The sequence below is a fragment of the Pygocentrus nattereri genome, chromosome 8, assembly GCF_015220715.1.
Source record: "Pygocentrus nattereri isolate fPygNat1 chromosome 8, fPygNat1.pri, whole genome shotgun sequence".
NCBI classification, from domain to species: Eukaryota; Metazoa; Chordata; class Actinopteri; order Characiformes; family Serrasalmidae; genus Pygocentrus; species Pygocentrus nattereri.
The window spans coordinates 14,306,506-14,450,684 of record NC_051218.1 but is presented as its reverse complement, the minus strand read 5'-3'; the positions used below and the strand labels follow the sequence as shown (position 1 = coordinate 14,450,684).

The following is a 144,179-nucleotide window of genomic DNA, read 5'->3' as shown; positions in this document are numbered from 1 at the left end:
GTTCAAAACAAATGTTCATGCAGTTATTTTAAATTTAACTAACTTAAAAAAAACATAAATCACAGTGACACACTACTACTTTCCACAAGTCATCTTCTGTCATGTGGGTGTTTTGCTTTGCATTTCTGGTCAGAAGATTAGCATTTCTACCAGAAAGACTCGAGAGACAAGCCTGAAGGAAGAAAATACTTTAACACTTGATATTTTATAATTTTAAAAATAACTATTCTTAACAACTAACAGTCCTGTTATTGGTCCTGGTCTTGCACTGGGACCCTTGCAGATCCTGCCATATAGGAACAGCAGGGATGGAGTCTACTCCCTGGGCAACTGAGTGGGAGCCTAACTGGTGGCAGCAGGGAGGAAGGAGGGTCATTGAGCTCTTTCGATCCTACACTCGTAGCAAAAATGGTTCTCTATAGTAGACAGTGCTATATAGAACCATTTTTTAAAAGATTCTTTAAAGAACCCTATACATCTGGGTTACCATTATTGAGAAGAACCATTTAACCAAGCAGAGAAACATATATGCATTCAAATATTTCATTCAGTTTATGTGGTTCTTCACAGAACCATTGCCTTGACTAAAGAACCCTAGAAGAACCATTTTTAATAGCATAGACGTGCAGATAAACATATTTTCATAGACAGATAGAGGCCAGTGATTGGTCAGAGTAATGAGTGATATAGCATTGGAGTCACCCTGGTAGAACCTGCACTAAAGCTTTCATTTCTGAGCGTTTTCTTGATCTTCTAGATCCTACTTTGACTTCCACAGTTACCCTTAGATAAATGGAAATTTATACACACTCTTACAAATAAAGGTTCCTAAATGGCTCTTGGCTTTGTAGTGTGAAAAGACCTTTACCCTTTACCAAGCTGGAAGGGTGAAGGCTAGCATATACTTCCTCCAAGACATAAGATGCCACCCATCACAATTTTAATTGCCTCTAATCCAACATCTTTGGACAGCTCAACACACTTGTAGGAGGACGCTGCCAATTATGTTATGTCGGGGAACAGACACTCACCTTGGCCAGCATGACTCACACATGCTCTCTTGGTCGTATATGGCTAAATAATTATTAATGAACCTTTACATTATTTGTAGTTCTTTACAAGAATGTTTCTTCACCCTCACACATCTCTCTTCAAAGAATCATCAGTTAAAATGTTCCTTTAAGAAGCCAAATGTTCAGCATCACTCCAAAGAACCTTTGTTTTTAAGAGTGTAGATCATTAATTTGAAAAAAAAAAAAATGTAGGTCATCAATGAAATAAAATAGGTTGAATGTTTGCACAGCATGTCTTTTACAAGGAGGTAAGTCAACTGAACACCAATGACATGAAGAAACAGCTTCCAAGGAGTTTCAGCTTAATATGAAGTAGATTTGGCACCTGTGTCGCCTTGAACCTGAGCATATGTGTTATCGACCAGATGAGGAAGAGGATGTCTCTGTTATTTTAAAGCAGGATTTAAGTAAACTCTGAAACAGTGCTTATTGCTCAGTTATCCACTTTTGCTGTAATGAAAAGCATGTCCTGAATCTGTCATGGGAGATTAGATGAATGTGATTACTGTTGTCCTTTTGCCAAAGGAGATTTCTATCCAGCAGGATTTCAGTCAAACCGTCTGGATTTGTATTATCTTTTCCTCTGCCAGGGAACATTAAAAAGGTTGGATGGGTGATAAAGAGTTGAAGTAAACAGGTGTCATCAAATTACACTTGAGAAATGAAAAAAAAAAACTCCACTGCATGAAGTCAATGATGTTTATCACAGACACTGAGCTGTTCAGGGCCATTTGTAGTGATTTAATCACAGGGTTCATTTACTTGATGTGCTTCTATAGTAATGTAGTTCTTTTACTTCTTGTACATAGCCAAACAGAACTGTAGTGACCATTACCTGTGTTCTAATGAGACAACTCTTCAGCTGAACTGAGCACTTTCAGTCCTACACTCGTAGCAAAAATGGTTCTGTATGCTGCAGACAGTGTTATATAGAACCATTTTTTAAAAGATTCTTCAAAGAACTCTATACAACTGGGTTTCCATCATTGAGAAAAAACATTTGACCATCGTGAGAACCATTTATGCATTCAAATGGTTCTTTCAGTGTGTATGGTTCTTCATAGAACCATTATCTTTACTAGAGAAGCCTTGAAGAACCATTTTTAATAGCATAGAAATGCAGGTAAACATATTTTCTGGTACAGATTACTGATCTGTTAAAAATCTGTAACCTAATCCAAAGGATAACTATTAAAGTAATGCAATCTGATTATTTTCAATTCTTTTTAGATTACTTGTCTTTTTGAAGTCATAATTAAATGTAGATAAGAAAGAAAAAAATAACATGATGACTTTAAAGTAACACAAGGCAAACAGGAAAATTACATTGTCTGATAAATCTAAATTATATATTATCGGTGACTGAATTGGCTGTACTTTATACCAAAGTCAAAAGGTCAGTCTAGCAGACATCTTTTGAGACGCCTCACCAACAATATTTATAAATCGAACCCGCTATTAAAACTCTGACTGACCCTAAATTGTGTTATGTCTGCTAAAAGGCCTGTAGTGGCATACTAGGCTTTATACTGGTGTACCAAGCCCACAAAATCAACATGTCCTATGAAGTTTAAAAGCCATTCAGTTCATATGAAAACTAAGCAGGAGCTGATTTTTTTTTTTTGTTACCAGTAACGATCAATTAGACCTTTAAACATGTTTTCACTCACTGTTCAAAAAGAGAACTGTTCTGAGACCACCAGCAGTATTTGTGTTTGGTTTGCAAATGGTCTTTCTTTTTTGTCTGTTTCCTTTTCTGAGGGACAGCTTCTTGACATCCTTTCAGATCCATAGCACTAAGTTGTCTTCTCACAGCAGAAGGACGGACAGGAACACCTGTGGAATTTTTCAGAACTAAAGAGTGGAGATTTTCTCTTCTCTCTCAAAGAGGAAAACTTTTAGTGCTGTTTATCTGACAGGGACAGTTTTGCTGGTCTACCAGGTTTTACACAGGCCCATTTTTTCTGTATCTTTTAATCATTTTTCAGTTTAGGAAATTTCTGGATTTTTAAATTTATTTTCCTTGACTTTCCCCTTCATTATAAAAGGGAATTATCCCATATCTAATCTCCTCAGAAAGATCTCCAGATTTCATACTTAATGACTGTTGAAACAGGAAATTAAATAAAAGAATGGTGGTCTCTTTTTTTCTTTTTGTTATGCACAGTTCTAGGAAATCCCTTCAATTTGTATGGTTCCGAGCTCATTAAAAGGTTTTTGTAACACTCACATATCTCATGTACAAAATAACGTTCTCTGAAGAAGTGCTCATTGTGAGCTTCTTTAGGGAACCAAAACTGGCAATGGTCTCCAACACTGGTCCTGGAGAGCTACCTTCTTGCAGAATTTAGCTCCTACCTGTGTCCAACAACCCGCTCCTCCTCTTACTTAACTCTAATACATCTGATCCAGCAAATTTGTAACTTGGGATGATTAGCTGGCGCGTGTGGGAAATACTGGAACTAGGCTCTGCAGGAAGGTAGCTTTCCAGTTAGGGAACACTGTTCTGTGGCATCACTCCAAAGCAGCTTTTTTGACATCTTTTTTTTAAGGGTTTTCAAAATCTGTATTGGTAGTTCCACAAGTGACCATGTCACATTCAATCCAATAAGAAAGAATATTTTACTGGTGTGGGACTAGAAGCTAAATATTTAACAGCTTAAAATATTAAAATAATATCTGAATAGGATTATATGGCAGTCTTACTATCAGACAAGAATGAAGTGTCACAGCTGTCTGATACCATCTATTTAAGATCATCTGAGAGAACAGGGTCTCTCAGGCATTACAGGAATAGGGTAATTACTCTAATGGTGCAGTTGTGGGCTTCAATGATTTTATCATGAGGTTTTGGTTCTTGTTTTACATTCTTCTGACCTTCTAACAAGACCAGCTCACATCTGGCTATTTTAGAAATTTCTCCTTTTGTTTTTTTTGGGATTTGATGATGCAAATATGCTTATATGCTTAAACAGTATTTGTGATATCTGTGACAGGTGGAAGGGAGCCTGAAGCACCCAATGATTTGATGCTGAATGACACAATTATTTTAATTGACTTAAAATCAAGATTTTCCTGATTACCAAAATACATTGTGTTCTCTTTATATGTTTTCTTTGCAACGATAAATGCCAAAGACTTTCGACAGGATCATTTCCTCTCATCTCTCATCAATACCATGTAAGCAACAGTACAAAAATTTGGCTATTCTCTGAAGGTGCCCAGTGAGATGAATGACTCAGTTTAAAAACTGAAGCCAATTCGATGTGTTTGATGAATAGCCTGATGAAATATTAATGCAACATCCTCATTAGAGCCATATCTGGTGCATAAAGAGGCTGAGGTAATGTCAAAACGTTCATTTCAAGGCACTGGTGGTTTTAAAACTCATTGTGGGAGTGGCCTCACCATCAGTCATGTTTGGTGATTGAAAGGGGGTGAGAGAGCCGGCTTAATTAGCTTCATTTGAGGAATTATTAAGCGCTAATATAATGGCGTGATTCATCTCTCCCACCATCTGGTCCAGGAGAAGTGCTTCTCTGGTGCTGATTGCTTTCCCTGGTGCAGTGTGGAGGTAATAGGCTGTTCAAAGGCTGTTCTGCCATGGACAGCTGAACAGAGGTGGGGCTAGAGCAGCTGGGGCTCAGGCTCACACCAGCTGCCTGTCATTCTAGCACCCTCACTAGCAAGCCCATCTTGGATTATGTGCTTATGTTGAGGGGGATCTAATCATTGAGTCTTTAAAGATCTGTCAAATGGAAGACATGAATGAAGGCTGACAGGATGTTTTTTTCTTAATGTAAACAATTGTTTAACCTCTTTACACACCAATAGCATTGTAGAACACTCTTGGGGCTTCCTGACACTTTCCAGAGTTAGAGGATTATTGAGCTCTTGCAAACTGATTTTATTTTAAAGGTGAGTGCCATTCTTTTAATATAAAAGCAAAACCAATAGACAAAAATCAACACAGAGCTGTAAGTCCACAAAAGAAGGGGAAATACACACTAGACGTGTAACAGACATTATGTTATTATTGAAAATACATAATAAAAATAAGAAATCATATAAATAAAGAACAGGGATATGAAACTGACTGGCTAAAGCAATCAATATTCAGCATCAATTTGATCAGCATTTCCTAGCAATTAACAAGACAGCCTGCTAAACGATAAAAATCACCATGTCATACCCAAGGTAGCTTTCTTGATCCTGGAGAGCAACTATCCTGCAGAGTACATCAGTTCCAACCACAGTTTGCCACACCTGCTCCACCTTATCAAACTCTTCCCAAGGCCCTGATTGGCTGGATCAGACGTATTAGAGTAAGGTAAGGAGCAGAGAGGCTCATTACATACAAGATGCAACTAAACTCTGCAGGAAGGTAGCTCTCTAAGACCACAGTTGGAGACCACTCAGCTGAAAGTTTCACAAATAATATCTTGTCTAATATCTCTCCCCATCTACAACAGGCTGACAGCCTGCTTATTTCTTTGGAAGACTGAAGTAGGATATATTAAAAATCCAAATATGCATTCATTTCTTAGGCTGTAGTTTTAACTGCTGAACAACACTGAGCAAGACGAAGCTGAAATGTCCCTTGTTTGGTCGGTTAAGGAACTGAGACAAAAAATTGACAAAAGAGGAATAACCAGGTGCCTGTCCACTTTAGCTGATGCATATATACTATGAACTGCCTCAATAGATCAATATATACCAAACACTGAAATAATGCACCAAGTCATTGATACTGAATGGGATTTATTTTTGACCACTTAAGTTATTTTACTCGCAATGGAATATGAAGTTGTTTGTGTGGTTTACATCTTATTTCCAAACTTACTTCCATCATCATTTCTATATAGATAAGTATTTTTTACATTTTACATGTCTGATAAACAACGTCTGTGCATTTTTTTGAGTCAAAATCAGTCAGACTGCTGAACACTTATAATCTGTAGATTTGCTGTTTATCATTCACTGAGCTGATTAATTAAGAATCAACATTTTAATTGATTACTTTATAATTGAGTATTTCCTTTTAATTGAAATTTATTTAAATGATTATGAAATGTAAGCGGCATAGCGCTGCCTTGTGGAGAATATTCTAACTGCTGAACATGGCTTCATAAAGACCTGCATACATAATGTTCAGCATTCAGATTGCAAACTGATCACAAAGCTGATTCATTCAACAATGAACATTTAAATCATTTTTATCCGATATTGTGACAGCCCTAAACTCAATTTTGCACATTTTAGTTTATACCTTTTATACTATAATATAGTATATGTAATGCACCAGCTGCCCTTTGCAATGTGTGAACAATTCACAATAATAATAGAAATGTTCCTAAATTCCTTGGAATAAAATCTTGTTATATCAGCTCCTATTAAAGTTATTTTTCAGAGATTTTGTAGGAGCAATACTCTCTGAGCACGTAATAACATTACCCATTTGTTTAATACTGGGAAGGTTACTTTAAAATTGGATTCTGTTTTTGTTTACTGTTTCCCTGTTATGGCTTATGTAATTCATAATCCCATTATGTATTCCCTCATTGCTCACCATTGAAAAAGTGTATGCCTATGGCACAGAGAATTACAATTCACAGATAGACTGTGAGAAACTTGCTTGAAACAGATCATCATTGTGTCCACTTTTGACAGGACTGTCCGAAAAAAAATGCTCGACACAGCAGTAACAAGCATTATTCATTAAGTCGCAGCCCGTACCCTCACCCTCCGAGCCCTCAGTGTGTGACACAAGAATCTGGGGGTCTAATTTAGAGCAGTGAGTAATTACAGACAGTGGATGTCATTGTGCAGATGATGCGTGGCTGAGGCCAGTTCTCCGCTTTGATATTAGCCAGCCCCCCTCACAATTAAATGGCTGGTGGCACAGGAGGGAGGCCTCTTTTCACACAAACAAATTATCTAGAACTATTCTTGTTTCTTAAACTCGTGATGCATGAAGCACATTACCTGTGATTTCAATCCAAAGGCCCAATTAAAACTGCACAGAGCTTGCACTTCATTACCTGAGCTCCAGGCGATTTTTGGGCCATTAAGCTCCTACTTGTATCACTGGAAATGTTTTAGAGGTGAACATCTGGAGGTTATGAGACAGAGCATGAAATGAAATGTCTCTGCCTTCTCTCACTGCCTCGTGTCCTGAGAGGCCAAGGATAATGAAATGTAATGCCATAAACAGAGCACCATGAGATAAAGACCCTGGCAGCATCTCCTCAAATCTAATGTCTACCTTGTATACAAAGCATCTCTGTGCTATGAGAAAGGGTAGAAAGTTTGAAAAGGCACTGGTTTCTGGATTCTTCATAGACTAATTTAACATGTCCATACAGAGAGCGATGGCTGAAAATCATCATGGTCAGGCACTTTGTTAAATGTCACGCATAGTGTGTTAACGCATTCAAGTTCTTTTTAGACCTTGGGGAATAAAGATTCCATGCTGCCTTTTTCAACTTAATCAACCTCTCGCTGATATATCTATTCTGTTCGCACTTAAATAGACACTGCAACCTTAGTACATTTAAAAACGCCAACCACACAGCACAACTCTGTGGGCTGATGAGGCACCACACAATTCCTCAAGACCTCTGGGGCAGGAACATTTTTCATTGCTTCATTCATTGTCTTCTTTATCTGTGGACTTCCTGCAGAATCAATGGCAGTACGTCTGACGCATCATACAGGCAGCGAGAAACCTGAATAACCTCTCTGACTCATTCTCTCAAAGCCCCAAAACCTGTGCACTGGTAAGATGGATCTTCACTGCAAAAACAGTAGGAAGAACCCTTTGCTGATAGCCTCTATTCTATCAAAATAACTTCCTTCTGCAAAGTCTTTGTCTCTGCTCTAGTCTACTGATCATTACTACAAGGACTGTACAAATATATTTCTTTAATTTATATTTGCTTAAATAATTTAGCTGTTCATCCATGTTAAATGTCCCTTTCCTCTTAGTAGATCCACACCCAGTTAAAGGTAGCCTTGGGCTGATTTCACAAAGTCTTGGTTAATCAATATTTTTCAAAGCAGAGATCCAAACTAAATCTTTTATCACCTATTAACTCAGCGCTTTCCAAATGTTCCACGAGTAAACTTTGAGAAAGGTTGCACAATTAATATATATCATCTTTTAGATGATGGAATGTATGCCAACAAGTTTCATGATCTTTGAAAAGCTCTTGCATTGTAGCCTCATAATAACCATGTAGTATTTCACCCTGTCAATATGAACTCTATACATCTGAACTCAACACATCAAAAATGTGTTAAAGATTGGATTAGAATTAGAAAAAAATGAGCCCTATTTTTTCCTTCATAAGCACTGTGACCAAATGTATCCAAACATCACTGGCAATTATGAAATTCAGACTGCACCCATTACTAAAACAGGTGTTCAGTTGCGCACAGATCTTGTATAATTTCCATAGAAAAGCTGTGCCAATAGAATGAAACACTCTACAGCAGGCACATATGAGCCAAAGGTCACCATGGCCAATGCCAAGCATTGGATTAGAGGGGTATAAAGCCCCCCCAGCACTGGGCTGCAGGGCAGTACAACTGTGATATCTGGAGTGTTAGAGGACCATGCAATATGTCTGGGATGAGTTGGAGTGGCGTTTGTGGCCCAGAACTAATCATCCAACATCAGTTCCTGACTTCACAGCAATGTTACAACATCTAGCGTAGCCTTCTCAGAAAGGTAGGGGCTGTTACTGTGGCAAATGTGGGACAAACTACCTATTATTACCCTTGATTTCAGAAAAATGCTAGGGGTCTGCACACTTTTTAATATATGCTGGCTCACTAGCTTATGCCATTGTAGAAAGAATGTGTCATGCTTAAAGTATAAGCAAGCTAGATTGTGAGCACTGGTGCTAGGAAGCCAATGACCCTTTATTTTAAGTAATACATAGTTGGGGGGGGTCCTTTGGGCTTTATTGGGGGTCATTTTTGATCAATGAAGCCCAAATTAGACACCTTTAATTGGCCTGTTCGCTGCACATTAAGTTTTATTTATTTTGACCTGTATTGCTTGCATTTCATGCTCTTCAAAAAGTTCATTGGTGGGCTGTTATGTGAAAAAAATTATTATTACTTGTAATATTGAACATAAAACACTTAAGACACTGTGATTCATGATATTTTGCTTGCAATTGCCAAAAATTGATGCATATTAACTGAGAACTTGTTTAATACCTTTCAGCCTCTCAGTAGTGATGACCAAATCTCTTTAAATTGTGGAACACCTCTTGAAGTATTAGAGACTTAATAACTCTCCTTAGTGCTAAAGTAAAAAAAACTTCACTTGACTACCCAGAAACTAAATGAATCAAATACTGCCAGTTATATGCTAATGTAAACAAATGTTTGCATAATAATTTCTAATTGTGTTTATTGGGCATTATTACAACATTTGAATTTTTTTGTTATTTTCACGTAACAGACCTCCAATTACGTATAGATATAGGTTATAATAAATGCAGTTTATTTTAGAATAACATAGTTAGGCAGACACGATGTGGGCTTTACTGAACAGGGAACAAGACCTTAGTAATGCTCCAATATGTTTTCCTAAATAAAAGTGATACCTAGCTATCTTATTGTAATTGTAAAACTTTGCTGCTTGGTTGACACAGTAATTCAGCATTCTTCCTCATAGCCCTCTGGTCTGAAGTGCCACTTGCACACCTGTAATGCATAACATCTTTTATTATAGACACCTTTTTCACACCTACTTCTCAAGTCTCACACACTGACTACAAAACTCATACATTGTGCTAAATCTCACAGTCACACACCGAAGCATTAAAATCTCAAGTATAACAGAACATTTCGACCAAATCTTAAAAGCATATAAATTTGTGTCATATGTGAGATGGCATTAACCACCGCATGCTGAGCAAAATAAGGGACATCTTATTTGTTTCATTTTAATTGAACTGAATGGAATGTAGCTGATTGAATTTCACATAACCATATAATTATGCAACATAATAAACAACAAAAATAATAAACAGAAATAACAATCAAGAAAAAAATCAAGAAAATATGCAATATGTCTCTAAAATATGTCTCTGTGTAGGTTACACAGGTCATGCATTTTTCCAGAACAATCATTGACTTTGACATTCATTTACGTGTTTTCAAGGCTTCATCATCACAACAATGCTTGTTATATTTTAAACTATAGGTTCAGTTTCATTTCCATATGTTGTGATGAAGTTTTACAGGTCAAAAAATAGAATAAATGATTCCCAACTGCCTCTTGCTTTACCACTGTACCGCCATGGCACGCTGGGGAGCTGTGATCCATTCTTTGAAAACCACTGGTCTAAGCAAAAGAACATGAGAGGAAGTGTGTTATCACAATCATGGCTGTAATCTGGTAGCAGGTCATCACAGCCATGATGTTGCTTACGATAACACACTCCCTCTCAGGTTTAATTGCCTTTCTATAACCATTCTTCAACACAAAGAAAAAAGCAAAGCCTGGAAGATTATTTCAAATATGCTTTATCATGGGCACTACACCAAAAAAGTAGTTTCTAGCAGACACTACTTTTCAAAGCCATAAAACTGTCTCAATATCAGGCTTTCTCAACTTCTTCAGTATTTGCCAAGTTAACCTGAATGTCATGTTTTTCATAAAGGGCAAAATGTTTCTCTATCATTCAGACTGTGTTGTTAAAGAAGCTGTCGGACATTAATGATAATGTTCATTCTCTACACATTTTCTCACTTTCTCACACTGATCACGGAGCTTTTCCTTACCAACCTAGTGGTTTTCCTCACTGGGTGAGGAGCTGTCTTCCACTGATCGAGGAGATTTTTAAAAAATTGAGAGGTATGTTCAAGTCATTTTTGGAGCAAAAACTAAAAACAACACCTTGACATTTCCATTTTTTTTTATCCTAGCAGACCGACTTACAGTGGCATGGGGTTTTTGAGTCTTGCCCCAGGGCTGTTCTTGGTATAGCGGCGGTGCTCATCCCTGGAGTAATTTTCTAAGGGTTTGAATTATCCACTGTGCCATCCAACTGCTTTATCTTTTGCCTCTCCATTTTTCCACACCTGGGAACACTGCATGCTGCAAATATTTTTCCACTAAATTTGATCTTTGATAAAGAACAAAATTATCTTCTTCCAAAACCAGCTGATATAGGCACTATGGGAAAGTAAAGATGTATTAATTAACCATATGAAAATATTAATTACTGATTAAAAATCACTTCAAGCATACAAGCATACATGAGAGCATACAAGCACAGTAGCTACAAATACAGTCATCATTATCATCATCATCATCGTTGACTGCTAGTCCAGCTAGGGTCGCAGTAGCAGTTGGGAGAGCAGAGAATCCCAGATGACCCTGTCCCCCGCAACATCCTCCAGCTCATTCCCAGGGACCCCAAGCCGCTCCCAGGTCAACTTGGAGATATAATCCCTCCAGCGGGTCCTAGGACGACCCCAAGGCCTTGTCCCGGGGTCGCACTGGGAGGCGTCCAGAGGGCATCCGAATCAGATGTCCGAACCACCTCAGATGGCTCCTCTCAATGCGGAGGAGTAGTAGCTCTACTCCGAGCTCCTCCTGGATGGCCGAGCTCCTCACCCTATCAAATAGTGTGTAGCTTGCCACCCTGCAAAGAAAGCTCATTTCTGCCGCTTGTATTCGTGATCTTACTCTTTCGGTCCTTACTCACAGCTCATGACCATAGGTGAGGGTTTGGATGTAGACCGACCGGTAAACAGAGAGCTTCACGTTTTGGCTCAACTCCCTCTTCACCACTACAGTCCGGTACAGTGACCGCATTACTGCTGCTGCCTGTCCCAGCCTGCGGCCGATCTCACGATCCCTCTTCCCGTCAAATACAATGCAATATCAGATTACATGCTGAGCCATTTCAACCTGTGAAGATGAAAATACAACTGAATTATAATGCTGCCTTTATGTTCATTACATAAAACAAAAGTGTAGTGCAGAGCTGCTCGCTAATGGTCTCCAACACCTCTGACAAAAAAAGAGTGCTTGTGTTATGCTGATGCATTCTGATTCATCTCTGTGATCAACGAGGTTAAATGCATGACTGCATTAAGAAAGTCATAACTTGTGGGTATGTAGTGAGCACCTCTACCCGCCTGTGCTGCCGGGCACTGCTTCACAGGTGTTTGATGGTGATGTTATCTGAGCCTTAGCAGTTGTAGTCTGTTTTGGAGAAAAGCTCACAAAAAAATTATTTCTCTTTTTAACTGTCAGCTACTCATTTGGAACATTGCTACAGTGTCCAGTTTAACTGAATACAGGTGTGATACAGCGCACTATAACAAATAATGTATTACTTATGCCAGTTTTATGCCAGCATGACCCTTATGGCCAAGGTATATTGCAACAAACATACAGTAAATGGGATATTTAAATGTTGTAAGTACATGCTTACTTTGACTTGTATTGAACTCGACAGTAATTGTATTCATGAATTTATTTTTTCATATTGTTTTTATATTCTAGTTTTGTGTGAAAATTTCAGGATGAATGTACCAATTGAAATGGTCCAAAAACTGCTCAGAATAAAATCTGTTGACATTAACTCCTTTAAAAATGCCAGGCTTATTATGTACTAAGGCTTGTTATTCAGTAACTACAGGTGCAAACGGGTTGAGCTATTCCTATGTTATATGTTGCACATGTGCACAAGTCTATCACAAGAGTATGCTACTGGACCAGTCCTAGGTCAAGCAATCCAGTTATCTTTCCTTATGTGGGGTCTTAGGCTGATTTAGTTAAGGTTAAGGCTTCCACTTTCTTTTCCTATTAATTTACAGTAGTTTAGCTAGTTTAGGTTAGGCTTGGATTAGTATTGCTTATATTTAGCTAATTAAGTGTTTTAATTACTAATTGTATGTTTTCCTTTAATTAGTTCAGGAACTATGGGTCACACCTGTTTAGAATAACTGCGGATTAACTTTGTTTCAGGGATTAACATTTTTCATTGGGTTGAGTATTGTGGGAGTTAACCTCTCTGTTTTTGTCTAGGTTTACAAGTTGCACATGCGCAATGGAGTTCAAGAGGAAGAACTGAACATAAATCACCCTTAACATGAATCAACTCTATATAAATGGTTGCAAATACAGATAAGCTCTTTCAAGTCAAATAAAAATACATTTTTAAAAAGTCTCAGCTCAGCTTTTAATACTGTCTGTCGAGTGAGTTTACAGTCCAACTGAATATTTCAATCAAGCTCTCAGAAAAGTACTGTTCAAAAATGTCTCGAGGTTGGAAGGGAAAACAACTAAAAAATCTTCTTTATTCCTTGGAGCTTGGCTTGTAAAGTTCAATAAAAAAAACAGCTTTGTCCAAAAACAGTGCAAACTTCAGTGTAATCCGTTTCCTACCGCACTGAAGGAAAGAATTCAGACGTTTTTTTAGCTGTTAACAAGCACAGTATCCGTGGGTTGGCTCGCCATCTGGTGTCTGCGGTGCACACTTGCTTCAGTTTGCAATTTCACAGCAGTGGATGAATTCAAAAGAGAACAAAGAGAAAACACACTAAAGAGGAAGGAAAAAACCTGACCTGCATTACAGGTCAAGAGAACACAAAATAACTCTGCTAAAGTCCATTTCACATAATGCAAGCCGAAATAAACAGCAAGGCTATGAGCTCTGAGCTACGTGCTCTGCAGCATTAACAAAATGGCGGTGGAGCAGCAGCTACTAATCACAGGCTAGCTCCCACCCAACGTAGTGTAAATTCCCGCTGCTAGCTTGAATATCATATGCTCAGTCTGATTTAAACAATACCACAACATGATAATAACCTTATCACACGAATATAATCATAAATTACACATTTGGTTAAGCTACTCCATTCATATATAATATATTATTAATGAGGCTTTAACTCACCAAAAACGACTCGTTTCACGAACCAGCAAAGACAATTTCCCATCTTCGTCTCATTGACGGTCTGGTAACTGCTTTCAAGCTAGTTTCATAAGGGTTTTAGTTCTTTTATTGTCAGGAAATAGGCTGTATTTCACTGCTTATTGGGTTTCTCTCCTCTTTTCTCTGTTCTAAAGGCGCTGCAGATTTTTTCCAAATTACATGAGTTTCTTGAAGGAACAGAACACCTTACTACACTGCATATATAATTACAATTGCTAAGAGGTTTTAATTCAATTTAATTTAAGCGACCCTTATGAGTCCCACAACGGGGAAATTTCACCTCCACATTTAACCCACCCGTGAAGTGAAGCACCACAAACACACTAGGGGGCAGTGAGAACACTTGCCCGAAGCAGTGGGCAGCCCTATGCACAGCGCCCAGGAGTTGTTGGGGGGGGCTAGGTACCTTGCTCAAGGATGCCTCAGTCATGGGCTCTGAGGATCGAACCAGTGACCTTCCCATCACAGGGCTGGTTCCCTGACCCCCAGTTTTATGTTTATGACATATGATTACATTTATGACAGTATTATGTCTTAATGACATCTGTTTCATCCTTTGTAGGTTTCTAACATGGATTACTATTTCAGTACATTTAATTGTGCTAACAATAGCACAATAACAATGCATTTAGGTGTGTGAGCAGTCATATTTTAATATGGGCTACATCTAGAATTGTATAATACAACTTTGGGCCTGGCAGTGGGCCCATGGCCTTTTAATCACACAAAACAACACACCAAAGGAGAAATACAAGACCTGAGGGAGTGATAGCCCTAGCATCCTTCCATTCACTGCACTTTCTGGTGTGTTGACCTGGATCACACTCAAGAACTCAGTGACTCCAGCAGCCCTGTCCTCTGCCTTTCACTTCTCCCATTCTCCAAGACAGTCTGGCAGTGGTTGTGGCACAAGTGTTTTTCTCATCTTTTAGTCTCCTCCTTTGAGTACCACTGTATCTTTCCCCACTGGGGCAGTCGTGGGCTGGAGGTTAGGGAACTGGCCCTGTGACTGGAAGGTTGCTGGTTCAATTCCCAGAGCTGACAGTCCACGACTGAGGTGTCCTTGAGCAAGGCACCTAATCCCCAATTGCTGCCCGGGCACCGTAGATAGGGCTGCCCACCGCTCTGGGCAAGTGTGCTCACTGCCCCCTAGTGTGTGTGTATTCACTAGTGTGTATGTGGTGTTTCACTTCATGGATGGGTTAAATGCGGAGGTGGAATTTTACCATTTGTGGGATTAAAAAAGGATCACTTAAAGTTTACATCATTTTGCTTTATCGTCCTCCCTCTCCTCTATGCAATTTCGTTGATGAGTTAGATATTCTTCCCCATCAGTGGAACCCCAATCATACTTTTGTGTGACTTCAACCTGCCATCAGACAGTCATTCTTCCTGTTACCATTGCTATCGTCCTTTGACTTCACCCTCAACCACACACCTCCGACACACAGAGCAGGCAGCGCTCTGGACCTGATATTCAGCAGACCCACCTCTCTGCGCTGGATGTGACACTTACTCCCCTTCACCACTCTGAACACCTGATCTCTCTTTCACAATCTCCCTGCCTTCTACTCCTGTTCATTCCACCCCTTCATGCCCTGCACTTCCTTCCTCCCTCGTCCTTCGCTTCAGCTATTCTGACCACCCTTCCCCTTCCTGATTCATTTTCTTCTCTCTCACTGAACACAGCTACAGATATTTTCCTTTCTTCACTCACATCTGTAAGTACCTTTTTGTGTCCACTCTCCTCCAGGTCAGCAAAACCCTCCCCACCTGCCCCCTGGCTGACAGGTGTCCTGTGCAACAACTGGCAAGAGCTAAGAAAGGCAGAGAAAAGGTGGGGGATCTTCACTCCTACCAATCTCTGTTTTCTGAGTTCCCACTTGAAGTTACTGCTGCTAAGTCATCTTTCTACAGAGTGAAACTGTAAGCATCAGCATCTGATCAATGCAAGCTCTTCAGCAATGTATCCTCGATCCTTAACTCTCCTCTTCCCACTCCACTGTCTTCTCTCACACCCAAGATTTTTGTCACCTTATTTGGGGAGAAAGTTGATAGAATCCACCAGTCTTTTTCCTCTGTCTCCACTCCACTCAGTCATGCAGACTTCTAATGTACAACATCTGGAGGATCTGACCTTTTCTCACTCGAGAGGCCACCCAGGTGCTAGTTCAGTCTCTTACCATCTCAAAGCTTAACTACTGCAACTCGCTCTTGGCTGGTCTTCCTATGAAGGCCATCAAGCCTCTGAATCTCATCCAGAATGCAGCAGCACAGCTCGTCACCAATCTTCCTAAATTTAGTCATGTCACTCCACTGCTGTGCTCCCTTCAATGGCTTCCTGTAGCTGCACGCATCAGATTTAAAACTATGATGCTTGCCTACAAAGCCAAAAATAGACCAACCCCTCCCTATTTGATGGCAGTGGTCAAAACTTGAGCTTCAAGTACAGCTCAGCTTGATCCGCCATCCTTCAAGACACGTGAAAGACAAGCATCAAGACTCTTCCATGTACTGCCACCCAGGTGGTGGAACGACCTCCCACTACCTGCCCAAACAGCAGAGTCTCTCACGGCCTTCAAACGCAGACTGAAGACACATCTCTTTATACAGCACTTAAATGAGCACTGAGTTAAGTAACTAATTGTAATGTATTGTACTGCACTTATTGAAATGTATTGTATTACACTGTGTTTAACTCTGTTCCTTTTTCTCTTTGTATCAACAGTGACTTTTTGTTTCTAGCAGTATCTGAGTTCAGGACTGGCTTTCTTGCTAACCTATTTGTAACTAGCAAATGTAACGTGTAGCGAGAAGGTGGACGCATATGCTGAGATAAGCAAGATTTATTAAGGGCAAATCCAGGGTCATAGTCGAGATAGTCCAGGTTCCAATAATCTACACCAAGTTCAGGATGGACAGACATAACTGAGAATTAAGAAAGAAACCACAATGACAGTACAAACAGAGTAAAGACAGACCAATAGAGATAGATCGGGGGCAGACATGACAAATCCGAATCAAACAAAAAGTACAAACAGAACATCCAGCATAGCATACAACACAAACAAAGATTCAAACAAAGACCAGCATACACAAGGGGCAAACACAGGGCTTAAATACACAGGGAAAGTGAGGGACAGGTGGAAAACAGGTGGAGACAATCAGGGGCGGAGTCACGGAACTAGGTGGCTAAACCAAAACAAAACGCACAAGGGCTAAACCAAAACACGAACACATGGACAGGACTGGGAGGGGCCAATCGTGACAGCAAAGATACTTTCTCTAGATAGACAAAGCACTTTTTGTAAGTCACTCTGGAGCGTCTGCTAAATTTTATAGATGTAAATGTAAAATGATAGAAGAGGAGGCAATATTGATAATGGTAAGATGAAGGGAAAACAAGATGGCACATTTGGCAGGTCATGGTTAAAATGACACCAGTACATAAAGCTTTGTGAACTTGGCTATTCAGTGCATTAAGATTTGTTAACTTGGCTACTTAAAACATAATCATAATCTCACGCCATTGATCTTTGCTAAATGCTGTGTAATTATGAGTTCTTTAACACACTTTTCTAAATTTTTTTAAGCAGACGTCATTACCTCCACTTTTCTGTCCAAATATCCGGATTCTTGCAGTGTCTTCAAAGACTTCTGTGATGTTAATTACACTTAGCCAACATGTCAATATCTTACAACAAAAGCAGTGGAAAGACGTTTCACACCTAATTTATGTGATTGGGAGTGCCTGTGATTTATGGCTTTTTTCTTCAGTTTGCTGAAGTGACATGTCCAGTGTGTAAACCTTAAAGTTTTTCTACAGACGGAACTTTTGGAACTTTGCTTTTTGAGGTGTTAAATCATCATTCAACAGTCTTCTCTCTCAGAAGGAGCAAATCCATCAAGAAGAAGGAGATTCTTTTGGCTACCTGAAGTTAGGCCAAAACCATTTTTGTGAAGACTTCAAAGGTTCCTTTTTGTGCACTGCTGATTGCTTAATCAGTAAAAGTTCCAGTTTTAGTTACCTGTGTGGAAGTTTTATGTTCAGTTTGTGATTTTCATATATTGTTATGGGGCTTCAATCATGTAAGCAAATAGTTTTGTGAACATTTTAGTGTCTCTGTGTTAACAGTTGACCTCTATGATCAATTGCTAACCAGCACCTCATAAGATTTGGTAAGACTTTGTTATAGGGGGCATTATAATATTCTTGTAAAGACCTTATTAAGCCTTATCAAATACTAATCAACTGGCTTCTCATCACTAGTTTATTAAGCAATATGAAGGGTGAATTATGCATCTAAGAATTCGATTTTTACTTGTGTCTTATAGATCATAATATTTTGCTCCACATCCTAGGTGTTCATTATTATGTCCTTATTAAGCCATATCAGGCCAGTAGCAGGAAACTAACATTAAGCCACATATAAGCATAAATAACATACGCATAAATGTTAATCCCAATACTTATCCAGTACTATTTTATTAAGCAGTTAACTAGAGTGAACAAAGCCTTTTTCAGAACACTTTATTTGTGTATTATACATCATATTTGTGTGTACAAACCATGCACATTAATATGATGTACCAGATCTATAATATGCTATTGCTCTTGTGTCCTAAAAATATTTGAATTGCCTTTTTTTCTAAAGTGAAGATTTGTAATAAAAAAACTTTAAATAAGCACTAATGTTAGATTTGAGTGCCTAGATCTCATTTGATCACTGGGTCTGTGCTTATTAGCAGCTTTTAGTTAGAATGAGTTTCAGCAAATTGTCCTACTAAAGCACTAGATTAGATGTTTTCATGTCAATAAATGATGAAGTGCAAAAGATTATGATGTTTAGTGTTGTTGTTTTTTTTTTTGCTTAATAAAGCAGTAATGAGCAGCCAGGTAATTACTAGCTACTGGCTTGATATGACTTACTAAGGGTATCACATGCACATTACAATGTCCCTTTATACTAGATTGTACATCTAGACATTGTTTTGGAACTACATTTTCTACTACATTTCCCAAAGCATTGAGATGTAAGTAAAACAGATAGGTGTTAATCATTTTAGATCAAATTGACACTTGAATAGTTTAAAAAGGGGAATTCGCTTTTGGGATTATTCCACTTCTACACATTATATGTAAGGTCTGAACTTCGATGAACTGCGTCTAGAATTTTTATGTCCATCATTTCCTTGTAAAAACTGTGCAATCGCTATGTCTCTAGTATAAAGGAATTTGAATGTAAAGGTACCAGTATCCTGAAGGAGCCAAGGCAGAATCACAGTGAATGAAAAATGTAGACCTAATGGGCAACACTCTGCTATGCATGGACAAGTATAGAGATCACCATCCCAGATATTATCAATTTGACTTTTTTGCCTCTCTCATGTCAGTAACAGATGAAATAATATTAATATCAACCCTATAAAATGTTGTGGAACCTTCTCTGGTGCAGGTGACAGGAAAGTACAAAGGTAAAGATATTGAGACACAACTGGGCAGCACTTAACCTCGACTGTGAAATATGCATTTGAGTAAGAACAAGAGGAGATGGTCAGTGAGTGGATGTAGAAAATGCAGTTAACCTTCTAAAGGTGCAGTGTATAAGAATAAAGTATCAGAACAAAGTTTTCCTTAGTATGTAATCTCCAGTAACTATGAATCATTGTGTTTTCATTAGCTTAGAATGAGCCCTTCATATCTATACAGGGAGGAGGGCCTTTTCCAACAGAGGCCTCCATGTTACGCCACAATGTTTCTAAAGTGGCCCAGAATGGAAAAACCAAACACTGGCTCTAGAGAGTGCCTTTCTTGTTTTTACAATGAAGCAACGGCTTGAATTTAGTGGAGCCATAGCACATAGAAAGAAGACATTGTTTGAGAACACTGATTTTGATAAATGGAGAATCAAACTTATTATTAGAGTGAAGCTTTATCATTAAAAAAGCAAAAAAAAAAAAAAAAACTGATGTTGACTGTAGTTTCTATTACATGCTAAGAAAGAGAAGGGTGAGGGAAGGGAATTCAGTTGGTTGTGGCCTGCATCCTACCCACAAGATGTAACTCAAGCTTATACACTGCACCTTTAATGTCTTCCTGTGCTATAATGACTGCTGAAGTATTACTATTGCTTCTTCATGGACTTTGAAACTTTATATAATTTGCTTCTCATACAACACTTTATTATAACGAGAATGCTTTGTTGTCTGTCTTATGATTTGGTTTCTGAAGATTATGGTGCTGTCGGCCTAAATTACAGCTGCCTGGTGAAGAACAATGCCAACTGCTTACTCTTTCTTCCCTCATATTGCCTGTACTGGGAAGAAAATGATTGTCACAGGTACAGGACCAGAATATGAATCAATGTTGCCATCTTGTGGAATGCTAATACCTGGTGACATGGTCAGTACTCCAAATGGCAATGTTTTCTGTGGTTATCTTCAATATGTTATAAATACATTTCTAAAAACATTTGCAATGTGCAATCTCATGTAAAGATGATGCAAAATTGGTACATCCGTAAAGGTAGACTCTTCAAAGTAAAGGTGGCAGAACACTCTTGTTTCCTCAAAAACCTTTCCAGAAGCATTCACTGAAAGGTGCACCTGTTCTTCTGCTGTATTGCTTACAAGAACTCTTCATTTTTAAGAGAGTGTACTAACAACATTAAAATTAGACTTGTTCTTTCTAAACTAGAGTGTTTTAAAGTATAAGCTTAGTGCCAGAACAACATTTTGGACAACTTCTAATCATTTTACCAGCCCCATTCCCATCGCTCCAATTATAGTCTAAATCCCTCAAATTTGCTTTGAATTCAGTGTGTTGTAAAATCTTAAGCATATAACACTGATTGGAGGAAGTCAAGCATCATTATTATTTTTAGCAGTGGAAATGTTCCTCTTTGGTTATAACTTTGAAAACTGCTCTTATCATGAGAGAAGTGGCCAGCATAGCTCATGGGAATCCCAGACATTTTTTGTGTTAAAGTAATACTGTAAAAACTAAAAATTACATTGTAGTAATAGTTCTGTCCATGGTGTATCCAGTCTAAAGAACCTTCAGTGCATCAGATGCATGTGGTGCTTTTATGCAAGCCTGTTCTGAAGTCTTATGATCACTTTCAGAGCTGTTGTGAGTTGGCTGTAGAGAGAGTCTGTAAACCGTCTGTTATCGTAGTCAAACAGTATTTAGAATCTCGCTGGGGATTTGGGCGATGTGCGTTGTATTCAGGATGATACACAGTAATCAGCTCCTTTGAGTCCCTCATTCTAAGCTGCTGCACAACTTGCTGTGTCTTTATGTTACATCATTTTCCACATGGCACATTATTAAGCTTTTGGGAGTGAGCTGGAAGAAAGCCTTGTCTTCAGATTTGTCTTTGCACTGAGCTAATATTGTTACAAGAGCAGATGAATCACTTGCTGACCAGCCCAACATATGCTGGGGGAAACTAATTTATGCCCAGTTTTGGAGCACAGAGCACATTCTCAGCATTGACAAAGCTTGCATCGCTGTGATGTTTTCCCTGTGCGTGTGATGTTAATGACACCAGTTTGTTTGGTCAGAGGCACAGGCTTCCAAATAGAACAAAAGCAGCAGGGTTCTCGTGCCAGTTCTCTACCATTGCTGCTCCAACTGAAATTCCAAACAGGTGGAATGTCATGGTGATGCTTAGTTATGCGCTGGTATTTAGTGCCGCCGTGGCAGATTATTGTGGCTTAACATGCCACGCTGGACTCTCAGATGCTTTTCTTGGTCCACCATTGTGCTAGCTGAGCTTGGTCAGGATGCCACTCCCATACATGGTGTGAAGGACATATTTAGGGAGGCTTCAGGTGTGAAACACAATGAAAGTGGCTTTTGTGTCATAGTGGCTGCTAGTTGCTACTGCTCCACTCCCTGTGACAGGACTGTGACTTCAAAGCTCTGGCAGAATGCATTGGTGGACGAAAAAAAAAAAGCCTCCCACTGGCAGTCACAGCATGGCTTTGTCCCGCTCTGCAGCATCACATCCCATAGATCTGATTGAGACTAATTGCATCTTCTAATACCAGCTTGTTTAAAGCATTCAGCTTTTGGAAAGATTCTACTCAATAAGACATTATATAGAGTACTGCACATAAGTCAGGGACCGCCCTTTTGTTTATGTCATACCCATTCAAAATGGATTTTAAGTACATTTTTCAGAAAGAAAGCAGAAAACATTTATTTAACAGATTTTTAACATCCAACGCTAAGTGTAACATCAAATCTATCCGTATTTAATTTGTCTGCTCTTTACATTTGTGCACCAACTGCCGCTTTAACTCTTCCATCCCTCCCATCTAAAAACCAGCCAGTGACAGCTGGGTCCTCCAAACTAAACGTGTTTCCAAAGGAGTCAGTGATATTGTTACCCTCCAAAGAGACACACAAGCAAGTAAACATACTTGAGCTGCCTCACAAATTTCACCTTTCAAATAAGTGAAGCAAACAGAAGTTTCCAGGAAATGGGACTCCTGTCAACCATACAGGACCTGGTAGGCCACTAAAACTGTCACCATCAGATAAACAGTATTTTTGAGAGTGAGGAGAAATGCAAGCTCCACTCTTGCTTCAGATCTGAAAACATCCACAGGTGTTTCTGTCCATCCTTCCACTGTAAGTAGACAACAAAACTCTATGAGTCTGAAAGGATAGCTGTCAAGAGGCCGCTACTGAGAAACTCTGCTTTAGAACTTAGAAACTGGACATCTGAGATGCAGAGTAAATTGTACCTGAGATTATGAGGAGCAGAAAATGCAACCAACTTCTTCCCCCAAATTCTCAAAGTGTGGAAAATGTCTTTGAAAATATCTTATGAAAAGAATAATAACTATAATAAAAGTTATTAAAAGTTGAACACCCTGAGTAAAATGATGCTTTGTTGATTTTCTAAGTGAAAATATATTAACATATCATCTAGACTCTCAGAAATAAAGGTACAGAACTGTCACTGGGGCAGTACCCCTGCTGTCACTGGGGTGGCACATCTAAATACCATCAGGGAATATAATTGTATCATAATCCACTGAAATTATTTATAAATTGTATTGTCTACACACACCCTGTCCCATCTCCAGGTTTTTATTTTGTTGCTCTGTTTTAAAACATTAAGAAAAACTTATTTAAGGTACACAGTTGGACCTTAAAACCACTGTTGTACCTTTTAAGGGTACATTTACATGGTTTGTACCTTGATGAACTGTACCTAGTATATACATTGTATATTTATTTCTAACAGTGTGCAAGGAACTTAAGTGTGTCACTTTGCCACTAGTTTTAGCACACAGTTTTTATTTATTTGTCATACATCAAATATGTCAATAAGTAAACAGTATTTGTGCCTTAAAATGTGCTGAACTGTGATTTCTGTAGGGGATTTAATATTTGTTAAGTGATATTTTTACTTAGAAAATCAACAGAACATGTTGTTTGACCAGGGTGCCCAAATTTTGCATATCACTGTATATCACTGCTGTCAGAACAAAACCTTGTATCTCCAAAATGGTAACTTTAAAGGAGAAGGAAAGAACATACTTCACCTTTAATGTAACTAAATGGAACCAGAAATGTAGTTGAGTAATTTTGGGCCGTTTCTTTTGGTCCATTCATTATAAAAATGATGCACAATGTAAAGGACAATAGATATTTTTAAAGTATGCCACAAACTGAAAAACGACAAAAATGGAGATACAAGGTTTTGTTCTGACAGCATCAATATGTCCCCTTCTTTTTTTTCTGGCACAAAAATGAATAACTTGTATTTAATGACCATTTTGACTTGAAATTATAAAATCAAAGGGTGGTTGCTGAATTTTGTACAGCTCTGTTTTATGTGTGTGGGTAGGGGGGTTTAGGGGCTTGAAAAGATATGTTTAAAGTCTCTAGACAGTGATCTCAAATATCAAATTACTTCATACTTTACTTACAAAACTGCAGTTTTCTTCTGCAGAGTCCTTTGACACCTCTTTAAGTATGCTTTTGTAAGCGCAAGCCTTATTAATACTCCACAAACTGTGGCTTAATTATTATTTTAAAGGTTCACGTTTGTTGCCCTTGAACAATTCATTGCATACTTTGTCATGTTCAGAATGCCTGTTTCGATTTATAGGCCCTGAGAAAACTCTAAGTTGTAGTGGGCAAAAGATTAATGTGTACACATGTTTGTTCTTCGCCAAGGGCGATGTGCAGGTTAAGGTCACAGAGACTCAAGCAGTGAGATGTCTTATGAAGGTTATGCAGTTACCATGGCGGAGGGGGCGCTTTACATTCAAGGACGTGTATGTTTTCTGTTAAAGGAATCAGACTAGACAGCATACAGGCTGCAACGTATGTGTCAGAGCAAATAAAGCATGAGTGTCATGTTGCTGAAGCAGGTTATTTTCTGTCTTTTTGCCCTGAAATTTCAATGGCTTGAAATGGCCATTATTTCCTTAATAATGCCTTTTCACTGTTACTTGCTGGAAATTGTCATTCTTGATTTAAGGTCAGACTCATGAGGCTCAGCATGGTGTTTTATTGAGTCAAAACATAGTTTTCGAATGTGACTATTTCCCAAGAGGTTTTTAGTAATGTATGATGCATGCAAACTGAACGTGAATAAATGATACAAATGCCCTAAATAAGGAATTTCAGCAGCCTTGTTGAACATGTAGAAAATATGAATTGTCTCAGCTCAGAAAATGTAATGCACTAAGTCTACTCTGTGCTCTAAAACCTCAGAAACTTCACTTCTTCCTAAATGGCACGAAGCTTGTTAAAGACTAAAGAATGGTTTTGGAGGGAAGCTCAGAGCTTGAATTTTTAAAAGAGAAACCTGTCTTATAAAGCTGAAGGCTACCACATGAAAAGTATATACCAAGAACTGTGGCTCAGCTGTTAAATGCATGGTAAGATCAAATTAATCTTCTGACATTGTTAACAGGGATAGGCGCAAATCCATACTCAGAAGAGCGCTATCAGGATCAGGGAGGTGCAGGAAGGTGCAGGGTGTGCGATGCTAGGGGCAGGCCTCCTGGCAGTGTGCTGGGGTTATAGGCTTCTACTGTTTAAAACTGTTCCGCATGGTGAAGCCACCTACAGAGAGGTGATTAAATTAACGCAGGACGCTGCCGTACCTATGCCCCCTCGCTGGCAGTTATAGTACATGACCTTGGGTTTAAGCACTGTCACCTCTGCTACGGTTGCAGTGTTTATTCTCTGAATAGTCTAGAAAATAGTCTAGTGAAAATAACTCAGAGCTCGAGGCTTGCTTATATTAAAAAAAGTTCCGTGAGTTGGCTCCCTGGTGATGCTACAGCTATCTGTAATCGGGAGTCCAAGAGAGCACAATTGGCCTCACTCTCTCTGGGTGGGTAGGATGGCCCCCCCTTCTCCTCCCACCACTCAACACAATACTAGTCAGTGCAGACGTCTGTTAGCTGATGTAACAGATCTGGCGTTTGGCGTTTTCCTCCAAGCGTGTTCGGCTGTCCCGTGATGTTGCATGAGTGGCAGTTCGAAAAGAAGCGGTGGTTGGTTTCACGGGTCTCGGAGGAAGCCTGTGCTAGCCTTCACCCTCCTAGCGTTGGTAGTGTTGTGTGATCAGTTGACTCCTAACTAGCAGGTAGAATTGGAAACGACTAAATTGGGGGGAAAATAAAAAAAGTTCATATTTAAAAGTTAATGATTATTTGTTTGTGTTTGAAATCATTATCTGCTCTATATATTGTCTGAAAAATTAATTAATGAATGGTTGAATGGAAATAGATGAATAGGTGAATATAAAAAAGACAAAAATTACTTGAATGTAAGATATCTTAAGATTTTTTCTTCATGCTATAAAGTCATCATGATGAAGGTACAAGCTTTCACGATAACATTCATGTCATATACGTAACCCATACTGATGTTGGATGACTATTTTATACATGCACTCATACACATATGAGTATATATATATATATATATATATGTATGTATATGTGTGTACATATATATATATATATATATATATATATATATATGTGTGTGTGTGTGTGTGTGTGTGTGTGTGTGTGTGTGTGTGTGTGTGTGTGTGTACGAAAGCATATTTCACAAAATGAATGGAAGCTGTAATAAAGGCAAAGGGTTTATAGACTAAATACTGAACAAAAATGATTTATTTATTTATATTGTCGAGTCTTATATTTTATGCCTTAATGCTGAAAAATGCTTTTAAATGTTCCAGATGGATTTTGAGCTGTACATGTGTATTCACCATTGCTAGATCACTTTTGTTTAATAATGCTGCATCTCTGTTTGCTGCGTGTTTGTTGCTCCACAGTCCTTGCTTTTTTAAGGCTTGTTGTTGGAAGCACTCACATTTGAAAAGAGCCCCAATTTCACGAGGAATTGGACAAACCCAGCCTGAGCTCTTTTTAAGGCAGTTAGGCATTAAGGGTAACCTCTATTCAGGCAGAGTAATGGTCTGGAACTTTAATTGTCATGGGTAGTTCATCTTCACTAACAAAAGCAGCTAACAATAAGGTCTCGGAAGAAAGCCCACCTTTTCGACAACACCAGTGATTAAGCTTTCTTGACTTTTTTCAGCAGAATGTTGTACACAGCAGAGCAATTCCCAAGAGAAGTGTACATGTTAGTCCATCAAGTGGTACAATTGTCCCAGTCTACATTTAATCTGTCTGTAATCTTGGCTCCATTTAACTTGGACTAACTTTGATCGCTAACTAATTTTGCTGGTTTATTAAACAACAGCGTATTTAACGGCTCTTTCACTCTTAAAACCAAAGTGCTTAGAAGTGAAGTGAAAGTAGAACTTTATGAAAGGTTGCACGAGGTCTGTTTTCTTTTGCATTTCTTAGTGCTTTTGTACATAAAAATTGTTTGTCTCTGTTTCAAGCCTTTCTATTTTTATCGTCTATCTTAAAACTTGAGAGGCATTATCTTTTGCGGTGCATGTCAGTGTTCCTTAGACCAGACATCAGAACCAGTTAAAGAAAGAAGGTTATTCAATTAATCAAAGCTCTTTTTCGCTGCACTGTCTGCAACCTGCGGGGAAATTTTGATGTAATTGTATTATTTACCTGCATGAAACACAAAGCTGTCAGGTCTGTGAAGCTGAGGTGTAAGATTTGGAATCGGATGGGCTTGTGATATCTTTAGAGAATCAGATGATGAAATTATCAAGTGTGAGTGTTTCTATGCTGGGTTCAGTTTTATGTACTTTTGCATATTCTTTCTTTTCTGCCACTTCTTGTGAGAGAACTGATATTTCATTTGACAGACAAATATTTCTGGTGTAATAAAAAATATACCTAGCTTTGGTCTCTTAAACACATGCTCTCTCAGCCCTTTGTTTTCAAAGTATAGGTTTGATTTTGTTAAGATGAGGCTGATGTTTGTTTTTTACTTGAACTAAAATGCCTTTCAAGTGAATAGACTTCTGATTAGCACATACTGTTCTGCCAGATTGAAGTCAAACTGGGACTGTGATTGTCATTTGTTATATTATTCTGTCTATATAATTGCAGGACATATTTTTAGTACGACAGCACGAATAAGGTGTTATGAGTGGTTATTTTTTTGTGATACTGCACCAAATGAATGAACCATTTGTGAATAAATTATTTTAAAATTGTGTATGACAGAAATAAATTTCATAATATTCATGTTGGTCCTATAGGACATCATGAGTTTGATCCCTGGTGAGGTGCTTGGGAACAACAGAGCACAATTAGCCTCGCTGTCCTTGGGTGGCCAGGCGACTAGGGTCCTTTCTGTGTTTAGTTTGCATGTTCTCCCCATGTCTGTGTGAGTTTCCTCTAGGTACTCCAGTTTCCTCCCACTGTCCAAAGACATGCAGTCAGACCAATTGGACAAGGTAAATTGCCCCTAGGTGTGAGTGTATGAGTGAATATGTATGCCTGTCTGTCTGTCTGACCTGCAATGGACTGGCGACCTGTCCAGGGTGTATCTGGCCTTCTGCCAGATGACAGCTGGGATAGGCTCCAGTACCCCCCCATGACCCAGAAGGAGAAGCGGCTTAGAAGATATATGTGTGTGTGTGTGTGTGTGTGTCTTGGTTTGAAGGATGACCCTCCCCCTTCTCCTCACCCATCACTCACTCAGTGCTCAGTGTCTGTTAGTTGATGTGACAGAACTGGCCGTTAGCATTCCCCTCGAAGTGTGTTCAGTCCAATGGCACTGCATTAGTGGCAGTTTGAAAAGAGGCATTGGCTGGCCTCACATGACCTGTAGGAAGCATGTGCTGGTAGTTTCATGTGATTGTGGAATACCTGGCTACATGGAATGAAAAAACACACAAAAAAACCCAAAACACATTGTTCAACAGACAACAAGCCTAGAGGCAATGTAGATAACATAAGTTAGCATGGCTGTAAGGTTCCCCAATAAGCTCCGATTAAGAATTCTATCATGAGTTATTTAGCACCTGCAGATTTTGCTGCAATCCACCACTAAAAGAAGATTAGAACTTAGACAAGTTATGAGATCAGGTCAGAAATCATGATACTCCACAGAAAGCACCATTGGATTGGAACAGAAGAGTATTTTGGTCTAACAATGGGCTATAAATATTCTAAAAACATTCATAATTCAAAAATAAAGTGTTAATCCTTCTGCCTCAAATGTTTAACCTAAAATATCACAAACTTCAAATGTATCGATTTTCCGCCAACCCTATTAGATACACTTATCAATGAAATGTCTTCGTGTCAACAACTTGGTGATTAGCTTAGCTTGGCCACTGGCACAGTGGACCCATGTATTCTTTTGTGTTTGAAGCAGTGACTCAGTGCATGCAGTCTCCAAATTATAAAGCATCTCCCATGAAAATTGAAGCCCATTAAAATGATAGATTGCATTGTGTCATAGTTTATGCCGAGGGACAGTTTACACCCACAAAGCAGTCTAATTGCATTCATTCTGGTGAAGAGTCCACAAACGACTCTGCAAACGGGTGACTTGGCAGCAGCCTGTGTGACAGGAGAGGACTGCCTTTGAGGAAGAGGAACACAAATGTAAATCCTGACAAACAAAAACAAGCAGTGTCCAAATCGTCTGTCGCCTGGTGACAGGCCTACTATGCATAATTTCAAAGGCAGAACAAGCAATCAATGGCCGGGCTCGTTTTCATCTTAGAAGCTTGTTGATCTCTGCGTCCCGCTCATCGTATCTTGTTAAAATGTGTGGTAATCAGTGGATCATTTCAGTCTCAGAGATTCAGTTGTTGGCCTTGTCATGAGCTTAGAACATCTAAAGATGCTTGTATTCCTCTTTGTTGCATGGGTATTACAGAAAACGTCTATGATTTTTGTGCTTGTTTGAGCTGCAGTTAAGAAACAGTGTTGATAGGTCACCAGGAACTATATTTCTCTGATATTTCTTCTTTCTTTCGACCTTTTATGTTTTCAGTAATTGTCAAAATCATTATTTTTGCTGTAAATGTGATATTGGTCAGTGATGTTGTTTGTTGTTTTGAACTTCTTGTATTGCAATGCTTATTATAGAGAACAGAGACCAGGGATGCTGGAAGATGTTTTGATTTGGTGGTTGTGTTTTTAAGCAGTATCAGAAAATTTGTAGTTAGAAGAACTGCCACTCATGTCTTCCAGGTTAGTCAGATGGCACAGGGTGCTCCTGAGCATGTTCAAAATGAATGGGTCTCTAATGAGCTTAATCGTAATTTATTAGCACCTATTTTTAGAATTTCCTTAAAATAGAAAGTGTCAAAATGTTCTATAATATGACAGGAGACAACAATATACTCATATAAATGACACATCAAACTTCTGACATACACTCTGTTCTCTCACCATCTGGACAAACTTTATCCAAGTAAGCTGAGCAGCATCCAACGAGGTCAGTGATATGTGTTGCAGCAATTGACTGTGTCATGCTCATGATCAAGCTACACATGATAGATTCAATTCTCTAACACACATTGACTGTGAGATAAAAAAAATGATATGTTACAAATGTAAGACATTTAATTTACAACATTTTTAAAATATATTAGGCCACTTTATAGCACAGAACTAGTCAACAACTCTGTATCCGCTGTTACTGTCTTGTGTTTTAGTGACACAGATCATCCCAAAGGAGCCAGCAATTGGCGAGCAAAGCAATTAGGCTTGTTGTAATGAAAATGCAATGTTAACTTAAACATATACATAAAACACAAAATAAAAATACAAACTCTATCCTAAAACAAATGGTTGTTCATTGTGCTCATAGCATCATCTTTAAAATTAGTATTAGACATTTTCAGCACCCCCATTTCCCACACCCCTGAAGAAGATTACTGTAAAAAAGTAATTCTGATAGCTTTGATCAGGCACTAGGATCTAGGTTTCACTTATGTTATGTACGTTATTGATCCTACTAGGAAAATTCGTCATGGGACAATTAAAGCATCACAAGATCACAGTCTGGGGCAGTGAGAAGTTAAGTGCCTTGACCAAGGGCACAACCAGGTATATCCAGTCAGGCCTGGGAATCAAAACCATGCTCTTCCAGTTGTTCACTCATATTTTTGGTGTAGATACTGGATCCTGGTTTGAGTGTGTTATTGTACTTTTTATATGGGAAAGCATATAACACAGAAGATTTACAAAAGAATCATTTAAAGAAAGTGATAGGGACCATCTCAGGTTTAAAAAAACAGTTTGTGTAAAATGCACAGTACAGATTAACATATGTTGTAAATAGTCCTCCTTAATGTTTCACTCATACTGTATTCGACCAAGCTCTGCATTTGTGTTTTTTTAATCTAACTTTTCTTCCAAGCTCATGCATTAAGGTTTACAGTAGGTCTTTTATCAAAAGCTGAGATCCATCAGCTAGATTGTGCATAATATGTGAGTCCAGGACCAGTGCTGATAAATTGTTTGCGTGATCCAATATGTTTTTTGTGATTCAGGCGCGCATATAATAAGAAGGAATCTAATTCTGCATCAGGTCAGAATACTCAGAAACACCTAGAATAACAGCACAGGTGCTATATGTATAAGTCCTCTATGCCCTGTACATGAACACTCTCTCTCTCTATCTATCTCTCTCTCTCTCTCTCTCCCTCCCTCCTCTTAAGCTTGAAGAGAACTGAGAAGAAAGCAGGAGAAACCCATTTTCTCTTTTGAGACATGGCACTCCAGTGACTTTGTGGGTACAGTGGGCGCGTCTAATCTTTGACACTGAGTGTTTTGTGACTGGCGCTCTGGTGAAGTACTCTTAGATTTTGATCCTCCCACTCTGCCATATATTGTAAGATCAATTCCTTTGCTCTTCGATTTCTCAGACAGTCACTCAGTTCAGCCCTTCAGCAGACACAGGTGAACCTAATCCTTGTATAGTTCTATCACTGCAATGCTCAAACGCATTAAAAGAAGTACCCCTAGTGGCACATAGGGCGAAAGAATGGATTAGCTGTTCAGTTGTGAGATCTTCTTCTGGGATTCAGTTTCAAATCCCATCTGTGCAATGTGCAGCCCATGGTCAAGAGTCCTTGGAAAGTAAGCCTTGGTCTTGTCTCCGTTATTCTCATTTTCATTTGTATTATTGCTCTCATTTGAGAGGACAGAAGAGCTTGAAGATGTTGCTGCATGACCATGAGCACATAACCTGATGCATTTTGTGTTGTGCTGACCAGTGCAGTGCCTGTAAGGGCTGGGTGTGCGAATTCTGCTTGTACTTTTATGGTATCAACCAAATTCCTTCAATACTCTAAAGTATCAAAAAAATCTGTCATTCAATACCAAATTTTAGAACCTAAGTAGTTGGTCTGACCACCATCAGTGAGCCATAAGCTCTATATTAACATTCGTTAGTTGAACTACTGTTGAACAAAAATTAGACAAATACAAACAGCAATGTCTCTGAACACCCCTACTACACAGTCACCAAAATACAACACTGCTAGGTATAACACTGTGACTGGCAATTTTGGAATATGTTTTGGAAGAGAATGAGCTATTTAAATAACAAAAATCTTAGAAACTAATGAGAATTCATTCATATATATATATATATATATATATATATATATATATATAAATTATAAAATATTGATTAATAATGAATGATGCTGGGCAGCCAGGGTCCTCTCTGTGTGGAGTTTGCATGTTCTTCTCATGTTGTCTACATGGGTTTCCTCCGGGTTCTCCGGTTTCCTTCCACAGTCCAAAGACAGGCCAATTGAACATACTACATTGCCCCTAGGTGTGAGCGTGTGTGTGATTGTGTATCTCTGTCTGTCTGCCCTGTGATGGGCTTACGACCTGTCCACGGTGTCTCCCGCCCAATGACCACTGGGATAGGCTCCAGCCTATATATATATATATATATATATATATATATGTATATATATATATATGTATATAAAATAAATAGTGATTTTATGGATGTCAGTGTGTTTGTTATTTTCAAATCTCTCCTCGAGGAAGCCCCGTATTATATGTAAGTAAAAAGCAACTCCTGGTTTGACCAATCAGTGCTTCATTAAATTCTGCTCATGTTGTAATTGATCATTTTAACAAGTCTCTGTGGTGGCTGTGAAGGTGTCAAGGAAAAATATGGACCTAAGAAATTCTTGTTACTTTTTATTGTTTTTATGTTTATTTGAATTATGAATATAACTTTATTTTAATGTATATTGTGATAAACTCACTGCTGAGGTAAATTGTTCAAAAATTTGCTTAGATGCCTAAAACATTCACACAGTACTTAATATACACTCTATATTTCCAAAAGTATTCACCCACCCACCCAAATCAAAATCTGAATTCAGATGTTCCAATCACTTCTATGGCCACAGGAGTATAAAACCAAGCACCTAGGCCTGCAGACTGCTTCTACAAATATTAGTGAAAGAATGGGTCACTCTCAGGAGCTCAGTGAATTCCAGTGTGGTACCGTGATAGGATGCCACATGTACAACAAGTCCAGTCGTGATTTCCTCACTACTGAATATTCCACAGTCAACTGTCAGTGGTATTATAACAAAGTGGAACTGATTGGGAATGACAGCAACTCAGCCATGAAGTGGTCGGCCAAGTAAAATGACAGCACAGAGGATGCTGAAGCGTATAGTGCGCAGAGGTCGCCAACTTTCTGCAGAGTCAATCACTATAGACCTCCAAACTTCATGTGGTCTTCAGATTAGCTCAAGAACAGCATAGAGAGCTTCATGGAATGGGTTTCTATGGCTGAGCTGCTGAATCCAAGCCTTACATCACAAAGCGACAAATGCAGTGATGTAAAGTTTGGTAGAGGGGGGGATTATTGTGTGGGGCTGTTTTTCAGGAGTTGGGCTCAGCCCCTTAGTTCGAATGAAAGGAATTCTTAATGCTTCAGCAGACCAAGAGATTTTGGACAATTTCATGCTCCCAACATTGTGGGAACAGTTTGGGGACGCCTCCTTCCTGTTCCAACATGACTGCACATCAGTGCACAAAGCGAGGTCCATAAAGACATGAGCAAGTTTGGTGTGGAAGAACATGACTGGCCTGCACAGAGTCCTGACCTCAACCCAACAGAACACCTTTAGAGCTGAGACTGCGAGCCAGGGCTTCTCGTCCAACATCAGTGTCTGACCTCACAAATGCGCTTCTGGAAGTATAATGTGGAAAACTGTTTTGTTCCATTGACATTTTTACAAATTTCATTTTTACAGCTCCCATATTTGTCAGGAAGGTTTTTCAAAGAAATCTGCAGGGATATTTCTCCACACCTACAAAGTTCAGTCTTAGACGTTTGTTGCATTCTCTGCTTTTTCTCTTGATCCAGGAAATCCCAAACACATTCAGTGATGTCAAGATCTGGAATCAATGGTCAGTGCATTGTTCTGAGAACACCATCAGCTGCTTTGTTTGGTTTGCAAATTATCTTCTTGATAGCTTGATAGCACTAAGTCGTCTCCTTACATTGTATTTTTCCAGAGCTGAAGTTAAAAATGTACTGTTCATCCAGTATTGAGAGTTTTGGCGGCCTACCAGGTCTTGCACAGTTATTAGGGGTCCCATTTTCTCTATACAATTTAATATTTTTGTGAAATTCACTTTTGCAAACTCCTATTTTTTCATGTTTTCTTTTTTATTTTTCCCCTTCTTGACATTCCTTCTCCTTATGCATGTGGATCATCTTTTGCACAGCACTTTTGCACAGCACTGTAGTTAGATTGTATTACTTTACTGATTCCCAGTGGGAGAGTTGGGGATATCTAAGTCACTGTATTGGTATTGTTATCAAAAAACTTTGAACCATACTCAGTGTAGAGACAGAATCTTTCCTCTGAAACCCTCACCCACTTTTGACCTCACTTTTCCCTGCCAGCACAAAATAGCTGTTTATATGAACAGGGAACCTGTGTTTGCATGGTGCCCTGTGATGGGCTGGTGACCTCTCCATGGTGTTTTCTGCCCTCTGCTCAGTGACTGCTAGGACACGCCTTAGCATCCCCGCAGTCCAGAAGGATAAGTGGCTTAGATAATATGTTTGTGTATGTGGTTGTTGACAGGGGAGTGAACACAGACAAAATAGTGCCTGTGCCTGAAAGAAAAAGAACCCAAAAAAATGACATTCTATCACAAAAGGTAGCATGAGGAATACAACAAGCACCCAATTATCCAGCTATCACTGGCTGTTTCCCTCCAAATCACTTAGGTTTCAATACTATTTATATACAACTAAAATAAAACTCGGCTTGTGCTACATGGACAGTCTGAAATAGGGTGTGTCAAAAAAAATTCCTTTGAAAAAAAGGATTTAAGCTTATTTGAGCGCCTTCATGCCAGCAGTGAGGTGTTTTATTAGGATGATATTGAATACTTTGGATCCAAGACCCTCAGAGTGGCAGATTTGTCTAGTTAATAGTATAAAGTATTGCATTACATTACAGCTGTTCAAATTTTGTCCTTACATGGCCAGCGTAAGCCGTGGTCTGATCAAACGTTTTGATCAGACATACTGTAGTTTGATACGTACCTTCGTTTCAATGTCAGCAGGGGAAACACTTGGCATATAATTTCTTCAGCCTGGCCTGAAAATTATGCAGGATTATTAGCTCAATTATTTGTCCTTGACCCAGTTGATGTTGGTTGGCATTTATTGTTTGCAGCAAGAAGAGCTGCCCTTTGATTTTTCTTGTGTTTGTGCAGAGTGCCCAAAAGACTGCTGCAGTACAACAGCGCCATCTGCTGTCAGGCCAGAGAAAAAAATCATTTCAGATGGCAGGGTCAGATGTTTTGAAAAACTCAAGGCTTATTAACAGTGTTTAATTTTGGCTCACATGGAAGCAGCAAGTGTTTAACTAACTTCTGTACTTTGTTTCTAATCAGTAGCAAAACGTTTAAGGAGGGCTATGTTAGGAAGCATATACACGTAGTAGATGCCATTTTTATTTAAGTCGGTTTTATATTAAGGTGGTTTTATATGGATTTGAGACATAAATGGGTGACTGACAGACATACACATTAGTCTACTGTTTGAGTTGATGAAGTAAGAAGAGAGTATTTAATTTAAGTCAGTTTATGTTACGGTTATGTGTTTTCGTACAATTAAACACCCCACATCCAAGGATGAATTACTGATTACTCGGCCACCGCCCAGAGGCTTCTCACAGCCAGGGGCCCTGGGGGTTATCAGAGCACAAGGGTTGACATAGCTCAAAAACTCAGGACAGTCCACTGCAGGTACAAAAATGAACCTTTTCATAAATGAAATCAAGACTTTGCCACCAGCCATCATCTTTAAAGTAATTAAAATATTTTTGAAAATGAAATGAAATTAGTATATTTTGTTTCCACTGCATTTTCATTCCAGAGCTGCTCAATGTGCATGTTGCTGTTTATTAAAGATTGACGAAACGCTCTTTATAACTTTAAAGTGATTGAGTTGGTGCTGTAGGCAGATATCCCCAGTTTTTAGTGTTGGTTCTTGGGAGTTAACTGGGACCTTGAGTACACTATTTCGTTCCACCTCATGTACCACGTGTGATGCGGATGACAATAAAGCCTCCTTATCCTTACCCTTATATAGGTAAATGATATGGTTCTTGTGACATTACAAGAACTATTTTTTCAAACGTGAATGGTATGTCTTGAACCTTTAAAAGTGTTTACATTTTACATTTAATCAAACTTTCTGTTATTAAAAAAATGAGGAAAAGTTTTTAACATAAGGGTCGCTTCAATTTGTTTTGATTATACAACTCTTGTAGTTATTGATCAGATGTCTGTGATGAGTTGTGCTTGTTTTGAACAGAGATGCTTTTAGTGCAGTCATCTTTTCATCAAAATAGCAGAGTAAGATGCTCTTGCAGGCCAAGTGTAATGTGGACTGTCTGTCCTTGAGCATTTCAGGTGGCTGTAGTCCTCAGATAGACTCATGGTTCTACCTGCACTTAAAAGCAAAGCGCATTTGAAAAAAGTAATACTCTTTGACAAAATTATTTGACAGTAGCAAAGGTTGCAAAGTAGCTTTGCTTACTGGGAATGTTTATTTGTATTAATCTGGTCTCAAACTATTTTTTAACCTTACCCCAAATACAGTCCATAGTTTTTTGAGAGGCAAAAGTTCATACAACCAATTGTCATTACACAATCTGGATTGCAGGGGAAACTGGAGCCTATCCCAGCAGTCATCGGGTGGAAGGCAGGATTCACCCTGGACAGGTCACCAGTCCATTGCAGGGCAGACAGACATATACATTCACACACACCTAGGGGCAACTTAGCGTGTCCAATTAGCCTGACTGCATGTCTTTGGACCGTGGGAGGAAACCCACACAGACACGGGGAGAACATACAAACTCCACACAGAAAGGACCTTGCCCACCCAGTCAGGCAATCGAACCCAAGCCCTTCTTGCTTGTGAGGCGATTACTCACTGCGCCACCATGATGCTCTTATCTTATGTTTATATTGTTTTTGACACTTTATATACTACTATTACCTATAAAAATGGAAAAGGTACATCACATGGCTAGAAACAGTAGTAGTGGCCATAGTGACACATATAATATGTATATGTGTTATATATAATATACTATAATATCATTTTATACAGTATCTCAAACAAAGCCAGTGAACACTGAAGCAAGGCTTCATATTTGAGACAAGAATGTAACAGTTTTGCCCTGCAGATTGCACAATGCTGATTGGTGGCTACACATATAAGGACCAATATATGCTTATTATCTAGGTTTAAACAAATAACTTCATCTATTTACATAATTTTGAAGAAAAAAGTTCACATTTGTTTTATATTGTCTTCCCAAAAAAGTCTAAATGTTTGTCTGTGCTTATTTCATATTTCCCATGACACCAGAAGATCTCATACTAAGAATGACTCACCATGTGATTGATGTGGTTCTTTTCACCCAAAAACGTATAAGCCTCAGCTAGACAGCTCCTCAAAAAACTTAATTTTGTGGGCTGCATCTACTGTCTCGTCCCAAAGTTGAGAATTGCAGTTTTATGCATTTGTGTTTTCAGATAAATGTCCAAGAGGAAACATTAATTGCACACTAAATGCACCCTTTCCCAAATGCAGTATCAAAGACATTCGACAAAGTGTATATGCAACATATACTGCAAGGCTGTAGGATGTCACATTACTTTTGTAGCAAAAGACTAAAATAAAGACAAAAGACAGATCTGCACATTCAGTCTTACCAAGCTTCTTGCATATTTTTCTTATTTTCAGAATACATTGTGTAATTGTATACTTAAGTAAAACCACATACTGCAGACCACATAAGTATACTATGTAAGTGTGGCCTTTGGGAGAGGACACCCTTGTGACCTGTTGCATACACTGCCCGCTATAGTTTGCCACAAAAATAAAACAGGCCTACAAAGAGGATAAACAGGTGTTCATATTTTGAACCTAGTGGAACATGCTAGTGTCATCAAAATGCCACATTGTATGTTATTAGATTTTTAAATGCTATATCCATGAATAGCATTGAGTTATGAGGTCATTCAAATACGCCAAAACACAGAACACATGCATCTCAAAATAACTTCAAGCCCTCCCTCTCTATGTACCAGTCAATTCACAAGCATGAAGGCAAGCATCTGCTTCTACCAGTGCTCTGGCTACCAATCAGTGCATGGTTTCAATGTCATAGCTGCAGGCATGTGGAGGAAAATGCTGACTGCCTAATTTTTAGTCTTGCTGTGCCAGGTATGATCTTGTAATGAGAACATCTAGGGACAAGTCATGTGAAACTTTGGTTAAATGTGGATAGAAATGTAGAATTACATGAGAACAAGCTCAAACAATCCAACACTCTGTATCTAATTGCCTTGTTGCAGATGGAGGAAAAATGATTGGGTGTCAGAAAGATTTTCATGTATTGTGATTATTGATCAAATGTAGTAAAGATTGACCTTTTCACATTGGTATAAAATGGTATACATAAGCTGCAGACTTTGAACAAATAAGTCAAAATGCCATGCAAGCATTCCGCCATCTGACCTCATTTCTAATTGTGTAGTTGTTATGCTAGAAGGATAATCACATTAGACCCATTATTCATATGTAGGAAGAAGAAAATAGTAGTAATTGTATTTAAAGTTTTTTTATTTATTTTATAATTGTCTCAGCTGTACAACCCCCTGAAGACCAAATTAATCTTGATTAATTTAATTGCTTTGAATTTTGAGGTAATGAGGCTAACAATTTTTGAGTTTTAGCATTTTACTTTAGGATTACCAAAGTTGCGATGCTTAATTAATGTGGCAAAATATATTTAATAATTTGATAATCATGTACCCACAAATACTAGAGATTATTAAAGGCCAATTTTGAAATGATCAGATCAAAATCCTAAGACTAGTTCACAATGGTCTGTTTTCAAACAATTTAAGGTAGAAAGAATATAATATTTTATGAAAACACTTGTAATTGCAAAGTTATTAGGCTCATTAAATTGAAGATTATTACATTAATTGAATCCTGTTTCATGTTCTCAAATGAAATGATGTTTGAGGTATTATTATATATTTGAATTGTTGCTGGCTTCAGCTGGTTCTTTTGAAACTTAATAGGGTATTCAAGAGTCCCTACATAGACACATCACTTAAGTTACATGATGATTGATTAAGGTTAAGCCTGTGAAAGCTGATGGAATGATGGGGAGCACAGATTTCTAATTATTGGCTGTCATATTTAGAAACCCACTTATGAATAAGATTAATTCAGCATGCAAAATCGTCAGATATATGGATACTGACAAACAGCTATTACACTTTTTAAGCAACCCCTACTGACATACAAGCGTCAATGTTGTCAGGCTAACTCAGAATCCTTTAACATGTAGTATTATCAAGTTTCATTAGAATTAGACAAAGCCTTCATGAGTTATAGCTGTTTTAATCAACAGTGCTCTAATCCAGAAGCAATGATTGAAATGTGGTGGCCGTGTTATTTACAAATGTCAATTTTTTTGATGATAATTGAGGTTCAGGTTCTTTTGTCTAAGGCAGCCATTTGGAGCTTTTGATAAATTTTAGTTTAGTAAAAGCCAAGAAATCAGAAACACCTAAATTATGTCTGTAAGCTTCACAGTGTAGGAGGTGTAGGCCAAAACATAACACATTATACTGTAGCGCCCCTTTCACGTCAATCAGGCTCATCTCATATGCCTGAGTAGCTGGAAGAAGTGCTACCTATTGACCAAGTTTCAGTTCTGTAGGCCTTACAGTCTGCGTAATTTGTTTCAGGCTAGAAAAATTATTTATGCAAATCGGATAAAAAAAAAAAAGAATCCATCACATTTGGTGCTTGGACCCCTAATAATAGCCACTCTGCTTACATTTTTTACATTATGTGTCTCTCTGTGTCTAAAGCATAGATCTTTTAGCTTTGCTGCTTTGCTAAATATGAGTGTACTTTTATCTGCTGTACAGCCTTGTTTCATCTTAGCAAGGATTTTTTGGACAGGTGGGGAATAGACTACCTAGATGAAGCTCTCCATGAGGTCATGAATTGGAGGGCAGGTATCTTCAGAGCCCCTTTCAAACACTACCATCTCCAGCATCCACAGGATCCAAAACAACACCTGCACTCTTCCGGCCCTCTTTTGATGTGGTGCAACCATCGCTCTTCATTTATAATCAATTTTAATCTCTTTGAAACATCCAATCATGCTCTTTCCCTTGTTATCTTGGAGAACAAAGGCTACTTGCAATCTTGCGAGCCTTGGTCATCTCACCAGCTCCTTTCAGTGGGTCAGTCACACCACTTTCATCTCCTGACATTTGAGAATATCAACAAATAAATCATTAATTTTTTAAAGGTCAAGGTACAATAGCTTTGTTCTTTCTTTTTCTCCCAAGTGCAATAATGTCCAGCCTAACAGAAATACATTGTGATTATTAGAGCAGGCAAATGGGCGATACTTCGAATGTATCATCAATAATCTTGCACTACACTACTGACAGTAGTTACACAAGAGATACTCCCTGATTGCATGACCTTATTGAGCCAAAAATCCAAAATAACATATGATAGAGTGCAATTCAGGATGGGTATGATCATAATTTCAAAATGCTATTGGCATTTTGGGCCTTTTGTCAATACCATAAAATATTGAATAGTAAGAGTATTGCATCAATACTACCTTCCATAATAATATATAACTGATACAGGGTCTTTAGGGATGTTGTCATGGCTAAATTAGTCTCTGTGGAACTGATTAACCAACCTGGATATACATCTGGCATCCTTTGGAGGGCAGTATTTAGTTCTTTCCTATGTCTAATAAGTAAAATATTTATACATGTAATGATCTATGATACCAAAATTACTGTCCAGAAAAACAGGAGATACATGCACACAGAGAATAACATTGTCAGGGAAATAAATAATCGGATACAGACTAAAGAGGAAAAAAGGTTTATTTATGTTTGCATGCTATATAAAATAATGAAAATTAAAATATTTTGAATTTGTGAATCTCGCTTACTACAAAACCTCACTTGCAAAATTCATTTAGACTCCATAAAGTTCTAATTCAGAAATTTCAGGTCAGTGTTTCGTGTAAAACGCTCATCTACATTGCCAAAGAAAAAAACTCAAAACATGAAAAATGTCAGAATTCAAATAATGCATCAGTGCTGACTTCTGTAAATGGATTTTGAGAGCTTCAGAAAGCATTACAGAATGGCATTCAAATATACTGAAGCAGCATGCCAAAAACAACATGATCCTAAATTACATTTAACACAGATTCTGGAAATATGTACATGGCTTAATTACAAAAACTATACAGTAATGTGAAATATCAATATGATATATTTGTATATTCACTATTTTGTAAACGTTGAAAGTCATGACTACTATCACGTGGTAATTACTTTGGTGTTTTTGCAGCTACTTCAAAGACAGCTTGTTAAAAGAAATGTCCATTCCGTGCTATATCTAGTCTTACATTTAAAAAAAGTGTATTTAAATGACTTTTGAACTGTGCATGAATGAACTCCAAAAAAGGTTGTGGGTGTTTAGTTGGCAAGCTCACGACTGCATGTACTCACAGTGGTCTTTAAAATGCATGGTCAAGAGTCAAATTACACTTTTTGTTCCACAAAACACACAAAAATGAAATAAACACGTTTGTAGCTGTCCTATCCTTTAACATACATTTCATTTTTATGTCACTGAAAGTTAGTAACACATGATAATACTGACCTCAAATTGTATGATGAGGTAAACACGATATGAAAACTAATAGCTCTGATAAAAGTGACCTTTGATACACATTTTTCATGAATTCACTGGTGTAGATCATTCCTATGTGAAAAACTCTGATTTCCAAAAGTTGAATGTAAAATCTGGTAAGCACTAATATAACAAACCACGCTGTTTTTCTCCATCCATCGTAGCAACTCTCAGCTATTAGGCCCATTAAATTCTTGTCATCCGAGAGAGAGAGAGAAAGAGAGAGAGAGAGAGGAATGAGCATGAAAGAACATTCCAAGTGTTGACATCAAGAGTTCTTTTTCTTTTTTTTCTCTACTGCTGGTATGTCTGCTGTAAGAGCATGGCTCAGAAAGCCTGAGCGCTCAAGGCAATTTCACCACCACCACGCAGGCCCCAGCTCTGCCGATGTTCAGAGGGACCTCCTAGAACAGTGAGAGAGACAGAGGTTAATGGCCAATGTCCATAAGCCTGACCCCACCAAATGCACTCTTCTGCCCTGCTCCCACTCAGCATGCAGACGAACACTTCTTGGCCAGATTATCTTGCTCTACTGCAGGTCTTTCTTAGAGAGAGTTTGTGTGTGTGTGTGTGTGTGTGTGTTGCTGTGGGGGGGGGGGGGGGGGTGCTCAAAAACAGGAAATCGCTGGTTTGAGCGCAACACACTGTCTCTGTCAATAATTTGTTTTTGTTTTTATACAACTTGAAAATGACAAGAGCCCTTTACAGTGCACAAATATTTTTTTCAATGACTGGATTGATACAAATTGTTCACATTTAATTTTAAGTTTTTGTATTCTATGTTAAAGAGTCCACATCCTACATTCTTCCTGAAGTTTATTTCATTGAGGTCAACTTAAGACATTTATATGGTTGATGTAGCATAAATGGGCTTCCATCCACACAGCAGACTGGGTTTGATTCCCTGCCTGGACAAGCTCACCACATTACACCAACATAAGTCCTTGGACAAGACTCCTAAAAGCCACCTAACACATACAAAAATAAAAAAAAACTGTACACACATTAAAGCACACACATTATCACTTATATTTCATGCAGACTATTCAGCTTTTTGCATTACTACATTAAATTACAGCCATATCGAGACCACAGAAAGCCATAACAGATGACATATGGCTTGAAAAGCAGTCAGTCAACAGACAAGTGCTAATAGTCTGCTCCCTCAGCTAAAGTTACCATTCTAGTATTTTTTCACCTTGGATCTTTCAGTTTGAAAACAGTGAGTTTGTAAAGAGCTAGTAAACTATTGATAAACATGAGAAATTACATTAAAAGTTTTATTTTATTAAATCTATAAGAGTAGAGTGTAAAAGTGAACTTCACATTTATCAGTGCTGTCACTGTGACGCATTCTAGTATAGCAGTGTTCTGCTTCATGATGCTATGCGACTTTGTGCTGTGTGGCATGATGCATCCAGTGTGTGGTGGCCTTAACGCTACGTTCGCTACGTTTCTCCAATTTTATTGAACTGTAGGCTGCTCTGGATAAATGCATAAATGTTTAAAGAGTCATGATTCATTTTTCCATGACCATTTTCCAACACATCTTTATCCCTCAAATCTAAACACTGCTTTTGTTACTGTCCTAGGTGGATATTTGAAAATACATTCATTTTGTGACATCACAAAAAAAAACAATGAATTCAAAAGAGCTCCTTTTAAGAGGCTTAGTTTCCATACATGGACTGTATGGACTGGAGACTTGAAAAGTACATTTAAAGCCCTGAGTTGAGTGTTTGCATAATATTTAAAAGTATTATTTAAAATAATCTTTAAATTTGGTAAATTGTGTTTTTTGCATGATATGGGCCCTTTAACAGGCATTAAGATGTGTTTTTCTTTTCTCCTATGAAGTTAAGCTTCCAGACATATGAGGTTTTCTAAGAATATTGACAACATATGTGCTGGATGAATAACTCATGCTCATTAAATCACTGTAGGGTTAACTCTGTGCTGTGTGCTTGCTATTGTGGTGAAGTGGAAAAAGAGATGAATAGCAGGAAAGGCTTTCACTTCCTTTTCGTGAATGCTCACAGAATGTTTTGCTTCAAGCTTTTCACATTCTAAGACCCCAAAACAAACAAGGGTGATGTTTAATTAAATAAAACACCATGAGAGTGTTCTGTAAAATAAACAAGTGCTATTTTATTACAGAGCCATCAAACTATAATAGACCTTGAACAATGTGATGAACAGGTGTGGAGAATCAAAAATATGTGTAAATTTGACCATAAAGAAATTGTAACATTAATCAATGTTACCTCAGTCCATTCGTTGTTCTGCGCATCATAGGACTCCACACTATTTAGGTAGGACTGACCATCGTAGCCACCGACTGCATACAGTCTGTCCCCAAGCAAACATACTCCCACTGCATCACGAGGCACACTGAGGGACGACACCGTGGTCCATGTGTCTGTTTTTGGGTCATACCTGCAACGACAGTGCACATAGACCGAAGGTGAAATCCAGCTTCAAGCAACTGTAAAAACAAACCTTCACTGAAGCTACAACAACACAGGACAGTGATTTTTATTGGAGGAGAAATTGACAGAAGTTAAGCACAGTGGTATCCAATGTTAGGGACCAGTGGTCATTATATTTTGCCTGTGTTACAGTGTTAGGCACTTCAGATAAAGGTGGACTAAAGAAGGCAATTGTGGCTCCATAAAATCAATTAACAGTGCAAGTCCATTAAATTCATTGTTTGACAGATTGCACATTTATGTTAGCAGAACATAATGGCAGCACCTACTGAGCGATATCACAATGCATGGGTAAACAGCAGCTTTCTCTTCAGTCATTTTTATGACTGTCTCAGATGACCATCTGCTGAGTGTAGATTTGATTAATTTACTGCAGTATTTTATATCTAGCACAAAGAAACATCAAGCAGTTCAATGAAAAATGGTTCTCCCCCACTGCATACTGTGCTGGCTCATTGTTATTCATTCTTTGATTATGTTTTATTTAGGTGGGTTTAATTCATCCAGCATTCTGTCATGCTGTTTAATTTGAGTCTACCACTGAGATCAACATGCTGCAGGTGAAGGCTGCTGTTCCCTGCAGCATCAGCAGGGGGTGTATGAAGCCAGATTATGGCTGGAAAACACATTCCACAGGGGTAAGGTAACTGCGGTTTCACTGAAAAAGGTGTGACTAGTGGTGCAGACAGAAAAATCTTTCATGAACTCCAGCCCTTTCGGTGCCTGAGCCATCAGGACGTTGGCTAGCACAGTAATGAGCTGTTCTCAGCAGAGCACTGCACTGCTGAATCTTACCTCTCCACACAGTCAGACAGGCGAGAGCAGTGGTTTGAGGCTGGGGCGTCATGGCCACCGACTGCATAGAGGAAACTGTTGTACGTGGCCACACCCACGCCCCCTCTCCTCTTTGCCATTGGTGCACACATACTCCATTTGTTTGTATGGGGATCAAAACACTCCATCGACCGCAGACAAGAGCTCCCATCACGACCACCCACAGCAAACAATCTGAAACAATGCATTGCAGACAACAACATTAGAACTAATATTCTCCTCAAACAGAATGTAAATATCATTTATGAATGTGCTGTTCATGTCATACTAATCTACTGTATGGACCGTTCTACCCTATTACTTCAAACTGTGGTCACCAAAAATAATAATAATAAATAATAATAATAATAACAGGAAAAAATGAATAACTTAGACTGTAGATATCTAGACTTAGATATTTACAATTATGCTTTAAGCCATCAATTGAGATAATAAATACAATCCCAATTACAGTGAAGTTTGGACGTTGTGTTAAACATAAATAAAAACAGAATACGATGATTTGCAAATCCTTTTCAACCTATATTCAATTGACTACACTACAAAGACAAGATATTTAATGTTCAAACGGATAAACTTTATTGTTTTTTGCAAATATTCACTCATTTTGAATTTGATGCCTGCAACACGTTCCAAAGAAGTTGGGACAGGGACATGTTTACCACTGTGTTACATCACCTTTCCTTTAACAACACTCAATAAGCGTTTGGGAGCTGAGGACACTAATTGTTGAAGCTTTGTAGGTGGAATTCTTTCCCATTCTTGCTTGATGTACAACTTCAGTTGCTCAACAACAATTGAGCAACAACTGTTGAGCAACCCTCCGGGGTCGTATTTTGTGCTTCATAATTCGCCACACATTTTCAAAGGGAGACAGGTCTGGACTGCAGGCAGGCCAGTTTAGTACCCGCACTCTTTTACTACGAAGCCACGCTGTTGTAACATGTGCAGAATGTGGCTTGGCATTGTCTTGCTGAAATAAGCAGGGACGTCCCTGAAAAAGATGTTGCTTGGATGGCAGCATAAGTTGCTCCAAAACCTGTATGTACCTTTCAGCATTAATGGTGCCTTCACAGATGTGCAAGTTACCCATGCCATGGGCACTCACACCCCCCCCCCCCCCCCCCCCCCCCCCCACACACGATCAGAGATGCTGGCTTTTGAACTTTGCACTGATAACAATCCGGACAGTCCTTTTCCTCTTTGGCCCGGAGGACACAACGTCCATGATTTCCAAAAACAATTTGAAATGTGGACTCGTCAGACCAGAGGACATTTTTCCACTTTGCGTCAGTCCATCTCAGATGAGCTCGGGCCCAGAGAAGCCGGCAGCGTTTCTGGGTGTTGTTGATATATGGCTTTCACTTTGCATGGCAGAGTTTTAACTTGCACTTGTAGATGGAGCGACAAACTGTGTTCACTGACAATGGTTTTCTGAAGTGTTCCTGAGCCCATGTGATAATATCCGTTACAGAATGATGTCAGTTTTTAATGCAGTGCCGTCTGAGGGATCGAAGGTCACAGGCATTCAATGTTGGTTTTCTGCCTTGCCACTTACTTTCAGAGATTTCTCCAGATTCTCTGAATCTTTTGATGATATTATGGACTGTAGATGATGAAATCCCTAAATACCTTGCAACTGCATATTGAGAAACGTTGCTCTTAAACTGTTGGACTATTTTCTCACGCAGTTGTTCACAAAGTGGTGAACCTCGCCCCGTCCTTGCTTGTGAAAGACTGAGCCTTTCAGGGATGCTCCCTTTATACCCAATCATAACACTCAAATAGGTGTTCCAAATAGGTGTTTTTTGAGCATTTCTCAACTTTCCCAGTCTTTTGTTGCCCCTGTCCCAACTTCGTTGGAACATGTTGCAGGCATCAAATTCAAAATAAGTGAATATTTGCAAAAAACAATAAAGTTTATCCATTTGAACATTAAATATCTTGTCTTTGTAGTGTATTCAATTGAATATAGCTTGAAAAGGATTTGCAAATTATCGTATTCTCTTTTTATTTATGTTTTACACAACGTCCCAACATCATTGGAATTGGGGTTGTACATACTATGTTAATACATAAAAAATCATAATTTATAGGCTAATTTTTATTGGAGGTGGCAGTCGCAAAAAAATTTTTAATTATATATTTTTTTGCCTTTATGTTTTCAATTAAAGTGGAAATATTTAGATTTATCATAAGTTTAATTTTAAAATAATAAAAAAAAACTTTATTTTAAAAAATCTTCTCTCATGTTTCCATGACACTACTGAAACACACATGACACTACTGAACCCCATAGATGGAGCCTTATTTTAGCCACACCCCCGTATTTCAGAGCATAAGTTAAAGTGAAACTGCATTCCTGCCCCTCATTGCCATGTGGTGATCCGTTAGATCACATTGTTTTGAAGATGAAATGTGTTCCAAATTCTGAATATCAGTGTGTAGAACCTTAAGAATTGTCACTAAAAATACATTAAATATTATGAAAAATAATGTTTGCTTGTGTGTACAACAATTCAAGGCTGTGTTTGCTAGTATTTTTGAGTCCTGCTCAAAAGTAGCTAAAATTGTCACTGCTGAAACTTTTAAACCAAAACATTTGGTAAAATTTCAGTAGTGTTATGATTGTTTTGGTAGTGATAAAATTGAATGTTCAAGCATATGTTTTAACAACATAAACATAAATAATGCATAGAGTCATTCAAAACAAAAGAACTTCAGTCTAAAGTGCAAGCCAGTCAAAAGTCCAAAACAATGTTAGAACTCTTTGATACGTATAAACTACTAATGAATAAATGTATTTGTTACAAGTCCTTCTTCAGCAGCTGTTTTAAAAACTTGTCTAGTCTGTGAGTCCACTTAGTGAATCACTTTGAAAAGTAGGCCACAAGGCTTGAAAGGTAGCGTGAAGGTTGTGATTTTGACCCGACTTCAGAAATGCCCCAGGGTATGTCAGTCAATGTTCTCAGTGAGACGTACAGCTGGCCTCTGTTTTCCTCAGATAGGAAAAACACCAGTACGACCTCTCTCGGTTTTTCAAACAACTCTAATGTAAAAGGCATTGGAGACTTGCGGGTCTCAGAGCCCATTACTTCTCTGGCCAGACAGTCCAGGGAAACACTGCAAACTGGAGGTAGTACCTATAGCAGCCTATGTGCCATTATGATGAAGCCCCAGGAGACAATAAACCAAGAAGTGCAACACATAAACTCATCGCTGTGGGTGATCTTTCACATTACCATTCAGTTCCATAATTAATACTGTACTAAATTAAAACGAATAATGTGTGAATGACCTTGTTAATTTTAGTTGGGCATTTCTGTCGCTATGAGGAAAATGTACTAAAAATTTACTGTTCACCATAATTAACCATTCAGTGCATACACAAAAAAGCAGTCATTTTCCCCCCTTAAACTCTTCGTTTTAAGGTTATGTCTCAACGTGATGTCACATTTGGTTTGATTCGCAAAGAACATTATCTAATAAAGCCAAAATATTTTGTTTGTCACAAATATAGCAAGTATATGAACAGGAACATATACTTCACACATCACTCACCTGCTGCTATTGTTATTCTGATGAATCTAAACATTAATAAGCACTTTGTGATTTAAAGTTCTGAATGTGTATGCATGCTCACTCAGAATCATCCAACAATAAAGGCAGCATCAAGATTCTTTTACACAGTGATATAAATCACGGTAGCACACAGAAAGTTCCAATTCCACATGCTAACAAATTTTACTGTGGCAAAAGTGAACATGCATCATAACTATTCTGATGGTAGATTTTAACAAGTTAAAGAGGACACCTCTGAACTCATCTCTAGCAAAACACTAGGTTTGATAAGTTTAACAATAGCAAATGCAACAGAACGGGAAAAAAAAAACAATCAGAATCTGTCACATTTTCACCCTTCACAGTGTCCAAACTGCATCTTCATTTTGAATGCACAATCAGAATCAACAGATTTTTGCTCCAAACAAACAATTGATGAGTTTATTTTAATTTTGCCCAATCTGTGCTGCAATGTTGTGATGTAAATAGCACGAACTAGGCAAAACCCTTCATGCTGCATTTGAATGCTGCTGCTACACCTATACAAAAATGTTACAGTATAATTATCCATGACTCCTTGTAAATAGCAATCCTCTTAATTATAAATGTAGCACTTAAAATGATTGACGTTATTAAAACAAGCAATTGATTTTTGTTTAACAATCAAAAATGCCTGTTAAATGAGAATTTCACCAATTTTAACAAAACCTCTGGTTGATTAAACAGTTAATATGTCATCAAGGTCATTTAGAGTGGATGTGACACGAAATGTTGCATTCTAGAGAAAACTACCAAGTCAAAATTGTTCACAGTGGAGGTGATAGGAACCAGACATCTGAAGTGTTTAATGCATCTAAAACCTACATCACAGAAAGATATTACATAAAACGGTAATGGTTATGCTAACAGACGCCTGACACGTTGTTTAACAATTGTTTTGAGACTTTTAGCCTAAAAATATATTTTAAAATGACATGGCTGAGAGGTGCATGCAGGGTGTACAAGGTCCCAAAAGATTTTTTTACTGATTCTCCACCACCATATTACCATTACATATTTAAATATCAGAAGACTCAGTGTAGGTTCACCTATCATTCTGGGTAGTAAAGAAATGGTTGTACATTTCTCTACAATGAATAATTTCACATTAAGCCTGTGTAAATGACTACATCTCAATGATTAAAAATGAAGAAATCTTAAATAACTGGTAGAATTCTCATTTACAGAACCAAAAAAAATCTCTGTATTATAACTTGAATTATTTAATTATAACTTGCTTATTTATATTCTAACTAACGTGTTCACGTGTGTTCATTCTGCCTACACTATGTGTAAAAATCATCCAAACAAAGCCGTATCCATCGGCCAATTTGACTATAAAGAAATCAGATTCGGAATCAGCCATAATAATTTATTATTGATGCACCGCAAGTATCTCCTGTTAAATAAAACATTCATTTCAAATGTTCTCTTAGTCTTTTAATCATTGAAGCAGATCTATAACAACTACCAAATAAAACATTTCTATCTTTGCTGTATGTGAAAAATGTCTGTTAAATATTGTAGTGGGGAAAAATGTGTGTAATATATTGTTCAGCTGGAGAAGGATCAAAAGAGAAAATCCCTTACTTTCCATTAAGAGCAGTGACTCCCACCGTGCTCCGAGGAGTGGACATACTAGCCACATAATTCCACTGTCTGGCCTGGGGGTCCCACCTCTCCACTGTGTTCAGATAGCTCCATCCATCATGACCTCCCACTGCATACATAGGCCCTTCCAGCACGGCAATCCCTTATCAATGAAAGAAAAAAAGACTATGCACTTTTGTCCACAGTAATGATATGTATCTTCAAAGGCTTAGAATTATCACTCAGAAGATGCCTTTTATTGTAAGCAGAGCGACAAAAAAAATGCTAAAATTTAAATGGCACTGTCATTTGAATTAATTGAGATGAAAATCAAATGGGCTTCCCCTTAAAAAAGCACCAGGAGCTGAATAAATTTCCCAGTGTCCAGACCCTGAGGACAGAAGCACTGAGACACTAGAGCATGCATTATGTATTCATGCTGCATCTTGCTGCCACCTCTGCAGAAAAGGTCCCTCATGCTTCTGTTATAAATCTCCGGCTGTTGCTTTTTGGCTCTTGACGTATAAATTGCCCCTTGACCGACATTTTAAAATGACTCTGGTATTGCAATGTTGTGCAGACCTCGTAGTGCAACCTCCATGCACTGGTTTTATGAAGCAACTGTAAATTACACAGAAGTACACTGCAGTCCATTTTCTTCATAGTAGGTATATAAACTATATAAAATATATAAACTGCCTTCCATGTACGGTGCAAAAAATCAGAGACCACCCTTCATTTATTTAATTTACAGCAAAAATTGCCATTAAGTGGAAGCTTTGTTCAATTTTCAGCATCACAAGAGTAGAAAATATAACAAAAAACTAAAATAATGCCTCAACAACTAAATATAATATAACATTATTTAGCCTTTATTATGTCCACCCTTTTCCTTTGTTGCAGAAATACTTTTCCACATCTCCAAAGTTCAGTCTTAGGAGTTGCATTTTCTGCTTCTCACTATCCAAGAAATGCCAAACAAATTCAGTGATGTTGAGGTCTGGACTCTGGGCTGGTCAGTTCTGTTCTGAGAACACAATCAGCTTCTTTATTTGATTTGCAAATATTCTTCATTTTGTTTCCTTTCCCAGTAGTGGCTTCCTAACAGTTACACATCCTTTCAGACCCACAGCACTGAATTGTCTTCTCACAGTGGAAGAATAGCCAGAAACGTCTGTGATTTTTTCAGACTCTGAAACAAGAGAGGAGCTTGATTTTCTCCTGTCTCTCAAAGAGGAAAGCTTTAAGTACTGTTTGTCTGATGGTGACAGTTTTAGTGGTCTACCAGGTACTGTACAGTTGTGAGCTCTATTATCCCCATCTTTTAATCACTGTTTGAACAGTTCCAGAAAGTCCTGTTTATATAACTAACCTCATCAGAAATATTAGTCATACTTTTTTGGGATGGTCCCCTATAGATGCTCTACAGAGACTTCTGGTGATGTTCAGTTGATTACCAACAATGTTAAGGTAAGGGTTAGGGTTAGAGTTAGTACATTCTTTCACAATAAACTTGAAGTTCAGTTGAATGTAATGGATATTTAGTTAAATGTTACTTAACAGCCAACTGAGCATTTACAATGCATCTACAGTGGACCGTACAAGTAACGCTCAACTTCAAAATCAGTTGCATTTAGTGGCTATTTCATTTAATGTTACTTAAAGATATACTAAACATTTATAAAGAATCTACAGTGGACCATCCAACTTAAGTGTTAATAAAATATCTCCTGAAAAATGAATGACTTGTACTTAATAGCCTTTTTGATATGTTAAATAAATGAAGGGTGGTGTCGGACTTTTGCTCTGCATTTGACTTATTTGCTGGTTTCTCAACACTGCATTTGATGTATTGTTTGCTACATTTTAGATGTTGCCCTTATAAGATTATCTGTCCACATAAGATAATGCCCCTAGTGCAATTACTGAAATAGATATATGCTATTGATAAGTTTGCCTTTCTTGGTACTTTGTTCACAATGCATACAGTTAGCCTCCCATTAATTATCCTGTGTTTTCTTGTCAGAATGAGTCAATTTTGTCTTAGGGAATAAATACGTCTCTATTGGCCCATGGGCCAAGCTTGTATTGATATTGCACTTGTAATGCTCACTACAGACAGATTCTCTACTCCCTTAAACTGCTAATAGTCTTAATAGTCTAAATTAGAACTGTAAAATGATTGAACTTTCTTATGCATAGTCAATCTTCACTACTTCAGATCCTTCTGTTATATTACGACTTTCAACTTAAAGCATTGTTTGCATATTTTCCAGTTTATTTGGAAATTTGAAATTACCTTCAGTAAGGTATCTCTGGAAATTGCTTCTTCTCTACTTTGGGGACAAATGTACAAAAATTTTTGTTTATATCTTATACATTTCTCACCTTCTGGAGCAGGTCTTGTTTTCATCAACAAACCATAGTGCTAACTATGGTTAGAGATGTTGAAACACATTTTAAATGAGTCATCTGTGTTTTATGGACAAGCTTGAGTGTGCTAACAGGAAGGCACTTAACGTTGAGGGTGATTCCTGGTGCTGAAGCGATAAGGGAAAAACACAGTGTGTTTCCTGCCCACAAAGGCACTCTATATTGGCTTTTTAACTATATATTTCTTTTCCCTGTGAGTCAGCAACAGTAACTTCTTCTTTTTCATTGCCCAAAGAGAAAGAAATGTTCTAAGCTCTGGTAATGAGTGTAATGTGTAAGGCTCCCATTACAATGTAGATTCAGGCAATTTATGTCAAATTACAATCAAATCATACATAGAAATAGTAATAAAAGAGCCCTGAAAAAACATACCTAGCCCATGTCTGTGGGTCGACATAGGGGGCATAGTACACCACACTTTAGTGATTGGGTCATAGCACTCTACCATGTTGGATGTCTTAAGCCCATCCCTTCCGCCAACCACATAGAGCTTATTATCAATGACTGCCACACCAAACTGAAGCCTCCGGCCATTCATGATGCCAACCTGGATCCAAGTGTTTGTGCGCAGGTCATACTTCTCTATTGTTGTAGAACCTGAAAGAATATACACAGTTAATTTCAGGTTTCATCCCCTGGAACCTGGATCAGCCTTTTATCCCAAATCAAATGCTCTATTTGAATGCCACAGTTAATAGGTGTCAACCTATATGGCTTACCCTTATAAAATGTTTTGGTACTAAATAGATACTACACACTGATACAGTTGGAAAGCTATGAATATAAGGGTCACAGTTTCCAGAGGCTGACACAGATGGATATTGGTAGTGCACCCTGTGTTTATTTGCCACAATCCCACTGATTCTCAGTTATTATACATTTAATGGGCCCCTGTTCTATATTTTTCTTTTATCTGTTTTTTCCCGGAGGTTAACTTATAAAGTTTGTGTGAGTTTATGCACCAAAAACAATTCATTTTTATGAGACCATTTTCAAACCTCTCTTTATCCCTTAGAATTAAACAGGCTGTTTTAGTTACTATGCCTTTAAGGCTGATATATGTAAATTCACTCTGTTCTGACTGGTCCTATTGTGCTTCATTAACCCTTTAACCCCTGTGTGGTATTCGGGACTGTGGGACACATTTTCAGCGTTTACCAAAATAAAAAATGATGCAATTATTATTTCGACCTCATATTCCTTGGCCATTGCTCATTTTCTGTGAAGAAAATATGAAATAACACTGTTCACACTGTACATCCCCTACACATTTATATTACACATATGGTGTTGAGTGAACCCATGGGGAATAAAAGTGTGGAGGTGCTGTGTCCCTTCACTCTGTTCTTCTCCTACATGGCCTGCTGTTAGAGTGTGTGTGTGTGTGTGTGTGTGTGTGTGTGTGTGTGTGTGTGTGTGTGTGTGTGTGTGTGTCTTTATGTGTATATGTTTGTATATGTGTGTGTGAAGGTAGTCAGCATAGACAGGCTGCTGACTGGCTACAGCTGCTAAAGGAGAACCCTACGTTGACCACTGTGATATTTTAATCACATACTAGTACATACTAAGGATTTATTAACTACAGGGACATCAAAGCAAACTGACTGAGCTTTTCTTAGTTTATAGAAGTGTGGAAAAACCTTTTTGCCTGTCTTCTGGCCCTGGCCCTTTACTGGGTTAAAAAGAAACAGTCAACGCTGAAACTTGCTTATATGCTTATAACTTCTGTGTGAAAGTGCAGAGTTAAACTGCTGTAGGCTGAATAAGCAGATATGTAAAAGCATTGATTTTCATCATGAAAACAGTGATACTTTTTCAAACTTTAACAGTATTTAATACTACATGAAAAGTTTAATTTCAAAACTGAGGAAAATGTAATTTTCCATGAAGAGGGAACTTTCAAAGAATAGTTCATTAAACACTATTCAGCTTATTCTATTCACTAGTCAGCTTACCCCAAATCAGTCCCCCAAGATACTGTGGTGTCACAAATGTATGTCTTTTGTTTTGCAATGGGGCTATTAGTCTAATGTACCTAACAAATAATGGAATCTTCCATTCCATCAATCCCAAAGTGACTACAAGGTTTCTGACACTGTATAACAAAAAAATCAACAAACAATAACAGGTTGCATAGCACACATATGACTCAAGTGGGTGTGGCTTTTATAATGTGGCAGACTGATCTTTTGTCACAAATCTGAAGCCTTAGACTTGTATGTCTGGAATTTGAACTGGAATACACTAGTAAGGAAATACAGCTTCTGTCACACTGCAACAAACTGTTTTGTAGCTATCTAACTTGAGTAGAGGGATAACATTGGGGTTCTTCTGAAGACTAAAATTCTTTTATGTTGCTTTTATTCCAAGCGGTTTACAATGTGTCTTGGAAAAATGCTGCAAAGTTACGCACAATATGATGATCAGTACCAGGGAGAAGCTGTCACGATTGGCTCCTCCCACTCCTCCATGTGCTTTGTGTTTCGGTCTTGCATGTGTGTCTGTTTACATGTTCATTTGCTTCTTTGTTTGGTTTCCTCCCAGTCTGGCCCCCTTGTTTTCTTGACTCCGCCCCTGATTTATTCCACCTGTGTCTTGTGAACAATCGTTAACCCTGTTGTATTTAAGCCCTGTGATTTCCCCTGTGAGTTGGCTGGTCTTTGTTGTTTATCGTATGTTGTTTTTCTTCTGGCCCTGTTGTTTGTGTACTTGTTTATTTACATTATGTCTGTCCCTCCTGCTCTACGTATTGGTCACTTGAACCTGGACTGTCTCGACCATGACCCTGGATTTGTCCTTAATAAAAGTTGCTTATCTCCGCATATGCGTCCGCCTCCTCGCTCTGCGTTACAGAAGTGCAGCTAAAAGCTGCCTTCAAAGCTGCATTTCAAATGGTAGGCTGCAGCTGTGAAAGGTAGGTCCTCATTTTTGTCACATAATGCAGAATGGCTGGTCAGTGCAAAGGTTTTTTTCTAAAATGCCAGATGAAAGATTTTAACTAATAGAATGGTGACAAGTCATATGTGGACTTAATGAAATCCAGTTAAAAAAGTCAACTGTTCAACAAGGAACAGAATAGCATGGTGCTTTGAGGTTCATTCAGAGGAAACAAATAATGGCTCACCTTTTGAGGCATCCATTCCTCCTACGGCATAGAGTGCCCCAACAGTGGATTTGCGAGGTTTGGTCCTTGGGCTCTGTAGCATTGGGCGGCGCTCTGGCAGCAAATGGTATTTCATGGCCTCCATCAGTAGCTTTTGGCATTCCAGATCTTCAGAAAACATCTTATTGTTTTCCAAGTCAGCAAGAAGCTAGAGAATAATGAGTATGATCATTACTTAACATCACATATCTTGATTAAGGAAGCATTCAATAAAATATGTAGGCTACTGATTTTTTTTTTCACTATTTTATCATTTCAGCTCAACCAGAGGGGATATTTGATATGTTAGAAGCACTTAAGCCCATTTAAAAGCAAGAAAAAGAGTTAAACTTTCAGCGTCCTTTGCTCCTTGGTATTAGGTTATTGCATTATATTGCATCAAATGCCACGTCCCATTATAAATTGTGTGTCATATGCAAACCTGAGGTGGCAGAAGGGGTAGGCGGATATACACAAGTAGCACTCCCAGATCTCGTTGTCGGTGCTGCACGTCGTAGCGCACCCACATCATCAGTGCCTGGAAAATAGTCTCTTCATCTGGAACATTGATGTCATCACTGGCCAGTAGTTTCACTATTTCCATTGTAGGAAGCAGGAGAAACTCCTGATTCTGAATGACTTCTAGAAAGTGTTCCTGAAAGATCAATGCCAAATTATATTCAATCACTAAAGTCCAACCTAAGCTGCAAGATCCAGTTTATAGCATATGTCTCATAAATATATATTATAGTGTACCTCACTAATTCATGAGTTATCCTTAGCTGTTCATATTGTCCTACTTTGTGGCGAAGAAGTCACCCTGACTTTGGACATTCTATGGGTCACTTTAAAAAAAAACTTCTTTTTTTTCAGTTCAGATCTCCTTTAGATCTAGTGAATGTATTTTTCACGTTTCTCTTTTCTCTGGCTCTCATCCTCCCAGTCTAGTGATTTGCTTGGTTGTCATTTCAAGGGCATCTGAGACTGCTGTCTAAAGCACTGCTTTATAATCTTCTATGTGAAACATTTAAAAAGGTAATACTTAATAAGGTTTTCATCACGTACAGTGCTTCGAGTGTTTCCTCTTCCCAAGCACTGTTATTCTTCTTGATTAAATTATGTAATGAATAAGAGCTGCAAACATCGTATTGATCAATAATCAGATTCAAGCAGCGGTGTATCACCTAAAGCCATCTGTGGGATTTGAGAGCTTAACTCAGAAGCTGAATGAAATTAGCTACATGCATTGATTTTTCTTCCAGCCACTCCTGCATAAAGATTTTAGTTGTATTTTCTTTATTGTGCGACATTGATGTAGACTCATTATTTGCCCTTTTTAGCACACACCTATTTGCAATTAATTAAACACATAAATAATGTTTAACCACAAACACTGGCTTAAGGGCCACTTAAAGGCAGATATTTTAAGAAAGCGTGTTAAGCTTCTGTTTGCAACAGTGATTTGAAGCAGACTCAAAGGCGAAATCCACTCATTTTCCAAATTTTCTGTAAACAAAGTCATTCCGTGTTATCTCATTCAGTAACTTTTTTCAACAATTCACATTTTACATCAAAACACTCTGAATGATTCTGTTCACATCTCAATTCACATCTCAAGTCATTCAGAGTGGTTTGGTGTGAAATGCTCCATTCTAGAGAAACTGCTAAGACAATTTACTGAGTCACAGGTATGGTGTTTGGAAAGAAGTGATTAAATGAAATGGTTGTGTATTCACGGCCTGATGCCTGAGGCATTGTTTTATGATAGTATTGAGATGTGAATTTGGCCGAAAAGCTGCAAAGATATGTGGGTGTTTGCAACACTGATTTGAAAGGGGCTCAATATGCTGAGACTACTAAAGTAAACATGGTGGTACGGTGATCAAGTGAAAACAAATAGGCCAAAATGTGCTATCAGTTCATGCCTATTATCAAAAAGTGGCCACGAAAATTTTTGATTCTCTTTGCTCTTTGCCGGCACAGCAAACAGTGTCATTTTCAAAGGTTTCCCTGCTCTGAGACAGCTAAATGCCAATGACATCTCTAACTCAGACACGGAGCAGCACGGTGCTTAAACTACTGTCACGCTGTTAGTCTCTCACAATGAGACAGGATGTTGGGATTGCACAGTGAAAAGAGGAAAAATGTCTTATCAAAATGGAACGTTTCAATCTGGATACAACGGATGGTAGACCAGGAAGCCCTGTTCACCCCATGTCCATTACTGAAGTGATTGAAAAGGAAGTTTCCCTGCTTGTGCTCTCTGATTAGATTAACCTCACTGATCTGGGAAGCCCTATGTAAACAGCCTGTGCAGATGTCCTTCAGGAGATAACAGCCATCTTCCTCAGTTGTTTCCGCACTTTGACAGAGGCATATCATCTCACAAATGTGTGCAGTGGATCCTGAAGCCCTTGAGAATATTTAATGTAGCTTTTGTTACATTTCTCACACACCAAGAGGTCAGTTCAGACACCCTTAATGGGAAAATAAAACGTGCATAGGTGTTTGGATGTATTAATAATTACGTTTATATAAATTCCTAAAAAACATTACTAGGGCTATCGTAAGTTAAGACAGTAGTAATGTGTTAAAACAAAACAAATATTTCACCACTAATTTTGATAACACCATCAGTTTGACCATTTGAACCACCTGAAGAATTGCAGGCTGAAGCCCAGCTGCTCGTACAGTGTATTTTCCTATGACAAAATCTGTGATTGTAGCCCTCTTGTTAAATACAGCTTTAAAATGGCATGTGATACCATCAGCACCTTCTGCAGGGTACCTTGGACAGTGCTTGCCGGAAACATATGGATAAATAAATGAGCAGCAAAACTAACAAAAGCAACAGCAAAGTGGAAAGCAACACTTTGCAAAAATAAATTCAACTAAATGTAATGCTCAAACTTTGGCATAAAACTGTATGACTTTACAAGAATCTACATGCTGTACTAGGGCTGGACAATAGAGTTTTTTAAATGTGGTAATACTTTGTCTGTTCTAACTTATCAAACGTCAGGAAAAAATAAATATCACATACTGTGTATGCTGAAAACTTTCTGAAGTATTGTGATATTACATTTTTGTCTTGTCGCCCAGCTCAAAGATATAAGAATAATAAAGAGTGCAAGATAACAACCAGAGGAGTTAGAAACAGTGACTGTACAAATGATATATGTCACATATACACTCATACACTCATGCAGCCAGTGCTGCCCTCAATGGACATCAGTGATGAAAACTGGAACATTATTACAGTAAAATACTCCATCAAGGTTTCATTTCGTTTTTGTTTTCAAAAAAAACTGTAAAACAGTAATGCATCAGTCTTACCATGGTGTAGCTGTGGGCCACGTTTAACAGGTCCATGCACCCTTGAGCATCAGCAAACGAGCGTATCCCCAGGCAGTTGGACGGGTGAAGCTGTTTCATTAGAAAGTTGCAGCAGACCTCAATAACTTGTGAGAGCTGGAGAAGACATGCTGCAGCTAATAGGCTCTCGATCGTCTCTTCCTTCAGCTCAAGGACACCTGTGAAGTTGGAGAAAGAAAGATACATCTCAGAAACTCTGTGAACACCCTGTGCCGAACAGGAGTTGTTGACTAAAATAATTCTCCGGCTGTGCCGGAGATACTACACCCAGCAGTGTGTATGCACAGACAAGAGTCTTGAAATTTCCTTTTGTTAGAAGTTAGTGACAGAGACTTGAGAGACCCAGAGACCATATCTGGGAGCTAAACAGGAGGATGTACAGCTGTAAACTGTTAGGTGTAATGGTAATCCTCAATGTTCATGTATTAAAAGGGATTATAGTGTACATAAAAAACTTGTGAGACAAATTTAATACTTTACTATTAGCAAATTGTTCTGTGTGGTAGATGCGCTTTGGGATGACAGATTTTCATAGCCGAGCATCCGTTTTTGTGAACGAATATCAGGGAAGGAAAAACAGTGTCAGAAATAAAAATATAATATCAGCTAATATTGCAATAATTGTCTGGAAACGGTGTAACCTAAGGCTGTAGACTAAACTTATATGATAGCCCTGGAGTTGTAGCACGGTGAGAATGTTATATTATTGAAAACCAGCTGAGGAAAATCGGTAGGCTTTCGTGTTGGAAGACTAAATGAGACCACTTCAGATAAGCTAACAAACTAGCTAGCTAATGAGCTAACAGAGCTAACCAGTATTACGTTGGATGCTTATAAGGTCTCTTTGTCTTTTACCGTTCACACAAGTTAGGTTAACTAGTTTGTCCTCAGTGTGAACGCTGTGCTAACATGTTTATCACAGACAGACATTCTCATTGTTTCTGGACCTAGCTTACTGCAGCTAGTGGTTGGTGTAGTGTAGTGGTTAACACCTCTGCCTTCTATGCTGTAGACTAGGGTTCAATCCCCCACCTGGGTAAGCACCCTATACTATACCAATAAGAGTCCTTGGGCAAGATTCCTAACACCACCTTCGCCTACTTGTGTAAAATGATCAAGTTGTAAGTCACTCTGGATAAGAGCGTCAGCCAAATGCCATAAGTGTAAGCTAGAGTAGTTAGATAGCGATACAGCTGCACAGTCTCTGCCTTCTCAGTCACGTATAAGCTAAAGTGTCACACTGCGGCGAATTGTTGGTCAGTAAGGTGTATTTTTTTCTGTCTTCTGAAACGTAACAAATATCTGAATAGTGATTTTAGTATTCAGTTACAGGCACTAGCGGAACAAATCAGAGCCGGGCCGGGGGCTCAGCAAATAACCGGGCCCTTTATACCCTTTATTATTTAATAAAGCTCATTATAACATAATTTTACAACATACACATTCCCGCAACAGCGGGCCTTACAAGCTTCGCTTATCGGTGATCCACTTGAAAATTTGCGTGTCATAAAGTTAAATGTAAGAGTTAAAATAAAGCCAGTCATGCAGAACAATATTTTATTCAACATTTTACACCTACTACATCACTAAAGTCAATTGGTCCTGTAAAGTTTTTAGAAACCATGACTCAGTCCTGACTGTGGCAAGCTTTAAAAGCCCTGTGTAAAACTTGAATGATGGGTGATGTAAGGTAGGCTATGCCTTTGGACGTATACCATGCTTATCTGGATACTATCAGGAGAGGGCCCGCCTTATCCAGCTCTCGTCAGATGTGATAGAGGCCCAGCTACTTAAAATCGTATCCTCTCTCCCATCCGGGCCCCCTCTAGGCCCGGGCTGGGGGCGTGCCGTCCTCCCAGCGCCCCCTGAAGCCCCGGGCGTTTTGAGAGGTTAACCGAGTACTGGAAGACGTGTAGCCGTGCACGTCCTGACTGTATAGTACAAAGAGGTTCTGCCCTTCAGTACTCGGATAACTGCTGGAGGTGCCCATATTTGAATACTAAAGTCTCTATTCGGGTATTGGTTTTGTGCTATTTTGTAAGGATGCACTGATCATGAATTTTTATGGCCAGATCTAATTTCTTTAGCCAGACTGACTAATGACTAGTTTCTTTCTCAAAGATCAAACTGTGAACACATGAAATACATACAATTCTTTTTAATGAGCCAAAACAAATGTAAAGTTCTTAAACAAATATCAGCTGCTTATTTTATAACAGGACAAATAAAACGATACTAAGATACTAGCTGTTTTGTACAATGAAGGTTAACCAGCTTAAGGTTCTGTTATGGCATTACTCTCAAACCTCTTTTGGCACATCACTTTTTTAATTGTCATTAATCCAAGAATAACCTTTAATAAATTATTAATAATTATGCTATGGCATTTTGGTATAGATGTAGCAGCAGCTTTCAAATAAAGTGCAGGGGTGCTTCCCTGCCTCACATTATTTATTTCATAAAAGTGCGGTACAGATAAGCCAAAATAAAAATGCACTGGTCGACTGCCGAATGCAAAAACTCTGCTGGTCGTGGCCAATTCTGATTGTGCATGCCTACTATTTTGTGTAGACTACCTGATAAAAGAGACATTCAAGCATTCTAATGATCCTTTAAGTTGCGATGGTTTATACATAACCGTTGCCTTTACTAAAGAACCCCTGAAGAAGAGTTTGCAGAGACGTAGGTACTGACCAGTGTATGCGAAATGAACTAATGATCTTAGTGCCTCTGGATCAACACCTTCCATTTTAATCTCCTCTTGTTTGGCCTCCCGCACATCGTTGGTGAACATGGCAGCGAAGTAGTCAGAAACAGCGCTTAGAACAAGTCTGTCATTAAAGGAAAGGAGAAGAAACAACAAAAAGCTTAGTATAGGCCTAGATGTATGTTGTGTCTTAATAGTGAGTCTTCATAAGAAGGGCTGTTTCTTCTTATCATGCTCTGTGTTTCAGGGAGAGGCACTAATCACACCTTAGTGTGTGGTGCAGCGTTTATTTTCACCAGGCTAAATCATGCAGAGTTGGAGAGACCTTGATTGAGTTCAGTGCCACGTTGAGGTACTCAGTGAAGCTTGACTACTGAGAGCATTCTCCTACTGAGTAACATCAAAAACACAGGAGCTAATTGCATACAAGGGAAAACACTTACAAGCTGAATTCAAACTGTTGATATGGCTGGCTGATGCATATCTGCAGATCATTACTTTTTTATTGCAAATGCTCAAGCATTGAAGTACAGAAGTAAAGAAGTGCTGCATAAGGCATTTGAAAAATTAAATGCTGCTCAGGATAAACATAACACTTTTCACTCATGTCTGTTCTGCTTGCTGGAGATCTGGGAGTAAAACCTTTTGATTTGGCTGGAAGAATACTGACCTGTGTGCAGGGATTTTATGATCTCCGGCTATCAAAAGCACATCACACAGCTGCTTGTGCTGCAGGTAAGTCTCCATCTTGCGGAAGGTCTGTTCCGCATGGTTTGTGGCCTGGAAAAACTCGTCTGAGCAGTTGGAGCTCATCTTGGAGTAGCTGCTCAAAATCAACCTGTGAAGCCAGAAAAATAGCGGTTTGGTCCCCAGTGCATTAGAGGTCACTCAGTGAAGCTGGTAATAAGTACACCTGTCTGCCACATAGCTTTGCTGTTTGACATGTGAGAAATGTTAGTGAGAAGTGAGTTTAACACACTGTAAGGTTGATATATCTGTCAATGCTTTATTATTATGCACCTTGACTGACCTATCATTTGTGTGAATCCACCTTCTTCACTGACTGACAGTGATAGCATGTGACAGAATTGAAATGTCCAGTTAATGCACTGTAGGGCCTGTAAGTACATTGGTGTTTACCACAACTTTCAGATAGTTTGCTACTTTACTCACACCAGAATTTAGTCATGTTGTTTGATGAAAGGTTGTGGAAAGTGTGCAGTCAATGCTGTGCAGAGAAGCGATGCAGTAACATATTTGTTTGACACACCCCAGTTGGAAATGTGCGATACTCCACATATCTCTTTCCTTCACACTTGTCAGGGCTCAAATTAAAACCATTAGAGCTAAACTCCGTAAATAAGTGGATTGAGAACCAGAGTATTCCAAAGGGGGCAGCTTACCATTTTTTTTAAACAAACTTTCCTCTATTTTTTCGATAGACATGGTCTTTACACAGAATCTGGCTTCTTCCCAGTGCTGTGATAATGTTAATTCTGAGCTCCTCTCCCTGCAGACCGGTAGATTACATGCTATTGTGAAGCACTGCAATAATCCCTCAGACCCGTGACAAACAATCCAAAACTGTTATTTTGGTGTCCTTCATGGAGCAAATCCACCACTGACATTTAACTAGTTAAAAGTCTGGACCCCGTTCTACAAAGTCTTGTTGTCTGGGAAAAAGTTGTGGTTAAGAATTCTCATAACTTTGGAACTCGGCATAATTCGTGGCACACTGAGAAAAAGTAAGGCATTGAATTTACTTGATTCCAATTAGTATTGGAAGGTGCGGAACCTGGCACTTAAACACTGTATCGATATCAGCAGTGGTGATGCTGATATCTATGATCGATACCACAAAATAATTTGTGACATGCAATCATGCATGTGCACCAATACACAGAATTTAATAATTAATATCAGCAGTGTGGGTTGACAAGCATCAGTGAAAATGCTCGTGGCAAAATTTGTAACGCCAATATTTTGTGGGAAGGTAGTAGTGGGTGTATGTGCAGCACATTGGAGAGAACCGCTGCTACTGATAGCGCGAGTAACTGTAATATTTACAGCACTCCAGCATAGTCTGACACTTGTAAATGTAGCACACGTGTACGGGACATGTGTGATACAAATTACTTGAATAATTTGGATGTGAAACAACATTCAGCACTATTTTTGCAGAGCCAGAGAAGCTGCAGTGGTCTAATGAGTACATGCCTCAGGTTGACCTATAAGTATTGTTTAGCTCTGTTTTAACTATTTTACATAATTTGTTAAAAACTGTTTACAAGGTTGTTAAATACAGTTTTTATTACTAATTATGTAATAGTAAATACTACTAATATATAATTTTGGATGCACACACACACACACACATATCTGTGTACCTGTATATGCATATACATATACACACCAATCAACCACAACATTAAAAACACTTCTTTGTTCCTACACTCATTGTCCATTTTATCAGCTCCATTCACCATTTAGGCCCCTATTATGCTGTTCCTCAGTGGTCAGGACCACCACGGATCAGGTGCAATTTAGGTGGTGCATCATTCTCAGCACTGCGTTGACACTAACATGGTGGTGTGTTAGTGTGTGTTGCACTGGTGTGAGTGAATCAGACACAGCAGTGCTGCTAGAGCTTTTCTGTTCCTCAGAATGTGTCAAAAAATATCCCTGTAGACTTCTTTGAAACACTAAAAGCAAGTTTCCTGAAAATAATGGAAGCTGTAGTAAAAAATTAATATTATATTTAGTTGTGTAGGGTTCTGGGTTGTTTTTTTGTTAAATATATGCTTTATACATACATTATATATATATATATATATATATATATATATATATATATATATATTGTACATATATATGTTATGTTTTTTTTATTGTGAATTAAATAACCCTTTGCACAAAATTGTATTTTGGCAAGACGTGTGTTGATGTACACATTGTAATTAGGGATGCAGCGATATGACTTTTTCGCTTCTGATACCAATACCTGATCCTTAAGTGTCGACCAGATTCAAGTACTGACACCAATACCAACTTTGTCTAACTGAAGTACTTTATAAGTTTTGACATACACTGTTAAAAGTGATGGTTCTTCAAAAGTTCTTTATTTAAAGAAAATGGTTCTGTATAGAACCATGAACACCGTTGCCTGATTAAAGGGTTCTTTACATCAGTAAAAGGTTCTTCAGATTGATGTAGAAGGTGCTGTAGATGGTTCTATATAGAATGTTGTTGAAAAGAGTTCTATATAGAATGTGCAATCTGGTTCTTCAATTGTTATGATGTCAAACCTGCAATAATAGAAGAACACTTTTTGGTGCTATAAAGAACCTTATAACACACATTATCCATCAATTTGCAGAATCCTGTCATGATGCGGAGAACCCTTTAATCATATTTATACATTTTATATCTTATACTTAGACTATAATCTTTATTGTTTGTTGTTAAACTCAATATTATGCGTTCACTTTAAGTAACACATCCAGCTACATCTGCTTGACTGTTAAAAAAAGAAATAGGCATCTATAAAACACAGGAACCCTGTCTCTAGATTGCACTCTGGTACTTAAGATGTAATTACTTAGTAAATCTCACTGAAGGCTGTGTTAGTGGTATCGGTGGCCTTATGAACTGTGACTCCATCCAGAAGAACAGCGTGTGAAGCAGAATCCACCCTTGTGTCCTAGCCTCAAAGGGCAGACGTGTACTGCCATCATAAGTCAGATCTGAACATACGGCGGTTCAAATTAGATTAATTACAGAGTTCGCACCCTCGCTATTTTTAGCCACGGAGAATTATTCCCTGTGATCTGCTCTGTTTACGGTATAGAGAGATGAAACTATGCTATTTGAGTTCAGCAAGGTGATTCTCATACAGAATACATTATCATATCTCTCTGGACAGCTGTCAAGGCCGGGTGATCGCGCTGATATTCACAAGCCGCGGACATCACATCCAAACATATGAAAGCGTCCTAAGGTGACTGATATTTTGCCACAACTGCCACACTAGTTATAATCACTGCTGGACTGCGGATCATAGAACATGGACTAATTCCTCAGATACAAGGTATTCACATGTGTTCTGCTCTCAAAAACTCCTTTATGGCATTGCCTTCTTTTCCCTTTCTCCTTAATTAAACATAACTTATAACACGAGGTCCTTTCGCTCTGAGAGAAAGGGGGCGAAAGGGGCCAGTGGGGCTTTGCTTTAGTTATAGAGGAACATATCAGCACTGCTTCAACCGAATGTTTAATTTCTGCGGCTCTGTTCACTTGAGACCCCTTACATGATCTGCATACGTGATTTACTACATGCGCCAGGGTCCTCAAGTCATTAATATTTTAAGGCTAATAGTTGCTGATGATACAGTGGCCGTTCAGAGGTTTAAAACACAATTACACGTGTGTTGCATTTTGTTTAAATGTGTTAAATATTTTTAATTAGCACCCTGTGGTACCCACCTTTGTCCTGAAGATGTATCCAACACTGGAACTTCATTGTTTTGCTTGTACCTCATGCCCTTCTCAAACCTGATATAGTCTTTACCGAGCTGTTTTCCTTTATATTAAATAGCCTGGTAATCTATCGCTCTGCCACTATAACTGGTCCCAGGCACAGCACTGGGTGTGCTGAATAAGAAATAAGGTGCTGTAAGAGGGGTTGTAAAGATGAGATGCATTACTTCTGTATCAGCTCCAAGGAAAGGCAAAAGGACTTTTTATGTCTGCCAGTATGTGAAGACTTAATTGCTTTTGTATTATTCTCTCAGCGACCATAAACTGACCAAAAATATTTACTGAAATATTCCTCCCTATACAACTAACTTTGTTTTATGAAAGGAAAGGGGTGCCATTACTACCTAAAATGCATCTGAGGGATAATGTTTAATTCACTGTAGATACTCTTTCATTCTTTTGTGACTTGTTTTTCAAAGAAATCTGCAAGAAACTTTTTCCCCACTTCCAAAGCTTAGAAGATGATTCCATTTACTCAGGTTTACTAATTTCTCAAATTCAGCCTATAAAACCTTACTATGCATATCAGATGTCCAGTTCCGGTGTTCTAGCACAAATTCTCTTTGTCTATTTATCTTTGTTTCCTTTTCTCAGATTTTTGACATCTACAGATCCTTTCAGACCCCCAGCATTGAGTTATCTTCTCACCTGAGGATTTATTCAGATCTGAAGTAAGAGTGGAGCTTGATTATTTTTCCTCTTTTTCAGAGATGAAAGCTTTAAGTGCTGTTAATCTGATGGTGTTGGTTTGGTGGTCTACCTGGTCATGTATGGTTGTTCAAAAGTCCAATTTTCTCTGTATCTTTTTTCACACATTTTCCTTTGGCTTTTTACAAAACATGAAAAACTTAAATGCTGTTTTTCGACTGGCAATAAAATACATGAGATCTAAATTAAACAATAAGACCTTAAGGTACAGTCTTAAATAAAGATTGTACCTCTTGGCTTGAATGCACGTTTCTAGGGAAAAACTTATAGGAAATTAAGAAATCTCCTTCACATTATCTGGAGATTCTTTAAACTTTATAAAGGTTCTTCACACTCACAAACAAAACTGGTTCTGTAAAGAACCATCTGTTGAAAGGTTAACCAGCTTAAGATTCTCTTATGGCATTACTCTCAAACCTCAATTTTTTTAAGTGTCATAAATCTTGGAATAACCTTTATTTTGAATAGTGAAAACAAAATGTTGCAGATTAAATGCTGCTCTGTGGAGTGCAGAACAGAATCCTCCCACACATGGTAAGTGCAGTGGCTTGCACTCCTCTCCATGCTAGCTTTGATACTTTCTCTAGAGAGAATTCCTATAAATACTTCATAGTTTAAGATTTAAATCTAACCATATAACATGGCCATTGCAGAAGCATTACTAGGCATTTAAAATGTTTTTTTCTTAGCTCATAGATGGTCTGTGTATAATAATATAATATAACATGGTTATATAATATGTGTATAATATGAATGATACAAATCTTAAACATAGAAAAAAATGTCTTACTGCTTGTACAAAGCAAACAGATCCATTAGTTATGGTGCAGAGTGAGTGATGCAGCTCATTCTATCTTCATATCAGAGTGATGTCTCTGCAGTTATTGGACTTGCATAATTTAAATCGATAAATAGTTAGAGGGTGGTCATCGCAGTTGCCTGAGTGCATCGTACAAATCTTAAAAAGAAAATCTCAAGGGGCTACCTTAGTCCTTAGGTGCGGCATTCCTGTCTATAGCTTGAGTGGGTTACTCATTAAAAACTGTTTTATGATAATGAAAGTAGAGGAGGAATAAAGAAAGCAGAGAAACTAACTGCTGTGTGAAGCAGGCTGTGAGAATATCTAGTATAAACCTGAACTGAGCGTGACGTGTTTTGGAAATGACGTCCAAACCCGACTGACTTGAGTAGTCAGATCCCGATGGGTTCAGACAAAAGTTCTATGACAGACAAAAATCATGAATTGGCTCTTTTTAGAACAAATATATGCTAACTGCCCAGATAAAAAGCATATTTAATGTGTAATTTTCCCAGATGTTAAGACGTTTGCACAGTACTGTAGATTGTGCATGGAATAATTGTTGACTTTAATGTTTCTTAGTAGCCATAGACAACTATTCCTGCTGTATTGCTTGGTGGAAGAATTGTTTTGTGATTATTTATAATAATAAATTACTATAAGTACTTACTGAACATTATTTTATCATGCTGTACTCCCGTCAACAATGGTAAAGTCACTGTTACACACTGCTTCTCGTGGAGAGATAAAAGCATTTTAACTATCCTGGACAGAAAACCAACCAATCAGGTTTACTGGCTTAAAATTGGTCCCATTTTGATGTTGAAAAGGCCAATTTGATCTTTAACAAAGGGAACATACAGAGACTGGCAAGTAAATATGTGTGTTATTTACATGCACTATACTGAGCGTAGTATTCATCAACATATAGTTTCACTGGCACGTCACATCATCCTAAATGTTACTCTTTGTTTCTCTGCTGTAGTCAGCTGCATATTTCTGTGCAGCAGTGGCTGGTGAAAGCAGCTTTGCTAGCCTGCAGACAGGATTCTGCCATGTAATTCAAGGTTCTCATATCAGAATTTGTGTCAGCGTCACTGCACACATCCTCTGCACTGAGCAGGGATATGCTTGACCTTTCAAGAAATAGCTGGTGGCAAGTTCCAATCACACACTGATGTAGCCCAGAGCTATTTTATTTGGCAGGATTTTATTCCTCGTAGTATCAACATCATGCCTCTGCCTCGTTTTTTGAAGCATGCTCTACTTTCCAAGATGCATATCGCGCTTGTCAGTTTTGTCAGAACGAAGTGCCCTTAGAATTTGTATTGTTCTTACAACCCCAATGTTATAAAAACCCCAAAGCTTAGGAAGCCAATATTTTAATAATTTAATGTAGTTGCATCATAATCTGGAGTCTACGGTACATTATAAAGCACCATGGTTCTTATATGTTCCTCTTAGCATAGACCATGTAATTCATACTGATTCACTGAATGATATGTAATGTAATGCATATAATAACAGCTTTACCTATTTACAGTTCTCTCATTTTAGGCTCCTTGAATGTCTTTGCCACATAGTAGTAGCCACGATTAGGTTATGTCCTGAGCAGAAAGTGGAACCCAAATAATCTATCTTGTCTGTCCAACAGACGGTTCCAAATTCCCCCACCCCAAAATAGAAAAAAAAGGAAGAAGAAGAGAAAAAGAACCTGAAAGAAGATGAATGAACTCTGCTTTTAAAGAGGATTACAGCTACCCATGGTCCCTCATGGCTATGTGTTGCAGAAAATCTTTATCACCCAGACAGCTTGACTGGGTACATATTCCTCCAGATCATTTTCCTGCTGTCCTTTAAAGTCAGATGAATTGGGTACAGAGGGGCTCAAGCTACTTTTTGCACTGAATCTGTATTCATGTAATCCCTGGGATTTGTGCTCAAAGAATTATTTTCATTCAGTTCAGTCACTCCATTCTAACAATCAAACAGCTCGTCTGTTTTGGAGATAAATTTCCAGTCATCAGCATTCAGAGAAAGCTCTGTGTTCCTGGAGGCATTTATCATTTTCTCTGTCCATCAACATGGGTCGAAATAAACAGATTTAGTATTCTTTGATGAAAGTGTATTAAATGCAGCCATAAAATACAATTCCAACCATATTATATTGCACAGAAAGCGATTTTGCATGCAGCAGGACTGGAATGATAAATCTTAATTTTAAATAATGTCCTTCTAACTGACTTCTAGCCTCTATTTTGTGGTAATGAGCAATAGTTTTGAATGAGATTACAGGGAGTCAAATGAAAAAATAGAATACTAATATTTTACCAGAGTGTTAATGTAAATATACCTGCTTCTTATTTCATATTGAATGCCACTTAAAGCCATTATTTTTAGCTGTAGTTTCTCTTGCCACACTAAGATGTTGGAACCAGTGTGGCCCTTTTGTGTCCAAGAGCAAATGAAAATTGCTACTGCTGTAGTAATGGAAATAACTTATTGCCTCAACATGCCTTCTTGGCTATTTATGAATCCCACTTGTCATAATGGAAAAGTTATATAAGTATAATTTCTGCCTTGGCTGAATAGCGGTTCAAAGGTATCGCTGGTCTGAAATTGATTCATTCGCCAATATTAAAGCCTATATAAGAAGACAAAATAGCTGTTTTTATATCTGAACTCAGGATGTACTGTAGCCTGCTGAGACATAACAATTAGATTGTCACTTGAGTCAAGCTTCATATCACATTTTGATGAGAGGTGAAGATGGGGTCTGTATAAGGAGATTAAATTGGCAAATTGTGCAGTAAGGGGATTCGCAGGGTCTGCAGCTTCTGCTTTGGTATTCAGCGCTCTACTCTGTTGCTGGATGTTGCTCCACAGGAATCAAGAAACTGCAGTACTTGAGCTTACACTGAGCTTCTAACACTGAGGGTGCTATATCATTGTGCTGAAGCTGCTTTTTTGCAGGTAGCTCTTTTTTTTTAAAGATGATAAGATTGTTGCTTGTCAAAAATGTAGGAATGCACGGATCTTGCTTTTTCTCTCCTGATATTTGAACTGAGGTCATCAGCCTACATCATGCGCAGTATGTTAGACATAGTATTGTTTCTTGCTACACCACTGTTATGAGTAGGTAGGTAGTGCTTGTGTGCAGTATTATTTATCTCATCTTCTTATTATTACCTTCTCTATTGTAGTTCCAGATGGTGGTGAATCAGCTTTCTTTTTAGGATTGTGCATATATGTGATTGTGTTGTTTGTATTACTCTGTAATAATTCATTGTTTCAGTAGGGAAAGGGAATAAAATATTATTATCGTATTAAATACTATTTAGTAAGCTGTTTAACATTAAATTTGCCCTCTATAGTTCTTTCTCAGTTTTCCATCACCAATATTATCATCATCGCCAATATCCAATGACATTACCTTGTTGCACAGGCCTATATAAAACAGCACTGAATGCTGTCACGTCTAGCCAATTTCTGATCTGTTTATTGCTATCAGTGTAATAATCCAGTATATCGAATCAGTGCATCAATACTAAAATTCAGCCACCAATTCCACTGTCCTGTGAACAGCCTCTGCAAGTTTAGAACTGGTCACTAAAATGACAAGTCTAAAAACTAGAGTTTAGATTTAATAAGCAATATCCATGATATGATCACATCATGCATGTATTATCCTTGCCAATATAATAGCAGCTTATAAACTCATCAATGAAATCATGGTTATTTTACTTTTGTGTTGTTATGATTAGACCACACCATGGGTACCTTCTAATTAAACCCTGTAAGACAAAAATCCTGACTGCACATCTTGCATTTGAGAAGTGAAGAGATATTTTATGCTGCTAGACTGAACTGCACACATTTTGAAGAGAACCCCAAAGAATCCTTCCAGCCAGAACCTTGTGCCAAAAGCGTATAAAGATGAAAGAGGTTTTCAGAGTATCTAGCTATCGAGCCCTGCCTGTCACTGTTGTTCCTGCTGCTTAATCCGACTGGGAATAAGCAGTACTATAGCATTTTCTTCAAGTACTTAGCCCTGTTTTATAATGCCTCTTCACATTATTGATATTCATGTGTTCACATCTCAATGTGATTACCAAGTATGAAAAAAAGACAAAAAAGTATAGCATCAACATGCATCACACTTCCGACATGGTAAACCAGTACAATTCTGTAGGTAGGATTAAAGAAAGGTTGTAATCTCATGCTGTAACATCAGGCTGAGTTTCCTCATTTATTCTCTGAAGCACAATGAAGTCAGCTGTTTATGATGTGTGCATGTCATGTTTTTTCCAATATTACAGTCTCAGCAGCTGCCAATTATGGTCTGCTACCAATTAGGTTGAGGCTAATGGGCATGTGGAAAGGCAGAATTATAATTTCACCACAGTGTTAGCAGGATTTATTGCTTGGCTTTAGTATATTGAATTTGAAAGGCAAGAAATCCTGATGCATCAATAATTCTGATAACAGCTGCATTTCAAACAACTTTATTCCAGTATGCAGTATGTTAAAGTCTGCTCATCAAAATTAAAACACACGCATGGATGCTTTTTAATCATTTATATGTTTACACATTATAGACACTTAGGCATGTATATGAATATAAGACCTACTGATACTGAAAATATGTGTAAAATCAGTTAAAATGCTGCTCATATTTGTTCATTTAGATGTCTAATTGTATAATGACTGCGCCTCACATGACAATTGAAACCGCATACATTTTTAACAGTTAAAATGATTGATGATTATTTCACATTTTGAAGGGAGCAATCATTTTCAAACATTCCTCCTCTTTTTTTTAGGCCTCTTAGGCAGGGTTACCATTTGCCATTTTCATTTGAATGCATTCAAATTTTGCTAAAGCCCATGATTAGTCATCGAGTCATCAATAAGCCGTACAACTAAAGCATGCTTGGCATGAAATTCAGACTGAAAACTGGAATGAAAAACATTCTTTCATTTTTGTCCTTCTGTTGGAAACTTGAAACATGCTTCATTATAATAATTGCCCAGTTTGAGTTTTCTGTAGTTTCTGAAATTTCAATCACTGGCAAGGCTGTTGTATCACATCACACATGTGGAGTGCTTTTCTTCCTACAAACAGCAGGAATCGTTTCTCACTTCCAAGGGAATTCCACCAATTTTTTAACAATTTCCACATAAATCAAGGTCACTCAAGAGTGTTTAGACATGAAATGGTTCACTGTAGAGAAAATGAGGGAAAATTAGATTCTACAATGGCAGTGATAGTTAAAACCACCAGTGAACCTATTTGTTTTGTTATGTTGGGAATGTGGTAAATATGACGAAAATACATTTTTTTCGAGTACAGCTTTTTCTTTCAATACCCTGCATGTGCCTCTTCACCATGAATATATTTAAAAATATATGCTGTAGACTGCATCACAAAGCTGTCATGAAACTGTTTCACGCATCAGGCAGCATATTCATAAACATGTCGTGTCACAGCTATCTGTGAGGTAGCCTTCTGAGGCATTAAACTCTTCAAACATCTGGTCCCACCACTGTGAACAATTCTGAGTTGGAGCATTTCATATCAAGCCACTCTGCATGACTGTTTACACCTTAATCATTTAATTAAGCACATTTTGAGTTCCCTTTTAAATATAGCTGACTATGATTTGCCTGCTACAATTCAATGTATTGATTGTCTTATGTTGTTCTAGATAACGTTGGCAAAATCGTTTTTACAAAAAGGACAAGATCATTTATTAACCATGGCATTTCCTCATATAGTGCAGATCTCATACTACTCTGATTAGAAAATTGGACAATGACAATGGATTTCATTTCACTGAACCTGGACAATGACATCTAAGGTGTCAACAATTTATGAACATACCATGAATAACCACTTGAGATGAAGCCCAGAGATGACATATGACTTACTGCTCCCGCTAGGATAGGATAGGATAGTGTCATTATTTTCCAAGGCAATTGAGAGGGAATTGAGATATCATTCAAAGTAACAGCTGCTGACTCAAACCTCTACTGTTCCCCTTATTAAAGGGTCAGGGCCAAAATTCCTCTCACATATGGTGCTTCATCAAAAGTGGGGAAAGGTCTTTTGTCGATAAGGGCAGCTTAGCAGAGGACTTCAACTTGAAGAGGCTGAGATTGAGCACTAGTGTAACAGTAACAGACAAATGTGTTTATTATTCAGTTGACAGTTCAGTAAAAATACCAGCAACATCTAACCTATAATAATTAATGAAAACATGACTGTGTGCACAACAAATCATGTTAATGTGCTTTGGTTAAATACATTATCCATCTACATTATAGGTTAGACCTGTCCTGTATTTTCTGAAAGATTAAATATCCTCCAAATGAAGGCGATGCGACTGCATGATTGTCCTGTAAACGTCCATTGACTATGCAGTATTCCTTTTGTACTTTCTCAATTCTTCCACTTTTCTGCTCCAGGGAACATGTCTCACTACGATTCTATTTCATCACATAGTTTGTCCTTTGATCCACTCAGCCACAGTACATTCAAAATCACTGTTCATTTTCCAGAGAACAAACAGGCCCTTATGTTGTGACATTCTCTATATTGTGAACTTGCAAATCACAAAGACTGAATTGAGCTTAATTAATGGCAAATGATTAGCACAAATAACGTCATTAAATCTGTTCTGTGAAAGTATATTTTCATGTATTCTTTCTTGTATGCATTATGTTTATTTCTGGTAATCCAATTTAAGATTAATGATCAGCCCTAAATGTTCACAGCACCAAGTACTTCTGGAAGGGTGGTACCAGCACTGATGTCATTTTTGATTGCTCTGTGATTTCATAAGCAGGCTCAAGATGGGATCATGTTTGCACAGTGCCATATGCTGTAGTTGCTGTAGACCTTGTGACACTGTTGCAAGCCAACCTGCTGTCAGGCTGATAGTCCAGTAAAATAAATGATAAGTCACAGAGGCGAGGTGGCTGCAAACCTTGTATATTTTCAGGCGAGCAAAGAGCGGAAAGCATATTGCCTTCTCCCGATGGTCATGTTCTTTAAAGAGAGCTGAAATATACATTTCACTGGGGTATGCATTTGATGTCACAACTGAAGATGTGCCAAGATGTCAGATTATGAAAGGCGCATCTCTTGGGCGCCTGTGTAACTTGAGATTCCAGATGCTATCTTATCACCAAAGTATTATTATTTCCACTGTTGTACAATAGAATTGTAGAACAGCTGCACCAATGTAAGAAGGATGGACAGTACATGCAAAATCTGGAAACACTTTACTTCAATGCTGCTACATAACATTGACAAAAGCATGCCTTAAACATACCATGGAAGATGTAATATGTTGTCGTGAGTTGTAATGGTGGATTACGTTCAGTAATATCTAGAAATTGTCATGACATATATCCTAACGTTTGATGTTATGATGGCTAAATAGAAACTTGGGTAAAATTATGTGAGGGTTATGTAGCAGGGTTCAAGAAAAGTGTACTAACTAATTTTGAAGCATAATGGAGTTCCTCGGTATAACACCAGATTCTCATTTTTGTCACAAACCAATGGCAAAAAGACAAACTCTGTTGGTTTTCTCCTTTGGGTTTCAGCTACAGACAGCACATAGCATAGCTGGAACGTTATCCTCAAACTCAATGGCAGAGTTCACCTCTGTCCTGCTCAGCAGTGCTTTTAACAGGTGCACCACCAAGGGTACTATGAGGCCATTTTGAGAGGGGACAGTGCTTATTAGCATGAATAGAAAGAAAAATTTATCACGTCTCCTACTGAGGCTCATATTCAAGATTATGACAAATTATGCATCTCCAGTTTATGATGTGAAATTAAATGGGAAAACCCAGCTGGCACAGCAAATTGGTGTGAATCTCTTTGTCAAGACCACATCTGCTCAGCAACCATGAAACATGTATCTAAAGATTCGTCATAAGCTACTGCCCTGAACCCCATCCAAATGGCGTCATTTAGGTTAAATAAAAAAAGCTGATTGTGCGTCTCATGAACCTCTCTTTAACAGATGCGCTGCAGTTTTATCAGCTTCATAAACCAAAAAGATATTGTCTTTCTCAATGATCATCATTTAATATGCTCCAATCTGTAACAAGTGACCCTAATGTCAAAAGAAATACAGTTTACTGATGGATTTAAGATTTCCAACATCAAATCGATAACCATGACATCAATCCTAGTGATCACATCTGCATTCCGCCCACTATGCATGTATTGTAGGAGTTGAGAGTCAACCTCAACTACATTTTGCCCCCAAGCTGACCAGCCACACTCCCTCTATGCTTCATTGTATTAGCATACATTGCACCCTCTTCTTTTCTCTGCCTATAAGACAGAAAAATAGCTTTAAAAACTTTGAACAACTCATTCTGAATAATTCATGAAGCCCAGACCTGAACCCTGGCAGGGATACTGTAAGAGATCAACAGAAATGTTCTAAATGTAGTTAGTACTCAGCATATTTTATGAATTGCCATGGTGATACTGTTACAAGGTGGAATCCAAATTATTTCTTCACATCTAACATTTGCTTAGCAGATTACTGCATGGTTACCTATGGATTTCAAGCATGGCAATATTGCTTGGATAATAAACACTGTGCACTTGGCCCTCCTACTTGAGTGATATTTGTTATTATTTTTCCTAGCAGTTTACTGCCACATGGTTGAAAATTAAGCAAGGATTTAAACAGAGATTCTTGTCAAAAGTCAGAGACGCTTCTTTTATTTAATTTCCACTGCAAATGGACGTTGAGGATAAGTTATTAATTTCTCAGGAGATATTTCTGTAGTGATTAAAAGGTACTCAGTTTCCACAAGGAAGAGGGCAAATTGGAAAAAAAGGAGTTTCCAAAACTAAATGAGACTTCTAACAACCATGCACGTCCTGCTAGACCATCATCATCATGAAATATCACTTAAAGCTTTCAAAATAATTAAATTAAGCACCACTCTTGCTTCAGATCTGAAAAAATCCACAGGTGTTTCTGTCCATCCTAACACTGTGAGAAGACAACTCAGTGCTATGGGTCTGAAAGGATGTGCAGCTGTCAAGAAGCTGTTACTGAGAAAAAGAAATAGACAAAAAAGAAGAAAATTTGCAAATCAAACAAAGAAGCTGCTGATGTTCTCAGAACAATGGACTGACCACACTAGAGTACAGACTACATCTCTGAATGTGTTTGTGATTACTTAGATTGTGGCAGAATTGAAGCAGAAAAATGAAGCAGAAAATGCTTAAATATTAAAAGAAATTATAATATCCATCCATTCTCTAAGCCGCTTCTCCCTCAGGGTTGAGGGGAGGTGCTGGAGCCTATCCCAGCAGTCATCAGGCAGAAGGCAGGATACACCCTGGACAGGTCACCAGTCCATCGCAGGGCAAAATTGTAATATATAAAATATTAATGATAATATATTTAGATGTTGAGACTTCTGTGTAATATTCTGACAGAATATGCCTTTTTTCTATAACATCTGCAAAGCACTATACTTTATAATGTTTATAAATACTATACTTTATAATATATAATGTTGTAACATAGCCACAGTGTGGGCCAGATCTAAGAGAGCAAGGGTTTACTAAACCAACACATTTCAACTGATCTTGAAATCATCAAGCTTAAACCCTGTATAAGAGCTCTGAATCTCTTTTACTAAGTCAGCTGAATGAAGCTCACATGCTTCAGACAGACTCAAAAATATCCTTTAAAATTATTGGGAATGTTCTAATTTGCCCTATTGTGACTGCTAACACTTTGCTAGCTATCCAATAGAGGTGCTTATAGGAAGGATATTGCTGTCTGTACAGTTGTTAATGTTACGTGGGACTATTGATGGGCTCCCTCCTGTGTAGAGACACCAAAAAAACTTTATTGTCTGTATTCTGACATTAGATTTATGAAACATAAGAGGCTGTTATCATTAACATTTTGTGGTATTAAAACCTCCCCTCAGTCCTGCAAACTATCACTTTTTATGCAGTACCTCAGCCAAGCATCTTCTCAGGACTGTAATTCAGATTTGTGGTTTGCAAATATTGAACCCCATGGCACGGGTACTTACTGCCTTGGTCTGATTTCAGGTAATCTTAAAGAAGGCATCAGCATTATTTACATTCAGCTCAGAAATGTATCAATGCACTAAAGCTGCCATCTCAATTTGCTTTCACAAATAAGCAACTAATAGCATAGGAGCTCATTCCACTGGCTGCTTATTTCAGCAGACCCTGAGTGGGTCGTTATTTTCATCCTCTTGGTGAAACTGTGGCTAGAGACCTGATGGTCATGCTTTTGTTAATAAATCACACACTTAGTGTGTGTACACTGGAGACATCTTAAATTGGCTTTGTGGCCTCATTTCTGTCACAGTATGCCTACATGGAAATACAACAAACAAAAATAAAGCGCAGTGGAAAAATGTAGTGAGTGTATCATGTTAACATAAGATATAAAATAAATAAAATGCAAAATAGTCAGAATTTAAGTATTATAGTGTATTATGTTGCTTCTTGTTGTTAAACAATATTAAATTAGACAAGATTTTACATCTGTCCATTCTGTTGAGTAGTGAAGCTTTTAGGGTGCTTGTTTTAATAACACTGATGTAATGGCATTTGCTGTGGTGAGGTTCATAAGGCTGTATCAATCAACAGTGAAGGCCATTAACACCATGTAGGCTTTTAGGCCATTGTAGTAATAACCATGTGCTTTTAAAGGGTCGGGCCATTGTAGTTGCAAAGACGATTTCTGGTAAATATATATAACCCAGAGGTGGATCACTAAATGTTTAAGTAATCTTAATTGATTGAATTTGAAAGTGCCTCTTTGCCTATTAAGGATGCACTATAAGGAAAGGTTAAAATGTCAAGCTCTTTAAATACAGAATGGTACATTACAGATATTGATTTGAGAAGATTCCCCTGCTCATCTTTTGAAAGTCTTCTCATCATGGATTCAAGTACCCAGTTTTCAGTGGTCCACTGGCAAGTATATCTAGGTCAAGGAGCAAAAAAAAAATCCTAATGGTCAAGGAGAAGGTAATAGCTCGTATTGGTTGCTCCGTCTGACCCAGCAAGTCTGCCAAGCTTACAGGCTACAATTTTTCGAATGCAGGTCGTTGCGGTTAGAATAAAGTGTATTTGACCTTGCTGAGTTCTTAAGAGCCTATGTGTTCTTACAGGTAGCCTGTAGATTAAGTTTAATGAGGACTATTTAGAAAGAATGTGCCTCAAATGAGTAAGTATGCAACTATTGTACAATGCAAATGTGCAAGTATTGTAAGCCTGTGATTTAACAAGGGAAAATGTTCAATTATCATTGATTATTTTGCTACAGTTGTTGTGTTTATGTTTGCCCCTGGGTCCTGGCTCAAGTAGTTACACCACTAAGCCTCTACTGCTCAATTCATAATGCAGTTTTAAATGTAACTGTTTTGGTTTTTAACAAATTATAGTATTCTGACAGCAATTATACATAAGTTCTCAGTCAAGTGTTACTATACTGCATGGTATGCTGGCACTGAGGCATGCCTTATCTTTTTAAGTGCTTAATATATACACATGGCTGTTTGATATGATGCATTTCAAAGCTTTCTGTTTTAGGCACTTGTCCTGAGATCTCATAAGACAGGGCAAGGAAGCCAGATTTGTCTTGCAGGCCGGCCCTGTCTCTTTCCTCTCTGAGAGAAGTGTGTTTACTTCCTGCCAAATCATGTTGTGACCTTACATGAGACCCAGTGCACTAGAATCGCTTGAAGAAGAAAAACAAGCAGGTATTTTCTCCTGTAGACAAAGCACTTAGGGGATGAATATAAGCAGCAACGGAAGCATGGCTTTATAATGTCATAAATTTCGATCGATTGGCAAATTTAATGCTGTCTTTCCTTGAACTGCACTTATACGTAAATATCATGCCCTGTATAGATAATTCATGTTTTTACCCTTCGCAATTTTATAGCTCTTGCACCAGTGGGCTCCAGTGTAATAGTGCTCTCTCTGCAACATTTAAAACTCTGAGCATGAATGCATTAACATGCACTGAAATATTCCCGCTGCAGGTTATGAAAATGCAGGGTGAAACTCCCCATGAATGACGCTGTATATTACAGTATGTGTTATCTGTGTGATAAAAAAGCACAAGCCTAGGCTGTCTCAGTGGTTGCCAGCGAGATGTCTGCCTAATGAATAATTTATCCTGGGATATTTCAGAGAGCTGTGTTTCTACGCTGCGCGTGCCATGTGAATGAACTATCCCCAGGTGAGCAGTGGTGGCAGCTGCGTGGTGGAGTTGATTGGAAAATGATATGCTCTGAGGACAAAGCCAACATGTTAGCAGTGCTGCTGAGTAGTAAACATAGCAAATGAGAATAAAACAAACCCTCTGATTAGTGTGCACGTGACTGGCATAATCAGCTTGAGTAAAGTGGCGGTTTAATACTGTAGTCTCTACATAATGCTGGTTAAACCACTCAAGGCTGACTCTTGGTGAGGCTTACTGTAAATCCACACGGTGTTGTAATAATAGCTCTGTCGTTCAACTTTCACAGCCAAGTACAGTCAGTCAATTCATTTCTACATGCAATAAATTCTGCCGTTTGGAGAAAACTGCACCTGTGCTTCATACCTACAAGCATAACTTAATGGGTTCCTCTGTGATGTTAGCTGACAGCAGCAGGCACATCTTCACATGTACGCTCAGTGTTTCTATTTCTGCTCAGAGCCTTTTTTTACCTGTCTGTGGCTTCCTCCTCGGAGGGCTCCTGTGGGTTGCTCTTCACATGCTCCTGGCTGCTCTTGCCATCCTCTTTCCTGGCGCTGGTGGGCGAGTTGTTCTTCAGTGAGTCCTCGCTGACTTGAAGGTGCTGGATGATGTTTTGCTGGTGCCATGATTGATTGCCTGGCCTGACATAGACAGGTGTGGGGCTGGGAGTAGGAGCCAGAATGCTGTGGACTGGGCTGTTGCTCTTGCGAAGTCCCCCTCTGTCCCGGGAGTGACTCTTCAGGCGGCTCTGGACCGGTGTACCTCGGTGGTCGAAGCCCTCTTGCTGAATATAGCCCCCATTGCCAGCTGAGGTCTGTGAGGAATGACTAAACCAGCGCCAGCGAAGCCTGAGGATCTGCTTCACGTCGAACTCCTTCTTCCCTGACACCGACATCCTATTTGCCCTCAGCGTGATGCTCGTGGCTCATGGAATCCTGGCAGTAACAAGGCAAAGAGCCTAAGCCTCAGCTTCAGTAGCTTTCCTTCTTTTGTCTTTGTTGCTGGTTGTGGTCGGTGAGGGAACAGTCTGCAGCTTTTGTCTGAGCTTACTCTCTCTTCTCGAACCCCCCCACCCCTTTCTAACTCTGTCTACTGCTCCTGGTGCTCAGTTATAGCACATGCATAATGTACTCTGTCTCTGTCGCCCTCTTTCCTCCCCTCTGTCATTCCGTGGCTCTGTGGGCACACAGAAAATAAGCCAAAATGAAGAGCACTTCCACAAGCCCTGCCCACTTTCCAGCCGTCGATGATGTTGAGCAGAGATGGTAACGAAGCAGAGGTCAAATCTTAGTGGAGTAGATCATGCAGCACAGGAAGGAAAAGCAGCACTAGCACTGTCTTCCTCCAGAAGCAGCAGCATCCTCTTTGCTCTGGGTTATACTCTGCCTCTCTCTTATATGCTTGCACACATGCACACCCACACTTTCTCTCTCTCTCTCTCTCTCTCTCTCTATCTCTCTCACTCTCTCGCTCTAACACACATCCTCTATCACACACATGCACACAGACATACACATGCGCTCCACAGTCTCCTCATCTGGTGAGGTCCCATGGGAGACAGGCTCAATCTATCAATGTAGAAAACTATGCTGAAAAAAAATCAGCCTGGGTCAAACATTTAGCTCCGGAGTCAGAAGAGACACTTTTTTATTTGCAAATTTACACGTAATGTTCGTTTATGATCTTTAACAGGTTTTTACATTACTGTAGGGCAGTAATGTGTTATTACACAGCCCAGTGTTAGAGAAAAACCTCAGATTTATGTATTTTTTATGATCAGAAGCCTTCATAAATGTTTAGATTTATGTAAGTTGTTAAGAATGAAGCCCCATGAAAACTGCTCTACAGTAAGCTGTTACCACATATATCAGTAGTATATTGTTTTGTATTTAGTATACTGAGTACATATATACTCAGTATACCTAACACACAACCACGCATCATGGGGAGCAGTAATAAAGGGGATATTTATTAATAGCTTACAACATGAGAATTTTAAATTTACCAAAAAGGTATTTTTGGATGTTGTACTCAGTATTTCTATTATTTTGGGAACAATACAAAATTATGCAATGATGATTGTTAATGTAAATTAACGTAAAATTAAAGTTAAATTAAAGTAAATTATCTGTTTAAAATAATGTTATGTGCTGCAAGATTGCAGCAGAATGAGCACAATAGCAAGAAAATGTTGCGAAGCAAAGCGACACAGGTTCCCATGTTTACATTTGAATTTTGCCATCTTTCTGGCTTGGTGGTGAGTGTGATAATTAAATTTCAAATGCATTGTTACTGAGTGCAAATGCATATGTGGTGAATAGCATTTCAATTATCATTTTGACACCATTGATACCATAATTACATGAAACATATTCATCCAGTGTAGGAAATGTGTTTTAATTTAAATGAAGCTACTCATAAGGCATCCAAATCTCTGTGTGAGATGTCAATAGTATATTATATGGCAATTAAAAATCGCAGTACTGAATTCGATGTTTCATTTTGAGCTCAATATTGCATACATGAGTGGGAAGTTTAGATGCAAATACATTTAACATATTACATTTTCATTTCAATTTTGATACTGATATGCATCCATAATGTTTCCCCTTTAACATTTGAATTTTGCTATCTTTCTGGCTTGGTGGTGAGTGATAATTACATTTTTGCATTATTACTGAGTACAAATGCATATTAGGTGACAAGAATTTTAATATTCATTTTGACACCATTATTTCATAATCATCCAGTTTGGGAAATACATTTTAATTTAAATATGTCACGATTGGCCCCTCCCAGTCCTGTCCATGTGCGTTTGTTTTGGTTTAGTCCAGCCCCTTGTTTTGTAACTCCGCCCCTGATTGTTTTCACATGTCCCTTGTTTTCCCTGTGTATTTAAGCCCTGTGTTTGCCCCTTGTGTTGGCTGGTCTTTGTATCAGTCTTTGTTTGATGTATTGGTCTTTGGTGTTAGAACTGTTTGGTTTGTTTTGTCATGTCTGTACCTGATTCTTTACATGTTGGCTACATGAACCTGGACTGTTATAACCCTGATTTTGGATTTGCCCTCAATAAAAGTCGCTTGCCTCCACACATGCGTCCGCCACCTCACTCCTCATTACATAAAGACCAGCCAGCACAAGGGGCAAACACAGGGCTTAAATACACAGAGAAAACGAGGGACAGGTGAAAACAATCAGGGGCGGAGTTACAAAACAAGGGGCTGGACTAAACCAAAACAAACGCACATGGACAGGACTGGGAGGGGCCAATTGTGACAAAATAAAGCTACTCATGAAGCATCCAAATCTTCACATAAATGAAATATCAGTAGTAATATATCAAATGGCAAATGTAAATGAATTTATTGAATTTGAATTTTCTTTTTGAGCTCAAACTTGCACAAATCAGGGGGGAATTTAAGCTGAAACTCAGGATTACATTGCCATTCTGCATATTACATTTTCTTATTAATTTGGATATGCTTCCATACAATAACTGTTGAAATATTTTAAACTATAAAAAGCACTGACAAGTTTCTCAATGAATCCAAGTGGAACCTAGTGTCCAAATAGAACCCAAAAGCCTGCTGTACAGTTATGATTTTTGCATAAGTGAATCGGCCCTAAGTTTGGTGTTGGCTTCTGTAAGGTTCTATGGGTTGTGCTTCCACTGGCTTCCTCAAACAAATTCATGAACACTATACCATCTATCACATGCAGCTCATGTTAAATAAACAAACCACACCACAATGCAGTGATACAGAGTAGAAACTTTAACAAAAAATACTGAATTTCTGTGTGAGTGATGAGTGATATAGACGCTTGTTAAGCTTATCAGGATGTGAAATTGTAGGGAAAGCTGTGTAGTGTGTAGTGCTGCAACTGCCTGCAATCCATACCGATGACATTAGGCATGCCATTGGATGCTGGAGCATGACATAATGGCTCTGCTTGGCCTGGTAAATTATTTCAATAAAATATAATGAATCAGGAGGGAGGAATTTCACATTCTCACTGAGCAGCACATTCTGGCCATTGGAACAAATGTGCAAGGTTTGTCTAGTGTTAACTGTTGTTTTTATAGTTACGTTGACACAACCTGAAGCTACCATATCTGCAGCACTTAACAGTCAACACAAGTCCTTTTCCGTGAAAATTCTGGAACAATTCCAGGATGCAATCTCAGACTCACAGTCCTTATTTTCAAGCCATACTATGAAAGGTTTAAGGATTAACCTCTGGTGGAAATATTTAATGTGTAATCCTAATAAAAAAAAACAACTTTTACAAAATGCAGCAGCATGGTATCCTAACAAAAACAAAAAAGAGGGCTCATGTTTTAGCTGTTTTAAAAGAAATTCACTGGCAGACTGTATCTTTTAGAATAGATTTTAAAGTTCTGTTACATCTGCAGATACCAGCCATTTGCAAATACCTTCTGTAAAATACAGAAAATGTGTCACGCATCCAGAGAACTCCCATCCAGACTCCAATACCCAGGATTCTGTGCATGATCATGTGACTACGGGCTCTGACTCATGGACATATCAGTGTTCACATTCCCCAGAATTCTAATATGACTCACCTGTGTTAGTCAGGTGAATAGGGTTTAGTTTAGTATTTAAGCCATGGCTTAACATGGGCATAGTGCGAAGTATTGCATCCATGCGAGCATACCGAGCGATTTTCTGGACTGCCTTGTTTCCCTGTTTGACCCCTGCTTGCATTTACCATTTGTTTCTTTCTTTGTCTTTGCCCCTTGTGACGGTTTTTAAAGGTTTGCATTTTAAAGGTTCATTAACCAGAACTAGAGAACAATGTCTTTTTGTTATTATGCTTCTACATTTTTTATTATTCAGTCATGCTCAGTACATGCTTTAAAAAACATTTGAAAAATCTCTTTATATTTTGTAACGTCGGTTTTGCTTTGGATCCCTTCCCAGCAGATGAATCTGATGATTGTGAGCTCATTGAAAGACTATTCCAGTCCTTACTTGGTGATCTCCTGATTATCAAAGTGTATTATCTACTACTGTGATTATCTCTTCTTCATCAGTATAATGTTGATTTTGTATTTGAGGCTTAAACATTGAGGCAGACCTTCTTTTAGAGCCTGTTTGTGTGATTACATTAATGCGAAAAGATGCATGACATGGTCTGAAATCCAACCCGACACCTCTGACTTTAAAATCATTATTTCAGGCTTTACAGATAAACTTACAGCAGAGCACCAACACTGTTTTAGTGTGTTTCTCTTTTTCCTGCCTCAGTAATGTTAGTTCAGTTTTAATAAAAAAATGTATAATGTGGCCTAGTGTTTTGTTGCAGACTGGATATGGCTACATGCAGACTCTTAAAAATATTTCAGTGTTCAGCACGATATATCCCAGGGTTCATCATCTGCTTCTGTACACAAGCACTTGGTATTCCTATATCAGTGGTATAGTCAGTGATTTATTAATGTCCAGTACCCCCAGTTGACTGGTCTATTGTCAGGTCTGAAAATATGAGAACGGTTCTCCTTTAAAATCAGCAGGCTCTGTTGAAAACCAGTATGTATGGGGAAGAGCTTGACCATCTTATTCTCTTGTGGGTGGAAGAGCTTTGAGCCCCTGGCAAACTTTTTCAGACTACATTGGAAATGTTAGCAAAGTGTGATCACATAATACATATGAGGTAATTGCATTTTAAAGGTTCATTAACCAGAACTAGAGAAAATAGATGTAGACTTGTTATTGAAAATGGACAGAGATCATTATGTTACATAAATTTCCATATTATTAGAAGCTGTTGATTTTGTACACACATGCTGCCATATATGCTATTTCAGTTATCAGATATTATTTAAATTTAGTAACCTGAATAAAATGAAGTAAGCATATCTTTCTTATGTAAAGTGTATAGTTATGTCGCAGTAATTTAACTGCTAAGCTTGCGTTATTGCTTCTAACCCAAAATAGAGTTGTGACCGTCCTTTAATTTTCCCTACCTCAGTCAAATTCCTGTCAGCTGTGCTACCATGAATTTCATATAAAAACAGTTCTCGTTTCCATCACAGAGGACATTAAAAAAGTATGTTGTTAGGTGGTTAAACGTTTATGCCTATCGCTAAAAAAATTGCTTTGAAAATTGGCTAAAATGTTTTTCTACCTAAACATATCAACTATAGACTTTAGAAATATCATAAATGCATATTTCTCAAAAGCTCACTTTTGTTGCATTTAAATTTGGTTGCCATTTTGAAAAGGCAGAACTCTTGTTGTGAATGACACACCCCAACAAATGATGTGCCAATGGAAAGGCCAGGATGTCCTCTGCATGGCGCACCAGGTGTCAGCACGGTAGCTTATATGGTTTTCGAAATATCCTTTGGGGACACGTCCTCCAGAAAACAAAAGTGGCTTATCAGGTCTTATGAAGATATTACAAATAGAAAAATGGGAGGAAAAAGTTTTTATACTTTTAACATATTAAAATGTAAAAATAAAACTTAAAATTTAATATCGTCTGTTCGACACATTATATATTTTATGTTTCCAGTATGTTAAACTCAAACAAATGCAAATAGATAAAGAGTTTTATTCTACAATGCTGTGAACCCATTTGTAATAATTTTGGATGTAATAACTTTTTGAAAAGAACAAATGAAAAAGAAATCTCTTATAAAACAATGTCTATCATGAAAATATATGCACTAAAATTTGCAGACATGCCATATTTAACTTAAAATTAACAAAACATGGTAGGCAAAGAAAATCATATAAAAATGTAGAAAATCATTTTTGTCAGTTTAGATCATTACAGAGCATTAGGAAGCATTTTACACTGGTCTAAAATGATATCATGTGGTGGTTCTTATTTTTTCACTTCTGGCTGTGTGAAAAGGTTTAATTACAGATACTCAGCATACATTTGACATCTTGGTAGCTTGATGCATTATTTAAGGTAATTTATGCAGTGAACAGCAGGGAGTAGAGGGCACGTATGTGGGATAGATGGATTTCCTTTTGTTTGGATCTACTCAGTTATGACTGTAGGCTCACAAGAGCAGTATTACTTTGCTTATTTACTGCTTGATGATCTCTGAAAATCCACTGTTTTCATTTCATTGCTTGTTTTGTGCATCATTAGCTTAGCATTGTTTTAACCTTAAGTCTCATACAAATTGTACACTTGACACTTCTTAATTTGGAAAAATAGTTAGGGCCTAATATTGATCATTATGATTTATGTAAAGCTATTATCCTCTGCATATTGTTGATAAGAATCAATGAAGGTTATTTAGTTTTAAATGAGAAATAAAGCAATTTTGTCACTTCATTGTCCATATCAACAACCGTTACAAAAAAAAGCTCCTAACTTAGCATGCTTATTGTCTTACAGCTGTTTCTAAAATGCTGTTTCAAGAGCAAAATGTGAGCTGTTTTGCTGTTGCTATCTCACTGATCATTGCATGTGTCTCATATGAGGCTACAGAGTCATGAAGAGATTCTTTAGAACATAATTTAAATGATAAGTGCATGTTAATAAGTTGATAATTGAAGTTCATCCGATTTGCTTTTCTTCAATATGAATGGGTCCTACGATGGACTGGCAGCCTGTACAGGGTGTATCCTGCCTACTGCCCAATGACCACTGGAGTAGGCTCAGGCTACTCTTGCTGGTGTAGAGTATCTTGTATGAAATTTTAATTTATGGACATAATCTGAAATATATGATGCTCATGATAACCTTGTTAGTTGCAGAAGGAATCAAGGACATTGTCTGCTTCTTTTAAGGCAAGAGGTACCGGTTCAGACAGTAAACATCTGCCTTTTTTATTTAAAATAAAATTAAAAACAAATAAAATTAATATTTTACTTCATTTAAAATTTTGTGCCAAGATGACTTTCAGCTTTCTTTGCTCTTAATAAAAAATAATCTAATTCAAAAATTAATTCAATTCAAATTCTAATTCAAATTTCAAAAATATAAAATGACTGAAAAATGGAAATACAAATATTGGTAAAATTGTCAATGTTTCTATTAAAGTTTGTATGACTAATGTTAATTAATTAGGTCAGAAACACATTTTGGAATAAATAATGCAGCTAGAATAAAGTTATATGACTGCTTACGTTTCTGATTTTCTCCACCATAGCCACAAGTCAGAAGACAGCAGGTACCAATAAAGAGATGAAGAAATTCAAATGTGCCTTTATCTTATCAGATAAAATAAAGAAAAAGGCATTATGGAGGTATTAGACTGTGAACAGATGCCTGCAGCTGGCTAATGGACATTTCCTAAGCCGTTATGTTTGCCAGTCCATGCTGTCTCCAAGTTTGTATGATTTAAAAAATAGCCATAAAATGAAACAAAAGCTGCCCAACATTAAATATGTCTTTGTAAACTCCATAATTCCCAGTGTTTTTAGGATTGTGATGTAGAGAAGATATTTATTGTTGATGAAAACTTCTTGTTTGTGTGTGTGGGTGAGTGTTTGCGTGTATATATATATATATATATATATATATATATATATATATATATATATATATATATAAAATCACTGTTGTCTGAACAAAACCTTGTATCTCCAACATGGTCATTTTACAGGAGAATGAAAAAAACTTACTTTATGGGAGTCAATGGAACCAGAATTTTTTGCAAGTAATTCTGGGCTGTTTCTTTTGGTCTATTTATTATGAAATGTACACACAATGTGAAAAAACAGGTCGTTTTTTAAACTATGTCAAAACTGAAAAATTTTGTTCCGACAGCATCGATATATATCTTGTACTACGATTAAAGCATAAGTTGTTAATTACCAAGATTGGGCTTTATCTCTGCTATATTTTATATATTCTCTATATTTTACAGAATAAAGAATCAGATTCCTTTATTCAAGAAAATAACATAATTCTTTATCATAAATTTAGACTAAAAACTATTAAGCCTTTTAATCACCTTTGCATCTTGTATTAGTTACTTACTAAATATGAATTCCCTCGTATACATTTCTTTGCACTGATAAATAAAAATGTCTATTATAATAAAGAGCAATGTTTCTTATTCATTCTCTCATGAGAATGCTGCAAATGATTGGTCCTAACAAGTATTGCATACTAAGAAATGTTTTAAGAAGAAAAATTAGGTCTTACCTTTCAAACTTTACAGTAAAATTGCTGTGTTGGTCAGTATTCCCTGTTACAGAAAGCAGCAAATGTGTCTAACTAGGATAGGCTTTTCGTGATTTTAAGTGAATCCAAACAGGGATCTCCTTTGTTCTGCAAAGCCCTGCTCCACTGGCAAACACTTGCACACTAAAAAGAATTGCATTTTCCTCCCAGAGAGGAAATTCGTTCCTTCCTCAGCATTGGCCTCAATGGCTAGGTTTGAACCAGGAAACCAGGCATCATTTCCTGTTTTCTTGGCTCTTGTGTCTGCCATTTTTAAACCCTCAGTTTGAAGTACTGATGATGACTGACTTGAGCATGTATCGGATGAGTAGGTGTGGAAGTGATAATACTCTTTTGTTGGATCACATTCATGAAGTAAGACTTGTATATTATGCTCCAGGGTATATTTTGGTTTGTCCATCTGAATTTACATGGCCAAATCTTCAGACTAATTATTCAGTAACTGTATGAAATCAATGCATATTTTTATATTGTTTATTTAGTAAAAGCTCCATTCAGATGAACAGAAAATGGGTTTTATGACCATACACATAGTTATATGTTTACAATTTACTGCAGAAAGCCAAAAGTAAAATTTGTATGTTTATTGCTGAAGAGACGTCATCTGTTCATAGTTTATAGCCCAGATTTGTGGATTTGGTCAGCTTTCAGTAGACATAATTGAGTTTAGCTTCATTTATTATAAGGGTTTAAAATTACATTACCCATCTATTTGACTGGAAAGAAGACAGTTACAGCATCATATGACACCCGCTTTTTGAATGTAGCTTATGAAATATTAACGTTATGAAGAATATGACAAAGTGCGTTTTGGAATCACCGGTGTTTCCAAGGAGCATAAGAGGCTACCTTAAAAGGCTGCTATTGCAACATTTGTACATATTGAACACACATACACAGTGGTAATTGAACACTTTATTTGGCTTGTTTTGCAGCTGACACAGGAAACAAAATAAGTAACAGTTGAAAAACTTGTAGCATAAATGTCCCATATGGGCATTGCCCTATTCAATAAGTCTGTAGTCATTCCTTTACAATTCAGCACAGCCTTTCACTGAATGAAAATCAGTTGAGTGGGAGGGAGAGAGAGAGAGAGAGAGAGATTCAACTGAAAATAAAATGAGAGAAATATCTAAGTGTTGTCATGAAAACAGTAGTGGCTGATGACTGATAGTCTGTTGTGTAGGTTTGATGTGCATTAGATTGTTAATGTTTTTTTCAGTCAAATAGTCTAACTGGATATAAATATTTAGGGAGCTGATCTTGGGACAAACTACATAATGATGAGATACACAGTTTCTGTGTTTGTTTTACTTGTTACAAAAAGTCGTGCCCCTCCTCCATGTGTTTTATTACATAAGCCGTTTATTTACATTTTTTTTACAATCCTAATATATAAAGTGGCAGCTAAATGCACTGTCACTTTTAAATTTACTAATTCATGTTATAAGTACTATACAGCACTGATTGCTTATCTGAAGCTTAAAAATGATAAAATCTCAAATATAACATTTAGTTTATTTATTTATTTTCATGAAATTTTATATGTGAACAGGCATTCTTGTAAGTAGCAAGTAAGGCACTATTTATGACAGATGATTGCAAAACCATTTCCCCTTAAAGGTTAAAAAATACAAAAATATAATATCATAAAATGTTTAAATCCAGATGCAGATATGTCATTTCAACTAGTGATCTGTTGTAGTATTGAATTTAAAATGTGATAGTAGGCTCATTTTTTCTATTTACAAATGACATTTAAAATTACAATACAGATTTCTCTTATTTACAGTTAAATTGTGAGTTCAAAAGACTTGACCTGTACCCCATCAAAATGAAAAGAAAATATTTGGGGAGGGGGTGGTAAAGAAATGAAACAAACCTAAAGCGTCTGTTTACGACAGTGCACTGTATTTAAGTAAGGCTTAAAAAGTAGCTTTCTAGCTTAGAATATGCCAACAGATAGTACAGATAACAGCTAGAACATTAGTGCCTTGTAATAGTATCGCAACGCATTATTTCTTTGGTGAAACAGCTATTTCAACTCGTGGGAAACGAAAACCACTCTTTGAACCACTATCACTGCTAGATGATGATGGAACTCTGGATTTCTTTGAAATAAGATCACCTCCACTAGCTCCTTCTATCTTGGCTTCACTATCATCTCCAAGTGTTACTTCATAGGAACCTTTGGATTTTGAGCCAAAACCGCCAAATGTGCCAAACTTCAACTTTCCTTTTTTGCCTTTCACCTTAGCGTCTCCAACATCCACAGAAATATTACCACCCTCTGTCTGTAAATGCCCTTCAACAGAAGTGGGGGAAGCTAGTTCTCCTTCATCACTCAGAGAAGAAGAGCGATGTCTTGATTTCTTGTAAAGATCAAGTGATGCAGATTTACTCTTCGGTGAAATTTTCAAACCAGAACCCCCCTCTACCATCTTGCCACCAATCAGCTGCCCTGAACTCAGACTTAACTCTTTAGACACCTTGGCACCGCCCTCACTTGTGAATGCAATTTCAGGTCCCTGAAAAGTAAGATCAGCTGCACTTCCACCCTTGGTTTTAGACTTGCCAAAGAATCGTGGCTTTTTTACTTTGACTTTTCCACCGCTGCTTTTCAGATCTGGACTATGCATCTCCAGGCTTTGTGAACTCACATCAGTTCTAGCAGTTAATTCTCCTGAACCTACATCAACACCTATCTCCCTTCCCTCTACCTGAGGCAAAGCAATTCCAAACTTTGGCACTTTGATCTTAGGAAAGCTTACATTACCCTCAGGATATTCCATTTTACCAGACACGCCTGCATCTGTACTTATTCCTATTTCTCCTTGTTTCTGATCTGTACTAACTCCATGTGGTAATTTGACCTTTACAGCTGGCATCTTCAACTCCACGTCCTGAGCTCCTGCTTCTATTTTAACACCTTCAGCATCAATTGTGTGATCTTTAACTCCACCTTCAACACTTCCCTTTAATGTACCAGACACTGATTTTGAAGTTCCAGACACTGAGCCACCACCTTTACCTTTTGGGGATTTAATGTCAAATTCCACACCAGGAAAATGGAGTTTTCCAAAGAGTGGCTTCTTTACCTTAGGCCCCTTGATGTGCACATCAGATGAGTCTACATCTAACTCAGCACCATCAGTTTTGGTATTTATGTCAATGTCTGTTTTCATCTTCCCTTTTATCTTTGGCATTTTGAATTTATCCTTCTTTCCTTTGAGATTAATTTCCACATCTTGGACTTCTAAACTGCTATCAATAGCAGGGCCCTTGCCAGTGATTTTAGGGGCTTTGATATTAATGCCTGGTCCTTTTATATCAGCTTCAGCTTTGGCAAGATTTATGTCCATGTCAGAACCCTCCATTGTAGGGCCCTTCATTCCAAAAGATGGCACTTTGATTTTGGGTATCTTAAAACCTCCTTCTAGACCCTCAATACTAACATCTGGTCCCTCAATGTCTACCTTTGGAGTCTTTATACCAACTTCAGTCTTTGAAGCAGACACATCCACATCTCCCTTCAGTTTTGGTCCCTTAAGGTGGAGATCCACATCAGGAACAGATACTTCAGGACCTTTGATTTTGCCTTCAAGTCCACCAATCTTAGTATCTGTACTTTTTATGTCAATCTTGGGGCCTTTAATATCAAAATTGGACTTTGGAATATTTACATCAATGTCAGTACCCTCCACTGTTGTACCCTTAATTCCAAATGATGGCATTTTTATTTTGGGGATTCTGAATCCTCCTTCTGTTCCTGCAATGTTAATATCAGGTCCCCCAATATCAAGTTTTGGAGCTTTGATGTCACCTTTAATCTCTGGAACCCTTCCCTCGGCATCAAGATCTACACCTACTTTCGGAGGTTTGAAATCACCTTTAATATTTGGAACTGAGACATCCATATCTCCCTTGATTTTAGGGCCTTTAACATTAAAGTCTACATCAGGCATGGAAATCTTTGGACCAGATATGGTGGGCATTTTCAATTTAGGACCCTTGATTTTCCCTTCAGGACCTTCAATTTCAATGTCAGGACTTTTAACGTCAATCTTGGGACCTTTAATGTCAATGTTACCCTTTGGTAAATGTGCATCAACATCAGGGCCCTCCACTTTTGGTCCTTTCAATCCAAATGACGGCATTTTGAATTTGGGCATCTTAAAACCGCCTTCTGGTCCCTCTACATCAATTTCTGGACCTTCAATGTCTACTTTGGGTGCTTTAATGTCGCCTTCGATCTTTGGAACTGAGACATCTACATCTCCCTTTAGTTTGGGGCCTTTAACATTGAAGTCAACATCAGGCATGGAAATATTTGGACCCGATAATGTGGGCATTTTCAATTTTGGACCCTTGATTTTCCCTTCTGGTCCTTCAATGTCAACATCTGGGCTTGTAACGTCGATCTTGGGACCCTTAATGTTGATATCGCCCTTGGGTAAATTTACATCAACATCAGAGCCCTCCACTTTTGGCCCTTTAAATCCAAATGATGGCATTTTGATTTTGGGCATCTTGAAACCACCTTCTGGTCCCTCTACATCAATCTCTGGACCTTCAATGTCTACTTTGGGTACTTTAATGTCGCCTTCGATCTTTGGAACTGAGATATCCATATCTCCCTTAAGTTTAGGGCCTTTAACATTGAAGTCGACATCGGGCATGGAAATCTTTGGACCAGACATGGTGGGCATTTTGAATTTAGGACCCTTGATTTTCCCTTCTGGTCCTTCAATATCAACATCTGGGCTTTTAACATCAATCTTGGGACCCTTAATGTCAATATCACCCTTTGGCAATTTTACATCAACATCAGGGCCCTCCACTTTTGGCCCTTTCAATCCAAATGATGGCATTTTGAATTTGGGCATCTTGAAGCCACCTTCTGGTCCCTCTACATCAATCTCTGGACCTTCAATGTCTACTTTGGGTGCTTTAATGTCGCCTTCGATCTTTGGAACTGAGATATCCATATCTCCCTTAAGTTTAGGGCCTTTAACATTGAAGTCAACATCAGGCATGGAAATCTTTGGACCAGATATGGTGGGCATTTTGAATTTGGGACCCTTGATTTTCCCTTCTGGTCCTTCAATGTCAACATCTGGGCTTGTAACGTCGATCTTGGGACCCTTAATGTTGATATCGCCCTTGGGTAAATTTACATCAACATCAGGGCCCTCCACTTTTGGCCCTTTAAATCCAAATGATGGCATTTTGATTTTGGGCATCTTGAAACCACCTTCTGGTCCCTCTACATCAATCTCTGGACCTTCAATGTCTACTTTGGGTGCTTTAATGTCACCTTCGATCGTTGGAACTGAGATATCCATATCTCCCTTTAGTTTAGGGCCTTTAACATTGAAGTCGACATCAGGCATGGAAATCTTTGGACCAGACATGGTGGGCATTTTGAATTTAGGACCCTTGATTTTCCCTTCTGGTCCTTCAATGTCAAAATCTGGGCTTTTAACATCAATCTTGGGACCCTTAATGTCGATATCACCCTTTGGCAATTTTACATCAACATCAGGGCCCTCCACTTTTGGCCCTTTCAATCCAAATGATGGCATTTTGAATTTGGGCATCTTGAAGCCACCTTCTGGTCCCTCTACATCAATCTCTGGACCTTCAATGTCTACTTTGGGTGCTTTAATGTCACCTTCGATCTTTGGAACTGAGATATCTACATCTCCCTTTAGTTTGGGGCCTTTAACATTAAAGTCGACATCAGGCATGGAAATCTTTGGACCAGATATGGTGGGCATTTTGAATTTGGGACCCTTGATTTTCCCTTCTGGTCCTTCAATGTCAACATCTGGGCTTGTAACGTCGACCTTGGGACCTTTAATGTTGATATCACCCTTGGGTAAATTTACATCAACATCAGGGCCCTCCAGTTTTGGCCCTTTAAATCCAAATGATGGCATTTTGATTTTGGGCATCTTGAAACCACCTTCTGGTCCCTCTACATCAATCTCTGGACCTTCAATGTCTACTTTGGGTGCTTTAATGTCGCCTTCGATCTTTGGAACTGAGATATCCATATCTCCCTTAAGTTTAGGGCCTTTAACATTGAAGTCGACATCAGGCATGGAAATCTTTGGACCAGACATGGTGGGCATTTTAAATTTAGGACCCTTGATTTTCCCTTCTGGTCCTTCAATGTCAATCTCTGGGCTTTTAACGTCAATCTTGGGACCCTTAATGTCGATATCACCCTTTGGCAATTTTATATCAACATCAGGGCCCTCCACTTTTGGTCCTTTCAATCCAAATGATGGCATTTTGATTTTGGGCATCTTGAAACCCCCTTCTGGTCCCTCCACATCAAGCTCTGGACCTTCAATATTTACTTTGGGTGCTTTTATGTCGCCTTCCATCTTGGGTACTGAGACATCAACATCTCCCTTTATTTTAGGTCCTTTAACATTGAAGTCGACATCAGGCATGGAAATCTTTGGTCCAGATATGTTGGGCATTTTGAATTTGGGACCCTTGATTTTTCCTTCTGGTCCTTCAATGTCAACCTCTGGGCTTGTAACATCAATCTTGGGACCCTTAATGTTGATATCACCCTTGGGTAAATTTACATCAACATCAGGGCCCTCCAGTTTTGGCCCTTTAAATCCAAATGATGGCATTTTGATTTTGGGCATCTTGAAACCGCCTTCTGGTCCCTCTACATCAATGTCTGGACCTTCAATGTCTACTTTGGGTGCTTTAATGTCACCTTCGATCTTTGGAACTGAGATATCCATATCTCCCTTAAGTTTGGGGCCTTTAACATTGAAGTCGACATCAGGCATGGAAATCTTCGGACCAGATATGGTGGGCATTTTGAATTTAGGACCCTTGATTTTCCCTTCTGGTCCTTCAATGTCAACATCTGGGCTTGTAATGTCGACCTTGGGACCTTTAATGTTGATATCACCCTTGGGTAAATTTACATCAACATCAGGGCCCTCCACTTTTGGCCCTTTAAATCCAAATGATGGCATTTTGATTTTGGGCATCTTGAAACCGCCTTCTGGTCCCTCTACATCAATCTCTGGACCTTCAATGTCTAGTTTGGGTGCTTTAATGTCGCCTTCAATCTTTGGAACTGAGATATCCATATCTCCCTTAAGTTTGGGGCCTTTAACATTGAAGTCAACATCAGGCATGGAAATCTTTGGACCAGATAATGTAGGCATTTTGAACTTGGGACCTTTGATATTTCCTTCTGGTCCTTCAATATCAACCTCTGGGCTTTTAACATCAATCTTGGGACCCTTAATGTCAATATCACCCTTTGGCAATTTTACATCAACATCAGGGCCTTCCACTTTTGGCCCTTTCAATCCAAATGATGGCATTTTGAATTTGGGCATCTTAAAACCACCTTCTGGTCCCTCTACATCAATCTCTGGACCTTCAATGTCTACTTTGGGTGCTTTAATGTCGCCTTCGATCTTTGGAACTGAGATATCTACATCTCCCTTTAGTTTGGGGCCTTTAACATTGAAGTCAACATCAGGCATGGAAATCTTTGGACCAGATATGGTGGGCATTTTAAATTTGGGACCCTTGATTTTCCCTTCTGGTCCTTCAATATCAACATCTGGGCTTGTAACGTCGATCTTGGGACCTTTAATATTGATATCGCCCTTGGGCAAATTTACATCAACATCAGGGCCCTCCACTTTTGGCCCTTTAAATCCAAATGATGGCATTTTGATTTTGGGCATCTTGAAACCACCTTCTGGTCCCTCTACATCAATCTCTGGACCTTCAATGTCTACTTTGGGTGCTTTAATGTCGCCTTCAATCTTTGGAACTGAGATATCCATATCTCCCTTAAGTTTAGGGCCTTTAACATTGAAGTCAACATCAGGCATGGAAATCTTTGGACCAGACATGGTGGGCATTTTGAATTTAGGACCCTTGATTTTCCCTTCTGGTCCTTCAATGTCAACATCTGGGCTTTTAACATCAATCTTGGGACCCTTAATATCAATATCACCCTTTGGCAATTTTACATCAACATCAGGGCCCTCCACTTTTGGCCCTTTCAATCCAAATGATGGCATTTTAAATTTGGGCATCTTGAAACCACCTTCTGGTCCCTCTACATCAATCTCTGGACCTTCAATGTCTACTTTGGGTGCTTTAATGTCGCCTTCGATCTTTGGAACTGAGATATCTACATCTCCCTTTAGTTTGGGGCCTTTAACATTAAAGTCGACATCAGGCATGGAAATCTTTGGACCAGATATGGTGGGCATTTTGAATTTGGGACCCTTGATTTTCCCTTCTGGTCCTTCAATGTCAACATCTGGGCCTGTAACGTCAATCTTGGGACCTTTCATGTTGATATCACCCTTGGGTAAATTTACATCAACATCAGGGCCCTCCAGTTTTGGCCCTTTCAATCCAAATGATGGCATTTTGAATTTGGGCATCTTGAAACCACCTTCTGGTCCCTCTACATCAATCTCTGGACCTTCAATGTCTACTTTGGGTGCTTTAATGTCGCCTTCGATCTTTGGAACTGATATATCCATATCTCCCTTAAGTTTAGGGCCTTTAACATTGAAGTCGACATCAGGCATGGAAATCTTTGGACCAGACATGGTGGGCATTTTAAATTTAGGACCCTTGATTTTCCCTTCTGGTCCTTCAATGTCAACATCTGGGCTTTTAACGTCAATCTTGGGACCTTTAATGTCGATATCACCCTTTGGTAATTTTACATCAACATCAGGGCCCTCCACTTTTGGTCCTTTCAATCCAAATGACGGCATTTTGAATTTGGGCATCTTGAAACCACCTTCCGGTCCCTCTACATCAATCTCTGGACCTTCAATGTCTACTTTGGGTGCTTTAATGTCGCCTTCGATCTTTGGAACTGAGATATCTACATCTCCCTTTAGTTTTGGGCCTTTAACATTGAAGTCTACATCAGGCATGGAAATTTTGGGACCAGATATGGTGGGCATTTTGAATTTGGGACCCTTGATTTTTCCTTCTGGTCCTTCAATGTCAACATCTGGGCTTTTAATGTCAATCTTGGGACCTTTAATATCGATATCACCCTTTGGCAATTTTACATCAACATCAGGGCCTTCCACTTTTGGTCCTTTCAATCCAAATGATGGCATTTTGATTTTGGGCATCTTGAAACCACCCTCTGGTCCTTCCACATCAAAGTCTGGACCTTCAATGTCTACTTTGGGTGCTTTAATGTCACCTTCCATCTTGGGTACTGAGACATCAACATCTCCCTTTATTTTAGGTCCTTTAACATTGAAGTCAATATCAGGCATGGAAATCTTTGGACCAGATATGGTGGGCATTTTGAATTTGGGACCCTTGATTTTCCCTTCTGGTCCTTCAATGTCAACATCTGGGCTTTTAACGTCAATCTTGGGACCTTTAATATCGATATCACCCTTTGGCAACTTTACATCAAAATCAGGGCCTTCCACTTTTGGTCCTTTCAATCCAAATGATGGCATTTTGATTTTGGGCATCTTGAAACCACCTTCTGGTCCTTCCACATCAACGTCTGGACCTTCAATGTCTACTTTGGGTGCTTTAATGTCACCTTCAATCTTTGGAACTGAGACATCAACATCTCCCTTTATTTTAGGTCCTTTAACATTGAAGTCAATATCAGGCATGGAAATCTTTGGACCAGATATGGTGGGCATTTTGAATTTGGGACCCTTGATTTTCCCTTCTGGTCCTTCAATGTCAACATCTGGGCTTTTAATGTCAATCTTGGGACCTTTAATATCGATATCACCCTTTGGCAATTTTACATCAACATCAGGGCCTTCCACTTTTGGTCCTTTCAATCCAAATGATGGCATTTTCATTTTGGGCATCTTGAAACCACCTTCTGGTCCTTCCACATCAAAGTCTGGACCTTCAATGTCTACTTTGGGTGCTTTAATGTCACCTTCAATTTTTGGTACTGAGACATCAACATCTCCCTTTATTTTAGGTCCTTTAACATTGAAGTCAATATCAGGCATGGAAATCTTTGGACCAGATATGGTGGGCATTTTGAATTTGGGACCCTTGATTTTCCCTTCTGGTCCTTCAATGTCAAAATCTGGGCTTTTAACGTCAATCTTGGGACCTTTAATATCGATATCACCCTTTGGTAATTTTACATCAACATCAGGGCCTTCCACTTTTGGTCCTTTAAATCCAAATGATGGCATTTTGATTTTGGGCATCTTGAAACCACCCTCTGGTCCTTCCACATCAAAGTCCGGACCTTCAATGTCTACTTTGGGTGCTTTAATGTCACCTTCAATCTTTGGTACTGAGACATCAACATCTCCTTTTATTTTAGGTCCTTTAACATTGAAGTCAACATCAGGCATGGAAATCTTTGGACCAGATATGGTGGGCATTTTGAATTTGGGACCCTTGATTTTCCCTTCTGGTCCTTCAATGTCAATCTCTGGGCTTTTAACGTCAATCTTGGGACCCTTAATATCGATATCACCCTTTGGCAATTTTACATCAACATCAGGGCCTTCCACTTTTGGTCCTTTCAATCCAAATGATGGCATTTTCATTTTGGGCATCTTGAAACCACCCTCTGGTCCTTCCACATCAAAGTCTGGACCTTCAATGTCTACTTTGGGTGCTTTAATGTCACCTTCAATTTTTGGTACTGAGACATCAACATCTCCCTTTATTTTAGGTCCTTTAACATTGAAGTCAATATCAGGCATGGAAATCTTTGGACCAGATATGGTGGGCATTTTGAATTTGGGACCCTTGATTTTCCCTTCTGGTCCTTCAATGTCAACATCTGGGCTTTTAACGTCAATCTTGGGACCTTTAATATCAATATCACCCTTTGGTAATTTTACATCAACATCAGGGCCTTCCACTTTTGGTCCTTTCAATCCAAATGATGGCATTTTCATTTTGGGCATCTTGAAACCACCCTCTGGTCCTTCCACATCAAAGTCTGGACCTTCAATGTCTACTTTGGGTGCTTTAATGTCACCTTCAATCTTTGGTACTGAGACATCAACATCTCCTTTTATTTTAGGTCCTTTAACATTGAAGTCAACATCGGGCATGGAAATCTTTGGACCAGATATGGTGGGCATTTTGAATTTGGGACCCTTGATTTTCCCTTCTGGTCCTTCAATGTCAATCTCTGGGCTTTTAACGTCAATCTTGGGACCCTTAATATCGATATCACCCTTTGGCAATTTTACATCAACATCAGGGCCTTCCACTTTTGGTCCTTTCAATCCAAAGGATGGCATTTTGATTTTGGGCATCTTGAAACCACCCTCTGGTCCTTCCACATCAAAGTCTGGACCTTCAATGTCTACTTTGGGTGCTTTAATGTCACCTTCCATCTTGGGTACTGAGACATCAACATCTCCCTTAAGTTTAGGGCCTTTAACATTGAAGTCAATATCAGGCATGGAAATCTTTGGACCAGATATGGTGGGCATTTTGAATTTGGGACCCTTGATTTTCCCTTCTGGTCCTTCAATGTCAACATCTGGGCTTTTAATGTCAATCTTGGGACCTTTAATATCGATATCACCCTTTGGCAATTTTACATCAACATCAGGGCCTTCCACTTTTGGTCCTTTCAATCCAAATGATGGCATTTTCATTTTGGGCATCTTGAAACCACCCTCTGGTCCTTCCACATCAAAGTCTGGACCTTCAATGTCTACTTTGGGTGCTTTAATGTCACCTTCAATCTTTGGTACTGAGACATCAACATCTCCTTTTATTTTAGGTCCTTTAACATTGAAGTCAACATCAGGCATGGAAATCTTTGGACCAGATATGGTGGGCATTTTGAATTTGGGACCCTTGATTTTCCCTTCTGGTCCTTCAATGTCAATCACTGGGCTTTTAACGTCAATCTTGGGACCTTTAATGTCAATATCACCCTTTGGCAAATTTACATCAACATCAGGGCCTTCCACTTTTGGTCCTTTCAATCCAAATGATGGCATTTTGATTTTGGGCATCTTGAAACCACCCTCTGGTCCTTCCACGTCAAAGTCTGGACCTTCAATGTCTACTTTGGGTGCTTTAATGTCACCTTCAATCTTTGGTACTGAGACATCAACATCTCCCTTTATTTTAGGTCCTTTAAGATTGACGTCTACATCAGGCAAAGAGATTTTAGGACCAGAGATTGATGGCATTTTAATTTTGGGACCTTTAATCTTTCCTTCTGGTACCTCTAGGTCTACAGATGGACTCTTGATGTTAACATCAGGTGCTTTAATGTCAATATCTGCTTCAGGCATATTTATTTCAACAGTAGGCATATCTGCCTTAGGCGATTTAAATCCAAACTTTGGCATTTTGAATTTTGGCAACTTGAATCCACCTTCTGGACTTTTAACATCCACATTAATATCACCTTTTGCAGGTTTAACCTCAACATCTGGTCCGTCAATTTTAGGTCCTCTCAATCCAAATTTTGGCATTTTGAACTTGGATTTCTTCAAACTGCCTTCAGGCACATCCAGGTCAACTTTGGGACCTTCAATTTCTACTTTGGGGACAGCAATATCTCCCTCAACTGTTGGAACAGAAACTTCCATGTCACTTTTCATTTTGTGTCCTTTAAGCTTGAAGTCCACATCAGGCATAGAAATCTTTGGGCCTGATATAGATGGTATCTTGAATTTTGGACCTTTCACTTTTCCATCAGGTCCCTCAATGTCAACATCTGGGACATTGATGTCTACGGCTGGTCCCTTTATGTCAACTTCAGCTTTGGGAAGGCTTAAATCGACATCAGGGCCCTCAACCTTTGGACCTTTAAGCCCAAATGATGGCATTTTGATTTTTGGCATCTTGAATCCACCGTCAGGTCCTTCAATGTCAACATCTGGTGCTTTGATATCTACTTTTGGTGCCTTCACATCTGCTTCCATCTTAGGAAGTGAAACATCAACGTCTCCTTTTACTTTAGGGCCTTTCAGGTTGAAATCCACATCTGGCATAGAGATCTTTGGACCAGAGATGGTTGGCATCTTAAATTTAGGACCTTTCACTTTTCCATCAGGTCCCTCAATGTCAAGATCTGGGACATTGATGTCTACAGCTGGTCCCTTTATGTCAACTTCAGCTTTGGGAAGGCTTACATCAACATCAGGGCCCTCAACCTTTGGACCTTTAAGTCCAAATGATGGCATTTTGATTTTTGGCATCTTGAACCCACCTTCAGGGCCTTCAATGTCAACATCTGGTCCTTTGATATCTACTTTAGGGGCCTTCACATCCGCTTCCATCTTAGGAACTGAAACATCAACATCTCCTTTTACTTTAGGGCCTTTCAGGTTGAAATCCATGTCTGGCATAGAGATCTTTGGACCAGAGATGGTTGGCATCTTAAATTTAGGACCTTTCACTCTTCCGTCAGGTCCCTCAATATCAACATCTGGGACATTTATGTCTACGGCTGGTCCCTTTATGTCAACATCAGCTTTGGGAAGGCTTACATCAACATCAGGGCCCTCAACCTTTGGACCTTTAAGCCCAAATGATGGCATTTTGATTTTTGGCATCTTGAAACCACCTTCAGGACCTTCAATATCAACATCTGGTCCTTTGATATCTACTTTCGGGGCCTTCAGATCCGCTTCCATTTTAGGAGCTGAAACATCAAAATCCCCTTTTACTTTGGGGCCTTTCAGGTTGAAATCCACATCTGGCATAGAGATCTTTGGACCAGAGATGCTTGGCATCTTGAATTTAGGACCCTTCACTTTTCCATCAGGTCCCTCAATGTCAACATCTGGGACATTGATGTCTATGGCTGGTCCCTTTATGTCAACTTCAGCTTTGGGAAGGCTTACATCGACATCAGGGCCCTCAACCTTTGGACCTTTAAGCCCAAATGATGGCATTTTGATTTTTGGCATCTTGAATCCACCTTCAGGGCCTTCGATATCAACATCTGGTCCTTTGATGTCTACTTTCGGGGCCTTCACATCCGCTTCGATCTTAGGAACTGAAACATCGACATCCCCTTTTACTTTAGGGCCTTTCAGGTTGAAATCCACATCTGGCATAGAGATCTTTGGACCAGAGATGGTTGGCATCTTAAATTTAGGACCTTTCAATTTTCCATCAGGTCCCTCAATGTCAAGATCTGGGACATTAATGTCTACGGCTGGTCCCTTTATGTCAAGTTCAGCTTTGGGAAGGCTTACATCGACATCAGGGCCCTCAACCTTTGGACCTTTAAGCCCAAATGATGGCATTTTGATTTTTGGCATCTTGAATCCACCTTCAGGGCCTTCGATATCAACATCTGGTCCTTTGATGTCTACTTTCGGGGCCTTCACATCCGCTTCGATCTTAGGAACTGAAACATCGACATCCCCTTTTACTTTAGGGCCTTTCAGGTTGAAATCCACATCTGGCATAGAGATCTTTGGACCAGAAATGGTTGGCATCTTAAATTTAGGACCTTTCAATTTTCCATCAGGTCCCTCAATGTCAAGATCTGGGACATTAATGTCTACGGCTGGTCCCTTTATGTCAAGTTCAGCTTTGGGAAGGCTTACATCAACATCGGGGCCCTCAACCTTTGGACCTTTAAGTCCAAATGATGGCATTTTGATTTTTGGCATCTTGAATCCACCTTCAGGGCCTTCAATGTCAACATCTGGTCCTTTGATATCTACTTTTGGGGACTTCACATCTGCTTCCATCTTAGGAAGTGAAACATCAACATCACCTTTTACTTTAGGGCCTTTCAGGTTGAAATCCACATCTGGCATAGAGATCTTTGGACCAGAGATGCTTGGCATCTTGAATTTAGGACCCTTCACTTTTCCATCAGGTCCCTCAATGTCAACATCGGGGACATTGATGTCTACGGCTGGTCCCTTTATGTCAACTTCAGCTTTGGGAAGGCTTACATCGACATCAGGGCCCTCAACCTTTGGACCTTTAAGCCCAAACGATGGCATTTTGATTTTGGGCATCTTGAATCCACCTTCTGGGCCTTCAATGTCAACATCTGGTCCTTTGATATCTACTTTCGGGGCCTTCAAATCCGCTTCCATCTTAGGAACTGAAACATCAACATCCCCTTTTACTTTAGGGCCTTTCAGGTTGAAATCCATGTCTGGCATAGAGATCTTTGGACCAGAGATGGTTGGCATCTTAAATTTAGGACCTTTCACTCTTCCGTCAGGTCCCTCAATATCAACATCTGGGACATTTATGTCTACGGCTGGTCCTTTTATGTCAACATCAGCTTTGGGAAGGCTTACATCAACATCAGGGCCCTCAACCTTTGGACCTTTAAGCCCAAATGATGGCATTTTGATTTTTGGCATCTTGAAACCACCTTCAGGACCTTCAATATCAACATCTGGTCCTTTGATATCTACTTTTGGGGACTTCACATCTGCTTCCATCTTAGGAACTGAAACATCAAAATCTCCTTTTACTTTAGGGCCTTTCAGGTTGAAATCCACATCTGGCATAGAGATCTTTGGACCAGAGATGCTTGGCATCTTGAATTTAGGACCCTTCACTTTTCCATCAGGTCCCTCAATGTCAACATCGGGGACATTGATGTCTACGGCTGGTCCCTTTATGTCAACATCAGCTTTGGGAAGGCTTACATCGACATCAGGGCCCTCAACCTTTGGACCTTTAAGCCCAAACGATGGCATTTTGATTTTGGGCATCTTGAATCCACCTTCTGGGCCTTCAATGTCAACATCTGGTCCTTTGATATCTACCTTTGGTGCCTTCACACCTGCTTCCATCTTAGGAACTGAAACATCAACATCCCCTTTTACTTTAGGGCCTTTCAGGTTGAAATCCACATCTGGCATAGAGATCTTTGGACCAGAAATGGTTGGCATCTTAAATTTAGGACCTTTCAATTTTCCATCAGGTCCCTCAATGTCAACATCTGGGACATTGATGTCTACGGCTGGTCCCTTTATGTCAACTTCAGCTTTGGGAAGGCTTACATCAACATCGGGGCCCTCAACCTTTGGACCTTTAAGTCCAAATGATGGCATTTTGAATTTGGGCATCTTGAATCCACCTTCAGGGCTTTCAATGTCAACTTCTGGTCCTTTGATATCTACTTTTGGGGACTTCACATCTGCTTCCATCTTAGGAACTGAAACATCAACATCACCTTTTAGTTTAGGGCCTTTCAAGTTGAAATCCACATCTGGCATAGAGATCTTTGGACCAGAGATGCTTGGCATCTTGAATTTAGGACCCTTCACTTTTCCATCAGGTCCCTCAATGTCAACATCTGGGACATTGATGTCTATGGCTGGTCCCTTTATGTCAACTTCAGCTTTGGGAAGGCTTACATCAACATCAGGGCCCTCAACCTTTGGACCTTTAAGCCCAAATGATGGCATTTTGATTTTTGGCATCTTGAATCCACCTTCAGGTCCTTCAATGTCAACATCTGGTCCCTTGATATCAACTTTTGGGGCCTTCACATCTGCCTCTATCTTTGGAACGGAAACATCGACATCCCCTTTTACCTTAGGGCCTTTCAGGTTGAAATCCACGTCTGGCATAGAGATCTTTGGACCAGAGATGGTTGGCATCTTAAATTTAGGACCTTTCACTTTTCCATCAGGTCCCTCAATGTTGACATCTGGGACATTGATGTCTACGGCTGGTCCCTTTATGTCAACATCAGCTTTGGGAAGGCTTACATCAACATCAGGGCCCTCAACCTTTGGACCTTTAAGCCCAAATGATGGCATTTTGATTTTTGGCATCTTGAAACCACCTTCAGGGCCTTCAATATCAACATCTGGTCCTTTGATGTCTACTTTTGGGGCCTTCACACCAGCTTCCATCTTAGGAACTGAAATATCAACATCGCCTTTTACTTTAGGGCCTTTCAGGTTGAAATCCACGTCTGGCATAGAGATCTTTGGACCAGAGATGGTTGGCATCTTAAATTTAGGACCTTTCACTTTTCCATCAGGTCCCTCAATGTCAACATCTGGGACATTGATGTCTACGGCTGGTCCCTTTATGTCAACTTCAGCTTTGGGAAGGCTTACATCAACATCAGGGCCCTCAACCTTTGGACCTTTAAGCCCAAATGATGGCATTTTGATTTTTGGCATCTTGAATCCACCTTCAGGGCCTTCAATATCAACATCTGGTCCTTTGATGTCTACTTTTGGGGCCTTCACTCCAGCTTCCATCTTAGGAACGGAAACATCGACATCCCCTTTTACTTTAGGGCCTTTCAGGTTGAAATCCATGTCTGGCATAGAGATCTTTGGACCAGAGATGGTTGGCATCTTAAATTTAGGACCTTTCACTTTTCCATCAGGTCCCTCAATGTCAACATCTGGGACATTGATGTCTACGGTTGGTCCCTTTATGTCAACATCAGCTTTGGGAAGGCTTACATCAACATCAGGGCCCTCAACCTTTGGACCTTTAAGCCCAAATGATGGCATTTTGATTTTTGGCATCTTGAAACCACCTTCAGGGCCTTCAATATCAACATCTGGTCCTTTGATGTCTACTTTTGGGGCCTTCACACCAGCTTCCATCTTAGGAACTGAAATATCAACATCGCCTTTTACTTTAGGGCCTTTCAGATTGAAATCCACGTCTGGCATAGAGATCTTTGGACCAGAGATGGTTGGCATCTTAAATTTAGGACCTTTCACTTTTCCATCAGGTCCCTCAATGTCAACATCTGGGACATTGATGTCTACGGCTGGTCCCTTTATGTCAACTTCAGCTTTGGGAAGGCTTACATCAACATCAGGGCCCTCAACCTTTGGACCTTTAAGCCCAAATGATGGCATTTTGATTTTTGGCATCTTGAATCCACCTTCAGGGCCTTCAATATCAACATCTGGTCCTTTGATGTCTACTTTCGGGGCCTTCACTCCAGCTTCCATCTTAGGAACGGAAACATCGACATCTCCTTTTACTTTAGGGCCTTTCAGGTTGAAATCCATGTCTGGCATAGAGATCTTTGGACCAGAGATGGTTGGCATCTTAAATTTAGGACCTTTCACTTTTCCATCAGGTCCCTCAATGTCAACATCTGGGACATTGATGTCTACGGCTGGTACCTTTATGTCAACATCAGCTTTGGGAAGGCTTACATCAACATCAGGTCCCTCGACTTTTGGACCTTTAAGCCCAAATGATGGCATTTTGATTTTTGGCATCTTGAATCCACCTTCAGGGCCTTCAATATCAACATCTGGTCCTTTGATGTCTACTTTTGGGGCCTTCACACCAGCTTCCATCTTAGGAAGTGAAATATCAACATCCCCTTTTACTTTAGGGCCTTTCAGGTTGAAATCCACATCTGGCATAGAGATCTTTGGACCAGAGATGGTTGGCATCTTAAATTTAGGACCTTTTACTTTTCCATCAGGTCCCTCAATGTCAACATCTGGGACATTGATGTCTACGGCTGGTCCCTTTATGTCAACTTCAGCTTTGGGAAGGCTTACATCGACATCAGGGCCCTCAACCTTTGGACCTTTAAGCCCAAATGATGGCATTTTGATTTTTGGCATCTTGAATCCACCTTCAGGGCCTTCAATGTCAAAATCTGGTCCTTTGATATCTACTTTCGGGGCCTTCACATCCGCTTCGATCTTAGGAACTGAAACATCGACATCCCCTTTTACTTTAGGGCCTTTCAGGTTGAAATCCACATCTGGCATAGAGATCTTTGGACCAGAGATGGTTGGCATCTTAAATTTGGGACCTTTCACTTTTCCATCAGGTCCCTCAATATCAACATCTGGGACACTGATGTCTACGGCTGGTCCCTTTATGTCAACTTCAGCTTTGGGAAGGCTTACATCAACATCAGGGCCCTCAACCTTTGGACCTTTAAGCCCAAATGATGGCATTTTGATTTTTGGCATCTTGAATCCACCTTCAGGGCCTTCAATGTCAATATCTGGTCCTTTGATATCTACTTTTGGGGCCTTTACATCTGCTTCCATCTTAGGAACTGAAACATCGACATCCCCTTTTACTTTTGGGCCTTTCAGATTGAAGTCCACATCTGGCATAGAGATCTTTGGACCAGAAATGGTTGGCATCTTAAATTTAGAACCTTTCAATTTTCCATCAGGTCCCTCAATGTCAACATCTGGGACATTGATGTCTACGGCTGGTCCCTTTATGTCAACTTCAGCTTTGGGAAGGTTTACATCAACAGCAGGGCCCTCAACTTTTGGACCTTTAAGCCCAAACGATGGCATTTTGATTTTGGGCATCTTGAATCCACCTTCAGGGCCTTCAATGTCAACTTCTGGTCCTTTGATATCTACTTTTGGGGACTTCACATCTGCTTCCATCTTAGGAACTGAAACATCGACATCCCCTTTTACTTTTGGGCCTTTCAGATTGAAGTCCACATCTGGCATAGAGATCTTTGGACCTGACAGAGATGGCATCTTGAATTTGGGACTTTTCACTTTTCCATCAGGTCCCTCAATGTTGACATCTGGGACATTGATGTCTACGGCTGGTCCCTTTATGTCAACTTCAGCTTTGGGAAGGCTTACATCAACATCAGGGCCCTCAATCTTTGGACCTTTAAGCCCAAATGATGGTATTTTGATTTTTGGCATCTTGAATCCACCTTCAGGGCCTTCAATGTCAACATCTGGTCCTTTGATATCTACTTTTGGTGCCTTCACATCTGCTTCCATCTTAGGAACTGAAATATCAACATCCCCTTTTACTTTAGGGCCTTTCACGTTGAAATCCACGTCTGGCATAGAGATCTTTGGACCAGAGATGGTTGGCATCTTAAATTTAGGACCTTTCACTTTTCCATCAGGTCCCTCAATGTCAACATCGGGGACATTTATGTCTACGGCTGGTCCCTTTATGTCAACTTCAGCTTTGGGAAGGCTTACATCGACATCAGGGCCCTCAACCTTTGGACCTTTAAGCCCAAACGATGGCATTTTGATTTTTGGCATCTTGAATCCACCTTCAGGGCCTTCAATGTCAACATCTGGACCTTTGATATCTACTTTTGGTGCCTTCACATCTACTTCCATCTTAGGAACTGAAATATCAACATCCCCTTTTACTTTAGGGCCTTTCAGGTTGAAATCCACGTCTGGCATAGAGATCTTTGGACCAGAGATGGTTGGCATCTTAAATTTAGGACCTTTCACTTTTCCATCAGGTCCCTCAATGTCAACATCTGGGACATTTATGTCTACGGCTGGTCCCTTTATGTCAACTTCAGCTTTGGGAAGGCTTACATCGACATCAGGGCCCTCAACCTTTGGACCTTTAAGCCCAAACGATGGCACTTTGATTTTTGGCATCTTGAATCCACCTTCAGGGCCTTCAATGTCAACATCTGGTCCTTTGATATCTACTTTTGGTGCCTTTACACCAGCTTCCATCTTAGGAACTGAAACATCAAAATCCCCTTTTACTTTAGGGCCTTTCAGGTTGAAATCCATGTCTGGCATAGAGATCTTTGGACCAGAGATGGTTGGCATCTTAAATTTAGGACCTTTCACTTTTCCATCAGGTCCCTCAATGTCAACATCTGGGACATTGATGTCTACGGCTGGTCCCTTTATATCAACTTCAGCTTTGGGAAGGCTTACATCGACATCAGGGCCCTCAACCTTTGGACCTTTAAGCCCAAATGATGGCATTTTGATTTTTGGCATCTTGAATCCACCTTCAGGGCCTTCAATGTCAACATCTGGTCCTTTGATATCTACCTTTGGTGCCTTCACACCTGCTTCCATCTTAGGAACTGAAACATCAACATCCCCTTTTACTTTGGGGCCTTTCAGGTTGAAATCCACATCTGGCATAGAGATCTTTGGACCAGAGATGGTTGGCATCTTAAATTTAGGACTTTTCACTTTTCCATCAGGTCCCTCAATATCAACATCTGGGACACTGATGTCTACGGCTGGTCCCTTTATGTCAACTTCAGCTTTGGGAAGGCTTACATCGACATCAGGGCCCTCAACCTTTGGACCTTTAAGCCCAAATGATGGCATTTTGATTTTTGGCATCTTGAATCCACCTTCAGGGCCTTCAATGTCAACATTTGGTCCTTTGATATCTACTTTTTGTGCCTTCACATCTGCTTCGATCTTAGGAACTGAAACATCAATATCTCCTTTTACTTTAGCACCTTTCAGGTTGAAATCCATATCTGGCATAGAGACCTTTGGACCAGAAATGGTCGGCATCTTAAATTTTGGACCTTTAATCTTTCCTTCCGGTCCCTCTATTTCAACATCAGGTGCCTTTACATCTATAGCTGGTCCTTTCATTTTGGCATCTCCTTTGGGAAGACTTACATCAAATTCTGGGCCCTCCATTTTGGGTCCTTTAAAACCGAAAGACGGCATTTTGATTTTTGGCATTTTGTATCCTCCTTCAGGTCCCTCAATATCAACTTCTGGACCTTTAATATCCATTTTAGGTGCTTTGATATCCCCCTCGACCTTTGTTACTGAAACATCTGCATCACCTTTGATTTTTGGACCCTTTATGTCTAAATTCGGCATAGAAATTTCTGGACCAGAGATGGAGGGCATCTTTAATTTTGGACCCTTTATGTTTCCTTCAGGTCCCTCAATTTCAGCATTCAATGCTTTTATATCTATTGTTGGTCCTTTAATGTCAAGTTCAGGTTTAGATAGTTTAACATCTATATCTCTTCCTTCAACCTGTGGGCCTTTTAGCCCAAAAGAAGGGATTTTGATTTTTGTCATCTTAGTGCCTTCTTCATGCCCTTCAATGTCAACATTTGGACTTTTAATGTCCACTTTGGGTGCTTTGATGTCCCCTACAACTTTTGGAAGTGAAACATCTGCATTACCTTTAATTTGTGGACCTTTTATGTTAATGTCCACATCAGGCATGGAACTCTTAGGACCAGAAGGACAGGGCATCTTGGCATCAATGTCAGCATAGGGAGCTTTGATATCTATGGCTGGTCCCTTCATGTCGACTTCGGCTTTGGGAAGGCTTATTTCTACATGAGAACCTTCAACCTTTGGACCTTTAAATCCAAATGATGGCAATTTGATTTTTGATTCTGTCCCATCAGTATTCACCTTTGGGTCTTTAATATCTACTTTTGCAGCACAAACATCTACATCTCCTTTCATTTTTAGGCCCTTTATGTCCACATCAGTCTTAGAAACAGTCTGTTTTTGACCCTTGATGTTCAAATTCACCTCTTGCGTAGAAATTTTTGGTCCAGTGATGGATGGCATCTTATTACCCCCAATATCAAGTTCTGTCACCTTGATATCCCCCTTAATTTGTGGAACTGACACATCCATATCCCCAGTCTCTTTCTTTGGTGGCTTTACACTACCTTCTACTTTGAACCCTTTTACATCTATGCTAGGCTTTGGCAGCTTTATTTCACCAGAAGGTGAAGTGTCTGTGCCTTCCCATGACATTTTGCTGTCTTGTGATCCCACTCTCATGGAAAAACCTGAAACAAACTCTGTTCCTCCTTTCACATTTGAACCTTTCACCTCAAATTCAGTATCTGGTTTGGAAACAACAATTGTATGTTCTGTTAAATGTGGAGTAATGATCTCTCCTTTGTTCACACTGATGCTGAATCCTTTCCCACTTTCTTTCAAGTGCTGATCACTAATGCTGACATGACCTGCATCTTTGTCTAACACCATGCCCACTTTACCCGAGAGACCCACATTACTTGTACCTGTGTCTGCGGTGACTGAACCTTTGCTTATTCCACTCATCTCATGTTGAATCCACCCAGAATGGCCCAGTTCCCCTTGTGTTTTTTCCCCTGACAGTCCAGTGTCAGACAAATTAAGTTTCAGATCCTTCCCACTCCCCTCTATCCCTCTTTTTGTAATTGTTGTTTTGACATGTGCTGTACTCCAGTGCTTCTCAGAAGAACTAGTGGCTTCTGGATCTCTAAGTCTTACTTCCCCCACATCTATACCCTCTTGGGCACCAACTTTGCTTATAAGACTCCCATGCGGTAATCTGATCTGAGCAGAGCTCCCCTCTTGTTGCTCGTGTGGTGAAACATGAATTTTAATCTCTGGATTTGAAATATCAATCTGTTGCTGGCCAGATGCCCCTGGTATGTCCACAGTGTAGGTAGTGATTCGGCGAGTAATGGTAGTAATAGTGCTGCCGTCACTGCTGGTGCTGCTGTGACGTTCTGTACGTACATCAACTCCCTCTGCAAGGTCCTCAGACTTCAGTCTGGGCTTAATTTTCTTAGTGTAGATTCTCTTGTAGTCCTCATCATCCCCACTCTGCACAGACAGAAATCAGGAGTGAATATTAAAAAAATTAATTAATTAAAAAAAAAAAAAAAAAACTAACTAAAAAAAAGAATCCAAGAGTCCATACCTATATGTAGTAAAATCAATTGCCATTTTACAGATCTCACACCAATAATTTATTTCAATTTTGTTATACATGCAATTCATTAATTCAACCTGATTCAGCTCATTTCTGCCCACTAAAAAGTAACTGGGCAGGATTTTCAGTTATTCCATAACTGCATATAGATACAACCCTATACACCTACCACCAAAAGAACCGAAAAGCTGACATGATGAATTGTGTTTTAACAGGCTATTTCTAATTTCAAATAAAATACACACTCAAAACTTATAATTACTACATAGAAGTACATTTTAAAGGACAAAAGTAAGAAATGTTTATCATACTAGGATGATGTCAGGGCTAGAGCCTCCAAATCCACTTCGTCCTTCCCATGATAGTGTGCCCATGGGAGACCGGCAAGGTGACCTGTCTCCTGTCTTGTGCTGTAGTTTTAATCCAACTTTGTGTCGGTTAAGCGTCTTCAGTAAGTCAGCTGTTTCTGCTGAGCTCATGTTCTCAAAGTAAATGGTGGCACCCACAATCTGATCACCTGTAAGAGTGGATGAGATGCATTATAGGAATCAGACAGCAGATGTACAATGTCTTTTATTATTGGAATTTAATTATGGAGTGTGAAGTTATATTGATTTGAGATCATGATCAAGGTAACAGCCTGTTCTCTACCTTCAAATACTCTCCCAGTGTGAGCTGCAGGGGACTCTTCTTTCACTTCTTTGATGAAAATCTCTCCTTGGGCTTTTTGCTCTATTGTAAGCCCATGTTTATCAGCACCCATCCACTGTGGGAAGAGCACTTCCCTTGTATCTTCTTCATCAGCCATCTTGAAAACAGGGAAATAATCTAAATGAATATTTTCAGTGGGACAATGAACACAACTTTGTCAACTTTGATATTCTGGGGTAAGTCATGTCTTTCATTGGTACTGCTTCAACAAGTACACCACTGATAAAAAGCATTAGGCTACTTTTATGTGCAGTAAAAGAAAGAAAAGTCACAGGGCAAAGATGGTGTGCAAAAAGACTTACATAAAATAATAATTACAGTACACTTGTCTGATCGTTTACTGACAACAATGTCAAATTCAGTTCTTTACTGACACCTGGTGGTATGTATGTATGTATGTGTATATATATATATATATATATATATATATATATATATATACACATACACACACACACACACACACACACACAAACATATACAGGCACATACACACACACACACACACACACACATATATATATATATATATATATATATATATATATATATATATATATATATATATATGTGTGTGTGTCTGTGTGTGTCTAAGTAGATTCTATTCTACAAGCAGCTGCAGAATTATTTAATCTAAAGTTACTGCTAAATTGGAATATGCACTTTTAGGTAATCTGTAGTTCATTTTCATATGAGTAATATGTATCTTTTTTATGCATTACAGATCAAATAATGACAACACAATTGTATTTTTTCAGTATTTAACAGTGCAAGCTAGAGTGTTGCTTTCTGTAATTCATTAAACAGAAACTGTTTAATACTCAGCAAATATGCTTACTTCAAATCCTGTTTCTCTTTGACCTGTCCCCTGAAATGGACAGTATGAGCCCTAGTTTCACTCCCTGAAATCAAACAAAAGAAGGCTGTTGACATTCTTGACGAAAATAGTTATTTAATAACTGCCAGATATCTGTGCATGATCAAAATCTGCAGAGCTGCAAAGATATTTGATTTCACATTTTCAGGTAACAGGGTTTATTTTTCTAATAATAAAAAAAAAGTTTATAAATGGCTAGTAAATTGCCCACTTTCTGAACTATGAAGACGAAGTTCTAGCAGTATACCACTAGATGGCATTAAAAAGCTTGTCTAAAAACAAGTTTTAAACCAAAATGAATCCTTCACTGAATATTTCTGAACTAGAAGGGTAGTTGAAGATAAACCACACCCAAAGCCTCAGGAAACAGTTTGCTCATAGCTGAGATCAAATGTCTGTTTAGAGAACAGTGCTGTTTACAGGCTACCTCACACAACACAGGAAAATACATCTGCTGATGGCAAGCGCTTGAATATATAGTATAAGCATTGTTATTTTAAAAAATAAATATTTATACAAATAATTTAATTATATACATTCAGTATGTTGCATGTATTTCAAGCTACGTATGTCTATGTATGCCTTCTAATCTATTTTGCAAATTAGACTGCAGTAAAATGAAACTGCTGTGGAAGTTACATTTATTCATTGTGCTGCATTATTCTCTTGACATGCATGTAATTTCAGAATATCTGCATGTAATGCTCCAAGCATACATAAAAAGGCTATAATACTAGGCAGCCTGTGTGTAGAGTTGTCCAGTAAACATGTGGGTCTGCCATTCCAACTTCAAACACAGACATCTCATTGTTTCATTATTACCACCCCCTCAACCATCCTCTCAGCTATTACATAAGACCTTTTGGTTATGAATACACCTACATGCATATTTTATACAATAGTGTCAAGATCAAGTTTATGATCATGATTCATATCAACTGATTACTGGAAAACCAGATATTTTAAACAAAAGTGTATTGTGAATTAATTTTCTAAAATAAATACAAAGCAATCAAAACATCTGCCCCCCACACTTACATTAGTTTGATTTAGAACTCTATACCATGAAAAGGAATAAAACACTTTGGTTAAACTAAGTTTATTATTTTTGTTTGGCCTGAAGAAAATTATGAGTGGGAACTAATAGTTTTGAAAGGGCTAAGTGTTTCTTAAAGCTTCTTATATTGCTGTTCTTTTCCATTGAGTATCTGTCTCTCTCTTTAACTGCAAACGTCTGAGCAGGGGTTGTTTCACAAAGCAGGATTTTCAGTTTAACCAGATAACTTAAGCCCAAAGTCAAGAATGTCCAATAGGAAAAGAACCAAAGGATATTCTTAGTGGACCGTCCTCATCTTTGGGCTCAAGTTATCTGGCTACTGCGAACTCCTGCTTTATTAAACATCCCCCCCCCAGGTATTAACTTACACACACATGCACGTACGCACGCACGCACGCACACACACAAACACACACACACAGTCTAAGCTGCTTATCCTCCTGAGTCATCGAGGGTGCTGGAGCCATACCAGCACTCACTGGTCAGAAGACAGGAAACACCCTGGACAGGTCGCCAGTCCATCACAGAGCAGACACACAGACATACACATTCAAACATACATTCACACATAGTGCCAATTTAGCGTCTCCAGTTCGCCTGACTGCATGTCTTGGGACTGTGGGAGGAAACCCACAGACACAGGGAGAACATGCAAACTCCACACAGAAAGGCCCCGTTGGGGTGTTAATGTTAAATGAATGAATGTATTAATTAATAGATCAGTGATCAAAAGCAAACTGTTGTTTGGTTCAGCTTAATTATTTATTAGAGTGAAAATTCCAAGAATGGCAGTACATTTGACCATCTATGTATCCCTGCTTGCACCCTCTAAAGCAATGTGGCATCAGTTCTGGAAAACTAATGATGTGTAATCCACACAAGTGTTAGTCTAGCAAGGGAGCGACAAGATATGAGTCAAATCAATGGCATCTGTTATCAGTTTGCTTCATAACTTAAATGTTGCCTCATAAGTACTCAAGAATTCAGTTTCCTACTGCTCAATTTAGTTTAATAAAATTCTGAATGCAGATATTGCAAATCTGTGAACTGACTATAGTGACATGTCCAGCAACAAAATACTGCAACACCAACAGAAGCCTTTTCACTCAGTGACACCTGAGATATTACACAAGATTCGATGTTGATTTGAAGTATTATTATCAGGCAGCAAACACACAGAGGTATAGAGGCATTTCTACAACAGAAGTCTCTTTGAAATGGTTCAAGCATGGAAATCCTTAAAAATACTGGTTGTAGTCCATCTTAAAATTATGCAAGTCTGATACAATAAACACAACAATGAGCAAGTGCAAATTAAACACCAATTCAGCATTCCATCAACTTCCTGTCCAGAAAGAGAGGACTGGGTGCCAATACCTTAATAATACTGACTGAATTACCTCAATACTACAAATTATTGAGACATTCTGGGCTCTTCAGTACCGTATTTCAATGCCAAAGTAGTCAGTCTTAGCATTCATGAGCCAATAGACATGACTCTTCCAAAATCTAGTCTACTGATTGGCTGTTTATATCACATTCCGCTTGCATATTATTAACATCAGCACCTCTTGGTTAGATTGTAATCCATGACTGTTAGTAAATATACCTTCTTCCAGCACCTCACACTCATTTCTGGATTTCATCACAACCACATTCAGCTTGTAAGCAAAATAAGGCACTGAAAAAAGTACTGTTCAGGATATATCAATATCAATATCAATATAAGCATTGAAAAAAAAAATCCAATCCTTGAAAGCAGAAATCCACAAAGAGGCAAACTTAAAATAACAAAACCAAGTGTTGCAACACACCAGCTGACATTTTGTAGAATTGCTTTACAGTAAGCAGAGACTTGAATGCAAACAAAACGACTTCTACTCCTGACCGTCCTAAAAACCAATCACCAGGAGACGCACAATAAGTGCAAGTTTATTTAACTTTACAATCAATACGATCCATTATTTCACAGAACTGCAGGTTTTGTTTAATCCATACAAGTTATTTCGGTAATTCTGATCCCTGCCGAATCAAAAATAGCTTGTATACACACTTCTGAAAAAAGCCTGACCCTGACCTCCAGGAAATTGCAAGGGAATGTTCAGACACACAACAATAGCCTAGTATTTTGTTGTAATGCTGAAGATGGCACCATGATGTCCCTGTTATAATCAGCTTATTATGAGGAGCGACATTCTCTTTCTAGTTCGTGGAAGAAAAGTAACACACTGTTTAGATATACTACAGTTTAAAATGCCTCCACTGAATTCTGTTCCAACAAATCGCACTGTGCTTATACAGTATCCTTAACCTTTGTTACAGTAAACACTACGGATCCAAGCAGCATTACTTGCCATCACTTAACTGTGCAAATTAGTGTCAGTTTTCAAAGTGAAAATGCATACATATTGTCTTTTTGCATTTATTTACTCTATTCTATCAAACGTTTTCTTATACTTTACGACCTCTATATGTCTGAAATTTCTTAACCCTGACAGAAACAGGAACGCACTAAAGTTGTGTGCTCCAACAAGGCTCATTATTATTGTTGGCTCACACAGGTATTTACAAAAGCAGTAGGAGGGAAAAACTAACTAACTAAGTGTTAGATTCTCACCAACTCCCAGCAAGGGGAGGAATGGCCTGTTTTTCCTCTCCCTGCCTCATGCTTGTTTTAAAATGTACCATGATGCCACACCCTTCCTGCTCTGCTTCTCTGATAGGGTCAGCACATTCCCCTAACCTTAATATCAATCAACGCAGCATACATTGCTCCTGAGTGCAGTTCGGCAATAATTTACCTAATAGTCAAGTCAATAAAATCACTGCAAACTGAAATAAACTGGAAACAAATGAGGAAAAACAGGATGAGAGACAAAGAGAACTGAAATGCGACTATGGCTTGTTAGCAGCAGCAAGATTTTAGTGTGTAAAGCAGATTTATCTCATTTTCAGAGTGCTGTTTGCAGGTGCACTAACCCACACCCTACCATTAGACTTTATTTAATGAATTTAATGAAGGATTAATGAGCAAAAACAAATCATTTTATGATAAATGCAAATAATATCAGGCTGCCAAGAGGAGAATTTTGGAAATGGTTAATCGAAACACACTAACATACATCAAATCACAACTTGTGTAATGTTATTTGTATTTATGTAATATATAACCATATTTAAGAAGCTGTTGCAAGGTTTGGTTTTACGGTCAGCCACGTTTGTCATAGTTTTTGATCTGGTTTGCTGAAAAGAAGACCGTGAATAAGTGATCAAATAAGTAAACGTGTCCTTTAAACATGCAACTGAAATGGCCTAAAGAAAGGAAGGAGGGGCTTTAGTCATAATTCAGTATCGTGAGAGACATATATAATGACACCACAACACTTCTCCACCATGCTCAATCCACATATACAAACTGCGCCAACAGCCCAGCATAATTCATTTGACCTTCAAATTTTCTTTGTGCATTTATAGTTTTTTTTTTTTTTTTGACTTCCATACAGTAGTTTAAAAACAGACCCATTTTAATGTCGGTCATGAAAATATGTCTGCAGCTGCTTTCAACCAGCTGCTGACGTGAACTGGGCAGTCCTGAAAGGCCAGGCAATGGCATGGGGAAATGGGCGTCATGAACAGGTGGCCAAGCAGTACTACGAGAGGGCAAACACAGTGGGCGCGAAGTGTCAAATTTCTCAGTGCAGGCCTTTCACAGCAGGCATGGTTGTATGACCTTCAGCATGGAGTCCAGCATGGATTTCATGACTAGAATTCCATAAACGCTCTCCAGTTTGGCTTTGGCTTATAATCACTGGCTTAATCATTTACTTAGTGATGTTCAACAGCACTGGATGTTCACAAATCTAGTGTCTGACTCTGCATTTCAACTGTCAGTATACTGTTTATGCCATAAAGAATGCTGCAAAGTTATTTGACATGCACTTGAGATATAAAGCAAAAATAGGATTTTGTTCCCACAGAAAATAAGGTATGATGCATATGTATGTTTATGCTTTTCTTGCAGCATTTTTACAAATTCTTTTTTAGGTAATGAGCCAGAATAGGGAAGATGTGGTGCCAAATGTTGACCAGTGGCAGCTATGTAAAGATTCTATTTTTGCTCCAACCAAACAGACATTTTTGTTTTTTTAAATGCTTCTTGGACAGTAAAAAGTAAAAAAAAAAAGGAACTTACCTTGTGCTCAGGCACAACCTGACACCTCGTGCCACCCCTGTGTTACTTGTTTTCTGTAAAAAAGGAAAGGGAAAAAAGCACAACATTAGACATATTTAAGAGGACCACAATGATTGCATTCAAAACACAATCAGTACATACTGCCTACACTACACACTGCAAGGGAGTGCTCTATGAACAGGCTTTTTTTCCTTTTTCTTCAAAATACAACCCCACCCATTGCTCTGCATCTTCTCTTCATCCAGCGACAGTGACAGATATTGCATGAACACACAATAAAGAATCCCTTCACACTGACCAAAGCCATCTAAGCATGCGCACACCCAAAAAGCAAAACATCCGTTTAACTAGTTTTGTTCACCGAGTGAATTCCTACATATCATAAGCTGACAGGATTAATCATTAAGCTGATTGAAGGTGTAGTTAAGTTATGATTCTCCCTAAAAATAAACATATCCACCTACTGCTCTGGATCACATCCAAGTATTTTGTCTGGCCTTGTTAAGTGCAATAAGACACATTTCAGAAAATGGGCTCAGGTGTATGTGTGATTGTCAAATAATTATGGAAACAATAAAAGATTCTTTCACGTCAGACTTTAAGGTTTTTGTGTAAAGAAAACTTAAGATGAGTACAAACTAAAAACATGCAGCCCCAGCATCGTTCCTCTAGGTATTTGAAGACACAATGCAAAACAGAGGCCCTTTAAGGTTTCACCACAGGGAAGCAAACATCCAATCATGTGCAAATCCTCATTTGAATAAACAATCTTGCAGTCCTACTGTATATCACCTCTTTATATTGCATGTTACATTACCCAACAGGCCGTATCTTGCTTCAGCAAGCCAGCTCCAAATCATAGTCATTTCATTCAACACGAATCCACGAGTTCAATGTTTGCTCTAGTATTCTACTGTCACTGTATCAAAACCAACACCAGTGTCAGCAGCTGGTCAAAGCAAACCTTATCAGCGGCACAGGCTCTTTGAGAGTGAGTGTGTCAAAGCATATATCAATGCATGGCTTATCAACACACTCTAGACACACAATTACCTGAACAAGCAGTTACTGAAGTATAGCAACAGATTAACTGATACACATAACTACTTACACCTACTGGCAGAGCAGAATGGTTTGGGGAAAGTGTCTAATTACGATTTTACTAAACTATAATTTGACTGTGATTTAAATTGCAATTATTTTTTTAATAAACTGAGGTCCATAAGTCCAGAATGTCCATTTTTTTGTGGACTGAGGCTTGAAAGCTGGACATAATGTGCCAGACTGCCAGTTGATTGTGGCTATGTTGCCATGTGCAAAGCACATTTGGTTGCTTCAGATTAGTTCAACTCATCTGCAGGTGGTTCACAAGCTCAGTGTTATTAGAGTTCCCCACTTTAAACATGACAATGTGGTTGTTGACAATGTAGGCCAAATTTCACACAGCAGCTCTTACAATTTGAAAATTGCACTCTTTCAATTGCGATTTAAGTTTAAAACCGATTAATCTTTCATCCCTACCTCCTGTACATCAGTTGAACATTTGTATTTTATTTGTATTTTGTCATCATTTTTTGTGATTTTTTTTTTCTAATTTTAAGATATTTTAGTAGGGATATGCATAATGCATACATATGTTTATAAGATTTTTATTAGATATTTTAAGCTGATACTTGATGATTATATATATTAGTGTTACTCTGAACAGAATGTCTAACTGATGCAAGATTATGGTGCTAAAATATCTGCATTATATTCATTTCCTGCTCTCTAAAGATAACGATGTTAATCCAGGTAGTTTATGTATTTACAGCATCAGATTGGTAAAAAAAGAACAAAGAACTATCTGTTTTACGTGTCATCCTGTGTCAGAAAACAGTAGATGTGCCTTTCAGCGCAGCGACAAATGATGCATGACAGGATATGATGCAAGCCAATTGACATGCAGACATCTAATGTGATTAGAATCACTCCAATGACTCCAATTAAGCGAAATTATCTCTAAACAGGCGTATACTGTTGCTAAGCACTGACGCAGTTTTATACTTTCAGATAACCTATTTAAATGTCATGACAATATCTCTACTGTGTTATGGTCTTGATGTAGTAGTGCTAAGTCATAAACTAAAGAAATTCAAGTTGAAGAATGCAAATTGTTGAGGTTAGTCTTTGCACTACACCACATGCACTACAACTATGACAACTTTTCTATTAGTACACAAGCCTTTATCTCTTAAAGCTGCCTGTAACATTTTAATGGTTGAGTCTATAACACTGAGTAAGAAAAGGTCAGCGAGAAGAAAGTGTCTTTAAAGGAATCAGAATGATAACTGAGAAACTAAGGCTTTTTTTTTCAGGAAGTCTTCATACGTCTGTCAAGTTCCCTTTCCAAGACCAGCATCAGTGCCTGGGGCAGCTGAAGGGGGAAAACTTTCTTGACACTGAAGAGAAATGCTTGAGTCAGTACAGACAGGTATCTGCCAGTGGAGACCTGCCCTAGAAAGTGTTACAGAACAACTGTAATTATGTCTCTTCAGCATGGTTTAACTTTTAACTCTTAATGACCATTTAGGTCTCCAAGAAAACAGCAATTTACAGCAACACTGTAAATAAAGTGATACCCTATCTTCAAGAGCTGCACAGTCACTTTAACATAAAGTCAACGGAAATGCTGATTAAGATCTTTCAATAGGTGCACTTTCCCATTTGAAGCTTATTTCATTTTCAAAATCACAGTTATCCTAAAAATCTTGGCTAAAGTTTTGTAATTAAAGCTCCTTGGTGTCTAACTCACCTCAAACGGCTGAGGGAGGAGCAGGACTTGACAAGTCTGTGTTGGTGGCATCAATATTCGAAAACAGCAGGAAGCATGTTCTTCTCAACCCATAGCTCATTATGAGTTATGATTATGAAAACCTAGCCACAACCTCTCACTGCCCTGTTGCTTCATTATACAGCTAGTTATTTCTGAGCTGTGACTGAAATAGACATGGGCCAGTGGCAATAAAGGCCAGTCTGGATGTGCTTGTCACTGTGTTTGCACAGAACAACGTGTAGTAGAGCAGCTGTGCACACTCTAAAGAATGACATCCATGAGACTTCTACTGATTTCTATTCATTCTGCTGTCACCTTGCTAAAGAGTGGCTCCCTTTCACAAAATATGTGGATTTGAATGGCCAGAGCAATGGTAAACAAATGCTGTATGCAAAAAAATGGCAGAAAAGTTACAATACTCATAAAACGGTGGTAAATTTCAACAAATTTAAAATCTTCTAGCATGTTACATCCTAGTTACACCATGGACATCCTAGTTATTACATAGTGCATCTAAAGTACGGACCACACCCTATGTTGAACAAGAGAGCAGCAATGGGCATGCCATCTCCTATGCTCACAGAGCAAAGCACAGTGGGCCCCACCCTGGCCTCCAGTCACACACATTCCTTGATAGAGCCGTCAGGCCAGCTGGAAGAGCGCCCAGCCTCTCCTGCAGTGACTAACTCCAAAGCAATGTCCTACACTCTGTTCACCCACTGTGTCTGTACCACAAAAACAGGATACCAATTCTATTACTTTTTACTGATTGCTATCCAATGAAGACAAAATCACTGGGATTATAACTTCCCATATTTCTAAAAGCATCTGAGAAACTTTAAGTAAAAGTAGAATATAATATCTCATTGAACCCAAATAACATGCAAAGCCACTGAGGGACCAAAACGTTTTGGCGAGACATCAGTATTTCAGTGAGGTTTCATATAACCATCTACCATAATTACAATCCGTTCCCAAACCTCTTCCCACCAACGAAAGAACATAAAAACTGGTTTATAACGCGAAATATCCGTGCTCAGTCTTTGTGGCCTGTTGTTTTAATTGAACAGTTGTACTGTTTAATTGGAGGAGTTTGCACATGCCAAGTTAGCCTTCAGACAACTCAAAACTCAATAAATCAAGCAGTTGTGGCCTTTGACAAGCACAAATGTTCTTCACAAATGTGCTTCATTAATCACTATGCATATTGGGGTTATGCTGCAGCAGAACTGACTTCAAACAAGAGCTGACTCACTTATGGAAAATCAGGGATAACTACTAAGTGGTAAAATGTTCCCTCTTCCCATCCAGATGGATTCAATTGAAAAGCCACATTTGGCCAAAGAACTTCAACTGAATTATTGTACGCTCTGCAGAGATAAACAAAGACAAAAAAATAAGTGAAAGCATACAGTGCATGCACTAAAGCAATCAGTGGAATCATGATCTAAAATCTAAAAAAAAAAAATTCTGGGATGCTCGTTCATGGAGTAGTTTTATAGATAATAAACAACATGCTGAAGAAATGAAAGTGTTGCAGCCTACAGATGGACCATTGTCACTGGCAGTTAAGGTGTAGACATGCAAGCTAAGGGGAAGAGTAGGAGGAGTCTGCAGCAGAAAAGCCAACTGGCTGAACTGGTTTGGTGGTGTAGTTGAGTCTTTCTTCTTTTGATCATTATGAACAATGATTATATTAAGATGAGTAATCTTGAGAAGCAAAGTTAAGTCAACACGTATTATAGCTATACAGCTCAACAAGGCTTCCACTTATCATGTGATTAGGCTTAGGTTTACACAGTCAGTCATTCAGTCATCATCTATGGGTGAGGTGTTTTCGGCTACACATTTGCTAGGATTTACTGCTTGCTTTGTAATACCGCTGTGAAAGATTTGGGTGTATTCTAGAGGTCCAAAATGACTCATGTCTTTCTTAATTGATTAAAAAAATAACAAGACAAAAAACACACAAACATCCCAAGGAGTATGGCTATGAAGCTTCATTACTGGATACTATTGCATGTTACTACTAACATAACCATTTTAATAACTACGTAATGTATACTGATAACATAAAAATATAATCCATATTTATAGAATCAGACTGGACTGCTCAGTGCTTGACATAGAGCATGCTATGTTAGTGCAACTTTGTATGTTATCGCAATGGTTGTGAAGAAGAAAGGTGGTATACATGTCAGGTCATGCCTAGTTTCACTCACTATGCTATTGGTTTTAGATAAGGATCTCATTCATTCTGTACATTCCTGTGTTTTTTTTTTAAAAGGAACAGTATGAAAGATAAACACAAGATAAATGCCCATGAAAATACAATGAATATAATCATCATGTTTTAGGATCTTAGTATTTAGGAGCAAGTACAATACAAACCTGCCAAACATGTCCGCTGATATCTGCCACTAACTCTTGCTTGAATACGGACAGCATGCAGTATTTCATAACACTCATATTGCAGTAATCAAGACTGCAACATATAGAACCAATAGATTTAACTATCAAGGACTGGTGGTGGACTGACCATCACTGCAATCCAATAACATTTCACAGTTCAGTCAATTAATCAGGCAGGTGTTAACATCTGTTGTGCTCCTGAAGATCGTCTTTAACACTCACAAATCTTGACTGAACATGAAGCGCTCAGAGTTATTATGATCTTTTTGTCAAGTTTGTTCTTGTAAGAGATGCATTCACAATTTTACCTTGTCATAAGCAGTATAAACAATGGTTCTCCAAGGGTTCTTTAGGAAAGACAACAGCTCTATATAGAACCATAAGCATTTAAAAACACATTTGCATGCCTGTGTATGGTTCTATATAGAACCTTTTTGAAAGCAGCTTTATATAACACCAATAACAAGGGTTCTTTGTGACAACAGAAGGACCCTATTTTCAAGAAGGTTCTACATAGAACCACACACAACACATTCTCCATCAGTCTAAAGAACCATTTCACTATGCAAAGAACCATAGCACTTAAAAACAAAAAAGCACGTCCTTGGCATGGATTTTTTTTAAAAATGTTCATGGTTCTTTCTATAGTCAGGAGTGACAAGGACAGTCAAGGACATGTCCCACAATTTTGCTAAAAAATGTATTTAATAAACCTTAAAAAATGTAAAAGGATATCAAAAATGCATTCCACACTGCATACACCAGACTATTGCCCACAATAGAATCCAGTCACATGGAAAATGATGAGAAATCAACGTGTGGCTCTGAGTCACTGGGATGCTGGCACGGGTTTAGCCTTTTGCTCAACTGTTCCTAACTTCCAGAGTCAGTATTTCTCAACCCCAGGCTTAGTTTGGACAAGCTGAAACAAAGCGAAATAATGCAACAAAGGCATTTCACAGACATAAGTGTCTCATTCAGGTTTTTTTTCCCCAACAGCTTCACATCTGTGGCTCTTGCTTATCTGAGAGGGATAATCTAAACAAACAACTTTATAGATAACCGCATATGAATGCGCTCATTTAACTCTTTATCAAGAGGCTACTGAATCAGCAACAATACAAAATTACAGATGAGGAAACAGACAATAAATACAACACTTATTTGTTAAGAGGGCTGTTCCTCCTTCCAACTGTTCTCCATTTGGTGTAAATGGCACAACCCTTTACAAGCCTGTAAGGAAATGACAGAGGAAGTGTGCGCGAGTCCAAACTCTTTCCGTTTCACACTGGCATAGCAAACTCCTCGGAGGCACCCCTCCTATCTACACTATCAACACTTCACAGGAGAAAGTGGTGCCTCCTGCTGAAACTAGTTGCTTTAACCAATGATGCTTCAACACTCAATATACAGCGTAGTCTACTCATCATGTACAAACCATGAAGAACCGTAGCAGATCACTCATCCTGTACTCCTCTGAAACACAAACTTGGAACAACCCCAGGACAACCAAGGATGAACCATAAGATGCTGGCGGACCTTGACAGATCCTGACTTTTGCTATGGCTGGTATTTTGCTACATAAAAAACAGCCTGGAACAGAATGTGCAACACTTTCAAAGGACTGTACTTTATCTTTCACAGGCTGTATCTTGTTGATGTCCTGTGTCATGAAGTGATACAGTTGACTATCAAAAAAAGGAGCAAGAAGGGTGTGGCAGGAGAGGGGGATGGGATCTAAATGCGCAGTTCCTCAGATGTACTGTCGATCCATGTATATAATCACCGAATCAAGATTTAAGAAAAGATTTTGGGGGAAAGTCCAGACTGGATGATATCTACTTTTTCCAAAAGAGAGGTGAACTCCACCTCTTTCTTTCCACCCCCCCCCCTTAACTTGAAGTTAAAGTACTTGAAGTTGAAGTACTTGAAGTTAGGATAGCCTTTCTACAGGAAAAAAATTAAGTTAAATAAGAGCTAAGCATGAATAAAACAGTTTTCTCATCTAGCAAGCAGTACTTTTCCCTCTTGTGCTTCAGACCTGGTTTCAATTAATAAGTCTTTCCAAACCACTACATTCCATCACCCCCCACCCCCCAACCCAACACCATCCCCCTTCTTGCTCACTCTCCACACCCTGGCCAGACTCCCAGGTTAAGAAAATCGAAGGGAAAAAAATTGAGAATTTACCAAACTCCACCCATTTCAGTCCATTTAAGCTCCACTTCAGAGCACTTCAGTTTGTTTTAATTAAACAGCCCATCCCAACTTCACTATGAACCGTACAAACTCTTCACAAAAGCTTCAAGCACCAGAAAACTACTTTAGCTTTTTTTTCTCCAGTTTTAAAGCCATACCGAGGAATATCTGATGACGTTGCCCAAATCCTCTGTGACCACATTTGGGAGAGCATGGAATCCCGTAACAGATTATAAGGAGAAACTCAACAGCGCAAGCATGGCAGCAATACAGTAACACTGTAATTTCTTATTAGCAGCATTCCCATAAAAGGAAACCGACCACAAGCTTTAACAGAGCCTTCCATGAGGGTGGAAAACTTTTCTCCTCACGAAAAAGTTTTCGTGCGTTTCCAACTCCTGCTGAGTGTGTGCGTGTGTGTGAGCTTATCCACGTTGCACAGCCACACCAAACCTAGTCATTCTGGGGCTTTTTCTAACAACATCTAGGGTGTGGGGATATACTTTGCATGGCATGCAAAAGCATCAGAACACTTTCCTTATAATTAGTTCCCTCTGCTTTTCTTAACAGGCAAGACAGGCTTTCAGCAATTCGCAGGCGCTGCTTGTGCCACAACATATGCAACTATTAGAGCTGATCACTGTTCCATTTACAGAGTAAGAAAGCTCTGAACTTTTATAATCCGACCATGATAGTCTCAAGACAATAGTGCGTAACAAAGATGTCAATTGTGCAACCAGATACACACCCACCTCTCCTCATGTTCCCAGTTCCCTCTGGTCTTCACTCAGAGGGGCGTCACAAATGCGCATTTAGAGAAAATCTATCACAGCGCACTACAAGTTTGGTAATTATGGTCCTAACATTTTCAGGCGCTGCGTTACACCAGGGAGCACTGAAGTAGCTACGAATTGCAAGGACTAGGCTGCAGACTTTGGGGGGACAGAAAGAAAGCATTTTCTTACCTGGAGCAGATCCTGCTTCCAAAACTTTAACACCTCGGCATGAGCATCCTCAGCCGGCCACGTCTTTTCTGCCACAGCCCCCGAAAAGTTTTCTCCCCCACTGCTGTCTGAAACTTGTTCTTTGAGAACTTACTTTCTCTCTCTCTCCCTTTTTCTTTTTTTTTCTCACAAGGCTTGAAAGCCTTTCTGGCTTTTTTTTTTTTTTTTTGCTCTTTCTCTCTCCCTCTCACTTCTTCGCTGTGCGGTCGTAACTTGGGGCTATGGAGAATGGCCGAGTGCAGGGCAGGGCAGGGATCTTCAGGAGGAAAGAGGGAGGGGAGGGAACGGTGTGGAAGGGAGGCGTTGTTTTTTACTTTTTTCCCAACCGCTTTGCGCAAAGCCACGCCCACACGCGCTACGATTGACTAATGGTGCACACTTCTAAGCAGTCCGCCGCTACAGCGTGAGCTACTAGCCGTGCCTAGCGGAGAGGGGCGGGGTTTTGGCGGAAAACGGGTGGGTTTAAACAAAAAGCCAGGGAGTGGTCGTCTGCTGCTGCGCTCCAATCCACCAACTGTTGTACGTTTGGGGTAGATGTGAGGGCCCAAAGTTTCGAAGAGCGTGAACATAGTTGCGTTGATAACAACGGAGCGGGTTATTGAAGGCTTTTTGCGCCTTTTGCGCTCGATTTACACTGCAGTCAATTATAGATGGATAACGACGAAATGATGAATGCTGCGTGCTGGAGATGGTGGTTCCTGTGACTCACCGCGGTGGAGACACTTCATCTTTCAGTAATGTAAAATGAAGAGGTGGGGAGTAACTGTTTGCAGTTACCATGAAACATATCAGTTCACATCTTAAACAACCTAAATCTTGGAAAACGTTTCCCAACTTTTTAAAGGGTAACCTTGTTCAGACATGTAAGACTCAGTATGGTGTACATGGCCAGCACTGTTGAAATATATTGTAAAAGTATATCTATAAGCAAAACTTTATTTTGAAAAATAGACAATATCCATCTTCTAACACAGAGGCATCAAATGGCATCTGAGGCATCAAATAGCTGCTCTCTCTGTTGCCCATTTATCAAGGACCAGCGAGCTAAACATGTCATATAGCTCATATTTTTCAGACTTCCCCACTTGAACTAAAGCATGACAGTACCAAAGAGAAAATCTTATCGTCGTATTTTCTGTAGGACCCACTCCACTGCAACCACACGAAATCATCACAGTATGACAATGGCAACCTACTATATTAGAAGGATTTTGCCTTTTTGTCATGTTTTTATAGTAAATGAAAAATTTCCATTTAGATGGAAATCCATGTCTTTATGGACCTGCTTTGTGCACTGGTGCGCAGTCATGTTGGAACAGAAAGGGGCCGTCCCCAAACTGTTCCCATAAAGTTGGGAGAATTAATTTGTCCAAAATCTCTTGGCATTTCAGCATTAAGAGTTCCTTTCGCTGGAACTAAGGGGCCGAGCCCAACTCCTGAAAAACAGCCCCACACCATAATCCCCCCTCCACCAAACTTTACACCACTGTATTTGCCGCTTTGTGATGTAAGGCTTGGATGCTGCTGCTCAGCCATGGAAACCCATTCCATGAAGCTCTCTACACTGTTTATGAGTTAATCTGAAGGCCACATGAAGTTTGGAGGTCTGTAGCGATTGGCGCAGAAAGTTGGCGACCTCTACACACTATGTGCCTCAGCATCCGCTGACCCTGCTCTGTCATTTTACATGGCCTACTACTTTGTGGCCGAGTTGCTATCATTCCCAATCGCTTCCATTTTGCTACAATACCACTGACAGTTGACTGTGGAATATTTAGTAACAAGGAAATTTCATGACTGGACTTGTTCTCCTGAAAGTGACTCATTCTTTCACAAATGTTTGTAAAAGCAGTCTGATTTGGATGGTTGAGTGAATACTTTTGGCAATATAGTGTATATGCACATGTTTGTGAGGAAGGGAACCTACTATTTTCTCTTCTTCTTGCTGTTTGCTTATTTATTACATTTAGCTCCTAATTCATTTTAGTGTCTAATTTCATTGCGTTATTTTGGTGACAGCACCTGGATACACCGCACATTTTAGATAAAAAGTATACCCAAAAGAGGAGAACAGTGCCAGACTTTATTTTCACTTCTTGAGTCATTACTTCAGTATTTTTATTTGAATACGACTTCAGCCTATCCCAGTCTATCTATTTCTGACAGAATGTCACTACAATATGGGGAATAAATAGTAATGTATAGAGTATATAATGATGTCAATGTATTAGGGAATGATGGCATTGCACGTTTTAAATGACACCATACATTATTCCCACACATATCATATCCATAATTATGTGTGATATGTGTGTATGTATGGAAGTCAGAATCCTACTTTTAAAGAACTTGTTATTCCAATCATCTTGTCAGAACTCACTTGGAATTAACCTGTCCTTATCTAGTGCAGAGTGATTTCCCTCAAGCACTGTAGTCTTAGGATCATCATAACTGTTAGACAGCGCTCTCATAAACTCAAAGTTACATTTTTCACTTGTTCTGGTCATCTGAGAATTAATTGTAGCAAAGACAGCAGCATGTAAGCTGTTTTATATGTTTAAAACATCTATTCCTTACAGAAAAGCAACTTAATAGAAAGTACAGTGCAAAAGTCAGAGACTACCCTTTATTTCATTCATTTCTAGTCAAAAAGACCATTAAGTGCAATTATTTGGCCATTACGTATGTCTACTAATTTTATTAATGAAATATAATAAATATAAATAAAGATAAAAATATATGCATATAATAAATAATGCCATGTTTTCAGTATTTTGTGTGTCGACATGCCTTTATTACAGCTTCCATTCTTTCTGGGAGACTTGCTTTGATTATTTCATATAAATCTGCAGGGATCATTTTCCACATCTCCAAAGTTCAGTCTTAGAACTTGGCTGCATTCTCTGTTTCTCATGATCCAGTAAACGCAAAGACATTTAATGATGTCTTGATTCTGGGCTGGACAGTCCATTCTTCTGAGAAGACCAGCAGCTTCTGTTTCATTTGCAAACGATGATGTCCTCTCCGAGTCGAAAGATGGACAAAAACACCTGTGAATTGTTTCAGTTGATCTCTTCTTTCCTTCAAAGATGAAATCTTTAAGTATTATTTATCTGATAATACTTGGTTGTTAGGCGTCCCACTTTCACTACATCTTTTACAATTTTTTTTAAACTCCAGTTTTGGAAATATCTGTAATTTCACTTATTTCCTTTTCACTTTCTTCTTCTTTATGCAAGCGGATTATCTTATATCTAAAGTTCTCATAAATATCTCCTGAAAAATGAGCAACTTGCACTTAAAGGCCATTTTGACTGGAAATTAAATAAGCAAAGGATGGTCTCTGACTTTTGCACAGTGCTATACATGTCATACACAGGTAAGAATACGATGTATAGAAAGTAAATGAGCCTTTATAGCTGTGTTTTGTTTAAGATTTGATGGTACACATTCATGAAGCATTGTCTATGAATTTGGTTGTTTTATCATTTTAAACTTGATGTGAATTAGTGGTTGAAAGGGCAGAACTGCTACGCTCAACAAGACCACATAATCTAACCTGCAGACACATCTGTGTCCATTACCTGATTTACATTGCCGTTGTGCTACCTGATAGACCTGTAATGCTAATCAAATGTTCTAAGCAACCTCATCCAGTGGCAATCTTTTAAGTCCTTCCTGCCTGTAATTTCACTGCAGAGACATGTAGAGTTTCAAAGTATGCCCTACAGCTGCTGCCTAAGTTACCCACCGCTATCAAAACAGTCTTTCAGCAAGGCCTCTCACTGCTTTCTCAAAACCCCCACAGAGTCCTCCATTGTTCTAACCTTCCTTAACAACCATGTAGGCATAAATATTGTAGTTACTTACATCACAGGGTCTTATACATGAGAGTCACTGTGGAAAACGCATTTAATCATCATTAACATTAACATTACAATTAATGCAGAAATGGATTTCAAACATTAATCAAGAATCTTCAAGCAGCAACACTTCACAATAGCTCATGTAGTTGTTTCCTGTCTCTTTATATTAATCAATATAATTATACCAATCAGTTAATGAAAACATTATCTGGTGGTGTTTGCATGTTACATGTCCCATGGTTGCAGTGATTATGCAGGAAAGGTTTGATTATGTAGGATCAAACACTTGCTTGCACGGAATGTACCCTGCTTAATAAACAAGAGGACATTCTCAAGGCAAAAGCTTCATTACTTGTTTAATATTGTTAAGTACTTTTTGATTCACTGTATTAACAAGTTTTTTTACTGTATCTACAGTCACCTGCAAAAGTTTGGGACCTCGGTCTTGTTGAAAATAAGTGCACATCCTCTACAAGGAATGTACTTCACTGTTTATTTGCTAAACTTCAAAATATGGGGGAAAAACTAGTACAAAACATGTACCATGTGCAAAAGTTACAGCACATTTTTAGTTTATTTATTTAATGATTTATTTACAATCTGTTACACTCAGCAAATAAATAGAAACTGTGCACTAAAATGATCAGAAGAAAATGCCATGTTTAAGTTTGTCCCCTGTAGAGGATATGTTCACTTAGAACATCATTTGACTGGGGTGTTCAAAATTTTGCACACAGCTGTATATATTGCAGCATATTCTGAATATATTATGAGTGAAGTTTGACTTTCCATTACTTTTGTCTATATAAACTCGCAGTGTGTTATGCTGTGTTGCTTTAAAAATAGAAATTTCTTTTTTTTCCAGTTTTCCATAGCTTCGGGCCCAATCAGCATTTTTTTAAAAATGCCATTTCCCAAAAGTTAATTATAGCATGCATCAGTGGGCTAATCTCACACATGCGAGTAAGTGGATCACATTAAATGTAACTGTAGGCTGGCAAAAGTGTAATGCAAAAAAAATCAAATTACTTTTCAGAAATGTTTTTGGAGTTAAAGGCACTTTCTAATGCTTACATTCATGTCTTCTTACCATACTCTCAGCTCAGCATGAAGGTGAATGGCTGTGACAGTCTCGAGAAATGTGTTGCCGCCTACCATGAATGATCATACCATATCATTTGCACAACAGTGTTTTGGGGAAGCTCAACACCAGAGTAATTTATTGGCTCGGTATCCCTACTACATTACTCATAGGCATTGCAGCAGACACATACATACAGACATACAGTACAATAATGTCCAGGTAAATATGTTGTATGTGCAAGTGTGTACGTGTGTGTGTGTGTGTGTGTGTGTGAGCATGAAAGAGAGAGGCTTAACTTTGAAACGCTCGCTCAACAAATCCATGTCACACCCATATTCACTGCAGAGAAATAGCAAACAGCAGATGAATTCAGTAAACAGAGAAGGAGTTATTATACTGTCTGTCTTTGCAAAGAACAGCAGGGTGTGGCAAACCACTATGGGTGAAGAAAGTGATTTTAGTGAAGAAACGCCGATGGCAGCCTTCTCATTGTGCCTGAAAACCTCAACAGGGAGAGAAAAGAAGAAAGATCATGTTCTGCAAGCATGAGAAAAAGAAAAGCAGATGTTTTAGCAACAGTTCAGACCGTGCATACGTGCCTAACGTAGTAAAATCCCCTGTAAGTTTGGCACTGTAACTTTTACTGCATACTCTCCCAGCACTCTGCGTAGGAGTTTTGTCTCTGTGCTGCAATAAAGACTCTGGATTACAAACTGACCAAAAATGTCAAAGAACAAAACATCACTTTTATGGCTGATTTTCTGAAAGCATAGTAAAGGGGGCAACATGCAGTGAAGGGAAAGATATATTCAGATGCTTTTGTTTTTGTTGCTTAATATATCCACTTCATTTATCCACTTCAGAATTACACAAATAATGCCTTTTAACTTTGTATGAACATGTATTTGTAAGATACGTAACACTGACTTGTAACACTGACTGAGGAAAAAGTATTCAGACGCTAAATTAAAATATATATGTGAAGATTCTAGATATAAAAATGCCCTCCTGCAACTTGCTCCTGGTGTCATTATGAAAGACATTGCCATTGGTTGGGAGGATTTCACTTAACCCACAAACTAGCAAAATGAGTAAAAAACAGACGTCTTTTCGAAGGGGAAAAGGCCCAATGAAGAAACAGAAGAAGAGCCTACAACTTCAAAGAAAAGGAAAGCTTTTAACAGACAATACCAGGAGTTCTACTTGAAATATGGATTTGTCGCGACAGGTGATTCCCTCAGACCAAGCCCGCTCTGCATAATATGCGGCAAATGGCTCTCTAATGAAGCAATGAAGCCTTGGAGACCAAGCACCCGGGATTTTTTGTGAGACTGAGCCTGAGCCTTCATTCTCACAGCTGGTGCACCATCACCTCTCTTTGCTTTTAAAAGAGTTCGAGCGCTACTTCCCAACCAAAAAGGACCCACGAACTGGCAAGGGATGGATCCGTGACCCATTTATCAACAAACCAGGTGATGCCAGCACGTCTGTGCAAGAAGAAGATCAACTGCTGGAGATCGCAAACGACGGCGGCTTCAAAAGTGCTTTCGTGACAACAACTCTGCCGATGTTCTGGATTAAAGTCATGGCAGAATACCCGGAGATCGCCACCACAGCACTGAAAAACCTGTTGCCATTTCCGACAACCTGTCTGTGTGAAGTGGGGTTTTCTGCAGTGACAGCAACCAAAACAAGACAACGGAGTAGGCTGGACATAAGCAACACACTTCGGGTGTCATTGTCTCTAATTACCCCCAGATGCAGCGAAACAAGCTCAGGGCTCCCATTGATTTAGCGTTATGGTTAGTTACATTTTTCATGCACTTTATATTCGTTTTTGTGGCGTCTGTATTGTGGCGCAGCTGTTGAAAAATAACATTCATGGAGTGTTTAATAATAAAAAATGTAACTGTTGTGTATGTATATTTAAATAATAAAGAAAGAAATGCGGAATTGCTGGTTCTTGTTCTTTATTTATTTTCTCCATGTGTATTTTTTATAACGTTTATTATTATATTATTTATTATTATATTATTATTTATTATCACGTTTATTATATTCACAATATAAACAATCTACGTACCCCCCCATTGACCGGTCCGCAGTTAAAAAAAGGCTGGGGACCACTGGCCTAGCCAATCCAATTTATGGAAGATTCTGAAATTCTGGGCAAGTTTGCCAGTAGCAGTGGCCTAAAGTTGAACTACAATGCTGCAAAAAGCTCATCTCAGAGCTGTTATTAATTTGTAATGTCTGCATGCTTTTCTTACTTTTCCCTGTTAATTTTATGTTTTTAACAAATCTGTGTTCATGCTCATGAATATATAATTCTTTATGGATATATATGAGTAAAAGGTCAAAGAACAATAGTGTAAATTTGAAGTGGGTATATGCACTGGAAGTATTTTAAATAACAAAAACTGAGTGGCACAGTGGAGTGAATATAATTCGGAGTAATCCTTGGTGTCCCCATGTTTCTAGTTAGAACAGACTATGAGCACTGCTAATGTTGGGGCTAGTCATGAAAAATGGAATGTCTCAATAGTTCAATACTAGGATATGTAGGAACGGGTGTGTTTCCTGTAGAGCTGTGCATAGGTGTGTCTGCTTGTGTGCACTAGTGCAAATAACAAGAGTGAGTGTTGGTGTGTCAGGATGAGTCACACCGTATGACTACAATGCTCGCCGTGCCACTCATGCAGGGAGCGAAGCAAAGGAAAAGAACAAGGAGGGGCTGTGGGGGCTGAATTTGGGTGTGTCCTGAGATCAGCTTCAGAGGCTAAGAGGAGCCACTTTTTTCATAGATTAAACAAAACGGTGGGGAATAAAGCACAGCAAAAAGTACATGCTGAAAACCCTTTCTCACTGGTTTTGTGGTTGAGTTATACGATTGCCAATCAAAACGATCATATTCATTCTCATTCAGCTTAAAACCATCTGTCGAAAAGGCTCCTCTTGGATTGTAATGATGCGCATTATTAGCTAAACAATGGACCCAAATCAAATTCCTGTCCACTCCAACAATGCAAGCTGTGTGCTTGCAAGGGAGGAGCATGTGCTGCTGTTTCATCTCACAGATCATTTGATAGATCACGCGGTAGTGTCTGTCCTAACAACCCTGGAAGGCCTTTCCTCAACACAGCTCTTCTAAATAGGTCCTGCATATCTTTTTTTATGTGGAAATACACAGTGGGACACTTTTCTAAATGATTAGGCCACAGAAGGCCACAGAAGGTCTGGACCATAATAAAAAGGGCGCTATCCAGTTTTAGTCATGCTTTTTTTTTTTTTTTAACTTAAAAGCTGTTGACAACAAAATGTTTCTTGTATTATTTCATGTCATGTGGAAATGTAGTTGCTTTTTAAGGCGTTTAACAGTGATGTAAAGTTTCGGTCTATGATGTAGCCTATTATTGTGGGTACATGCGAGTCTCATTAGTGGGTTGTTTTTCTGAGAACAACAACAGAACTGTGGAAACAAGCCATCGCATCCCTCTTGAGGAAAACAGAAAAGAAGCACATAAAGCAACTGTGTGCACAAAAGAGCTCTTGTCTATAGACAACCATTCAGGGCATGCCAGTACAGGAGATGATGTGGACAGTTACCTGCTTATGAGGCACTGCTATTATTAACTTCCAAAACTAGAAAACATAAAGCCGCAATCGAAGATCAACACTGCCTGTATACTGCATAGAACTCTAAATCAGTTCATCATGTTTGGAGAAAGGAGGGCCGTACATATGATCCCAAGAACACCACACCCACAGTGAAGTATGAAGGCGGGTGCATCATGATATGGGGATGCTTCTCTGCAGATGGTACTGAGTCATTACAACATTGAAGGAAATATCAATGGAGCAATGTGCCAGATGCATTACAGTTCATTTCGTTTAATCACTCTCAGTGCCAGTACATGAGATGATGTTGATGGTAACTGTTTATGACACACTGCCATTATTAACTTGCAAAACCAAAAAACATAAAATTGTCAAAAATGGCTTGTATTACACTGCTCTGTCGTTGTATATAGATGCTATCATAACAAAACCTCTTGACTCCTTCATTCAACAATACCTACAAAATGGTAACTTTACAAATGGAAATCGTAGAAAGTCAATTCCACAAATTTTCTAGATGTCCATATATAAATCATTTGTAAACTAGGTCATTCAGAGTGCTTTGATATGAAATGGAAAACATACTTAAAATTCATCACAGTTGTGGTGATGGGAAGCAGACATTTGAAGAGTTTAATGCCTCTAAAAGCTACCTCACTGAAATATTTTAAATTAAATGGTCATGAATACAATGCCTGATGCCTATACCATTATTTTATGACAGTCTTGAGATAAAGGTTTGGCCTAAAACCTTTGAAAGTCTGTTTATGGCAACGAGGTACATGAAGGGTGTTGTGAGGCAAAATAGTATTTAAAAAATATATATTTTTTGGACTGTTTGGACTGTTCTCAGTAGCCAATTGTTATAGTAAATAAAATGGCAATATTTGTGTTGTAGCCATGGCAAGCCCTGCTTCCTGTCACCACCACTGTAAAGAAATCTGTGTTGGGAAGTTTCTCTGCAATGCACTGTTTCACATTAAACCACTCTGAATGACTTAGCTTACATCCCAACCATTAAATAATGTAGAAGTAGAATTCCCTTTTAAATGTATTGTAATTGTTAATTTGAGAAGATTTTATTTTTATTATTAAGTAATTGTGGATCATTTCCTTTGGTCTCCTCGTCACAAAATGTTCTCACAGTAAGAAAGGCAGCCAGCAAAAACAGAAAACATCGAAAATGAAGTTAAGAGACTCTGATGTGACAGTGGTAATATATAACGCAGCACCTTCTGCAGGGCATGCCCCAATATTACCTATGAAAGCACATTCCAGTTGAACTACTTCACAGAATAGTGGTTTCTATACCACTGGCACACACTGTATGGAGGCAGAGGAATGTATGTATGTGGATATGGTTCTCATTTACCACATTCCTTTTCTGAAAGAGAGCACTAGGTTTTTTCCTCTCACGCGCTCTCTTTTCATCACACTATGTAAAATGTAAGCATGTGAATCGATGTGGTACACTTAACATCTGGCCAGTCTCCTATAGCAGATAGGTTTATTCATCTTGGCAGTTGCTATGGCAACAGTGTTTGTTGGGTTTATTGTCCTGGGGCTTCCCTCCGTTAGATCTCGTGATTCAGAGAGGCTATCCCAAACTTCCAGTAAGAAAAGAGGGAAGAGAGACGAGCACAGAATGTCAGACGGATTGAATTGTGGTTTCCCCTGCAGATTATGACTCACCAACACGAGGGAGGGACGGGCCGAAAAGGACTATTCTGGGATGGCTGCCGTGGCAACATAATAAGCAGGGGGGGCAGGTTACTGCAGGGATGTTTCCATAGCAATGGCCTGTGTGTGTATATAAATATGGGATGCCAAAGCGCTGCTTGCGAAGTTCTAAAAATTTGATACAGTGTACTCAGTCGGTCAAGGCGTCGCGATGACAAAGTGATGACACCAAACAACGTAATATCAGCGTCTGCTTCTACTAAAGCAGCTCTCTTGTGTAAACCTTATATATGTGCTATGTGACACTAGCTACATTGTTGATGACAACTAATATGTTTACCATACCAGCCTGTGAAATAAGGCATTGCTTTTTATATCTGGGTTTGTACTCAAATGTAATTTGTGTCAGTTGACTAAGAACTTTCACATCTCCAATTTTGCCTCACTGGCACAAAACAATGCAGCACTTCTCTTCAGCATAAGTGAGTTAAATCAGCACATTACTCAACCACTGCTCCACCTAGAATTCCTACAGATATCTGCTGATCTACACACTGCTATCGCCCTCAGTTTTAATCTTTGCAACCTGTGAAAAACGCTCTTATCTTATACATAGGTTTTTACATATAGAAATGAATTAATTTGATATGAAATTATTACTTTTTACATGATACATACTACCTATTCAATACAATGATTTTACTTTAATCTTGTGATAAATAAATGGCTGCTGTTTCATGTGGTTTTCATGCCTTTCTCATTCCTGCTTCTATACAAGAGGCTTCCTATGAGCATTACATTCCAGTCGTAGTTTTTAAGTATTTCAACAGTCTAGCGGGTGGTATTTAGCCCTCAAGCCTTGCACAAGTTAACTCAGGAGTCTTTTGAAAAGAAGAGCAATCTATCATCTGATAATGCCCCCTAGATTAGTAACAAGGGGTAAATATCCTAGAATGTGTCACAGCACAAAGAACAGGCACTCACTTTGAATACTCTGTCTAACAGTAAAGAGCCACACACTGTAATTTTAAAAGGCCTTTGAGCACTCCCTTCAGCTTTAAAGAGTGGGTCACCACAGTTTTTAAAGTCGCAGACTACACCTGTGATATCTTTTGAAAAACTGGACCAAGACCCATTTTGATGGACAGACAACAAATAATGTGTCATGAATTTGTGTTATTACTTTTTGATCTGTTCGGAAACAAACTAAACAAGCAAAGAAAGCTTCTTAATCTATCATAATTCCAGTACAAACTAGAACAGGGCTGCCCAGAGAGTGGCCCGTGGGCCAGAGTTGGCTTGTGAAAACATTTGATTTGACCTGCCAGAAAGTTACCCTCATATCCTCATTCTCCTCAACCAGTGAGAGAACAAACATGTTTTTATTATACAGTCATATGCAAATGTTTGAACACCCCTAGCAAATTATTTGTTTTGTTGATTTTCTAAGAGATAATATGTGAACACATCCTCTAGAGAAAACAAACTTTAAAAAAAGTTTTTGTGCACAATTCCTGTTTTTGAGTTTAACATATTGGACGTAAGCTTTCCACAGGCCACATTTTAATCCATTAAATAAACAGTAATTGTGTATTAAAATATGCAGAAGTGTGTTTTCTGTAAGGGATGAGTGAACTTATTTTCACTTAGTAAATCAACAAAATGTATTTTTCAGTATTTACTAACTAAATTAAAACTTGATTTGAAACCTGTCTATGTTCTTTATTAGTTGCCTTGACAACGTCAACTTACTATTCTTCTTATTATTTTATGCATCATTTTTGTACCATTACCCATAAAACTCTACAGGATCATTGAGCCTATATAGGAATAGTGACAGCATGCACAGTTTTGTACAAAGTTTGTTCAAAAATGATTTTGAAAGACTGCTTGAATGAACTCTAATTTGAATGACAAAATGTTGACTTATTGTATAAATGTTGACACATAGTAGCAACCACCAAAAAAAAAACATAACAACAGCCATAGCAACTACTTGGGATACCTTAGCAACAGCATTGTGACAACAAGCGCCTAGGATACCACTGCAACAGCAGAGCAACACCTGCTAACTCTGTCACTAAGCACTTCACCTACCAGCCAGGTACTGCAATCATTGAGAAATCGGAACTTGTTTCTTTCTCCTAATTATCTGACTTTATTTCTCAGATGAAGTGTTCCACCTCTACTGCTGATGTTCTTCCATCTTGGCTATTTAAAGAAGTCTTTAAGACAATGAGACATAATATTGTGTCTATAATAAATGTAAGTCTAGTCACTAGTTCAGTTCCTGTTTTAAGCATACTGTGGTTAATGGTCTATTAAAGAAGCAAAACCTGGATGTGGGGGTGCTGAGTAACTTTCAGCCTATTTCAAAATTATCATTTTTTTGCAAAGGTTCTGGAAAAAGTTGTTTCCTCACATCTTGCAGCTTTCTTAATCACAAACATTTTCAGTCAGATTTTCGAGCTTTTCACAGTACTAAGCCTGCTCTTTTAAAAGTGATTAATGACTTCTTACTAAATGCAGATTCTTTTCAGTGAACACTGGAAAATCATTTTCTTCATTAGCTACTATGACATGCAGAGATCCCCAAGGATCCATTTTGGGGCCTGCCTTGTTTTCAGTATATTATACCTTTAAGACAAATTACACATTTCACTGTTATGCAGATGATTATATCTTATATCTTACCTTAAAATTTGGTCATCAGCGTTCCAAAAAAGGCAAAATGAGTGTGCAAAAGACATAACAGAATGACTAATAGCTGACCAAAACTAAGGTTATCTTCTTTGGTCCTTCCAAAGCACAAAATGCCGCAGCTGAAATATTAACTGCTACCAGGAAATCACATTACTCCAATTTTAACACCCATTACATTACAGAATCCAATTTAGAGTAAAGTTGGCTTTGTTTGTATTGAACATATCATTTGGCCTTGCACCTATCTACATTATGGACATGCTCTCTCTATATGCTCATTCACAATCTTTAAGAACATCTTTTCATTTTCTGCTGGCTGTCCCATAGTCTCAGCTTAAATTAAAAGGAAACAAGGTCTTTGTAATTGCTGCACCAACACCTACCAAATGACAGGCATCCTCAGTGCCCGCTTTTAAATCCACTCTTAAAATGCACTTTTATCAAATAGCTTTTACTAACTGTTTACTGGCCTGTGCTGTTTGAGGACTGGGTGTGGTAGTGCAAATGTGTTTTTAATGTGTAAATAAGACTGCTGCAAGTGGAGAACTGAAGGTGGGACAAATTTTGTCCATTAACTGTGAAGCACTTTGGCTTTAAATGTGCTAGTTAAATAAAACGTGCTTGATAACTGATGGTTTACATGGGAAACTTTTTTCCTAAGCAGTTTCTAAAGGCCCCTTTCCCCGTGAAGAAGCATGACAGCACAGCAAAGATATTTAAACAATTCTAAAAGCTGCGATAAGAGCCAGGAGGCAAAGAGGTGAAGAGTCTCACCCGTAACTGTAAAGTGTAATTCAGTGAATTCACTGAATTCTGTAAATTGAACATTTAAAAAGTAATAAAAAGAGGACAAGAAACTACACTCTTCAAAACGAGTGATCTTACAGGATAAATGAGAACTATTTTTTTCTAAGTAGTCTCTTAAGGTTCCTTTCATTCTGCAGAAGCATGACAACAAGGCATGATATTTAAAGAATTCTGAAAGTTGTGATGTGAGCCGAGTGACACAGAGATAGAGTCTCACTCATAACTCTCATGTTTACTGTGTACACCTTCTGCAAGAACAAATTTCAAATTCCCTGAATTCTGTCCCTGTACACTTAAAAACGTTGCAATGAAAAGAGAACATGCATCACTAGTGTTGTAAGTTTACAAAATCTTCTAATGACACACAAATTCACTCAAAGATTCCTTAAAGATCCTTTACGAAATACATGAGTCTGCTGAATCATTCCGAGTGTTCCGTCTGATGCCGAAAAGGGTTATTTTAGATGGGTCAGAAGGAGAGGAGAAAAAAGAACGTTCTCCAGAAACCAGATGGCACAAAACCGAAAAAGCAGAAGTTGTACTTTCAGATCACATTAATCTGATCCATTTGCACGCATCTACCCGTTCATACTACTGTGATCACACCCAAAAGTAAAGAGGAAACTCTGAAAGCAACACTTATTCCAAAAGAATTCAAGGGGAATGCCTGCAAATAAAGCTCTTCTTTTGAGGGCAGAGTGTGCCACTGCTGCAAGCACTATGCTCTCTAACCTACGTATGTGTCAAGCATATAGGAGAGAATGGAGCACTACTGCATGATAAAATGTCACATGGATATTTTGTGTAGTTAAACAGGTTCAAGTAGAGTGTGCTTTTAGTCATCTTCTCATATTCCCATAGTGATACCTTCTGCACAATTTTGACAAAAACCAAACATTTCTTGAGATTCACCCTGAAGAATGTTCCATAAAAATAACTACTGCAATAAAAATAACTTTTTTCATCATAATAAAGCTAGCTAGCACACTAACCATAAACAGTAATGAGACAAAAGTGAACACAATTATGTCAGATAATTACAAAGTCGTGGGAGTGTAGTGCTGCACGCTGAGTCATACAAAAAAATGGGTATAACTGGCATGGTTGGTGGCAGTGGGATGACTTAATTTAATATTACACAAAGTAATCAAGTAAACACAGAATGCTGTTTTTGAATGAATTACTTATTGAAGGAAAAATGCAGTTCAAGTCTAACTGGCCCTATGTGAAAAAGCAACAGCTCCCTGTTGCTACTAAATCAACCTATTAACCCAATTCAGTTGACTACTGGGTTCCGTTTCACTAACCACACCCAGGCATGATTACTGCCAGACCTGTTGAATCTAAACTTCACTTAAATAGAACTTGTCTCGAAATGTGAAACAGGTTAGAAGGTCTCAAATAGCAGCGCATGATGCCACGTCCTAAAGAGATATGAGTCTGGAATGGGTTACAAACCTATTGCTAAGGTTTTGAGACCCCAGCGAACCATATTGAGAGCCATTATTTCTCCACAAATGGAGAAAACTTGGAACAGGGGTGAACCTTCCCAGGATTGGCCGGTCTACCAAAATTTCACCAAATTTACATCAATGACTCATCCAGGAGGTTACAAAAGGACCCAGATGAATTCTAAAGATTTGCAGGTCTCACTTGCCTCAATTAAGGTCAAAGTACAACCCCAATTCCAATGAAGTTGGGACATTGTGTAAAACAAATAAAAACAGAATGCACTGATTTGCAAATCTTTTTCAACCTATATTCAATTGAATACACTACAAGGACAAGATATTTAATGTTCAAATGGATAAACTTTATTGTTTTATTTTTTTTGCAAATATTTTGAATTTGATGCCTGCAACACGTTCCAAAGAAGTTGGGACAGGGGCAACAAAAGACTGGGAAAGTTGAGGAATGCTCAAAAAACACCTGTTTGGAACATTCCACAGGTGAACAGGTTAATTGGAAACAGGTGAGTATCATGATTGGGTATAAAGGGAGCATCCCTGAAAGGCTCAGTCGTTCACAAGCAAGGATGGGGAGAGGTTCACCACTTTGTGAACAACTGCGTGAGCAAATAGTCCAACAGTTTAAGAACAATGTTTCTCAATGTGCATTTCATCATCTACAGTCCATAATATCATCAAAAGAAATCTCTGCAAGTAAGTGGCAAGGCAGAAAACCAACACTGAATGCCCGAGACCTTCGATCGCTCAGGCGGCACTGCATTAAAAACCGACATCATT

At 38.7% G+C, this 144,179-nt stretch overlaps 2 protein-coding genes across 5 annotated transcripts; both read right to left on the bottom strand.

Moving 5' to 3' along the window:
• Positions 1-40,951: 40,951 nt before the first annotated feature.
• On the bottom strand, positions 40,952-89,582 carry klhl4 (kelch-like family member 4). 2 transcript variants are annotated; one of them, XM_017689983.1, is made up of 12 exons: positions 89,434-89,582; positions 80,763-81,468; positions 62,630-62,797; positions 61,947-62,083; positions 59,214-59,410; positions 56,320-56,532; positions 55,860-56,046; positions 53,108-53,332; positions 50,303-50,465; positions 45,074-45,286; positions 44,054-44,225; positions 40,952-42,193 (listed from the first exon to the last, which is right to left on the bottom strand). In XM_017689983.1, the coding sequence occupies exons 2-12, from the start codon at positions 81,185-81,187 to the stop codon at positions 42,134-42,136; spliced, it is 2,160 nt and encodes a 719-aa protein (XP_017545472.1). In that variant the 5' UTR covers positions 81,188-81,468; positions 89,434-89,582; the 3' UTR covers positions 40,952-42,133. The 2 variants fall into 2 exon arrangements, with proteins under 2 accessions (XP_017545472.1, XP_037396606.1); XM_037540709.1 differs by lacking the exon at positions 80,763-81,468.
• A 790-nt stretch (positions 89,583-90,372) lies between these two features.
• On the bottom strand, positions 90,373-128,421 carry ahnak (AHNAK nucleoprotein). Of its 3 annotated transcripts, XM_037540441.1 has the most exons (7): positions 128,137-128,421; positions 119,746-119,798; positions 114,458-114,521; positions 113,560-113,716; positions 113,220-113,425; positions 101,264-112,799; positions 90,373-100,906 (listed from the first exon to the last, which is right to left on the bottom strand). In XM_037540441.1, the coding sequence occupies exons 4-7, from the start codon at positions 113,714-113,716 to the stop codon at positions 91,488-91,490; spliced, it is 21,318 nt and encodes a 7,105-aa protein (XP_037396338.1). In that variant the 5' UTR covers positions 114,458-114,521; positions 119,746-119,798; positions 128,137-128,421; the 3' UTR covers positions 90,373-91,487. The 3 variants fall into 3 exon arrangements, with proteins under 3 accessions (XP_037396338.1, XP_037396336.1, XP_037396337.1); XM_037540439.1 differs by having other exon boundaries at positions 90,373-112,799; XM_037540440.1 differs by lacking the exon at positions 114,458-114,521 and having other exon boundaries at positions 90,373-112,799.
• Positions 128,422-144,179: the final 15,758 nt, after the last annotated feature.

Excerpts from the sequence above, each read along its gene's own strand:
- ahnak (XM_037540439.1), bottom strand. The coding sequence starts at position 113,716 with ATGGCTGATGAAGAAGATACAAGGGAAGTGCTCTTCCCACAGTGGATG. Across the intron at positions 113,426-113,559 it reads CACTGGGAGAGTATTTGAAG|GTGATCAGATTGTGGGTGCC; the intron begins GTAGAGAACAGG and ends CCACTCTTACAG. Across the intron at positions 112,800-113,219 it reads CTAGCCCTGACATCATCCTA|AGTGGGGATGATGAGGACTA; the intron begins GTATGATAAACA and ends CTGTCTGTGCAG.
- klhl4 (XM_017689983.1), bottom strand. The coding sequence starts at position 81,187 with ATGTCGGTGTCAGGGAAGAAGGAGTTCGACGTGAAGCAGATCCTCAGG. Across the intron at positions 62,084-62,629 it reads CATAAAATCCCTGCACACAG|ACTTGTTCTAAGCGCTGTTT; the intron begins GTCAGTATTCTT and ends CTTTAATGACAG. Across the intron at positions 45,287-50,302 it reads GTCACTGCTCTTAATGGAAA|ATTGTTTGCTGTGGGTGGTC; the intron begins GTAAGGGATTTT and ends GCATTGTTTCAG.